This window comes from Chelon labrosus (genome assembly GCF_963514085.1).
Source record: "Chelon labrosus genome assembly, chromosome: 10".
Classification (NCBI taxonomy): Eukaryota; Metazoa; Chordata; class Actinopteri; order Mugiliformes; family Mugilidae; genus Chelon; species Chelon labrosus.
The window spans coordinates 8,364,584-8,480,949 of NC_140360.1; the positions used below are offsets into that span (position 1 = coordinate 8,364,584).

A 116,366-nucleotide genomic window follows, 5' to 3' on the forward strand; every position below is an offset into this window, starting at 1 on the left:
ATCCAAACCTTCATGGCCCTGTGTGAAAAAGTGTTTTCCACGCCTGTGCTCAGTCAAGAAATCACTTAAATAGGATCAAAAGATCCCTTAAAAGCTAAACATCATGCTGAGATCCAAAGAAATTCAGGAACAAATGAGAAAAAAAAGTAACTGAGATCTATCAGTCTGGAAAAGGTTATAAAGCCATTTCTAAAGCTTTGGGATTCAAGAGAACCACAGTGAGAGCCGTTATCCACAAATGGCTGAAACATGGAACAGTGGTGAACCTTCCCAGGAGTGGCCAGCTCACCAAAATTACCCCAAGAGCGCACCGGCGACTCATCCAAGAGGTCACAAAAGACCCCACAACAACATCCAAAGAACGGCCACAGTTGCCTCAGTTAAGGTCAGTGTTCATGACTCCATCATAAAGAGACTCCGCAAAAATGGCCTGCATGGCAGAGTTCCAAGACGAAAACCATTGCTGAGCAAAAAGAACATAAAGGCTCGTCTCAGTTTTTCCAGAAAACATCTGGATGATCCCCAAGACTTTTGGGAAAATACTCTGTGGACTGGCAAGACAAAAGTTGAACTTTTTGGAAGGTGTGTGTCCCATTACATCTGGCGTAAAAGTAACACCGCATTTTGGAAAAAGATCATCAAACCAACAGTAAAATATGGTGTGATGGAGGTGTTCTGTTGCTTCAGGACCTGGAAAACTTGCTGTGATAAATGGAACCATGAATTCTGCTGCCTACCAAAAAAATCCTGAAGGAGATTGTCCGGATTGTCTGTTTGTGACCTCAAGCTGAAGCGAATTATTTATTATATATATAACAAGATGCTTGTTGCAGATGCAGATGTACTTTCAGCAACAATTCCAGCCTTGAGTCTGTATGGGTAGCTTAGTATCAGCTTTTAACTCATTTTAATTTTGGGGCAACATGCAGCCCAATTTGATCCCAAGCAGGGCTGGACCAGTAACAGAACAGGATGATAATCTTTAAATAACGGCAACTCCAGACTTTTTCTATTTGTTTTAGGGTTAGGGTCAATGTTTGCATTTAGTAAACTATCCTTTAAATGAAATGAAATTTCTTAGGAAGAATAAGTGTAATTTGGGCACGTTGCTGTCTGCTGTTTGGTTATAGGTCTCAGTGTTGTGTTCTGTCCTCTTCTCTTTCTAAAACAGTGGACAAATTAGCAATAGCAGTTAAATTTCATTGAAAAACTGCAGTCTTCTATGTAAATTTTTGCACTTTGCAAAATTCATGCTGTGGGCCAGATTACACCCTCTGGCGGGCCGCATGTTTGACACCTGTGCTATTCTGTTTCAGTGAATTTTTCTTTGCATAAAGTTCTTGTGGGCTGCACGGTGATCATGAGTAGACATCTTATTTTCCAGTCCTAGACCTACATTCTCAGATCTGGTTTTGTCTTTATACGTGGACCAGTTTACTTACTGGAAAACATCTAATCCAGGTGGCATTTTTTTTCCCCCTGCGGAATATTTGGCTGTGCTCTTTTAGCCTCCACCCTCTCAATCTTTCCAGGGTCTACCGTAGAGAGTCTCCATGGTGCAACAAACTGTAGGTGGTAGGTCTACGTCGGTATGACCTGAAAGCTTCAGAGAAGGGATCTTTCTCATAGGTAGTGGAAAGGCTAACACTTTCCCAAGTTACCAAGTTTGTCGCTGTCCAACAAAACCAAAATGTACTGCAGCTGTGGTGACATAGTTTCAGCATTATCTAGTTCATACAGGCTTTCAGCTGTTTGAGTATCAGGCTCCTTTGTCGTGGCATTCGTTGAATTCTCAATCTATGAAATTGTGAAACAACAGTTTTCCTAAGAGGTGCAATGCTTGAATTAATTCTAATCTGCACTCAAAAGCGATAGCTTTCAGGGTCAGGTCTAACTCCTCAGCTTCAGTTCAACCTTTCTATTGTTGCTTCATTGAATGTGGTTTACTTTAAGGTACTTTAGGGTACTGACATGTCTTCACAAAATCTTCATCATGACGAATATAAATGGGGAGTACAAATTTAGGAGTTGTGCACAAGGATCAAATACAAGTGTGACAACTTGACAATCAAAACAATAGGAAGATTATTTATTTGAAATGTTGTTCAGCTGCAACTGGAGTATTATGTTTAGCTTCTACCACAAGGTTCTGTTTCATTGTTGGTGACTGTGAAGCTGTTTAGATCTCTTGGTGGCCACAACAGGTGCTTCTATAACATTTGACATAGCTGGACGGGGTGTTTTCCATTGTTTGAGACTCAAGGAAAACGCCCGATTTGTCTCAGCTCACACCACGCTGCGGCAAAAGTCACTGCTCCCCCCTCCGTCCCACTCTTAATTCCCATCGAGTGTCGGTACATTTTCAGACAAAGGCTCCCTGTTATCCGGCCTGCACAGATGGGTTGCAGACGCCGAATTTGCTTGGAAAAAGACAAAAGAGGACTCTAACCGTAAGAGCAGAACCTAGAAGAGCCGATACCCCCCTTCGCACACAACACGCACACACACACACCACCATCATCATCATCATCATCACCACCACCACCACCATCATCATCATCATCCCTCGATCCCAGCGGGACGGTGAGGGGCGCGTGCAGCAAGTGTGCCTCTCAATTTCAGCGCAGCGCTTGGCTTTGTTGAAGTACCACGGTAGCATGTTTGCATGATGCTGACCTGAGCTTTTGTGTATTTATTTCAAGTTGTAGACAGAGACATGCCACTCCGAAACTCGTCCCTAATTCCGTATTGGCACATTACAGTACATGTTAATAAAAATGGAGTTAATCTAACTGCATGAGTGGTGCAAGGTGGAAAATGTAACTTAACTTTAACTTAGCCCTAATCCTTTGACTAAAAGAGTGAGGAAAAAAACATCTGACTGCACAATTGTGTTACTAGTCTACTATTGTAGAGCTTCTCCCGTTTTGTGAAACCTATATAGATGGGTTATGCTCACGGATTGTGTCTGCGTAATGCTCCATCCAAAATAACCTTGTCGACAGAAGCATGCAATATGCTCTCCCAGACAAACATATTTCATCCTCAACAACAGATTGAGCTTTAAGTTTCGTCTTCGTCATCTACCTTTGATAAACAAGCATTTCACGAAAGCTTGGACGCTGAAATATCCAAGAGTCAAGCTAAAGGAGAGACAACTGCAGCACGGGGGGAAAGGGGGTGTGAGGGGGTGGGTGGCTGGAAGAATGGTTTGTTTTCTGTTGGACACTAACAGCATGGACCAATAACAAGCATCCAGATGGGATACCCACGCCAAAACTGCGTGGAGATCATGTGTCGTGCGTAAAGTTTATAGTAATGCACGAGTATATTTGTGTGCGTGCGTGCGCGCGCATGGATGAGAGATGGATAGATCCACTGTGGGACAGGGAGACTAAAGATGCTGGTGCAGGGCAGTGTGGGGGTGGGGTCATTAGTGGAGGTTGGGATGGGTGGGGTGTGGAGCTCTGTAACAGACAGCCATCTGGTCCCCGTGGCGCGTGCTGCGCGCGTGGTTCCCCCGAGTGCAGTGGCATTTGATGGGCTGTCATGTCTCTCCAGTTTTTATTTAAAATCTGGAAATATTTGAAGTTTCGTTCCAAGTCCGCTTGACATCTGACAGGATATCGAGCTTGGTGATCAAATGCATTCATTGCAGGGGATCGGTCTGTATATTTAAAAAGTAAAATAACCTTAAACGCAGGGTCATTTTATATTCTGTTGATGCTATTGTGATTGAAGGAAAAAAAAAACAAAAAAAAAAACATGCACGCTCTCGACCCACCCCGTTTTCAGCCCCCCCACCTCCCTGCATGAGGCGTTAGCAGCAGCAGTGGGATACACCCTCCAGGTAGAGACTCCTCCGGGCAGCAACTGCATAAAACGTCATATGCAAAACTATTGTTGTCAAAATCTAAGAGCAGATGTTATTTGAAAGTAGCGTGGCTTGGGTATGTGATTGGGGAATCTGCTTCGGTGTGGACACTCCATACATGCAAGCCTGACCCCTGCCAGCGATGCATGTATTGCACACTGCTGTTGTGGACGTGTATGCCAATGTTTATGGAAAATGCAGTGGGTGGTATATATATCATAGGAATATACAAATAAGACTGGGGGGATTACACACAATCTTTTAGAAAACGGTCAGAGTGGAACACGATTTTCAGCAGTTAAAATAAAAAGGCAAAAGGACAAACTGAGAATTAACATTGAGAATTAATATTGCGGAGAGATACTATGTTATCAATGCAATGAGCTATTTCACAATTAAATAAATAAATCAAGGCTATACAGCACACATTTTGCTGACATTCACATCTGAGCTGTGCGTAATTACGCACAAGTCTAAACACCACTTCAACCGATTCAGTCAAAAGTATATATATATATAAAAAGAAAGTTCAGTCGTGCTTTATAGTATTTTATGTAAATTAGAGCGTTTCGAGGATTGAGATTAGGCGTATGAGGACTGGCTGCATTCAAACTTTAAGCGTCTTTACGCACACATTTCTTCGGCTTTTTGAGGCAGATCTTGTTTAATTTGGTCCCTGGATCATAACTCAGACAAGCACCGCAGATGCGCTTGGGTTTACGAACCAGACAGATGGTTATCATACTAAATGTGATGCTTTTGTGTTGTTTTTCATCGAATACCGGGCCACTCCAAATCGTTTTGTTTCGCTTGGGGGCGTGCCCGTGACGCACGGAAACCGACGCCACGGACCTGGATATATACCGCAGCTCTCGGCCGTTAGAGCCACATCTTCGCCAGTACCATTTCTGATCGCTTCTGTGGCAGAAAGACGACGCTGAAAATGTCTCCTAACATGAACTGTGAAGCCCTCCAGTCCTTTTCTCCACGGCTAACTGTTGCCAAAAGAAAAGAAGCTCTTGAGCTCAGAAAGGTAAGTGAAGTGACTGAATTTTGCTACATTTCTTTCAACATTTTCACTTGTATGTTACACACAATGCAATGTATAGATACTAAATGCCATGTGTCTTTTCCAGACTATGAAACCGCTGATGGAAAAAAGAAGGCGCGCACGTATCAACGACAGCCTGAATCATTTGAAAAGCCTCATTCTTCCCCTCACGGGCAAAGATGTAAGTTATTTCAATATAGATTTTCACTATGTGAATTTTGCACATGTAGTAATGTTAAGACGGTGTTTGGGGCTATCTGACTAACATTTTCTTTTTGTTTGTCTTCTCCAGAATAATCGCTATTCAAAGCTTGAGAAAGCTGACATCCTGGAAATGACCGTGAGGTTCCTCAGTGACATCCCCCCCATTAACACAAAAAGTGAGTCATGGTTTTCTCTCTTTCGTTTTTCCTTTTAAATGTTCGAACAATAGACTCCTGTAGCTTTGGACAACAAGTCTAATATTTCTTTGCCTTTTTTCAGACTCCGCAGACAATTACAGAGAAGGCTACAAAGCCTGCCTCCAGCGGGTCTCCGCTCTGCTTCCCAAAACGAGCCTGGATCAAGACGCGTGCCAGCGGGTCAACGCTTACGTTCAGCAGTCCATGTCCTCCACCGTCTCTCCAACCTGCCTGAACTGCTGCGCACAGAGCTCCAGAGCGTTTCCTCAGATCCAGCAAAGACTTCAGAGCCTCAAATCCAGCTTCGGCTCCAGAATGGAGAGCCAGTCCCGCAGCTGCAGCGCAGTGGCTCCCAGCCGAGCTCAGTCAGGGCCTCAGCCTGCCAGCGCTGCAATGTGGAGACCTTGGTAGATTTCTTTCATGTTAAAGTGACGGATGTCACAAAAACTATGAAAAGACTGTAATGTTTGATATTGAAACCACGTTGAGACAGCGTCGCTTGTAAATATGCACAGTGATTCACCGCGATTCACCGCTTCGTTTCCGCTGCTGAGAAGCCAGTTTCCATCGATAAATCGTATAAGTTGAGTATTATATACTTCGGTTTTGCGCACGAGTCTTTTGTCCCGTATAAGTTGGCAAATTTAGACGGTCGTATTTTCTTTAAATCTGCATGTATGTATACGTTAAATATTTAGTCCTCTTTGTGGACTAAGTGATTAAGGGCTATTGAAACAGCCCTGTAAGACCCAAGGGGTCATTGTATGTATGAATTTGCACTTCTAGTCTGTGCAGATGAACTTTGTAGACATCATATGTCTCAGGAAGTATCTCTGTTGGGATGTGTTGTATGTTTGCTATTTTCAGCAAATCTTGTATATATATATATATGTTGAACACAAATAAAGCTACGATGTCGTGGTTAGATCTTGTTTTGTCCATTTGTTCAGACTAAAAATAATCATGTTTTTAACTCACTCATTTACACCCATAAAAGTTAACTGTCAGAAAAGAAAACATAATATATATCCTATACTTTAAGGCAGCAGAAACGAAAATGGTTTGAAGATGCCTTCTTCCACACTGGATATATATATATACATAAAAAAGTCAGACTTAGAAATGAGAGATGGTGCAGCAAATATAAAGAAGCACATGCTGTTTAACGAACAAAGGCTTGTGTGATACATCTGTCAGGCTTTTCCGAACAAGATAAAAACCGTTAGACAGACTCTGGGATGAATGTTACGGTCAAACGCGCCCGCAGCAGGCGTCATGAGGTACTGGTCCTGAGGTCTGTGAGTACACGCGGTCTCTGCTGCCCTCCACTGGCTGTTGTAGGTAAAGACGCTCTGTTCACGCATGCTTGTATGAATCAGTGACCACATATTCACACTCCATACAGTTTGTGTTGTTGTTATAACAACATCTGCTGCATGCTAAATCATATCCTAAAGAATTAGAATATTTCTGCATGCATGCATAAAGCTTTATAATTTGTTTTCTATTAGGCCCAGCTTCCAGACAGACTATCCAAAAAAACAAACAAACACAGCTAATACGCAGTGCATTTTCTCAAGAAACTATGAACCATAGAGACCTTGACTGGTCTGGCTTCCATGAGACCATGAAGTTGTGGAAAGCAAAAGTTAGCTTCAATCTGTGTGGTCACAAAAGAAATAGGATTCAACTCCTCGGCAGGCTGGCCGTGTAAAACCGCTAACAGAAGCAGAGACATACTGCTCTGTCACACTTGATATGCGTCATTTTCAAGGTTCTTTGATGAGCAAAACACATAAAGCTCCATTACCCGTTCCTCTGCCAGATGCCACTCAAAACATCACAGCTCTCCTCTTCTCATATCAAGCCAGGTATTGCATGTTTTCCATGGCAGGTACTAGGTGGTGCTACTGGGGCATCTTCCCCGTCAGTGCTGCTCTAGTGCAAGGAATTGTTGGATTCTGTCATAGCTGAAGTACCGGCTGCATGGTCACTGTCTTTAGCACTGAAGGAAAACCGAGAGCGTAGTTTGTTTCTGCTCTGACATGGTGGGCTGACTTTACATTGGATGCAATGGACCTTGTGGACCCCTCTAAACTTGCATTTTGAGATTTTCTGTGGGTCCAGTCTGCCTGTTAGGAGGTCCATGAGTTTCATGCACTGATTTAGGTGACCAAAAGATGAATGGGCGAGTCATAACCATTTGTTCTTTTCATACAAGTACCATTTCTACGTCTGTGGAGGTTCTCAGTCACCCAGGTAATGGTACATCCACGAAAATAAAGCTGAAACAAGGGTAAATGGACTTGTTTGACATAGATTGCTTCATTTCAAATTGGAAAACCCCTCTCTGAACAGGGGAGGTGAATTGAGATATAATCCTACAGTTTTAACATCTGTCCCCATAATGTTCCACCCTATTCACACTTTGAGACTTTTGTGTTTGATAATGGGTCGTTAGAGTACCATTCATTGAGGGAAGAAACCAGGTTACAAGTATCTGGTCATTACAGACCCCAGTCATGTGAATTTGAGGTGGGCACCACCCGTAGATGTTCCAAATAAAACCCCAACACTCCACTAGAACCATTTAGAACCGAAGAAGCTACATGGATTAAATGTCTTCAAGAAACCCTAGAAGTCCAGTTGCTCTTGTTTCAGTTTGTTTTTTGGAGGCTTCAGCTTTAGCTCACTCAGACACAGTCTCACAGAAACGTTTTCAGGAAACGTTGTATTTCTGGTGTGACTTCACCTGCTACTAAGGTGCATAGAGGAGGAAAAGAAACTGTAGGGAGTTTTTCCATGGGCATACACTATTTTTTAATAATTAGTTTACACTTCCCACTGTGGTGAACAGCTTAACGCGACGTGTGTGCAAAAAGGCTATTGACAGTTGATTTGAACATGCTCTGTAAGGTTGTTTGCTGTCCGTGGCATCTCCTCTCACTGTGTGCGTCGTGCCTTTTATGAATGCCGGGCTTACCAGGTAATGCAAGACTGTGTGGTTTAAACAGAGCAGAGAACACTGCAGATGACACAAAATCCCCACGACACCAGACAGTGCTTTGCTGGGTTCTCACCATCGCTGCTCACAAAATGAAACCAAGATATGATTTTCTGAAGCTAATTCAGCGTTCTCTTCACTATTCTTCTTGGACCAGGTAAAAAGAAAAGCCTTTGTTTTAGCAGGAAGAGAGATTTTATTGTGGTTAGTTGTTAGTTACATTGTAAAGGTATAACTGGCCATATGGCACTGATATAATATAATTTCTAATCAGAATTAATGTTAAACAGATAAAAAATAAGTGAGGTCTAGTGTGTGGGTTGACAACTTTGTTCTAAAATTGCACACTGTGGTCTTTATATAAAATCCTGTGCATTCTAGATGTGTTATAATAATGTATGTGGAGATATTTTCTAGGTCTTTCTCACTGACTCTCACCAATCTGTGACTGGAACTACACACACAAGTTCCTGTCCTGGTGCTGCTAGAGGCTTACGTACATAAAAGACACAGACTTTCACTTTTAACTCAGTTCTGGAAATGCTACTGCTTTCATTTCCTGTCTTTGACAGTATTGTCCCTGGCTTTGTGTGTCCGTGGAACTATTTCTTTTTATAAAAGAAGTAGCTGAATCAGAGAAAATGTATATACTACAGATACACTGTTCAGCCACGACATTAAAACCACTGACAGGAGAAGTAAATAACATTGACCATCTTGTGATTATTCAATGTTCTGCTGAGAAACTTTTGGATCTGACATTCGTGTGGATGTTACTTAGACATGTAGCACCCACCTAGACCAGACCGGGCACCCCAACAGCCCCCTCCACACCTCATTTATTCACAAATCATAGCACCATCTAGAATCGGCTTAAGCTAATGTCTCTTTCTCTTCGTAACTCACTAAAAGCTTCTCACAGCAGCTATGTAAACAGGGAGAACCTTCCTTCGGTACACCATTAGGTGTGAGTGTTTGATGAATGCCTACCTTACCTGGTAATGTAAGATTTCACTGCAGTTGTATTTACATGGTGGAACAGGCTCCAGCTCCCTCGTGACTTTCCAGAGGATAAACGGTTACAGAAAATGAATGAATGAATTTACACAGTGACAAATTGTGTTAAATATTAACCCCAAAAACCTTGCTATAGGCCTTTGGGTCCTATGGGTTGAGGGGAGGGGCCTCTGTGGATCATCCCACAGAGACTTGATCAGTTTGGGATCTAGTGAATTTGGAGGCCGGGTCAACATCTTGTGCTGTTCTTCACGTTTTTTTAAATTTGTTCCTAAACAGTTTTTGTGTGTATGCCTGTGTCAGGCTGCATGGGGGAAATTAAGAAAATTACCAAACTTAACTAGGTATCCCTTCTTTACAATCACTTGCAAGGGAAAAGAACAAACTACACAGAGTCAATGAGCAGAAGTGTGAGATGTTGTAAGAGAAAGAGGAAGGCTACTTTTTTGTCATAACATTATGTTTGTCATGCCTCAGCATGTTTTTCCTGCCTCAGTTGGTCAACACTGGCTGCTCAGGTCTTCACTTTCACGGTTTGGTAGTGTTATTTTTATAGTAGGGTGCCAGGAACTCTTACAACATGAGGCAATAATCCAAGAATCTAGCAACACGTGCCATGAGCCTGCTGTCAGATCCATAGTTAACACACTCTCTCTTAGCCACAGGATCCTGAGGCCAGAAGACAGCAATGCTTCGGACACCGTCCACGGCGGCGTCGTCCTCAAGATGCTCGAGGAGGCTGGGCGCATCGTCAGCATGCGGCACTGCAACTCACGAAACGGGGTAACGAACAACCACCACATTCTCTGTAAACTAGGTTATTGTACTGTTGGTGAAAGAAAGCACCACAAGTCCTCTCCACAGGTCATGATTATGTACATTTATACAAACAACACAAAATAGATCAACATATCAACTTAGTGGATTAAGAGGGTAACCAAATGTATGACTTAAAAAGTCAGCCAGATGTTTTTCATTATGGTCTTGTGTTTGATGCTTATTCTTCCATGTTCTGATTCTTTGCTAAGGTTTCAGGTCTGCCGTTTTTCCTCCATAGGACAGCTGTTTTGCAGCTCTGGGTCGGATAGAGCAGGCACACTTCCTGTCCCCAATGTTCGCCGGTGAGCTCGCCCATACCACCGCTGAGATCACTTACACCTCCAAGCACTCACTGGAGGTTCAGGCCCAAGTCGTGGCTGAGAATCCCATCACAGGTGACTCATTCTGCAGTTTACTCATAGATCACACATGCAGTATAGCAGAGCTGAGGCCGTCCTTGCACTGTTGGATGAAAGGAATATGATATTTAAGATATATAACTTTAAATTGGACATATTGACATATTCAGTTTCTCCACTCTAGTCTCTCTGTCCATTTGTTTTGATGACTATTTTTAACGTGACAAAAGTGCAAAGATGTAATCAGTGCAGGGATGAGATGCTGCAAAACGTTAAAACCTAACTCAGCTTTAAACCTGTGTTATGAAGAGCATAAGTCACATGATCTCCTAAACTCCACTGCGGTGTCTACTGTAAATTTCTGCCGTGTTTTTAGCCTAAATCCCACTCACACGTCTTGTAGAAATCAGAATAATGGCACTAGGAGTACACAGTCAGCTTCTGAAATCCCCTTACCACATTTATTTGTAAACTCCCTTTAGCAGATCATCTCTTAATACCACCGTTCCTGGATCAAAATCAAATCTCCACCAAATTTCACACCCTGCTGCACTAAGCATCATTTTCTCTTTATTCATGCCAGTCTTTGTCTAAAAACATTTGTGCAGAGTCAGCTGATCATGCAGACGCCTGCATGCATTTGGGATTTATTGCACTTTATTACTTTTCTCCTATTTGAAAGTTGTTTATTCAACTGGTGGGGAGTTTAGGAACAGCTGTGAACTCACATGACTGGGTTCTCGTCACCTGAGTGAAGGATTTTAAGATAAATCCTTATATTGTTTTTGATTAGAATTTGGCTCTGGACTTTCATATGAATTACGTGTACGCCTACTCTCGTGCTGTCATTCATTTGCGTTTATTTTTGTGTTTTAGAAAGTACCATTTCATGTAAATAAGTTTTGGAAATGAGCTCACCGTGTTATTCTCCTGTTTGATCAGCAGAGGGCAGCGCACACCAAGTGACGGCGCTTTAAGCGGCTCATAAAATCAAATCGCTTCTATGAGGCGCTGCGTAATTGATAAAGATATTGTTGGTCTGTAATTGTCGTCTATCATCAGGATTACTGCATATTTAATGTGTGCTATGCTATGCTATGTCTGCACACATTAAAACTGTGCACACACATATCTGCGTGCAGCCTCACACACAGAAACACGCACACAGAGTCCCTCGAGTAAAGATGCAGGGAAGACCACACTGGACTGACCTAGCATTATCTCTGGACCTTTAAATGCCAAATGGCCAGTGATGCACAGACTGTAAGGAACAAATGTCATGTGCTGACTCTACTCTGAGTTAATTCATTTGAAAGTGGGAAATCTAATGTATTTCTTTGACCTGTGGGTTATGAATGTGTCCTTAAGAACACAGGTGGAGATTTTTGACATCAAAACTCAAATCACAAATTACTGATTGTTGCTGGAAGTGAGGCATTAAAGCAACCTGTCCATCTTCCACTGACAAGAACAAGAAACAGAGAGCGAGAGAGAGAGATAGAGAGAGTCAGAAATGGGAGTGAGACAGGTTCGAGGCGTGTAGCAGACAGACATGTCAATGGGTGAAAAGATAGCAAAGGGAATGAAAGAGAGTTGGGAAGAGACAGAAAGAAGGATGAGGGAAAGGAGGTGTGAGAAACAAAAGAAGTATCCCCTAGACAGCCGTTGCCCTAGCAACAGGCTTGTACTGGTTGGTTGGCTGGTTGCTGGGCTGGAAGCAGGTTGATGGAGGCGGAGGCAGAGATATGAGGTGACAGGTGGAGAGCAGCATATATATACATGCAGGCATCAGCACGGACAGCCCGCTACTGTACATGACCTGTGAGGAAGGACCCCTGAAAGGAAGAGATCAGGAAGAGAGATTATGGGCTGAACACACTCAGGGCCGTGTTTGACTTTATGCACTTCACGGAGTTTAGTTATAGAGTTTATTATCCAGTGCAAATTGTAATTTCTGATCACCTTTAAGAACCACTAATTAGGATTATCTGCAGCATTTTTACATTTAAGTAAATAGTTTTGAAGTGTAGGTTTAGCGTCAGGTCAATGCGGGTGCAGAACAGATTAGCGTAACTCAAGGTGGTGGCGAGTTCCTCTGGGACACCAAACTTTTTCTGCAACATCTGTAAAGTTTCTGTCATTTGACCACATTAACTTTAATGCATTAACACTGGTAAGGCAGGAGGAAAAAAGTATGACACATAAACCAGTTTAAACCGAAACTGAAAGGGAATAGCTGCACGTACATAGAGAATCTGAAACACATCTGAAATCCATCAGCCTTGAAAACAAACGGAGAGCCAGAGGAGGAGCTGCAGCAAAGCTTTGGATGAGGTCATATCTATAGGAAGTGGGGCATATGTAAAAGTACCACTGTATTTATATATATATATATGCATGCGTACATGTTTCTTCGTCAGTGCACCTTGACACCGCTCTTATCCATCTATCGCATCTGATAGAGATGAAGTCAGATGTGTGGGTTTCCGTTGTTTGCCGTGCACTTGGATCCATAGCTGTGCCAACGCGTGTTTGCATGGTGCATGTACACTCGGTGGATGCATGTGTGCTTTCATGAGCGTTTGGCCCTTTAAAAGGTTCCTGCGGGGCCGAGGGGGAGGAGAAGATAACGGGAGCAGACATTATTTGCTTCTGTCATGTCGGCTTAGCATCAGGCCTCACACACTGTGGCCCAGTCAGCCACGGACGCCGAGTGGATGTACCTGCACACGTGCTCCGACACGACGCATGCACGTACTCGACGCACTGACGCACACACACACACACACACACACACACACATATGGGATCGGTGTGCATTCAGAGCCTCCTATGCTGACATATTCAGCACAGAAAAAGTCGCACACCCTACCTGTTCTCACACCCACGCAGATGCACACCGACGGCACGCGCTCTGCTTTTGCCAGGACTGGCACGGTTTACATATTACTGACCAGAAGATCTTTTCCAGAACAAAAACCTGCATAGTTTAGGTGTAGACTTAAACATTGTATGTTTTATATACATGATTTTGCACGTCTGATGGTGTGCGTTTGTGTAGCCATGCGTGTTTTAGTTGCTCTGTGCATATTGTAAGCACGCTCCTTGTATATTACGTTCTTTGCGCATGCACCCATTTATGTTTATTCACGTGTTTGTGTGTGCTGGGGGAGGAGGGCGAGCACCCAGGTTCCACAGTCAGTCAGGCAGCATCTCGTCAGGCAGGCAGGCCTCACTCACAGACCCCCAGGGTACGGCTGCCTACTGTGGGCACGAGCCGTGATGATTGTCCCCGCTGGGGCGACTGCACATGCGTACTATCGTGCACATGCGCGCTGACTCTAAAACCTACACACACACCACAGCGCACACAGATGTATATATACCCACATAACGCGCACACATGCAGTACATAAAACAGCACACCGCCATGCTCGCACTCACACACAGACACAAAGATCTGCTCAGCGCAAACACACAAATGTAAAAATAAAAACGTTCGTTCTTGCTCACGTACACAACATTCCCACAAAAGTAATAAGGCTTGTGTTGCATGCACGCTCAGGCACACATTTGCATAAACACAGCATGCACTGAGTGTACCCCCAACAACACACGGACATGCATATGCAGAGCTGAGAGCAATGCATTGTGGGTTGAGGCTTAAAATACTGTAAGCGTGACAGTTCCTGTCATGATCATGGTAGGTCACATAGATACACACACAGAAATGATGCTGCTTCCACATACGCACACACATTTAAACTGTCTTGTTTTAGTCTCATTTAGTCTGGTTTTTAATTGTCACACACAGAAAGAGGAATGACATGTGTGATTTTTTTATGTGTTTATGTAATTAAACCAAGATTAATCAGGGAATAATAAATGTGAGACGCAAATAATAAACTCAGACCTTTAACAACAATGTACAAGGGAGTATATGAGGTTTGTAACCGGACACCAATACAGAATAAAGGTTAGCTGAGTGAAACAGAGAATTGTTTATGTAAAACTACCCTGGAGTCTGTCAGCTGCGGAGCAAGCTTTTTGTCTCACAGCTGGACCTCTTGGATCAGAATTTTGCTTGAGTTCAAAAACATTATTCACTTAAAATACGCAGCAATGTTTAAACGGGTGATGGGTATTTGCTTTCCTCTCAGAAAACTGTCTAAAAAACTCTATTTTTGAGGTGATTTCATCTATTCCTATCAGGGTGCAACATCCCACAGAGGAACTATAGTTAAGAGTAATGGAGCCTTGGCTCAACACAATGGAAAATCTGTGGTTTTGATCATGGGGCTCGAGTGCCACGAAGGGTCCTCTCTGCACTGTGTCGGAGCCTGGAACATGCTGTTCAGGAAGGAGGAAAGAAAACAAGATTTTTATTTTTCCACTCTGAGGAAGAATTAAGGGGTAGTGAGTAAGAGACAAAGGGGAGAGCATAGGGGTGAGTGAGTCAAAGACAGTGATAAATCAAGTGAAACTGCCAGAGGTGAAAGAAATGGATGTGGGGGAAAGTGGTTGGGGCAAAAGGTAGAAGATGAGAACTCACAGATCTTAGTTCAGACTGGGATCTGACACTCTTTAAAGTCACTGGGAACAGAAAATGTGCATTCGGGAAATGAAGTCATGATTGATCCCTTAAACTTAGATTAAAGGGGATTAGATGATGCATAAATCGCGCTGGAGGGACCGTTCCCCGCACTTAAGCGCCCATGTGAACACTCAAATCAGTACTCAAAAAACATGCTCTAATTTGTAATTAAATATGACAGAGCAAAGTGTTTGGGAGTTTCTGCTGCTTATAATGTAGTTAAAATAAGCACAGCCTGCCCGTGTGCATAAGCCTGCTCAACAACATGACTTGTTTTGTAGTTAATACCTGATTTGCTGGATTCATGTTCGGTAATCAGCTCATGTTTAAAGGTTTTGGGGGAGACATATCAGCTTACGTTAGTTGTCTGTCATTATGTTTGCTGTGAAGTCAGCCACGCGGCGGCGGCGGCGACGGCGGTAGTTGGGCTTGTTTGATTTGTAATAACCTCCCTGTCACGTAGCTACTGCCGTCCTCTTGCACATGGATGCACCCACTGCACCTTTGCATTTTCATCACACACCTGTCTTCTGCTCCACCGCTGCACTATTAATTAAAAAAAAAAAACTGCCAGGTGAGGTTTGCCTCAGCTGTCACGGTGCCCTTTTACATACATGGAGCTCCTGGTATAAAGCTACCTGTTAAGAGTGTGGACGTCTGAGTGAGCTGATTAGAGGAACCTGTGTTCATGATGGATGTAGCCAGTACTATTCAGTAATCTTAATTAAGTAAGCCAGCTGTTCCTCCTGCTAGAGCCAGGCATGCAAACTGGTCAGGGGTCAAAAAGGTGAGAAGAGTGTGAAGAGGGAAATGGCCACGAACACCCCCCCCCCCCCCCCCCCCCCCCCCTTGGTAAACAGAGATTTACAAAGACAACAGACTACAAATTCACTAATTTTTACCAAAAAAAAAACTTTTGAAACTGTTTTTCCTCGGGCCTGAAGGGCATATTTCACTGCCGGGCCTTTATTTTACTCAAGCACATCGCGGTCCAGGCCTTTATTGGAAGGAGGCCAGAATTAGAGGCAGGCCTTAATTTCTATTTGAGCAAAACGAACTACGAGTAGAATGAATAAAAACAAGATTTTGTGTCTATTTGAACCTATAAAATACTAGGTTCATTTATTGAAAACGTACCGTTACCATAACATGGTATGCATACAGAATATTAACAACAAATGAGCGGCGCGACGCGGTCGGAGCGCACTGAGGACAGTGAGTCCGCTGCCGGTCGGCAGTCGCGCCGGGAGCGAGTGGGACCCGTCCCTCCCCGCACGGAGAGAGGGCGCAGTGAGCACTGATTCCACGACCCCAGGGACCCCAAGTGAGATGCGGGGGGTCGCTGTAAAGCTCGCGGCCGGAGCCGACGAGCCACCTTCGCCCCGAGCACTTCCAGGTCGACCCAGAGCCGGTCGCGGCGCACCGCCACGGAGGAAATGCGCCCGGCGGGGGCCGGCCGACGCCGGGGAGAGGTCCCGCTGAGGGGATCCTCCCACACCGTGCCGCCGAAACCCTGACCCGCCGAGATGACCGGCCTTTATTTACCTCCGCTGACAGCGAGACCGGCAAATGTTGGAGACCCGGCCGCTAATGGAATACAGGCCAATATTAGAGGATTTACGGTATATAGAACATTATATTATTATATTATTAAAATATATTAAAATAAAAGTCAACGAGTAGGCTACCCCCCCCCCCCCCCCCAAATATTTTCTCCTCGGATTTGCACGAATCACATAAGTCACCCAATTTGGATTGAAAACGGCGAATTTCGCCGAAAGGTGAGGAGTTTGCATGCCTGTAGAGCTATTTATTTATCAGTTCTCTGTAACATGTCATACAGAAACCTACACAGGTACTAAGCCCAGGCACTATTTTCCAGGCATTTTACAAAGCTAACAACGTGAATTATAGATGGTAAATATTGGACATGTTGCACACTCTAGGCTGGGCTGATACTGCCAGTAAGATAAGGAGTAACATATGCTGTTTTACTGGATATACTGTGAAGCATGCAGGAAGCAGTTCAAACACTGGCATTGTCTTAATTTGACACAGAGGGATTTCCAATTCAAAGCCAGCTCTCTGGTTGTGTTCCGGTCAAATAGGTCATCAGTCGACCTGGGAACGGTTCTCAGGCGGCCGGTTCAGTCCAGCGCTTCACCCTTTTCTCTGTCTTTTACTCCTCTTCTCCCTCCCTCCCTCTGCCCTAAACACAGTTCACTTAAAAAGGTCCAGTAGGAGCTAATAATAGACTGGAGTCGCTCTGTCTTGGGTGGAATCAAGGATATGTAAATATGCTTCCCCTTTTTCCTGTGGGCAACTTCCTGGTTGCTGGCAAGGGCGGCAGCCAATGAGAGCAGGAGGAGGAGGAGGAGGAGGAGGGGTGAAGCCTGGTCGGCATGGCAACGAGGCCTAGCTGTCTGGACAGTTTTAACTCTGGTGTAAAATGCAAATGTTATTTCCCAGGAGTGGCCTGCCTTAAGCTGCTGCTCCCACTCTCTTCTTTTAACTTCACATGCCCTCGTGGAAAGTCTCCGGCAAATTTTTTGTCATTTCTTTTTTTTTTTTTTTTTAATTAAAGCCAGATTTATTCATAAGACAACCTATTTTTAGATCAGTATTGATGCTATTTCGATCAACTTGACACCAGCGAGTATTAAAAGAACTTTGACTCTTAAAATACCAAATGAGTCCGTGAGATGTTGCAGCCTTTTACAGTTCAAGATCGTGATTTCATTCCTGCCTCCTGGCCCTGTGCTGTCTTTAATCTGTGCCTCCTTTGTGTGCCGTAACAGCACCACCTCAAAATAGCCCCTCTTTCTCTGTTAGCGAATTAAGCGGGAAAAAAAAAAAGTGTGGGCAGAATGCAGCAGATATCACTATGACAACCTCTCCGCCCGAGATGCTATGAGATGTCATTTCCACGAGTTTTGTCTCCTGATCTTGGGCTGCTTAACCTCCTGTAGGAAGGCAGAGCTGATGGAATACGCAACATAAATATTTGTGAGAGAGAGTTTAATAAGTGTGTTGCCATGGTGTTTAATCCATTTTATAATCGCAACATAAAAAAATGCAGAAAGTTCAGGATTTGGGGATTATGCTAAACCTTGGTGAGTTTAGTGAACGTGAGCTCGTGTGTTCCCGAATAGACGAACGATCGTCTTTTGAACAAAGTCCTCGTTTGTTTTCTGCGTCTTTTGTTTGCATAAGAAAGACTAATCTCGAGGCAGCGCCAATGGATTCGTTAAAAACCGAACTGGCTTTTATTGGGGGGTGTTAATAAAAGCGTCTGTTTTGACAGCAGCTCTTTTCAGAATCGTTCGCTCGATTGTTGTTTTATTTGAAAGCCGTGTCAAAACTTCTTGCCTATTGGTTTACAGTCACACTGTAAAATTCATCACTGACACTCTCATTCAGCCTTTTTCCTCTGTGACTGCAGGTTCCAAAAGGCTGGCCAACAAGGCGTCGCTGTGGTACGTCCCCTGTTCTCTACAGGATTTGGACAAGGTCATGGAGGTGTCGCCCATCGAGGTACATCGAGGCGTTTAATTATGTCTCCGCTTCTTTCTGTTTCAGTGACTCTCTCCTGGCTCATGTATTATATCAAAAATGACCGAAAGCAAAGGTGAGGGCATCCACAAGAGAGGTCATCTGGTCAAGATACAAAAACACTGACATTTAATAAAGTGAAAAGTCAATTTCACTCATCTTTGATTGAATGTCAGTGTCTTTCAAGTCACTAGTTTTGCTTATACTGCCTGTCTGTGAAGGTTCTCGGTCATCCAGGTCATGGTATATCCAAAAATTTTGAGTAGCTTTTTCAGTTCTAAGGGACTGGTGGGAAGTTGAGGTTTAAATAGGAACATCTGTGGGTATAGCCCATCAGAAACTTGCTTGACTTGTTTCTGTTAACGACCAGAAACCAGAAACTAGTGTCCATTAACGCTTTTTGGATACTTACACTGCCTGCACTCCTGCTCAGACTGGTGTTGGAGAGGATGCATGTGTGCACCTGTGTGTATGCTCATTCTGTATATATTCTGTCTGTAGTATGCCGCAGAGCAAGAGGCGGTGGGCAGGAGGCGCTACGAAGCTCAGAAGGTTGCGAGACTGGAGGCCAAAGCAAGGGCTGAAGAGATGGTGCCACCTCCACTCAATCCAGGTAACGCTTATCACCAAAGTCCCGATCCGAGTAAAAACAGAATTAAAAATCTGAGATGTTCTCTAAAAATATATATTTTGGGAAGCCCACAAGACCAACATCTGACCTACATCTTTCTTTTTGCATTTCTTTTATTGAGTGTTTGCTTTCGTGTGTGTGTTTGCACTGCAGAACCCCACACGGTTGGCTTTAGCCAGACCAGTGTGATCCAGTATCTGTGCTATCCAGACTACATGCTGCATGATTACATTGATGGAGGTGAGTCTGACTCTTTTTTTTCCCCGTCATATGTTTTTGAGCACTTAGGAGTAAGTAGTCTTTTTTTTTTTTTTAATACTGAAATGCGAGTGGAAACCAACTGAGAATACACACCAAACTCTTGAGAGTTTAGATTTTTATCCTAAATTGTGTCTGGATTCAGGAATAATTTGTTTTCACACCAATCGCCGCTTGATTGGGTCTCATATCCCCTCATAAAACAAGTTCGGACAAGTGAGTAAAGCTCAATCACCTCACTGCTGAAGACCAACATATTTTTGTCTTGTGTATTTTGTCTGTGGGAAAAAACAAATCATAGCTCAGGGATCTGTGAATTATAATAAATTTGTTTGAGGTTTTTCTCTCCTGGTGATTCAAAAAGAACAGCAGCAGTGTGTAGGAAGGGATCTATTTGCAGAAAAGAAATGCCAAATTCATAATTATGTTTTAATTAGCGCATATTAGTCATTTTTAACTATGAACAATGGTTTTGTTAGCTTAGAATATACTGTATATACAGGCAGCTGGCCCCCTTCCACAGAGCATGCTATTTAATGCCGCCGTGTTTCACTACTAGTCCAAAATGGACAACCCAGTGACTGGATCTAGCACAATACATTCACCTTTTATTCTGAAAAGCAAATCTCTGGTAGATGTCATGGAAATCCTGCACCCTGACCCTCTAATTAAATTTTTAGAGGTGGCCTAAATATTCAGAATCCATCTGCAACTTATTTATATACTGTACATAAAATATTCTCTGCAGTTCAGAAAGGGGTGCATAGAAGTTTGATAACACATGCAGCCCCTCAATCAGTTCCACTACTGTGACACGTGAACATGGTGTGAATTTTATGCATTACATTCTACAGTTCTAACTTTATTTGAGGGGTTCTTAGTGAGCTGTTGTGCCCCCGTGAGAAACTTCTACATTTCTGCATAAAAAGTGACTCACGGCATCTGCAGATTTTCACATAAGTTGTGTAAGTAGACAAAGAGAGCCCAATTAAACTATTGAAATATTTCACTTGTGCATTCATTTATTCAAGAAGATGAATCATGTGTGCATATCTGCGAGTTGCAAAAGTAAGTGAACCCTCGCTTCCTGTATCTGGTGTGACTGCCCTGTGCAGCAATAACAGCAACTGAACATCTCCGTTAACTTCTGATCAGTCGTGTACAGCGGCTGAGAAGGATTTTAGCCCATTCCTCAGTACAGAACCATTTCACTTCTGAGATGTTGGTGGGTTTCCTCACATGAACTGCTTGCGTCAGGTCCTTCCACAACATTTCTATTGAATTAATGTCCAGACTTTAATTTTTAACATTCATTTTGCTCTTCTTTAAACATTATTTTGTAGAATGAATTGCGTACTAGGGCTCTTGTCTTGCTACGTGATCCAGCATCACAAAAGATTCGGTCCTGACTTTTTCTTTTAGAATTTGCTGGTATAATTCAGAATTCATTGGTCCATCAGTGATGACAAGCCGTCTTGGCTCAGATGCTGCAAAACAGGCCCAAACAAGGACATTATCGTCCTCATGTTTCATGGACGGTATTAAGTTCTGATGCTGGAATGCAGCGTTGCTTCGTCCTCAAACATGAGCCTTTCATTTAAACCAAATAATTCCACTTTGGTTTGATCTGTCAACAAAACATTTTTTCCAGCAGCCTTCTGGCGTGCCCACAGGATGTTTAGAAAAGTACAGTTGGGCAGAAATGTTATTCTCTCGGAGAGCACTGTCTTTGTCCTTGCCACTCTGCCATGTACACCATGGTTGGTTAGTGTTCTCCTCACGGTGGACGCATGAACATTAATATTAGCCTTATATTATGAGAGAGGCCTTTACTTGCTTAAAAGTTACCCTCTCAGACTATTACGCGTCTTGTTTCTAGAGTGATCCTTGTTGGTCGACCACTTCTGTGAAGGGGATCTTAAATCTCCTCCATTTGTTCACAATCTGTCTGACCGTGGATTTGTGGAATCCAAACTCTTTAGAGTTAGTTTTGTAACCTTTTACAACTTGATGAGCTACAGTAACTCTTTTTCTGAGTTCCTCAGAAAGCCCCGCAGTCCGTGCCACAAACATGTGTTGCGAAGATCAGACTGTGACGAATTGCAGACTTTAAATAAAATAAATAAATAAAACTCTTAGTACATTAACTGGAAACACTTCTTAACAGATGGACTCTAATTTAGCTTTGAAAATAACTCGCAACCCGAGAGGTGCGCTAACTTTTGCACCTCACAGATATGCAAAATACCAAAGCGCCATAATGTTTCTGTTTCATTTGTTTGATTGGGTTCTCTTCGTCGACTTTCAGGACTTGTAGGGAAATCTGCAGGAATGAGGGGTTCAAATACTTTTAAGCAGCTCTGTACGTGTTCCAAAAAAATAATAATAATAATAATAATTACCTGCACTGACCTCTCTACAGCCCTGAGCAGTGTGCCCATTCTGCTAAAAAAACAACAACAACATTTTATAATGCTTTGACTTTCATTCAGAGTTTAAATCACACGATGGGACTGAGCCAGCGCTAGCAGCTGCTGACAAAGTATTTCTGAGCCCAGTGTTCCCAAGATACTGTCCGTCACTGGTTTTCAGTATCTTTCATATTTCTTTGTCATATTCTAACAAAGAGCTTATGTGCACCATAGGGCTGTTTAGTATTCAAGTCAAAAGGGACAGGGCCAGACCATCCTTGACCCTGGTACGGTATAGAAATCCTGCAGGGAAGAGGATGAAACAGAGCCGCCTACGGTGGAGAACATAGAGAAAACCACAGCGTGTGTAATGTACTTACAGTATATACACTGTATGTGTGTGCCATTTTAGGTATAGAGATTAACTGTATGTTTAAAGTAGTATTTGTACAGAAGAAGTAATACCAATCCAAAGCCCTTCAATAATAATTTTATAGCTTTATGTATGTTCTCTCAGGTGAATAGATGAGAGATATACTGGTTTTTACAACCTGGACCTTATTTCTGGCATAAAATACGATAGTTTACTCACCCATATAAATTTTGTGTCGTTTGGAAGATATTTAGATCCAGCAGAGCGTCGCGTATATCCATATAGTGGGAGTGACTGGGGCACCGAAACGCAGCCTCTAAATAATGCATTATCTGCCGAGAAACTCGTTCATTTCACCAATATTTTGTTATGATACACTAGTGCTATTCCCCGTTGAGTCCGGAGTTACCTGTTATCATCATCCGGGGTCTGTAGATTGACCTAATGCGTTATTTAGAGGCTGCGTTTCGGTGCCCCAGTCAGTCCCACTATATGGATATACGTGGCTGAGTAAACGATCGTAGTTTATGCCAGAAATAAGGTCCAGGTTGTAAAAAACAGTAAGTCCCTCTTAATGTCGTAATGGGTGACGATTGTTCTATATTTAGAGTATGTGTGCACTGTTGCGTGGCTTAGACTGCTTGTTGTTCTGTGTAACCTGCACAATGGCGAAGAACAGAATGACAAGAATGACGTTTCCAATTCTGTGCTTCAAGCCAGTTCAATGAGAGTTTCACCCTACTTTTAGCACGTTAAAACATCTTACTTGACCAATTTAACCGTCCATAAGTAGAGAACTTAGTTTTACTTGGATGCTAATTTAAAAAAAACAACAAGCTCTTGATCTGAAGCAGATATTTTCATGTTTTACAACCAATTAGCTTCCAGTTGTTCTTTTGCTGTTCCCCTATGCTGCATTGGTTTCTTAAAAAAACATTCAATGTATTGTAGAGAGAAAAAAAAATAAAGAGCAAAGCCAACCAAAATTAAAGGCAAATTAATAAAAGGAGTGTGTTTCCAGACTTGAATGTTTAGCCACCCCTTATCAAAAATCTGTTCTCCCGATACCGTTCGGGGCGCTTTGTAACAAATCCAACATTTTTTTTTTTTATCAGCGCAGACCAGATGCTTTTTATCAGTGGAGGTATATTGTTTCTGGCTCACACTGCCATGTCTATTGAGGTCAGCCGTGTAAGGAGGCCATCAAAGAGACACCGGCATGGTGAAAACAGAAGAGAGATGTTGACTGAGAAAGAAAAGGGAATGAAAAGGAGACAGGGCAGGATGGCGGGATGGGAACAGGAGCCAGCAAGGTGGCACAGATAAGTGCTGCGCGTGTCACGGTTGCCTCTGTAATTTGTGAGGTTTGCTGAGAAATCTGTCCGGTGCAAATGTGGAACAAGCGCACACTCGCTCTGCCGACTCTTTCTGTACATGCCATTGCTCATTAGGCAATGTTCTCTGTTGTTCACTGCTGCTGCTGCTGCTGCTGCTGCTGCTTTCACTAGACTTATTTTATTTACGTAACAAAGTCGGGTCAGGCAGCCCGAGCGCTTGGGTCTCTTTCTCTCAGTAAACTTCCACGTGGAAACGACTACTAGTCGATTCACTTACTGTATTTTCTACCCAAAGAGACTCAAAGCTCAAACACACAAACTCATAAGAACAGGCACGTTCAAAATCCAGTCTCTTTAGGCTTTATTCAAAATTCCACTGACGAGTCCTGACTGACTGACTGACTGACTGACTGACAAACGGTAAGCAGACACAAAATGTGACAACACACCCATCTCGGCTGAGACTTGACAATTATGTCACTGACACTAATGTAGGATAATACAGTCGTGTCATTTTAATCCCTTCTGTTTGACAGTTATGTGGGATCCCATTCTGGGTTGTGTGGGCACGAAACTCCTCATTCAGGAAGTCATTATTTCATTATTTGGCCTCAAAATTCAGATATATTCTTTATTTATTTTTGCTTTTTACAATGCAAAAATAAATAAATGTCCCAGTAAGGGTTGTGACGGTTCAGACTATTAACTGAGCATCTTTGGAATTAAGGCTTCAGCAGCACAGCTGGTTCCTATCGTGCCTGCAGGAGTTTCGGGGACTGATGTCAAAAACTGTTCCCAAATATCACCCAGATTAAGAAGCAGCAGTTTGAGACTTTTGGGGAATGGATCCCATGTGCAGTCGGCGCGGTCGATGGAACATGTACCGCTGTTTGACAGTGGGAGCGGAAAATAGCGTGCGTGTTGTGTTGAAAGCATTCCTGGTAAATTTGCAAAGTGTTTGCAGCGCCAGATGTTGGGAGGTCGAGGCCCGTGCGGTCGCCCCTCAAATGGTAGACACCTGGGCACGTGGTGGAAATCTCTAGCAGAACAAAAGGACATTTTCTAAATCCTGGGAAAGATCAGAGGATCAGAAACCTTAGCCCGAGTGCACCACAATGCCCTTTAACTCAGCAATCTTCCTTTTACGTCTGCTTTTTACTTTTCTTTCCTTTGTTGCTTATTCTTTGCCATATGTTCACCTCTCCTCGTTATCTCATGCTCTCTCTTTCCCTCTCTCTGCGCCCTCTTCATATTCTAAGGAAGTGTACCACTTGTTTCCAGGGAAACAGCAGCTGATCACTACAGGTGGACATCACTGCGGACAGAATAAAACTACTGGAGCAAAAAAAAACAAAAAACAGAGAGATTTAAATATACACTGATATTTGTTGTAACGTGTTTTGCAAGGTTAGTCCACAAGGAGATGTGTGCAGATAATGTTTGCTTTCTGTGCACGCGTTAATGCCTGTGTATGCACTGTGGAAAGGAGAGGAAATGAAAAGGTGCGCCTGTAAAATAGTTGCTGCTGCACAGATTTAATACAGGATGTGAACTTGCGCATGAGACATGCCAGGGAAAGACGGAGCGTAGAACATCTATCGCGGAGGCTTTATATTGTCTGTCCTCTGCTCTGATCTCTGCTCAGTGAGTATATAAACATGTCAGCGGCTGAGACAGAGGAATTCAGGGAGACAGGGATATGTCCGCTGGAGCTTGTGTGATCGACCTTTGTGTGTGTCTGTGGATTGCTCCTTCTGTCTTGGCGGCCTTCTGTCCTTCAAAACAAACATTGATTGAGATATAAAATACTGGATAAGGTATACGTGGGGGGAGGACTTTCCTAGACTCTTGGGATGAGTATTTAAAGATTGTGATAAAGAGTTGGAAACCACACTTACAATAGACTTGCTGCGTTCACAAAGACACTGATATATCTCTAATAATCATAATAACAGCCCGATCAGAAGAAAAATGACACCTGGACAGGAACTGACTTGGCCAGATCGATGGGACTGAGAGGGGTGGTGCAAACCTTTGATAACATCTTCAATAGCAAAACATCAGTGCCAAACAATCACGTAAATGCTTGGTCCGACTGTTTATCTCTCGTTGGAATAAATCAATTCTTTCTGTCATCTATTGGGCGAGTTTACAGGAAGGACAGAAACATAGAAGGTAGCAAAACAACGAGTTGTTCAGATTTGACACTCCACTGTGAGCACAAATACTTTCCGCACTTTAACCCTTTATAGGGCACTCAATTAAATACTTGGAAATTCAAAATGTCAACCCTATTGTGTTATTGTTAATCATCATTTTCATGTAGAAAATCAAGGTGAATGAAGTTACCATTTATGGTTCCTTGCCCTTAAGTGGTAAACAAATGTAAACATGTATTTAGACCATTAGAACATAAGTGCTGTGCATTAGCATTAGCAGCCACTTGTCAACATACACATTATCACATTAGAAAACGTTAGGCCTCTTCTTTGTGGTACCTAATGAAGCAGTTACACTCAGCGTTCATGCAGAGGTGGACCTTGCAGACCACATTGGACCCTGATTTGACCTGAGAAGGTTGCCTTGATCTTTACTGATACAATTTAAAATGTGTGCAGAAGTTACCAAACATGGTTCCTTGCCCTGTAAAGGGTTAATAAACTTTAACAAAACAGTCATATATTGAATCTCTACTATATTCAAGAAATACTGTCCATGATGAGGAAACCCGTTAAGTTAAAACAGTGGCTTCGCAAACTGGCCTTTGTGATTTACTGTAGGTCCAAGCTCCACGATGCTAGGAGTGTTGCAATTATTTGCAAGTGAAGTTAGCGAGGAAGCCCAAATAGGGTTGTTTGTGGTATATGTGCAGGCAACCCTAAGCTGTCAGGTAAGACTGAGCCAAGGGTGCTTTAATGAATTGAACCAAAAACACAGCACAGCAGCTTCGCCATGTTCAAACCAGCCATTAATTGAAGGGAGAGCTTGTTTGCTTACTACACTGACATAGAATCAATACGAGAGAGAAAAGGCACCAGCTTTAACTAACTGCATCGAATTGATTCAACACATCAGCAGCCCAAAGATCGGGATGGTAAGGCCTTGTTGGACATTTTATGAGTCTGTGTGCATATCTAACCCATGTGGACACACATGTTGGGCAATTTTCTCAACCTGTCACTTGTCTTTCAGTTTTCAGAGAATGTTGTTGCACATGCAATAGTTTAGGTTTATGTTTATTGTGTAGGTTTGTTGGCAAAATGTGTGTCCTGGTTATGACACAGGGGTTCAGCAGATGTTTCCTATTCTTGACACTAATAGGCGGTTTCTGCGTCAATTTGACGTCATAGCTACGGTGACAGCCCAGACCCTACGCAGACCGTAACACCGTAGCTTGACGTGAACCTCCCCAGAAATGTAACTACATGTCATGGCAACGCAGACCGGGAAAGAGCTGTGATTGGTCCGCTTAGTTATTTCTAGCTGCTTCTCCATCTCCACAATTTTCGGATTGATTGTTTTGGATCAATAAAGATGGAACACATCCAGGAAAGGTTAACTGATGAGGTTCGGAGGTACAAACATTTGTACGACTCGTCTTCGGCGAAATTTCGGCAAAGGTTTCAGTCGCCATCGTCAAAAGTGAAGCAGGAAGTGGAAACAAAAATGAACCCGGCTGGCAAAAAAGACAGAGCACCAACTAGTGTCTAGGTGGTGTTTTTACAGAGTGAGCCAGACTGACAGGCTACGTACGCAGGTTACAGAGTCTAGTCCCGCAGTACTCTAAATGAGCCTTAAGACGTGTGTTCTTCTGTTGTCATAGTGTATAAGTACAACAGCAGCAAAACTCTTTGCTCTGCACTCCATCAACATACATTATATCATATAGTAATTTAAGAAAATATGGTAGATAATGTTGTATTTGCATCTTCAAACTAACGCCTTGCTTTACTGCTTTAACTTTTCTCTCGTGGTTAATTGTAGTTGAATATTAAGTGTAAATGCTGTGTGAGTGTAAGATGCTAACACACAGCATGTACATAGAATGCTATAACAAAGTCTCTGGCATAGTGTCTGTGCCGAGTATGGGCTGAAAAGCTGAGGTCAAAGTGGGAAACACCTCAGAGAGAATGATGGTGCTATTATCCTGTGGGACTTCGAGATACAGCATGACAAACTGGCTAACCAGTCAGACAAGAGAGCCGTAGTGATAGATGTAGAAATCCCAAGCGATAGCAACATCAGCAAGAAGTAACATGAGAAGTGTGAGAAATACTGAGGGCTGAAAGAAGAGCTTAAATAAATGTGGAAGGTGAAGGCAGCAGTGGTTCCTGTGGTGATCACAGCACTTGGGGTATTGACCTCCGTAATGGGAGACTGGCTCCATGCAGATACCAGGAACAACATCTGAGATCTCTGTCCAGAACAGTGTAGTACGAGGAACAGCTGTGGTGCTTCACAGGACCCTCAAGCTCCCATCCCTATGGCAGAGGACCCAAGCTTAATGGAAAACATACACAGCAGAAAGTAATTTATTTCTGACCTGAATAGGGCAAATACATGTATATTATGTTATGTAGCTAACAAGCTTCGCCTAACACTAATTGGAGATGTTTCACTGGAGCAAGGAACATTACCCGGTTCAAAACAGGGCATAAATTTCTGTTACGAAGCCAAGCTGTACATTTGGAAAAGTAATGTGCAAGAGCAGATGACCTTTACCATCACAGCTGGAGGAACATTTTATCTGAAAGGTCTCTATCTGACAGAATTTCCATTACAGGAATTGCATCTCAGTGATTTTCCCAGGCCTGTGGTGTGTATCGAGCAGCTCACTGCTATACGGTAACCATGGCACCGCTTGCGATTTACAGAAACTTAAAGCTACACACAAACGTGTTAAGGAACCGCTTGACGCTGAGCAAAGCTCACCTGGAATGGTAAAATTTAGAGAAAAGATGTGGCTTATAGGACTTCCTGAGATGATGTGGGTGGGTTGCTGTATGGCAGTAATGTTAACAGGAGCTGTTTCTATAGTAACAGCTCATTAGGAGGCAGTTGGAGCCATTTGATACTGTCCATGATTAAAGCAGTTGTTGGGGAGGGGATTAGAGGGACAGAGATAGTGAGCTGTCAATAGTAGATTAGAGTAGGCAGAGGAAAAGAACTGGGGAACAAAAACAGAAGAAATTAAGATACAAATGTGGAACGAGTAAGTTCAGGAAGTGATGGGAGAATGTGTAGTTAGCTTTGCCGCTGGCATCCCTCTGTGTCACACCCTCACTTCCTCTCATCAGTGGCTGATTTCTGTAGCGTATGCACTGGTTCTAGTTAAAAGGCCCCGAAGTTAGTTTTCAGAGTTGATCGGTGGCAAAATCTGCATGGAAGATTCCCTTCATTGTTCTCATGCCAGTTGCCGATGGACAGCATTGTGCGCAAAGATTTGGGGAAATCGTCGCAAGGAATCTAATCACAGAGGTATTCTGCCCCATGGCAAACTGGGCTGCACTGGGGACTTGGTTGCTAATTGCCCTTTTTTCCCCATTTGGAGTGAGCTGTCTTTCCTCTTCACACACCACTCCTCCCCTCCCCCTCTCCCTTTTGTGTTCCAGCCCTATGGCAAAGGGAGAGTCATAGTGTGCCATGTCATCCTGTGAATGTGTAACGCCAGGCCCAGGGCTCTCTTGGCCTCGCTTGTCCTCGTTTGCAGTCTCACATTGAGCCTCACTTCAACCTTTTACATTGACTGTACAAGGAGATTAGGGGTGTGCATCTCTCCACTATAAGACGATTCGATACGTATCTAGATACATGGGGTACGAAACGATTCAGGAAGGATACATTTTAAAAACAACCGATTCGATTCGGTTCGGTAGGATTTGATCCGATCCGATCCGATTCGGTAGGATTTGATCCGATCCGATCCGATTCGATCCGATTCGGTACGATTCAGTGCAATATGATGTAATCCGATGAGTCTGTGCAAATTCTCATTTGTCCAGGTCAAAGGCATCTCTAGGCAATTGAATCAGGTCAACTGGACTTGGTTTTTGTCTGTGAAGACGTTTCGCTCCTTATCCAAGTGGCTTCATCAGTTCGAGAGACTAGCAGCAAGTCTGACTAGCCCGCAGACACAGACAAAAACCAAGTCCAGTTGACCTGATTCAATTGCCTAGAGAGTAATCCGATATAGTTCCTTGTTTAAAGTAGACATTTTACATTATGAATGATCCAAAATCAATCCTAAAAATGTGATATTGTTTACCTTCATAGTGATAAGTTTAAAAGAGTCTCGCGAGATTTTTGCGGGAAAGACAGAGAGAAAGAGAATAAGCAAGCGGGGCTTCCAGCTGTATTGCTGATATACCGTAAATTCCGGACTATAAGCCGCTACTTTTGTCACTTGCTTTGGACCCTGCGGTTTATACAACGAATTATGGATTTTTACAGCTAACGGTCACCAGGGGCGCACTATCATGGAAGCGCAGGAGCGAGACAGACAGCTCGCGACAGGTAAACGAGAGCAAAACAAACCAAGCAGTACGAGAGCTGCTTTTAAGTTAAAGGCGATCGATCTGGCTGACTTTTCTGGTACAGCAGGCTGGTTATTTTGATACAGTAAACGGCCGTGTTACTGCACCTTTACTGCGGTGTTGGCTGTTTTCGAAAAAGATGCTGGTTATTTTGTTGAGCAGCCGGGTTACTGCACTTTTGCTGCGGTGTTACAGGCAAGCACTATTACAAACAAATTAAATTTAGCCATTCAACGTTATTGCCTCGTCAAGCGTTGTAAGCTTTGTTTTTTCTTATACTGCACTACGCTAGGAGCGCACCGTTGTATTATTTGTGCACTGCACGAATGCTGTTTGTAAGATGATCGATCGATTGATTGAAAGATTTATTGTGTTTCTCAAATGTAAATAAATGGGACGCTTTGCGTTTCCAAACAGTCATTTCTGTCCCGACAATCCTCTCCGTGGTAGAAGAAACCCTTACGGTAATTAAACATTAAAACACCAGCGGTTTATATATATATGGAACAATCTGTAGTTTCCCCAAAATTTAGCTGGTGCGGCTTATATTCAGGTGCGCTTTATAGTCTGGAAATTACGGTAATAACCCCATTCATAACTTTGTAATCGGGCCATCGACCGGTTCGTGGTACATTTGGATCGGTCCAGGGGCTTGTGTATCGATGCACTCACATCTTTTAAATCAAAACCGATTTCCGATTCGTATCGGTAATTTGTTACATCCCTAAAGGAGATACTTTTTTTTTTTTTTGCAAGAGTTGCATTAACTATTCCACTGATGGTAGTTATTAATAAAGACAAGCATCTTTGGTCCTCAAGGACAGTGTAGTACTTCACTTGATTTTTTTCTTCACTGGGTTTTTAGTGCAACTGGATAAGCACAATCTCACTATGTTTCTAAAACAAATATGAACCTTTCTACTTCATTTAGGTGGAGATCAATGCTATGTGTCAGCTACATGCAACGTGCATGTGTTATATAAAATGTAAAGCAATGTCCAATAACATAGCAGACTGTGAACCAGTCCTACTAACAGTATACTCTTTTAAACCATTGCTGCTGAAACATATCTGACGTTATAAGCGAGTCTCGTCACGTTTAATTTTACTAACATGGTGCAAAAGATATCAAGCATAAACTGTATAAAGATGGGCAGTGGAACAGCTCCTCAAAAGTGAAGCCAAACCAAGTAGAGCTCCCCCTGGTGGCTGGCTGCAGTATAGGTCATAAGCTCCACCTCCTCCATGTTAATGGATGTGACTTGGGCTGAACTAAAACACTAAAATACACATCAAATAATTTTTTTTCAAGGATGGTTTCTGTCATTTTAAGTAATTAATATAATGTTGATGCATGTTCAAGTGTCAATTTTTTGAGTGAGTTACATTTCAGTTAGTCATTTGACTAAGAGTTGTATAAAAAAAAAGTACAGTGTATAATCCAACATTTGCAGAAGTGTGGTCGGGTCATCGACGTCGCGGCGTGGCAGTGTGGCTCCACTCTCGGACCGTACTGCACAGACTCTGGATCAAAACTCGCAAGATGGCGCCGCCCATATCCGCTGGAAAATAGCGTCAGTTTGGTCAATGCAAGGGAGTGGCGACACGTCCATACAGTCTATGATATTAAGGGAATGTTCTTCTGATTATGCCATGATCTCTAAAAACAGCTTTATGCTGTAACTCTGGCAATTTCTGTCATGGGTGTTAAGCAGCTATCCACTCACTTGCCAAGACATTAGAGAAAGTCTGTGCATTTTATTACAACAGCACTGCAATAAATCTTAGCTTCTTGACAGTTCTAATGCTCAGTTTATGTTGAAACAGCTTCAGAAAGGTGGTAATTCAAACTTGACTGAATTAAACACTAAAGCGTTTCTCTTACTTAGACAACTCCACCGACTTAAATCTGATTGTCAAAATAATAGGAGCATGTGTTGCTACAACACAATACAATCAAAACCACTACAAACCACTGCCTCCACAATGAAAGCACAAAGTAATCTCCAGGAAGATGAGATTTATGACAGTGTTACATTGGAAGATTGTACCAGTGTTTTCCCACAATCCAAAAACAATCAACGTATAAAGACTTTAAATCACTGTGCCCCTGAACTCCAGCCAGACAACTGTATTTTCAGACACCCAAGTTTTAACTACTCAAGCTACTGCAAGTCTCTTGGGTATTGCGGTAAAGTAAAGAACGAGAGCAAACTGGAGCCTGACTGTTCCACTTCAGCTATTTAGCTTCATACTGCAGCATAATGAGCGGGCCTTTCTCATATCCCTTATGGCTCCTTTATTACCCTGCTTGACCTCTAAAAAAAATTATTCCATTCGGATAGGAGCCCTCCTGCCATTACAGAGTAACAGAGTAAAAACATAATCTAATTCTTGCCAGTTAATATCTGCAAATGGAAGATCAGAAATGCAAAAATGCTCATTCACTTCCTTTCAGTGATTAGAGTTTTTCAGCTGATGCATCACTTTGAGACCAAAAGGACTGATATGTCTGTAGAAAATGCAGCTGCAATATCTGGTTCAGTTAAATTGTTGTATTGGATTCTACTTCCAGAGTTCACTTACAATTGTAAGTAATATATTCCTTTATAGCAAATAAGACCAGTCTGGACCTACAGTGGTATAAACAGTGAAAAAAAAAAAAAGAAGACTTTCAAGATACACATTCATTTATTTTCTGTAACCACTTGTCCTCTGGAGGGCCGTGGGGTGTTGGAGTCTATCCTAGCTGTCAAAAGTTTGGACCCACCTTACACCTTAATTTTTCATCATTTTTATCTTATCAGGAAAGGGCCCGGGTGCAGGACTCGGGTGTACAGGCACAAAGACAGGAGTTTGATGAACAAAGTTAACAAAAGCTCGAGCTGAGGTCCAAAAAAGAAACAAAGGATTCTACAGGAGCTGGCTGGTGAATACTGGAGCGTGGGCTGTACCTGTAGCAGAAAGGAGAAGGCAGGCACGTTAGGAAAAGTACTCCAAAAATTAACAAAGCGTCGATGGCTTGTTCGCAGATAACTACCTGGAGGTAAACTAAAGAACTGGCGATGAGAGGGAGAGCAGAAAGTCCTTAAGTAGTGTTCGGCTTGATATGAAACCAGAATATGTTTTATATGTTAGATTCAGGGTGGCACGGTGGTGTGGCGGTTAGCACTGATGCCTTACTAAGTTCGAATCCCCCCAACTGGGGCCTTCCTGTGGGGCGTTTGCATGTTCTCCCTGTGTCTGCGTGGGTTCTCTCCGGGTACTCCAGCTTCCTCCCACCGTCCAAAGACATGCTCGTTAGGTTCATTGGTGATTTTAAAGTGGTGTTAGCCCTACAATAGACTGGCGACCTGTACACCTGTGTGTACCCCACCTCTCGCCCATTGATAGCTGGGATAGGCTCCAACGTCCCCGCAATCTTCCAGAGGACAAACGGTTATAGCAAATGCATGAACATTAGATTCATCAGAGTAACCACCCTTTTGATTTGACGACAGCTTTGCACACTCTTGGTGTTCTCTCAGCTTCATGAGGTAGTCACTCGGAAGGGTTTGAATCAGTTCCCAGAGGTGTTGAACGCTTATTGGCTTGTTTACCTTTACTCTGTGGTCCAGTTCATCCCAAACATCTCAGTTGTGTTCAGACCGGGTGATTGCAGAGGCCAGGTCGTCTGACGCAGTACTCTATCACTCCTCTCCTTCTTGGTCAAATAGCCCTTACATAGCCTGGAGGTGTGTTTGGAGTCATTCTCCTGTCGAAAAGCAAATGATGGTCCCAGAAGTGTAAAAGATAGATAGGATGGCATGTTGCTGCAGAATGCTGCGGTAGCCATGCTGGTAAGTGTGCCTTGAATTGTGAATAAATCACCAACAGCGACATCAAAGCACTCCCAAACCTGTGTCCAAACCTTTGACTCCCATTCCAGGTTTTATAAGGTAACCTCAGGTTACTGTTTTTAAAAGTCATAGATGAATTTTATGTTCCAAACAGCAGCCGAACGCCGTGAGGAAACGCCGGCCGACATTTTCAACACTCTAATACAATGCAGCGTTTGCATTCAATTTCATCATCCGGTTCGGGTCATGATCCATCTCCGTGACGTGTTACAAGCTCTGACATGACCACTCCAGGCTTTGAATAGCAGCAGCCTGCTGAGCCTGGCACCCAGGGGAAACTTTCAATCTTAGGTGAGATACCATCAATTTTCACAACATAGCGCGGCGATGGGGGGAGAAAAAGAGGATGGGAAAATGTCTCGCAACAGGCTTAAGCGAAGAAGTGATATATTTCCCTGCCCACACATACTTTAAGCCTGCAATGCTGTTGTTTTTGTCACCCTTGTGAACTGTGGCCACATAAATCAGAGAGCATTGTGGACAAATGTATAGCTCACCAATTACCTTGCCCTTAAGGACATAATCATATACCACAATCAAGCCATCTTATATTTTGGAATATCCTGTCTTAGAAGTATGTAGATTGCTTGCATCCTTATGGATACACATTAGGTTTCACTTGGATAGAATGCACTTGAACGTGTTGATAGTGTCGGCAAATTAAAATGACAGTTTGGCCTAAGAGGATGTCAAAGAAATAGCATGTTTAATTCTTAATCAACTCAGTGTGCCCACTTTCACAGTGAATGCTGCATTTGGGAGCGAGCAGCACTCTCTGTTTGTACTCCCACACATTTGGCTGTCACAAATAGAGCCACACAGTGCCGATGGTAGGAGCCTTTGGGAGCCAAATCAGCCATCAGCGAGCACACGTATTGATTTTCGGTAACACGAGAGATTTAAAAAAGCAGCTCAGAGGGAACGACTGGAGCAGCTGGAGTATCTAGCGGAGGGTGTGAAAGTCTTCAAATGAGCATACTTTCACAAACACAGACGGGAGCACGTGCTCACAGGCTTTCTCCGTGATGAGAAGCAGCTGCCATCCTCTTCCTTGTTTCTCTTGTCTCCGAACCACCCTCTCCACACGAGACGTCCTACTTTCTGTGATTAATCGACAAACAACGGTTTTCTTTTACAAGTCACAAAAGCTGCCAAGGCCGTGTGTGTGGCACAGGTGTAGATGCAGGTGCAGACCTGTGAACTCCTCTGTGTCCACTTTGTGAGCTCTGCTGCATTATGGAAATAATGGATTTCAAGCTTTACTGTGATCTGTAAACTTTGATTTGCTGCTCAAAGTGTTTTCCTGCACTTCAGATAAGTTGCAAGGTTTTGATATGAGAGGGAGCTCTGTTTGATGATCAAACGCAATACTTCACGTAAAATCTGTCTTTTTGTTATCAAACGCTCACCCCCTGCAGGCTTGAAATGTGGCTGTTAAACATTTTTTTGTTTAATCTCTTACAGAGAACGTAATTCATTGGATTCATTTGATTCTGATAAGATTTTGTAGCAGCAGCAGCCTCCGTGACATTGCAGCCATTCATAATAATCATGCATCAACTGTTCAACCAACACTAGGTTGTTCCTGTTAAGGCCATGATGTGATCATCCTTCTTGAGCAGAGTTTATACCTCTGCGGGACATAGATGCCGTAACCTACGTCAGTCTGGCTCGCTCTGTAAAAACGCCACCCAAACGCTAATCGGCGCTGTGTCCCTTTCGCCATTCGGTTCATTTTTGTTTCCTCTCCCTGCATCCCTTTCAACGATGGCCGAAGACGAGTCGTACAAATGTTTCCATCTCTGAACCTCCTCAGTTAACCTTTCCTTGATGGGTTCCATCTTTGTTGATCGAAAATAATCTATTCAAAAATTGTGGAGATGGAGAAGCAGCCAGAAATACTAAAGCGGAAACACGCTACTACCAAGCGGACCAATCACAGCTCTAGCTCCCTGTGTCGCCGCAGCGCGTAGTTACATTTCTGGGGAGGTGCACGTCAGGCTACGGCACTAGGGTCTGCATAGGGTTCTAACCTCTGCGTCAACTTAATGCACACCTATTAGACCTTCCCTGTGGAGAAAAAAAAACAGTTGTGTGTTTCCACCTATAGTATTGAGTATACTGCATATCAAATACTTAACAAGCATAGTGTTTTTGTCAAGATTACACAAAATTTATTGGTCATCTCTGTATGCCTTCACTGTGTTTCAACTGATGATTAATTCATCAGTGTTCTCTCTGTTGTTCCAAAAACACCTTACAGTGTATGAGGGTTATATTATTTGCTACGCGTGGTTAAGAAGGGACGTACGTATATTTTGGTTTCCAGCTAACTGGTAGATAAGAAGATTGATACCTGATGTCGGTAGGTATGAAGCTGCTTAGGTTAGCACAGCTTAGGATAACATGCCCTTACAGACTATAAACAGTGACTAAAATCCGATGGATTTGAACCCGGAACCCACCACACCATGCCGCCCCCTGATAGTGCCCCAGGTTGAAGTGCCAAATTCCACAAGTTGTTGTTTGAAGTCTTGATTGTACAGCTGCGCAAAACCGACCTCACAGATTGAGTTAGCATAGTTTTTTAAAGGACCAGCAAACGCTGAAAGTTAGACCGTTCAATAATAATTAGATTACTTATGGATGGCATAATTGTGTCGTACAGATAAGAGGAGAGTGCCTTAAAGGACATTCAAACTGTTTCTCTGGTTGAATAAGCAGTGTCATGCTCTGTGGGATAGCTATTTTTGCAGTCATTAGAGAAACACATTACAACTACTGGGTATTGTAAAATAACCTACATAAAAAAGACTGCAGTAAATGACATATCTATCCATCTCCCTACTTGCCTGTAGTGTGTTTATTAATAAAGTTTGTTCTGTTTCTGACTCAGGTTTGATCATGAGGATAATGGACGAGACCGCTGGCATCGTGTCAAGTCAGCACTACAACAAAAAGTGCAATCCTGTCACTGCCTCTCTGCATAACTTCAACTTCCAACAGAAGATCAAGAAGGGTGAGGATGACACAGAGAATACACTCAGAGCTGTCAGTCGCGGATATATACGAATATACACGCATCTAAAGTGTTGATAGTAGGTTTTATGAAGGCGGAGTGTCTGCGGAAGTCGCTTTTCCTTTGACTCTTTCCCATCAGTAACTCACCCTCTGCAGAAACCCAACTCTGCGATTGTGTGGAAAAGCTCTGCAGTCGTTAAATTTGGTTTCAGATAATGGTCTTTGGCAAAACGCAGATGTAAGTGGTAAAATTAATTCTGTTCCCGTTCCATTTTGTGTGCCTCAACCATTCTAGTGGGTCAGTAGCAATATGCTGCCTTCAGTTGTCCACTCAAAAGTCCGACTGAAAGCCTCCTTCTGGTAGATCTCAACCTCGTAAGTGAAAATTTGTGAAAAGGGCCACATTTACAAGTTGAGTACACAACTTCTCATGTCTCATGTAACCACAAGTCTACACACGTTCCATTGGAAGGCAGCAATAATACCAAGGGCCTGTCTCACCTGAATGGAACAGGGCCATAATTTGTGTTGTCCGTGCGTTGACACGTCATAATGGCTGCTGTGAAAATTATCTAGGGTCTCCACTGCATTTGAAAAATGTATCGGCAATAATTCACGTGATTTAAATCCTCTGCCCTATTTTCCCATCTTTTAAATGATTAAAAGGCACAAAAATGTCTGGAGTTGGTCCAATATTAAGTGAGAACAGTATAATTGGCAGGAATGAAAAGGCTATAATGTAAATCAAAAGGTCCACTGTCTACTAAAAGTACTTTTTCTTTGCACCAGGCTCAGATTCTTGAGTGTCTTATAACACTATGGAGATGGTTTATGGATGTCAGCAGCTGAAAATGGATCTTTATAATTATTTTTTTACAATCATCATTTCTCCCCGGTTCTTTTTCCATACATATTGAGCGACTGATTTTGCTGTTATCCTGCTGTGTTTGCATCTATATTGGTGTCAGATGAGCAAAATAATTTTAGGTTATAACTTTACTTCTGCTCTGTCTGCAGAGGTTATCTCTGCTCCCAAGGAAACATCATTTTGCTGTGGTGTAGGATTTCCTACACCATCAATTGACCTCTAATTTTGCTGGCTTTGGTCACTGCAAACGCAGTGGTCTGCAAGGTGCAGTGTATGGACAGGAGTGCTGTCAACCAACTGCTAGCACAACTAGCCACAAGTTCAGCGTGTCCCTGTCCCCCATGGGCAGTCATTGAAAGCGTGGAGAATGTACGTGAGGGACTATGTTAGCAATCTGAACCTGTCACTGGCTAAGACGGACCCTCCACTTGATTACATAGCAGCTGTTTTGCAGTTGACATGTTTAGTATACTCAATAGGTGACCTATTCCTCATTATACATGGCCACTTTTTAAAAATACCAGAATTATGCTCTAACCATATTCCTGTCCCAGTCTTTGTCTATTCATCCGGGACACATTTGAAGCGTCTTATGTTCTATTCAAGAATTCTGACAAACACCATTATCCACTTAGTGTCTGAAATCTTGCTGGGAAAAAGTGTCCAGTTACTATGGTGATTGTATTTTTTTCCTGCTTTTTTTGATTGCAAAAGTTGAACCTGTGGCTAAAGGTTTTATTGCCGGCACTGTTTGAACATCTAAGCTGATCCAAAGTGCTTTAGAGACTGTAGAGAAAAATTGAGGGGACACAAACACACTCCCCTATGCACACACAGAGACACAAACAATCCTAGCAGATGTCACACTGTAGGTAATGCAGTTGGCTCCTTGTATGTCAAACATTTTCAATTTACAGATAGCTAATGAGTATGGGTTCAACGTGCAGATTCTCAACTTTAAATTTTGGGATATCCAAATTTTGGGATAGCTGGATAATTCACACAGTTCACGAGCGTTTTTCCAAGGAGCTCCAGTGGCAGGATGTGAGAAGTTTCACAAATAATAAAAAGAAAAAAGAAAAAAAAGCAACCAATACAAACTGCTCCTATTTGCTCCAGGTGCTAACTCCGTCTGTCCTCAGAGTTTATGTTGTGTTGACATGATTTCCCCTGGCTTAGACAGTCACTTAGGTGTTATGTCACCAGTAGATTTCTCATTTTTTGGGGGGGTCAGTCAAAAAACAATAAAAATGTAAGAAGTGAGTTTGGGGGCTAAGAAATGTGATTGAAAACATACAGCCTCTGGCTTGTGGACTGTATCTTTGGGTTTATTTTTGGTACTGTTTCTCTAGCAACTAAAAATAGACAATATTGCACAAATTGAAAAAACAAACGTGTTTAAAAACTGGGCACATCCGAAATTCTGTGGTAATTTCTTCTGCAAGTGAGGACTTCTGCATTATGTCATCGCTGAGCTCACTGAGTTAGCTAAGTGGTTTGGTGCAAGCAGATATTTGAGGTACTGCAGATACAAGCAATATATTTTCATTATAAGCCGTTTGGTGCTTTGTATACAAGTAGTAAAAGTTTTGATTTTACCCTTTAACACAGTGGAAGCCAAACTGGAAGCCAGTAGGTGTTACTGCCAAGTAAGTGTTAGCCATGGCTATGTTTACCTGGATATTGACTGAAATCATTCTGATTAGAGGTTTCCACTTAACTGTTTTTATGCACACAAAGTACAATGGTCAGATAACATATGTGTTTGCTTGCCCCAAAAATTTAGAATTGAAATGAAAAAACACAACGCAAGCCTCCCACAGTTTAACTAACTAAGGCCCAGTATACTAAACAGAAAATGATGAGCAAGACGGACCAAGATGGACGCATGTTTTGAACAGTGTTGCCCCTTTTGAATCTAACTTTCTCTGGATTTATGTGTGCTCTGAGTGGCCTATTACTCTGTTTATTCCCGGAATACTAGCGTCCGTGTAAACACAGAGCTTCGGATCTCTCCGACGGGACTGATGACACCTGACAGTGGAAAAATATCAAAGGTGGAATTTTCCTTTAAAGGGTCCATTTATACTTTCCTGTAAACTGTGAAGAGTACAACAGTGTTTACCTAATGCATAATGACCTTTCAATCGCGGGAAAAGACAAATAGGCAGAATAAACATTAAATTCACAGACAAGACTCGGAACATTAAACAGACTGAGGTGTGTTTACACGCGGCTTTTGGAGGTCCTGCCTTGTCTAGCCTGAACAGTCCACTGTCCCCGGGGCACAGATTGTCAGTCTCCTTTTGGCTCTGCAGCGCAAACAGATTTAGAGCAGGGCAGGTTTACAGTGCAAACATATCACCAGAGAGGAATGAAAAAACAACACAGAAGAGTAAAACTAGAGAAAAATAAAGTTTTATGGTCTATGCAGCGTGACGACGGCACAGACGACTCCTTCTCCGTTGATTCATTTATCAATCACAGAGTCTCATTTCAGCGGCACAGATAAGAAGCAGTACTGAGAGTTATAGAAGGGGTTAACACTGAAACATTAAAAACTATTTAGGAACTAATTTCGGCCGGCGTTAAATCAAGCAGTCATGAAGACCTTATTTTACCTTTTATTTTCCTAATGTGACTTGCTGTATTCCATCCCACACCTCATTTGCCACCTAATTTACTGTTTATTTGTTGTAACTTGAAGTTCTCAAGAGACCTATTAAAACTTCAAGAGGTCTCATTTTGATTAAAAACATGCATTGCCACATTAATAATTGGCTGAGGTCCAATATTGCAGAAATCTAATAGCAATTTTTATGGTTGAGACAACATATTCTAAAATACTTATCTCGTATTTTTGATAAATTATGTAATATTTATTGGGATTATACTAAACTATACATAGCCTAAAGATCCCAGCTGTATGCCAGCTACAGTAAACCACCAACGTCCTGTGTTCGTCCTAAGCACAGGTACAGAAAATTAAAATAACAATATTCCACTGAACAATAATGTGTATTATTTGAGAATATAAACGAGATGCTGTCCGTTGAAGTATCAAAGGAAAGTTCTGTCAGAACTCTTCTCATTACAGCCAAACAGCCAGAGGTACGAATAATGAGGAAAAAAAGGCCTAAAATTTCAAAAGCTTTACGCTGGATGAAAGAACATTTCAGGAAGAGAGAGATGGGAGCGCTGAAGGTGGGCGTGAAAGTGTGAAAGAAAGAACGCTGGTTTCATTCTAATTGATCGAGCACAATTTATACAATCCTGAACGATTTCTATGTCGTCTGGCGTAGTCATACTCTAGTAACATTAGTCTGGTAACCCTCCATTTGGATTTCGTTATGGGAAAATGACGTGTATGACCACGTCGCTGTTAATCTTCTCTCCATCACCACATAAAGCCCACCCAAATGACTTCACTGATCTGGCAGATCTTTGCTGGAGCATAATCAGCTCCCAACAGAGCGACTCCAGACCAACTTTCAATTGCAAAATTTTTGTCCTAGATCAGACTGGCTACCAGGCTAATTTCTATGTACTGTTAGCTCGAAAAACTCAGAAGATGATGCATGATTGATGGTTTTGTCTGAACCATAGACTGTACATAAATATGGACAACGTGTCGCCACTTCCTTGCGTTGGCCAAACTGACGCTATTTTCCCGGGGATACGGGCAGCGCAATCATTGGAGCCAGAATCTGCGTAGTACGGTCCGAGAGTGGAGGCACACGGAGCCGCGATATCGATGACCCGTCTACACTTCCACCAGACTCACTCGTATTTTCATTTAATTAATACTACACTCTGCTCTGCCTCCACCAGTAACGAGGAAATGTTGGATTATATACTGTACTTGTTTTTAAATCCTTTTTACAACTCTCACGATCCCATGGCACCACTTTACGGAGTGGTTAGCATGGCAACTGGTAGTCGCCATTATGTCACATCCTGTTCCTATATGTCAAATAACCAACTAAAATGAAACTTATCCATAAAATTGACACTTGAACATGCATCAACATTATATTAACTACCTAAAATGACAGAAACCATCATTAAAAAAGAAATATTTGATGTGTATTTTAGTGTTTTAGTTTGGCCCAAGTCCCATCCACTAACATGGAGGAGGTGGAGCTTGTGACCTATACTGCAGCCAGCCACCAGGGGGAGCTCTACTTGCTTTGGCTTCACTTTAGAGCAGCAGTTTCGCCGTCCATCTTTATACTGTCTATGGTCTTACGCTGAAACCTGGTGTTTCGATGGAAACTGGAGTTTTGATCAAATTAAATGCACAAGAGAAAGTAATAACACTGTTAGTTAGTCAGTAGACAGAGTACTAAAATCTCCCAAATAAAATAGCAGTTGTGGTCTGTGCTGTTACAGCCCCAGCTTAGTGCATACGACATGAAGCCTGGGAAAGGACTGGACACCATCACTCAGACAGTGTACTATATATCAAACAACTCTTCAGAAATGATAGTGCCAATTTTTCATGTTGGCTGACCTTCAGCGCTGCACAGATCTACTTGCTGCATAAATCAATTATTAATCATGGAGGTCTTTGAAAACCACCCGTCATTGAGGCTTATTTTCGAGCACACTTCAGCGGGCCTAACACATCTGTTCCATGGATAGTTTATCTGAGTGAGACTGGACTCGCTCCTGGCAGTGACATGTAAAAACACTCAGAGAGCCAGACAACACAAAAGAACAGACTTGGTTTCAGCGCATGGGCTTGGCTCGGCGAGCTGCAGCGGACGTGGATGGGCTCTTCCATTGTCATAAATCATCCTCTTATCAAGTCATTTACAGTTGTTCAGTCAGATTTTCATTATCACCTAGAAGCCATTTCTCAAATCTCTAAGCATGTAGGATCACAGATGATGATCATGTAATCTCACAACACCTTTCTGATAGAGGGGTGGGACTATGATTAACGATCAGTTTCTCTTATCACATCTAAAGGTCTATCACATCTCTCTGCAAGAGAGCTGCATTATGATCCAACATTAACATTTTGTTTTCAATTTAATTTGCTTGTATTGGAACCGTTTTCATCCAACTCATTCACCCTTCTGCTTTTACATTTTCCCGTTTAATGTGTATCTTTACCGAACCAGTGTCCAGTTCTAAATTTCTTAGCCTTAACCATTTCTCAGCAGCGTTTAATGAGCTTTACTGTCTTCTAAACTGCTGGCTTGAGGTTCATTTTCTAGCATGACTCTAAAACATTATTTCTGAAAAGAAAGGCTTCAGTCCAAATGAGAAAGTCAACGTTAAAGAAGATTTATGCTCACGGTTCAGGCTAACCATCAAGGAGAATGGAACCAAACCATGTTCACTCTCTTCTTTCCATGCGCAGCCATTTATTCCATCACCCTCTATTGTGGTGGCGAGTTTGCTTATGCTTTGCGCAGACATTTATTTTGCATAACAACAAACTCAGCTAGCTTGTCTTCCAAGCCTTTCGGGCACAAACAGCTCCATCACCAAGCGACAATAAAGTATGACTCTCGTGGAAAGTGTTCTTATAATGTCAGAGTGTTTTGCAGCATATACACAGATAAAAGCCTTTTTTTTTTTTTCTCCCTCTCCTGTGCACGTCTTCTATTATTTAGGACTTTGACTGTTTTAGAAGATCTCACTCACATACTCGTGATCAGTCTCAGGCTGCAGGGATAACACCTTCTCTCCTCGTCTCTATGGCAACAGCAGTAATAATACAGTACTGGCACATCAAAGTGAATAAAGAAACACATCCATGATGCCCGGTATTATTAGGTGACTGTTTTTTTCCCCCACCTCTCTCTCTCTCTCTCTGCAGTGACAAAGGGAGAAGAGCACTAATTTGTGATGAGTCAAAGGCGTGAGATGGAATAGATGTCGTGTTTCTAGTTGAAGTGGTTGTGGAAATGTGTCTAACTATGTTGTAACAAAACACACGCAACCCCGTTTTTACTTCTGCTTTGCCTTAGTACAAAAAGCAAACATTATTTTTAAACATCCTACTTGCTTGTGCTTTTATTTTACCCAGAGAAACTCCAAGAAGCCAGTGGCGCAACAGTGTGTTAAGCTCACGTTCATTGTTTCTGTAGTTGCTCAGTTGAATTATCAGCGCACATTGCTGGAAGTGCTGGTGTTCGCTCGGAAGTTCATTTATATGATTTAAAGCGTCAAACATTTTGCCGTGGGATAGCTGCAGTGCAGTTGTTCTATTTTTGGAAAACCTGATAAACCTCTTGCAACTTCCTTTAAAAACAAATCTGTGTAAAACTTGAAAGTCATGACAAAATACATTACCTATGGTTGGCTCACAGACCAAGTATAGCTTAATCAAACATTTCAGCATTTTGAAAGAATGTGTTGCTCTTGTTGAAATCTTATCAAATCAAGATGAATAATACATTTAGTTTCTTGCTTAATTGAAAATGTCCTATCCTCTTCTCTTCAGGCTCCGTCTTGACTGTGACGGGGCGGGTTACGTTTGTCAGCGCCAAGTCCATGGAGGTCGAAGTGATTGCAGATTCTTGCGCAGTGTTAGAGGGAGATAAAACAAGATATCGCACCGCCTCAGCTTTCTTCAACTACATCATATGGGACAATGGGCCCCTTCCTCTCCCTCCTCTGAAGGTTGGTACCAGCCAGTCTCTTTCTAAAGTCCGTCCCTTTAATAAAAAAGTGATTTTTGGGAATATGATCCACTGCAGCAACACCAGTGTGAAGCGGTTTCTTGATTTGGTAATGATACTAACAGCTTTGCTTGTTAGTTAACACTTGTGTTGTTTTTGTGCACCTTTTGTCCTCCTGGGTCAATTTGACCTGGTCTGTTTTAACTGCTTATAAAGCATGATGTATGCAATTATTTTATTTTTATTTTTTTTGTTTCACCTTCTTAGTAAACTTCAATACAGAACTGTGTATAGAGAATTTTACATTCACATCTCTAAATATTGTCTACATACATTTACACAGGTCTTATGCTGATTAATGTGTTGTTACTACTTTGGCATAAAAGTTTATCATGAAAGAAATAAGGCCATGGACTGAAAATAAAAACGCAGTTCCACAAATGGCCACTTGAGGTTGACTGAAAAAGTGAGTTAACCCTTGTGGACATTTGCGGGTAACCTCACAGATTGCTAGTGGTTTAACTGCTTCCACTTCACCACTTTGCCCATTACTCAATGAGCCGGGAGTTGCGCTGACTGACGACCAGAGCCACCCACACTGACCTTCACCACCACTCTTCAGAAGCTCTACTTGTCTGGGCTTCTGCCCTCCATCTTTATTTATGGGGAAAAGACAGTATTACTTTTTTTTTTCAACAAATATTAAAGTATTCTGGAAGCAGTTAATACTTTATATACAGGACGTGTATAATAATATTAAGATATATTAATCATGACAACACAATGCTTGTTGTTCAGTTAAATGAAATGTTGCCCTTCAAGGTCAGTAACACCTGCTCTAATGTCTCTTTTCATCTCATTCAGGTGACATTTCTTCTTCTGTTTCTTTGCTTTTCATCCTTATAGTACGACAGCATCCTTTATTTGGGAGTTTTGCGTGTCGGCTGCTTTTCAGTGCAGTAAATTCCTTGCTGTGCCAAGGTATTATCCTCAAGCGCGCTGAGGGCTGAATCCTAATATCCCCACAACATCCCCAGACGGCGGTGTCTGTCTGACTCAGCACTTATTGTCACGATGTAAAGTGTGTATGTTTACCTGCAGACAGGGGAGGGAAGGCGCCCGCTGTTTGTTCTGTCTCCGAAGCACATGGTGATCCAAACCCTGTTTATATGCAAACACTGTGTGCAGGCCATCTGTTTAACTCAGCACATTTAAATTATCTCCTGGCGCCGTTCCCTTATTGTCTCCGTGATGATCCGCTTAAAACTCGTCCAACTCTTCTGCGAGATGAGAAGTTATCTTGTCAGTGAGCGGGATTTACATGAGAGAGGAGATAATTTTATTTTTTGTTCATTTTTGGGAATATGATCCACTGCAGCAACACCAGTGTGAAGCGGTTTCTTGATTTGGTAATGATACTAACAGCTTTGCTTGTTAGTTAACACTTGTGTTGTTTTTGTGCACCTTTTGTCCTCCTGGGTCAATTTGACCTGGTCTGTTTTAACTGCTTATAAAGCATGATGTATGCAATTATTTTATTTTTATTTTTTTTGTTTCACCTTCTTAGTAAACTTGTTTCCAACACATTAACATAAATTTTACATTTATGTTTTTAATTTATGGTATGATACACCTAATTAACAAAAAAGTACAAATCGTTTTTGAGTTAAAAAAAAAAAAAAAGACGAAATTCTGAATAATTTTCACTATGGTTATGATCAGAGCATATGTGTTGATCCATTATCACGGGCTGGTATATGTCAATGTTCAGTCAAGATATTGTTTTGAAACCTTTTTAATTTTTTTAATGGCACCAAATAGTCACACCTGTTGTCCTCCCGGGTCAATTTGACCTGGTCTGTTTTAACTGGTTATAAAGAATAATGTGCAAAATGATCACACCAATCTGTGTTACATATTTTTAGCCAACTTCATTACTTGTATTAATGTTATTTGGGATAACTACTGATTGGTATATATCAAGCATTAGCCAGCATGCCCCCAGGTCAAAATAGACTGATACAATTGTCTTCATAAATAAGAAAGCAAACTAACATACTTTGCAAAGTGCAGCATTTATTTTAAAAACTCTTTCTCGTTCTCTCTTCCTGTGTTTATTATTCCTTATGGAAGAACTGTGCAAGCATGTGTGGCCCCTGGCAAGGAGCTGTAATCCGTTTACAGTTGTATACACTGGTGACCTGCAACAAAAGTAAACGTAAAAACAACAAATCATTAAAAAAAAAAAAAAAAAAAAAATATATATCTTATTTCACACAATAATGCAACATATTGACCTGAATGAATATCGATAAATATTACATAAAAAAAGTGCAGTACCTTGTCGAGGCTGTTGACTCCCCCTAGTTCTTGTTATAATCAAGGATGATCTTTTTGTCCTCCATGGCGCTACTAAAAGCAGTGTCCCAGTGCTCATCATAAGAAGCAATTTTTTTCTCTCTCTCTTTGGGCCAGTAGGAGACAAGAGAATGTGTCGTCTTCATTCTGCTGTCTGAGAATGAAACGGGAAAGTCCCAGAGGATGCTGTATTTATAATATCAGTTTTTTGTTTGTAGTTATCTTGTCCTGAATTGGGGAAAGGCACATGTTTACAAATGTTTAGCTTTGACATTTTTGTTGGAAGTTGCTCTGACGCGTGTGTGTATGGGTGTGTGTGCATGTGTGTCTGTGTGTGTGTGTGTGTGTGTATGTGTGTGTCTGTGTGTGTGTGTGTTCATTGTACCCATTGCACCACTAAATATAACTGGATCAGACTGACCCGGGAAGACGACAGGTGCTATAAATCTTGATAAAACACACATAATTTCACAAATATAGTCCTAATTAATTTATTTGACTTGTAAAGAGCATAGTAGGGGACCGTCCATGTAAGTTTCAGGCAATTATATGGAAGAAAACCAAATTTGAGTCAGTTTACATTTTGAAATTGGGTCAAATTGACCCAAAGACAGCAGGAGGGTTGTAAAGTCCATAACAATGGCAAAATTTGCCAGACCAACAGCAGGTCATTATTCTCTCAAGTGCACCCTCGTACAAATTTACAGAGTTTGCTCTTGGGCTAATCATTAAACTTTAAGTATGTGCAGAGTACGGAATAAGCCGATGAAATGCATTTAGAGTGAAGCCCAAGTGAGAGGACTGCTAACAATTGTTTTCTGGTTTAGCTTCCATCCTCTTGATTTAAACAAACTAAAAAATATAGTGGTAAAAAGACAGTATGCATTCAGCAAAATGGGGTGAACAACATCATCTTCTGCTGTGCTTCAAATGACTCGAGCATGTAATAAGAAATTTGCAGGAAGAAAGCCCAGCTCGGCAGCGTGGATGACAGTGAAGTTATAGGTGTGCTGCTGTCACGCCACCGGCGGCTGCAGCGGCTCCTTTGACCCGAAAACACCCAGACACGCTTGAAGGTCCAGCGTTTGCCTCAAAACGCCGCGACAAATGTATCTGAGAACAGACTTTCTCACAAACAGAAATATGCATCAAACGCATGTCTCCTCTGGTTTGCCTTTTCAAAAGCGGCCGTCGCTCCCCCACCGCCACCATTTCCATTTCACAAACCCCCCGTTTGGTTTCCTCATTGTCTGCCTCTCCCTCTGTGCATTCATTACCTGGTTTTCCATTTCACATGAGCTGCTTATTCCCTTTGTTTTAACGGCGGGGAACTGCACGGTGATCACTGTCATTGTAATTCCTCTGTTCACCTCAGTTTTATGAAAAGATAAAGGAAAAAAAAAAATCTCTTGCTGATTTTAATAATTCATCCTCAACGCTATAAATGGAAATCTAAATGGAGCCCAAGCTGCCACGGCTCTGATGTAGCTTGTCAGATAAACAAGGGCAGGAATAGAGTAAACGTGTGTGTGTTTGTGTGTGTGTGTGTGCATGTGTAATGAAGGAAATGCTGGATAGAGTTACAGTTTGGACAGACTTTATGTTTGTGTGCCCTGCATGTGTAGCTCTGTCTGCGTGTGAGAGTGGGCTTTGCGTGTGAATGTGCACGTGCTTGAACATTGAGCGCCAACGTGGTTATTTGTGAGCGAGAGAAGGAGGTCGAGGCTCAATCGTCTATTTCTGGTTTTATTGCTATATAAAGTAACGGGCTTCAACGTGGGATGAGATGGACTCAAAATGAAGGGAATGCCCAGTAAACCTATTCATTGGTGTTAAAAAGAGACTGGTCTGATGTGGGTTAAAAGGTTCAACACGTGAATCCAATCAACACCCAAATTGTCCTTGGCAGCGTAGACGGAACTGCGAGGAATGGAAATGCAATAATGACATTAATTAACCTCATAAGCCAGATGATAACGACCAGAACAAAGCCCGACAAACATTTGGCCTCCCTGTCCTTTCATTTAAGTTTTACCTTGGGCCACTACCACCGTCTAACAGTCTTTGTAGTGTTGCTTAATGAAATGTAGTTCTGACTCTTGTAATAAAACTTTTGGGATTAAAAAAAACATGAAAAAGTCATTAGCGGTGATTAAAGAATGCAAATGTTTTCCAATGTGCAAAGCGTCTGCATTTGAATGAAACAATAAAAGGACCATTAGTGCAACTAACTGTAGGATGACTTATGCCCTTCACTGTTTCTGTGACAGCAAAAAAATTATCTCTAAAAGAGAAAAAAATAAAAATGACACACCAAACTGATGGACGATCCATCCATCGCCCAGTGCAGATATTTTAACAGTGGCGAGATCATCTGGAATGAAAAACATGTAGGCAAACTGACCGGCAATGATTCAAGACATGGTTTTAGTTCTTCCTTATGGTTTTCCTTTTAAAATGATGAACACAGGCTACTGCCACCTACTGGTTTGGAGAGTTACTTCCTCTTACGCCGCTGCAGAAAGCACTAGTGTGTTCAGGTGCAACATTAGAGTCTAGACTCTGCTTCACAGTCTTCCTCTGTCGCCGCATGGTAGTTCGGCGTGGGCCAGGTCGTTAGCGAAGCCCATATGGTTGGTTATGCAAACTGTTTCTCACATCAGTCAGGCAGCTGGTTAGCTTCGCACAAAGACTGGGGACACGGCTGGCTCTGTGTAAACATCCCTCTACCACCTCTCAGCAGGGTTACGACAAGTTGAGGTTGTATGCAGGATTATGTACTGAATTATATTAAGAAGACAGCATCCAAAAGGTTACTGCTCCTAGTCAAGAAATACTCCAGCGCATGGCCACAACTTGACATTTTACCCTTGGGTTTTTGTGTAGATTAAACACCTGATATGACATTTTAATTAGTGACCTTTTGGAGGTGGGGTCATTTTCTTACCTTGATAAAGAACATGGCAGCTGTTACCTGAAAGCTATCTTTATATAGTCATTTTTAAGTATATCTTCCCCAAATTAGGTCTTGAAAAGCACTGACCTACAAGTCTGTTCTTGGCACGCAAGTAGATCGGAAGCCTTCGTTTATACAATTATTATTACCTGCAGTCTTATGAAAGGACCAAATAATGTGTTGTGAACTCTCTCTGACTGTATGTTTTCCATATTTTGCATTTGGATTAACAATGTTTCACACACAAGACAAGTAATTCCACTTTAAGACATACTGTGGATCCTGTTGTCAATGCATTGATTTGCCTCCCAACTCCTCTTTGTTACTTAGATCATCATTTAAAATCCTATCGCTAAATCCTTTTTAATTTGAACCTAAGCTAAAAACAAACGTTAAACCCTTGCTAATTAAGTTTCCCTGACACTGTGGCCGACCTTGCTCCAGTTGTGTTCTATAAATAACCCGATCGAAAGGGCTGCTTCTGCTATTTTTAACTGCAGGTGCTTCACCCCCATTTTCTCATCCTCGATTTCTCTCGAATGAGCTCCCCGCATTTGCTATTTTTAGCTTTTCCCGTTTTAGCTCAGCTGGGGGTTAGGGAGTAGGGAGTGTGTGCATGCAGGGGGGAGCCGTAGATGGGCTGTCACTAATGTAAGCATACTGTGGGTAGTGCTGAAGTGGGACATGGAGACAGAGCGAGCAGGGGGAGTATTGGGAAATGCCTTGCTCTCTGCAGCAGTACCCTTGAAAATAACGGAAATGATGTATGTGCACGCCGGGCGAGAATAGAAATAACTGAAAATGCCTGCGAGCACCTTTGACCAGTGTATGTCTGTGTTTCTCGTGATTTTAATGGGGCAGCGGTTTTCGAGCTCAAGGTTAGAAAAAAAAAAGGGCTGGATCTCAGCTGGTGGCAAAAGGCAGGGTATGAATGAAAAAGAGTGTGTCCACTCAGTCAGTCCCTGCAGCGGCAGAAAGGTCAGAATACACGCGTTGTTAAGTGCATTCATTCCTTGTGAACATATAGTATGTTTGATAATTTTTACATCCTGCCATCAGGTCATTGCTTCATCCTATCCCTCCTTCCTGCTTTCTTCTATTCCATCTGTCCCTTCATCTTCCACTCCTTCTGCCTCTCTTCACACTCCCCGGCTGCCCCCACCCTCTCTATTCCGCCCTTCCGTCCCCCCTTTACCCTCTTTTTCGCCGTCTCTCCTCGTTCCTTCTCCTCCATCTCCCTCCTTTCCTCCTCCTCCTCCTCCTCCTCTGTCGTTGGCAGAGACTCAGCTGGCCTCCCCTGACACGAAAACAAGCCCGGTTGTCATGGCAACCTCCTGTAGTCCACATGAAGAGAGATGCACATCTATTTTTAGATGCCTCCCATTCAAGACATCAGAAACTGGTTAACGGGTACACTCGTGCCAGAGCTGCGAATATTTCTGACTGGGTGGTAATCCGGAGCACGACACGAAGACCGTCCCGACATTTGGTCTCATCGCACCTCAGTCCACGACTCTGTAGGCGACGTTAAATAATGGATATCAGTATAACTTATTCATGAACCTGCCGAGAAACCAATAAATGTATACCACAGCCGAGGCTTCATTATATCCAGTTCTGGCATGCACATCCAAACTACACACACTTTATGTTTTATTCTTAGTATATATAGTATATAGTGTATTAATAAATCACTTTTTTGGTTCAGTTTTCATTCTCATCTCTTTTTTGAGCCTTTTTTCTCCCCCATAATGACCTTCAGCAGCACCAGAGAAGAAGCAGCAAAGCGTTCATTGTAGTTAAAGCTGGGCCGACAGTCAGAGCTCGCTTGTAATGATGTAAAGTTTAATAAAAGTGAATTTCTTCAGTTTCATTTGCAATTTTAAGATCTCTGGAAAGAAAACTTCTCTATATCCTTTAATATCCCATCCCATCTTATGTCCTTTAAAAGTTGCGCCTTAGTTTAGCAAATCTTTCCAACTTGAAAGTGGCAATCTCAGATATTTCCTCTAACTGCACACCTCTAACTGCTCAGCAAGGTACAGAACTCTTTTCATGCTGTGTGCAGCAATCAGATCACAGCAGAATGACAGAATGGTGCAAAAAAAAAAAGGCAGGTTATATCCTGTCTAAACTGCATTTGGTGGTGTTATCACCAGTGATCTCAGGTGTGACCAAATCCATTCATCCTTTCATCTCTGAAAATCACACATGTCAAACTTTCCTGATCATTTTCTGATATTGGTGCCATTAATTTACCGTTTTGCTACTTGTTGCGTCTTATCCAGTGCTGCTGCTGAAACTGTGATGAAGCCCAGATTATTTGAAATCTGAGAAGTCTGGCTTACAATATGAACACGAAAAGAAGTGACAGCGTAAAATATTAATCATGACTGAAGAGATGGATCCATGGACAGAGGTCCTTTCACCATTCAAAGCCAGAGTATTTGAAAGGACTCGTTTTATGTCTACAAATGAAACACCTTTCAGCATTGTTCAAAATGTCATCCTTTGTCTCTCTCCCCCTCTCTCTCTCTCTCTCCCTCTCTCTGTGTCTCACACACACACACACACACACACAGGTTAGCATCCAGACTCATGCCAGTCCAGATGGCTTTCATTTGTCTTGAGCCGGTTGCTTACAGCTTGGTTCCACTTTTGGGACGGTGACATTTGGCAGTGCCACCGATGCCCCGTGCCCACTCTAATAACAGCTCATGCCAACACAAAGGAACCCCTTTGGCATTTTGCTGGCATTGTCTGAGCACGTCCCTTTTACAAGCTTTGTCCCTGTTCCACATTTACACCAGTTGGTTTGTCCAATTCCATTCAGTCGTCCTGCTAATGGACCAACAGCACGCCAGGTGAAACAGCAGTTTTTTATTGGCCGTGTGATTGAGTGATCCAAGGCTCTGAGGTTTGTCTTTGTCTTGGTTCCCAGTGGAAGAAATTTAGATTGATATTTTAGTGATATCTATGTCCTATTATGTCAGTCAATCAGGTCATTTCACAATTTTGCTCCAAACTAAAATAGGTCAATAACTATTTAACAGATTTCTATAAAATTTTGCTAAGGCAACTATGGGGCCCCGAGAGCGAATCTTATTGAATTAATTGAGTCCCTGACCGTTCACCCATCACCAACATGAGATTGATGTTCATAGCACTATAACAAGACTGTGCTATTGCATTTTTTTTTTTTCTAATTTCTGTACTTTACTTTTTATCTCTGTTGTGCTGGTCTGCCGTCTTTAAAGGGGAATTGCTGTTTTTTACAACCTGAATCTTATTTCTGGCATAAAATACGATCATTTACTGACCCATATAACTTTGGTGTCATTTGGAGTCGTTCAGACAATATTTAGATCCGTGTATATCCATATAGTGGGAGTGACTGGGGCACCTAAACGCTATAAATAACGCATTATCTGCCGCGACACTCATTTCACCAATATTTTGTTATGATACGCTAGTGCTATTGCTCGTTGAGTCTGGAGTTACCTGTTATCATCATCCAGGGTCTGTAGATTGAGTATACAGATGAGGAGCTTGTTGAAAGGAGGAGGTGGAGGCAGAGAGAGGAACAGCTGGCCAAAGAACAACAAACCGCTGCACGTCCGTGAATAGATAACAGGTAAATCTGGACTCAACAGGGAATAACTCTAGCGTATCATAACAAGCGTATCATAGCGTATCATTATAAATATTGGTGAAATGAATGAGTTTCGCGGCAGATAATGCGTTATTTAGAGGCTGCGTTTCGGTGCCCCAGTCACTTCCACTATATGGATATACACGGATCTAAATATTGTCCAAATGACTCCAAATGACACCAAAGTTATATGGGTGAGTAAATGATCGTATTTTATGCCAGAAATAAGGTCCAGGTTGTAAAAAATAGTAGTTCCCCTTTAAACTGACTGCTGCTGCAGAGCTGCTGATTTCTCCACTGTGGAATAAATAAAGCGTTATTTCATCATATCTTTGTAGTTTTTAGTGAAATTCCATTAAATATTCCATTTGTAACACATATTATTCTTCTGCACAAGATATATTGTAATCACTTTGGTGAACAAATAACTTTTCGTCCACGTCCATCATGAAGTCCAAATGCTAATTTGTTCAGAGCTTATTTTATGGACAGAAAACTTCCTTATAGCCTCTGTGGTACATTTCACCATGCTAACATGCCAAGCAAACCATGGTAAACACTACAGCATCTAATAGAACATTTGACCATCACTGTTATTGTGAGCATATGACCATGAACATTTTAGCAGTTAGTTCAAAGCAGTTTCACAAAGCTGCTAGCGTGACTGTGGCCTTGGTCAAACCATTGTGTTTTATGTGGTATTCTTGATCTAATTGTCTAAATTTTTAATTAGAAATAGCACTACGCTGACTGGGTTTATGAGTGAAACAGACCTGGTCATGACGCGACACTATGTCAGAGACATGATTTCTGAACTATAACATCGTAATGTTTTTTTTTTTATTATTATTATTTTGTCTGAAATGGAGTGGAGATATTCAAGACACAATTTAACAAGCGTGAGCGCTTTCTGCAGTGTTGATGGGTTCTGCATCAGACAGTCACCAGTTGATGATTCTCTATAATCATAGTTATTAGACTGTAGCTTCTGTGGGAATACCAATTACATGGGGACACCAAAGGAACATTTTGAGCCTATGTTAAATTATCTCATTGAGTTATGCAAATGCAATCAGCATTAGCATTAGCACATGCGTGCACACATGCAGCCTAGAAGTAATGCACACACAAAGCATTGAGTCATATAATGATTCGGGATTTCTGCAAAATAAATAGTTTGCATGCCGTTTGGAACTGGCAGCTATCACGGCCCGAAACATTTACCAGAGAGGACTTGATGTTGTCCAAAGCAAGGCAAGAAGTACTGCATGCTACTGAACACACACTCCTACGCAGAGCTGTGGCCTGTACGTCACAGGCTGTGAAACAGCTCTTACCCAAGAGCACTATAATTGTACCATATCTGCCACCAAATTAGTTTGAAACAGAATGTGGCTGTATCTCAGAACTACACAGCATCATACACTTATCATCACATACAACCAAATCTAAAGCTTGTCCGAATGCTTAAGGGCTATGCAGTGAGACAAACAGATCTTTAGTGCATCGGGAAGTCATATCATTTATTCATTGTTTCTATGGACACAGTGGAAAAACAAAGCTGCAGAGATGCTTTGAAAATTCTATTATTTAACTTTTTCAACTCTTATTTGTTTCTTATTCCCAACGGAGAGTGAAACATGGGGGGAACATTAACTTAATGCTATTCATTGAACGTGTTTAGGGGAAAATAATAACCCCGCTCCTCTGTGCTTTAGTTACATGGCCGCAGCTCCCATGAACTACACAGCATTTGGACTTGTAATGAAATCTTGTAAACCAATCCGTGGGAAATGATGGATGTCTTTGATATATGCATTAGCTGGGCTGAGGCAGCATGATTTATAAACTTGTGTTTTGTATTAGGAGTCTGAATCACCTTGTCAGGGCTTACAGTATATTAATAATACTGTAATGGCCAGCTCCCTGCACATTTTCTTCCTGCAGTTCATTTGGCAGTCTTAACAAGCTAAATTTTCTTATTACTCCACTCCATTAACGAATAGAGATTGTAGATTATCCACTGACAACAGCAATATAACAATAAAAAAAAATGACAGAGGCGATTTTAGTGACTTACTGTGATTAGTTTCAGAGAGCTATCACTTAAGGGACAATGTGGAACTTTTACCTTCCCCTTACGGCAGTGACAATAATCACACGAACACTGGTGAGGTGTGCATAGGTCTACAGTCTACAGTCTGTCAGTCCCTTCTATCCTTTCAACCCTCTATAGGTAATGCGGATCTATCCTCATTGTCGTTCGCTTTTCTTTTTTCAGACTGTAATCTTTCCTCTGAATAGAAAGTTTCTTTTATATCTGAAGCATTCAAACCTTTTAATTTTAGACGTTTCTTTCTTCGTGGCGCTACGTTTGGATTTGTGGTTCTTAGGTGCTAGCCAAAAATTCAGAGACACACTGGGTTGCGTGGTTGTACAGCTCTGATCTTGTCATACATAAATGAAAGACGTGCACATGATCTAAGTGTTACTGCTGAGTTTAGAGCATAGACTGTAAAAAAAAGTGGACTCCATGACAGCTCCTCAAAAGTGAAGCCAAAATATGTGGAGCTCCCCCTGGTGGCCGGCTGCAGTATAGGTCACATCTAGAAACTAAAACACTAGAGTACGAAGTTTTGGTAGTTAATATAATGCTAAGGTATGTTCAAGTTTCCATTTTTCTGAGAAATTTGGCTATAAAAACAGGATGTGACATCATGATGATTGACAGTTACTGCTGACAGCTGCTCTGTGAAGAGATCTCATACGCCTGTGAGAGCAGAAAAAACACAAGTGCAATGTATAATCCAACATTTCTTTGTAAACGGTAGAGGTAGAGCAGAGCGCAGTATTAATCAAACATGACTGCGTCTAGCGGACGTGTGGGCAGGTCGTTGATAACGCGGCTGCACTCTCGGGCAGTACTGCACGGACTCTGGCTCCAAACTCGCAGTTTCGACCAATGGGAGGAAGTCGAGCACGTGTCGTCCTTTAATTTCAACAATCTGTGGTCGAGAGGCATTTGAGATGACATGGTCTCACTTGTATCTAAGCAACGCGGTTTGCCTTAAAGGCACATGTCACAGTTGCAACTATTGCACTGGCCACCAGAGAACCCAAGTTCCATTCACCAAACTCCTTAGCTGCTCTCACTCACTCCGGTCGCTCCCCTCTCTCACAATTACTCGGCTGCTAAATTGCTTAATCAACATTGTGTGGACGGGCTTTAAGGGCTTCAATGTAGCAGACGTTCATGTATAGGAATATGTTCTTCCCTCATTTAAATGCACTGTATTTCCAGTATTGTTTTAAATGTAAACCTGCAGTCCTATAGATATTTGACTTCATAATCAGAAACTTGCAATTTTATGCACCAGAACAAGATTTCTAGTGACGTATTTGATTTGGTCAGCAACAAGTAAATGAATTTTCTGACAAACATATTTTCAGCTCAGTATTTCTGTTTATGTACGTTTTTTAATGGCTGCACTGTGTTGGAACTTGGTCTTTCTCTCTCTCTCTCTCTCTCTCTCTCTCTCTCTCCCTCTCCCTTTTTTTTTGAAACTCATTGAACTGGAACTATGCATTACTTTCAGTTGAACGGCAAAAGCAAAACTGACTGAGCAGTATGCTGACTGTTATATAACCATCAAACAAACACACCAATACTACAGCTGTACGCTCTCAGACCTGCGCCATAAATAAGACATTCCCACTGGTGTTATTTTTAATATCATCATCACATTTGAGTCGTATGACCCCCACTGGGCTTGTCCCTGGCAGGATGTTTTGTCATATTTGTTACCACCCTGCTCTCTCCATAAACTTGAGGTGCCATCTGTCAGCTTTGCACCCTGTTCCTCTGAGTGGCAGGTGCTCTTGAATCTGCCAACCACCTGGTGTGCCCACCGCGAAGAGCCTCCGTCTGAACGTTTCATTAATGCTCGCATTCACTTGTACATGTTACATAGAGAAAAAAAAAAAAAAACACGTTACATGCTCGCACATCCAGCCGTGTGCAGTGCAGATGAGAGGGTGGGAAAGCGGGAAGCGCAGTAAAAGTGAGTGTTGACACCGTCACTGGTGGCGGCATTGTTGTTCAAGTCATGAGGTTTCCAGGCAGTCTAATTAAACTGTACAAAGTGTTTCCGCCCACGAACTCCGTGTGAGCGAAGGCAGAGAAGAAAAAAAGAAAAGAGTTGTTCTTCACAGGAATGAAAGTGCTGCACAGAATTAAAAAAAAAAGTGAAAAGTGATTCTTGGCAGCTGTAAATCCAGGGGGGGCTTTCCAGAATTCCTGTAATGTTGCTCTTGACATCAAAAATACTGCATGAAGCGGTCCTATGCCCTGATTAAGGTTGGTCAAGGGAGGGTTTGACATTTCCTGCAGTGTTCCTGTTCCTTTACTCGTTGCTCACATGTTGAACAGCCAGGTGGGGACATGTCTTTTAGTGTTGCAGTCAAAATATATTCCCTAACGTGTTACTGAAATGCCTTTAAAAGCATGCAGACTCAAACCAGCTTCAAATGTGTTGCCGCGCCGCAAAATGCCTCGCTTCTTTATCATCTTCCTGCATACATTATGCAGTAATGACGCAGGGCCTCTCCAAGTTTCGCCAAGAAGATGAACGGCGTCTACAGTGGCGCGGTCTGGTGAATTAGATCAGAGCTTCGCCCACAGTTAATACAATAAGGAGAAGGGAAACATCCCGGTGCACGATATGCGTGGATGATAAATTTATGCCTGAAAACGAATCTTTTGTGTTTTTGCTGTTTAGATTAAAGGGGAGGACGAGCAGAGGCGTTTCGAGGAGGGCAAAGCGCGCTACCTCCAGCAGAAAGAAAAGAGGCTCGCAGAAAAGGAGCGCCACTGAGGGCCATTGACCCCACCAGACATCAGAAACCCTCTCTTCTGTTTGTGTCCACTAATAGCTGTTTATCTATGTAAGAGTATAATTTATTTTGGGGGTGCCTCTATTTATGTATGAAATCTATCACTGAACACTGACACAATGCGAACGGATAGTCTGACTGTGTGTAGAAGGATTATTTTGTTTGCAGGAGATCTTCAAGCGTGAGGAGCTAATGATGGTGTCAGTGCAAAGTGATAGTCCAAGCACCGGCACCGTGATGAATAACTGAGTGAATAATAATGAATAAAAGGCCCAAGCGCGAGTCCGGGCTCTCGTCTCGTGTCCTTGCTAGTTTGACAGCGGTGATGTCATTGTCTTGGGCATGCCTTGGCAGCGAGGGCACACGCTAGCCATCTTTTCAGCACTGTGTCTTTCACAGAGGAATCAGGGGAGCTCGGGGGGGTTTTGACTCAACTTGCATCTCTCCCACGTCCCTACCCCCTCCTTCCTCCCTGCTCTCCTTCTCTGCCTGTCGACTCCAGTGTTCACTCTGCTTTATCGTGCTCTCCGTCCCCTGCTTACCAGCATCTCCTCATCCGTCTCCGTTGTCTTGCAATTCACGCTGTTTGTCCTTCTCTTTCCTCCTCTGTTCTGTGTCCTAACAGTCTTGCACGGATTTCTCAGCCTTATAAACTAGAAGGGGAAAAAATATGATTCTCTTTGCATGTGTCCCGGTTTTGTGATGAGATCAGAAATGGGCATCTGGCCAATGAGAAATCAATGTCCCCACTCAAGCCTCTGATTATTAACCTGCCATAAAAAGAAAACTGTTCAAATATTTGTTTTTTTATTCTGTTTGAGACTGTTTGTCTCAGAATAGAATCTGATTCGTCAGGGGAAGCAGGCAGGCTTCAGTCTGTGCAACAGATGGCTGAGACTAATTTGAGATCAAAACCCAAGTGGAAAAAAAAAAAAAAGATAAAAGCCGAGGGATCTCAGTGTTGAACAGAAAGCAAACGCAGGTCTAATCCTCAGTAAAATGCCTTTGTGTTTGGACCTCTCTTCCTCCTCGTACTATTTTTCTTACACGGAAAGAAGCTGATTTGTCATTGGAACTTGAAGGTTATTGTTTTTCCCTCCGACCCTGCAGCCAGAACAGTTTGTGTGCTTTTCATTTCCTTCATGAAAACAAAGTTAGGCCCAAGCTGCACCGGGGGGATGTATCTATTTTTAACCCCAGTGAAGCAGAGGCATCTTGTGGGAGAAGGAGAACACAGGGAGAGAGAACGCAGCACAGGGGGACAGGATGCATCTCCGATGGCAAGAAAACACTACTAGGGAAATATGACCTGAGTGAAAAGCATCCGCCTCGTGTACGACATTAGCACGAGCACGTCTGACGGTCTCCTCTCTGAAAACACATCATCTCTCGTCATTCACAACAATGTTCATTACTGTCTTCAGCCATTTCAGCTGGTAGCAGCTGGCTTTTACACACAGAGACACAATATGGTAACCATGGTTACTTATCTGGAAGAACAGACTTAAAATGGAAGAGGTGACATTATCAGAAATAGATGTTTCTCTTTCAGTGCCGTCAGAAATGTTTGAGGTCTTGCAAACCCCATGTGGAAAAATCGTCTTCTGCCTGAACTGGTGTACTTACTTAATGCATGCAAGACGCTGACACCGGAGGAGGCTTCATGTCAAACAGTTCCCCCCCCCAGGGAATAAGAATAATGGAATGAAGACAAAAAAAAGCTGATCCCGTATTTCCACTCATGTCTTTGCATCTAAATTAGGGGATATGAGCTCTGCTGTAACCCAGTGCAAAGACACTGACAGGGCTACTTAGATGAATGATCCTCTGGTGCTGCAGAAAAACCCTTAAGGACTTTGAGGGAAGGATAAATGATAAAGCGAGGTGCTGCTCAGAAAACTCTCGGCTTTCATTACCGAGTGACCTCCTTTGCATTTTCTCCGAGCTCCGTGCTCGCAGCTCCAGGACGTGTCGTCAGTCATTTTCTGGCAGTGGGGGCTTTTGCTTCCACACATGAGACAAAACACAGCAACCTGAGCCGTGCGCGCACATTATACTTCAAGGTCACTTGTGCAAAATAAGTCTGTCAATATTTCCGCGAGGCCTCCGTTAAGTTGGTTGGCGGATGCCGCGGATGCTTAAAGACGAAAGCATCACACAGAAAAGTCAATGATACCCTTGATTTCTTTTTGAAAAGTAGTTGTTTTTTCCTGGAACACCTTCACAGAGGCAGAGATACGAGCCCTACATTCAGACACCCTGTGTTTTCTGGGCTTGGAGCCAGCAGGGCTTTCCTTGCAGAGGAGTAGGTGATGGGCTGCACGTTGTCTGGCCTGGAACCTCCCTCCTTTTCAGTCACAGCGGACCTCACTGGGAGTACTACTAAATTTGGCTACCCCTGACTGTAAGGTACACAAACTCCTCCGCACAGGGGAGTGTCAGTCCTGAGAGGATGTGGAAAAATAGACTGTAAGAGAGCAAATCACATCGACAGGATATTCAAAACAGTTTTAAGTATTAAAGAGCCACCCATTCTATTCTTGTGTGTGTGATGTGAGATCGTGGAGCTGATGGTGAGCGCGGGGGCAGCCCGATGCCAGTGGAGCCAGTGGGCGGGAATGCCTTCTGTTGCTTTTTACTTCCAGGTCACCGAGCATTACACAAACTCCAGCTCTCTTGCCTTGTCTGCTTCTAATGATTGATTGATTTAAGTTTAAAATGCAACAATAAAGCATCTGTACTAGCAAGCTGCCCCCGCTCACGCCGTCATACCCGACAACAAATTACACAAGCCCTATCAGGGATACGTTTGATTTGTTTTCCGCGAGCCAGGAGGCCAGACTTAATTTATGCCTATTATAATTCTGTAAATGGATTGCTAATTCATGCAGCCTCCGATCTGCTGAAGCAGTCCTTTTACCCTGACATCTCACTAATGAACGTATTAATTAAAGACTCTCTGAGATGAAGATAGAATAAGGACGGATTCTGCGGAGTCATGCTGTTCAAAAGTAACCGACGCTTGAGACCCGTCTCCGAATCAAATTGCACAATTCGCTTTAAGGTTGCCAGAAAATGTGCATGTGCCGTCACAGACAGAGACGAGTTTTGTTCATCCTCACTGACAGCTGTCCTCTTGCGTTCTTTCTCTCTCACTCTCAGCTTCTGCTTTTTCATCTGGTTTCCATCGTCTCAGATTGTGTTTCCTCAAGAGGAGTCTTTTCTTCAGCTGCCGTTGTTTGGCAGTTTAAGAGACCCTATATATTTTTTAAAAACGAGCATGCTCTTCAGGTATGGACCTGAAAATGTGGCCATTTACCTGCACGGAGGTAACAGAGGTAAAACTCTGTTGAAGCACAACCCGAGACTCCACGTAGCTCTGATGTGCACCACGTACCACCGTGACATGATCGGTGGGGTGTAAGGGTTGCTATTTTCTATTTGGAACCTGCTGTTAAATGAAAAAAAAACAGTCTTTTTATAACATGGGTTGTTCTTAAATGACCTCTATTTCCAATTTTGCTGCTGAGGTCACGGGATACAGTGACATCTTTAGAAACGGTTGGTGGAATCCAACAGGGAGAGCAGCAAGAGACTTTAAATAAATCTCCAGTTTACGCCGGTTATTTAAGCCGCTCCTATGTTAGAATTAAGATTAAACATGGGTTTGTGATGATCTCCCAAACGTGGTTTAAAACAGGACTAAATCCTCGAGTGAAAAATAGTGTTTGTACTGCTCTAATACTGTAGCTAGCCATGGAAAAAAAGCATGCAGTGGCTGCCTTGCTGGTCATTCTGCTCTCGGGAAGATTCAGCCAGCCAAGAGACAGACCACAAATCTAACAGGTCTGGCTTTCTCTGCAATGCACCTCTCTCCGCTGTGGCCAAACAGGATACATTTACACGCGGTAGTTGACGGGATAATTCAGTTTCACTCCCTTATGATTGAATAATTAGAATGAAATGATTGAGACTCTAGTGCAGATTTAGATACTGCAGGCATTGACAGGATCAGCTGCAAAACAGAGGGAAATTTCTAATCCTGCCTCAGTATCTGAGAACCTTTTTGATTTGGTGCTGCACGGCCAGCTCTCAGGTGTGTTTGTGTGTATCCTTTTTTAATGAATGGGAAGCAGGGAGCCTGCGCGCTGCTGCTGCTGCTGCTGCTGCTGCTGCTGCTCATCAGACCATCCTCCAAATAAACCAAAATGGAAATAAAACATTATTACAGTGCAAAAACCAAGGCGCCGTGGACCTCTCTGTGCCTCTCCTCTCATGTAGGGCCTATTAGATTTCTCACTGGGTACAATCTAAGCCCTGCGGGATGAAAGCCGCTCTTACAGAATCATCCAGGGAAGGAGTCTTATATAACAAGTCGTATAATGTCAATGAAAAGACCCATGTAAAGGAGCATGAATAACACCAGGAAATAGGGAGTATCAATGATTGGTTCTTACAGCAGATTCAATTCACTGGTTATAAAAACTAATAATAATAATAAAAAAGTTTTGAGGATAATTAAGATTAAATTATAACTAACTGCAAAAAGCTAACATCCTGGTTTCCTTCTGTGTCCAAGTACACGAAGTGTGTTTAAGATCAACTTATTCAAATTAGACCTTTAACAAAAAAAATATGTTCATTCATAATTGGTTCTGGGACATTTTTATTTATTTATTTTTCATTTATTCAAATGAAACATGCAACACGCAAGAGCAGCCCCTTGCTTTGTCAAAACGCCGACCTCTTTTCCATGAATTATTTCTTATTGCGGTTCACTCCCACGGCCACGGAGCGTCTGACTCGCGGACGAGCCCGAGCAGCCGGGAGCGCGCAGCAGTCATGCCTCATCCGTCGCTCGCCTCGCCAGCGCCGGAGAACGGAGGAAGAAATTCGTGCTTTGCCTAAAATCACCAGCTCTCTCTCTCTCTTTCTTTCTCTCTCTCTCTGCTTCTTTGCGCTCTTGCTGCCGTGCGAGCCGCCGCTTCGTTGGGGGGGAACAAACTGACATTTATCACCAAAACCGCTCGATAATTTGCCATTTATCCCCCCCCCCCCCCACACACACACATCCTCGCCGCCAATGAGACAAAAGGGGGCAACAAGATACGAGAGAGGAGTACAGCTGTGTGCGGTGTAGTTGTGTTTCTCCCTTCATTTCGCAGGTCGTCGCTTTAACTTGGCGCCGGTCGGTTTGGACATGGACATGCCGGGGAGACACTTGGACGCGGCTGGACTGGTGTGACTGTGTTGGTCATTCCGCGGAACAATGCGCCCGAGCGTCTTGTGAAAGGTAAGGATCACACTCGCACAGCTGATCGGGATGATGCCACGCTCCCTGGCGATCAACTCATTCATAGTGGGATGTTAAAAAAAAAAACAATGAGCAGCCGTCACCCAAACAGGTGGTGCCCTGCAGCACCAGCAGGTGATGTGCAAAAAAAATATGCTTTAAATATACTTAATAAAATTCATTTTAATGCAGTGCAGATCTGACCTATATTGAGGATGACATTATTCTCAAATGGTATGCAAGATGAACCGAGAGTGGCCTGACTGAAAGGTTGAGAGACTGTAAGCCACGTTATAAGTTAACTGAGTGAGGAGCGTTGTTTAAATGATAGGCCTGAGTGCTGTAAAACAGGGACAAATAACCTACAGAGTGTGCTGTAATCACACATCATCACTCGTACACGTTCAAACTTATGCAGGCAAGTCCTGCAAATGTGGTACACCTCCTCTTTCGGTTTGATCCGTGCCACTTTGTGCCTTCCTGTCTCGTGTTGTTATATGTACATGTCAAGATATAGGAGTCCTACTTGTTTATTCCAACTCCAAAAATGTGCCATTTACTAATTTCAATACAAGACTGAGGCATAAAAATGAATACCGGTGAGGTTCTCGACTGTATTCAAGTCACAAGTTTGGTTTATATGTTACTGTGGACGTGTAGTAATGCATGGTGGCATAATTAGACACAAATAATACTGATTAGACATTTAACTCTGTGATATTTTGCACTGTTTTGTGCACAGTTTTCATAATGAGCAGTTGATCTACACTTTTGAGTGCCATTTTTTTTGTTTAACACGGTTCCCGTCAGTGAAGAAACAGAGGAGGGAAAGGATTTCACGTAGTCACAAGTGCGAAAGTGGCCATGCAAGCCGGCGATCACTTTCACCGCTCGGACAAACTGCTGGAAGTCTCAGCGTGACAGTTGTTGCTACACCACAAAGCCTCACAACAGATCTCAGTGTTTTGCAGGGCATGTGTGACATTTTGTTTGTCACACGTTTGCCTCTGTCATTTTGTGACCGCGTTAGCCTGCGTTCACACTGTTGTTGTTGTTGTTTTTTTTTTTTTTTCACCCACGTCACAATGACCGTCTTCCTTTGGACGGCATGTGTTGGTGATGACAATGAGAGGATTTACGTTCCTCTCCGGATGCCTCCTGCTAGTTGTGATCTACTGTATGGCGCTGATCTATGACCTGAGTCACTTAAACTGCAAGCCTGTTTACAAGACAAACCCTTCTGCCATATGGTTTCCAGTTATCCGGGCCGCACAGTCGTAGCTGGAGGTAGCTTAACATAAACAGGGAGAAAAGGAGGAAAGGCTCAAGGGTTGGGTTTGTGATGGAAAATTCAGCCGCTTAGTCTGTTACAAGCCGGACACTCGGCTAGGACGAGCACTCACAAGCTCTCCAGGAAGCTCCAACAGCATGCTGGAGTCTGGCTTGTAATCTCTCGTACCTTTGACCTGATTATTAAATTCGTGTTTAGCCCTCCTCTTGAGGCTGATTGCACCATCATGACTGGTAATGTTAGGTATTTATTGCTGCTTTGTGTTGCTGGAAAATCAAGTGCAGAGAGGGGACTTTTTGGAAGTCACGGTGGATGACACATTAGTGCTGGAAGCTTGCATTTTTTTCTGTTCCCTGAGCACAGTATTTAATATTAAATAGTAGTTTGTTAATGCATTTTCATGAAAGCAACAAACTGAGAAGTAGTCTGAACTTGCTTGGCTCTTTAACAGATTATCTATCTGTTTGGGAGTTTCTCTGATCAGTTGCAATGTATGTTTTAGATTTTAACTGTGGAAGAAAATACACTTAAGCTTGTCTTGTTAGGCAGAGAAGAACCCAACACACTCAGTTTAGCAGCACTGCAAAAGCCAGTTCTATTTATGGTTATGGCTGCTACCTTGTTGTTACACTATCTTGGATATTGACGGGAAATGTGGAAACGAGGCTAATGACGTGCAGCAAAGGTGCAGCCAAATGGGTTATTGTTTTTTCATGTAATGTCGGAATAATTGAATAAATTAGTTCCTGGATGGGAAAACACGTAAAGTTGGCAATAGTTTTGGTACAGGACTTGCCGAGTTGTTGACGTCCTACGTGCGGAAAAATGGCGGACGTAGTGTCCCAGACCCAAACTGGGTAAATGTTCCAGTTTAGTTTTGTCACTTGAGAAGCTGCATATGGATGCATCTCTTGCTTTAGAGCATACAGGCAATTTATGATCGTCATGAAAATGTTTGGAATTAATCGTGGCTCCGTCGGTTTGTTTCCTTCCCTCTCCGTTGTCACACAAACACTGGAAACAGATACCACGATGTTGTTTAAACGCTCAGAGCGAGACACATACCAGACATCTTGTTTGTAGAGTCCATGTTGTTTCCACATTCTGATGTAAAACCACAAGGGTACGAATTTGATTTAAGTAGGAAATGAGGCCATATGAGGAACATGTGAATGGACCAGACTGTTGACTTTGTATTATTTGAGTATCTCGATATTTTACGGCAGTTCTGAAACTTTGACGTTATCTTCTAATCACACCTCGTCCATGTACTCAATTCGGTATTCATATAGCGGCACATTGACCAGGGAGGTTGCTTAGGATTCATCCTGATTTGATGCAGAGACTACAGCAGGAAGGTATTGATTCTATGGAGAAATTGTCTAAGCTTACCTCTCTTGAAGGGAAGCTCAAAGGTCGAGGTCACGCAGCACCCCTAGGGCTTTCATTTTTCTGATGACTGGCGCTGGCAGACTTTCCCTGGCTATTTAGAGTAACACAAGACCAAAGTTTAGTGTGCATTAGCCGTTATGTTGTTCAAGTGTGAATGAGCATTCTTCTAAGGAGCGCGGTGCTCTTTATTTATGCGAGGTGACAAGATTTCATATACTGTAAGATGATCTTTCAATAGAGCAACTATCCGGGCGCGCTTCATCGTAGAGTGCCCACTCGCAGCCGATGACAAAAGACAAATATGAAAGTGCACGTACTCGAGGACTGAAACAACAACAATAACATGTTGTGAGTGCAAGCCCTTTCCATTTAATCACAGCGTTTCACTAATGCTCAGCAGGGTGGCAGGAGGAGTTGGCAGCCCCCGTTCTCTAACCACACTCAAGCCCCGGCTCCGCTGAAGTCTCTAAACCAAGGCTGAAGGTATAAAGGATTCCAGTAGCTTTAATCCCCTACTCTGGTGTTTTTAACCAATTCACCAAGGTTTGAAAGTTTGAAAGACTAGACACAGGCAATTTACAGGCCATTTACTTAAAAATGTTTACACAAGCGAGCAAAATGATCAATTTATTCTGGAACGCAAATGACGTTGACCCAACCAGCTTCACAAACTGCATCAAATATTAATTTAAATTGATTGCGTTCCGCTTAATTGCTTCCTTGTCCATTTATCTTGGAGAAATTTATGCCGGGACTGTCCCAGGATACAAAGTGCTGCACTCGATATGCAGCACTTGTCAGCAAAGACCTTACATGATGATGATTCATAGAGTACTGGAGTATTATTTAGGGAATTGTGATTGTGAGTCAGGGAGTTATTACAAGCTAATGATGGTCTCACAAATGTAAACCAACTGACTGTGGAAAATTCCAGTAAATGCAGAGAAATTCTGCGTGCCATTGACCGGTTTGCCCCAATTGGGGATTGATTATTCTCTGGGAAAGATCTGCTGGGCCGATTCAACGATTTGGGCGAGCTAACAGCGATGTAGTCGTACACGTCACCTGAGCTCCATGGAGTTGAAATAGTTTACAATAAAATGGCTCTGATTGGTTGTAGTACTGTCCAACTGTGTATGGAGTTATTTATAACACGGCACATAATGAAATTCCAATGGAGTGTTACCATTCATGTAAAGTTGAACATTTTAACATCAGCCTCAAGTGGATATTTGAGGAACTGCAGTTTGTGCCTCTTGCGCTTTGGCTTCCTTTTCAGCCCTAGAGTTTAAAAATGTGTGTAATACTGCAATGAAGGTGTGTTACTAGAGCAATAACATTTTTAAAAATACATAGATAAGGGAATCATGCAGTTTCTGTGATCCTGAGTTTTTTTTTTTTTCCTGCTGAATGTTTCCTGCAAGACTGATGCAGTTGCTATGCAACGTACACAATAAGAGATTCAGTCCGGTTACAGTGCAGTGAAGCAGAGTGCCTAATGTTATAGCAGTTTACCAATAGCTTATCCCATATAGCGATGATAAGGGCGTGACACACAAAGCTCTCTGGATGTCATGTAAATGAAAGCAACCGGGAGTGTTGGTCTAGAAGTGAGAGGACGTGTGCTTGTTTGAAAGTTTCTAACTTTCCTTCCTCCTTTGAGTTTATAGCCCAGTGTGAACACACAGAGAGAGGATAGAGAGAGGGCATGAGCAAGGAATTTTGAATGGAGCCACATACCATACAATAAAATAAGAAGTAATGAGGTCATACAGTAGATACCATAGGGGCTTCTGGTATTAACTCACAGCCGGTCAGGACTGGGAAGGACGAACTGCCATAGGGATGAAAGACAATATTTTTTGCTTTATTCATTTTTAATTTTAATTTTTTCTCCTTCCTTTGACTTTATTCACTGTGCAGAGAGCAGCAGGAAGCCGGACCGCATAAAAAGACGTCTTAAAAATGTAAACCAATATGTCCCGAGAGATTACAAACATTGCCTCCTACAGAGGTCGATCACCTGTATGGAAGTATCTTATGCGGGACAGTGGGTTTAAGTCGGTCCTGCTGATGATTTGTCATCTCTCCAGGACTCGCACTGATAACTAGATAATGAGCCCTCAGTGGAGATTAGTAAGATTGATAATGTACCGGACTCGGAGAGCCAGCCTAATCTTTCATGGAGTAAAGGAGAACTCTTCACCTGCAGTGTGTGGGTGATGGCATGCAACATGTAAACTGCAGGAGACTGTGCAAAAACATAATATTTTCATGAGTGGAACCCATTTGCAGATGAGAAAAAAAAGTCAACACCAAAAAAAAAAGGTCACATACTCTAATATTTCATTGGACCGCCTTTAGCTTTCATTGCAGCATACACTCACTGTGGCATTGTTCCGATAAGCTTCTGCAATGTCACCAGATTTATTTCCATCCAGTGTTGCATTAATTTTCCACCAAGATCTTGTTTTGATGATGGGAGAGTCTGACCACTGAACAAAGCCTTCTCCAGCACATCCCAAAGATTCTCAATGGGGTTAAGGTCTGGACTCTGTGGTGGCCAATCCATGTGTGAAAATGATGTCTCATGCTCCCTGAACCACTCTTTCACAATTTGAGCCCCATGAATCCTGGCATTGTCATCTTGGAATATGCCCGTGAACATCAGGGAAGAAAAAATCCATTGATGGAATAACCTGGTCATTCAGTATATTCAGGTAGTCAGCTGACCTCATTCTTTGGACACATAATGTTGCTGAACCTAGACCTGAGCAACTGCAGCAACCCCAGATCATAGCACTGCCCTCACAGGCTTGTACAGTAGACACCAGGCATGATGGGTGCATCACTTCATCTGCCTCTCTTCTTACCCTGATGCCCCCATCACTCTGGAACAGGGTAAATCTGGACTCATCAGACCACATGACCTTCTTCCACTGAGTCCAATCTTAGCCTCACTGATTAGTGGTTTTCTTAAGGCTGCACAGCTGTTCAGTCCAAATCCCTTGAGTTCCCTTGCCTTGTATGTTTGGAAATGCTCTTACTTTCACTATTAAACATAGCCCTGAGTTCTACTGTTGTTTTTCTTCGATTTGTTAAATACCTTGTTGCCAGCTGAAAGATAATCGCCCAAAAGGAGGCTCATACCTGTTTGCTTAGTTAAATCCAGGTGGCGACTTTGTTTTGGACAGGCAGTGTATTTTACCCCCTCCCACCCGTATTGCGTTGATGTCAGTGGCATCAACGCAATATAACTCACATTTCACTGATACATTCAACCCTGTGAACCATCTTCCACCTGACTTCTCCAATTCAGTTGGACTTCCCATCAACCTTGTTGCTTCTTATAAACAGCCCACTGCGTGTGCATTCCTCTGAGCCCTGACGACCACCTTCAAGTCCCTTCTTGGCACGAAGGTCTGGCTCTGAAAATGGGAAAACATCAGAGTTAGCGTTGTTGTTAGCAACAGTTTTGTGATCCATGTTTCAATATTGTCAGGAAGGGTATGTCAGTTAGGTGGACTGTTAGAAATCACTTCATGCCTCTGTAGTCCATCGACACTGGCAAAGTAAGCAGTCGGTGTCTTTTTATCACGTAGCCTTTCGTTGGCGTGTGCACATTCCCGGATCTTTTCATTCTTTTGTTTTTTTCTGGCTTTTTTTAAATGAACTTTCGAGTGACCTACCTGGGACGTCTCCAACCAAGAACCACTGGAGGACATTAATACAGTTGTAGGGTATTCAGTGTCTGTTATGTAGGCTCTCAGTCATGCAGGTCTCAGTATTTCCAAAACAAATCCCAAACAAAGAAAACTGTCTTGCTTTGTTTTAGCTTTGTATTACATGTAGTCATAGTTTTCACTTTCCTCCTCCTCAATAACTCATGTGTGGTTGCTGCGCTGTATTAGGGATCACTGTCACATTGGAAACTCTCTGTAATGACAAACTTCCTGAGACCGGGATCCTGGCTCGGTTATGCAAACTTGCAATTATAGTGCATCCATTCCCCTACACGTCTTTCACTCATGCCGCCCCCATCTCGGCGCTCCCACCTTCATGTTTCTCCCGTTGGTGCCGTCACTGTGGTAGTCCTGGCCACGTCCACACGCTAGACTCCATTGAATTCCTGTTCTTTGGCAAATTAAAATTAGTCGTGTTGTGATCACTGGTTTTCTTCTCGGACATCCTCCGTAGTCACTGGCCTCACGCAGCGTCCTTCACGCTGTCTGAGCCATCAATGACACAACAGTTTCCACAGATAATCCTTGTGCCAAGTCAGAAGAGCTTGCCATCTGTTTTTCAGTTGTAGGCTATTTAAATAGTGTGCACCTTGTGTTTTTGGTAGTATGGTTCTTCCTTTATCTCTTAGCTGCTGTTGTAGATCTTTGGTGGATGCCTGCTGGTACCTTTGTGATCTCTCCCATCTTATGATACTTCACAGTCAGGTCTTACTTGTTCAGGCTGTTTCTTGTCATGTGAATCCATGTTGTATGCAACACAACCCAGACCAAAACCGAGAAAGTTGTGGCGTCTCCAGATCATCTGCTCTCTCAGCAGGAGTCTGATCCTCATGTATTAACGGCTCCATCAAAACCAGGAAGAACTTCTGGTAAATAATTTTTCCTGGATTGATGTTGCAAATACAAGACTCTGGATTATTCTAACTCAAATTGAATATGTTAATTCCATGTCGGGGTGATCTTGGATCGGAAAATGGGAAACACCACAGTGGCAAGTTTCAGAGGTTCGGCTGCTTGGGCAGTTTAAAGTTTCCACGTCATGCTAAGTTGTGAGGGTGGGAGTTGAGAATTGGTTCTTGTCTGATCTTTCTCAATTCACTCTGTCATTGCTGGCATGTTTCATTGGCAGTTTTGTATTCCAAGGCAATCACAGCAAACTCGCAATTGTACATAGTCCAAAGTTTGGCCTCATTTCACCCATAAATACAGCAGTACTAGCTGTGATGTTTGTACAATGAGAATTCCGAGTAAGGTTGGAAACGCTGGCAATATGCACGGAAACACTGTTTTTTTTTTTTTTGTTTTTTTTGACACTGAAAAGCTGCACAAGCCAACCTTCTTTCCACACACACATCAGAAAGCAGTAAGGGAAAATGATTAAGGATGGGATCGTTAAGCAGAATCCATAACAGCATTTGTTTCAATATATTTTCATCAATTCCCATCCCAATAAAATTACTTATCTGAAATCAAATTCTGCTGTAACGTTGTTCTGAACAGTAAAGGTCAAACCTCCAAGTGAAAAAAAAAAAGCAGTTCAGTAGAAATACACAGATAAGCCACAACATTAAAACCACTGGCAGGAGAAGTAAATAACATTGACCATCGTGTGACAATACAATGTTCTGGTGGAAAACTTTTGGACGTGGATGTTACTTAGACATGTAGCACCCATCTAGACCAGACCAGGCACCCCCACCCCATAGCAATGACACTCCCCTCAACCCATGGCACCCAGACACCACAGGACACCCTCAGAAGGCCCATGTCCATTCTCTGATGAGTCACAACTGTTTAGGAGGCACAAGGGAGACCTACACAATACTAGGAAGGTGGTCATAATGTTATGTCTGATCGGTGTATACATGAGGCTACAGCTGGTCATGATGGGCATCCATGAGGATCACACAATGAACATTTTGACATGAGATGAGAGTGACACAGATATGATCTAACCACGGACAAAACATTGCCTGTTATAATCCATGGCTCAGGTTTTATTCATTTATATTGTATTAGGTTCCCTTTTAGCGGCAGAGCACAAATGTCCAGGATTAGGAACATGAACACTAATATGAAAGATCGGTCAACATAACTAAATAAGGGGAACTGACCCCAGCCAGAGAGAAATAACAGGATGTTTACAGACAAGAGATATGATTTAAATAACTATAAATCAGACAGCAGCGCAGTGAGCTTAGATGTTTTTTTTGCTTTTAAGTGGGGTGGAGAATTGTATGTCTGGCCCTGACATTCTCTCTACAAGAGCTGTAGAGTACTGCACCGAGAGCGCTTGTAACTGTAAAGCTAAAGCAGGGTGCTGCAAATAAAAGCATACCTGCTGAATTTGAAAACTAATGCATGTGTCATGTGTGAGCATCAGAGATGTAGTGTTAAATACGGAGCCTGTGCCCTGGGGACGGCACCACTACTACCTCCCACGGCCAAGCATTTTCCTCCCCGACTGCTCCAGGGATGAAGTGGCTGGTCGGGCATAAAACCCCATGCATCACACCTGTCAGCAGGGAGCTCATAAAAGCGGTCCACTCTGTGTTTTACTCCAGTGCCTGCCGACGCGTGGCTTAGAGATGTGTGTCAGTGCTGCGCTCTGCACCCAGCACACTGACCAACATTGTGCTGACGTACGCGGTTGGAAAGAGCCTCGGAAATCATCATTTTCCTTGACGCGGGTTTCTACGTAGCTACTGCTCTGATCTCATTCAGGCTCGCTGTCGTCCATTTTGGCCTTTGTTTTAACACAGAAATCCAGCTTTACCCTTTATGCCAAAATGTGTCCGGGCACACTTGTCTCTTCTTCTGTGTCTCGTCCGATAATAGTTGGAGATGAAGGAGGAAATTGTGTTTTGTCTCTTTCTTCGATAAAAAAAAAAAAAAAAAAAAGACTAATGTGCAAAGTGATAAGTCAGTCATCCAGGAGAAGCACGATTTCGCTACACAGCACAGTTCCCTACGCAGCAGTTTTCACAAGGCCTCCTCAACGCTGCTGATGTTCCTGTAAGTGTTTTCCGTCTGTCTTTATGTTGCGTTGACAGATACATTGCGGCTTTTAATGACTTTTGTCGTGCTGAGAAAGAAAAAATCTTTGTAGCTTTGTAGTCTGCACTGCAAACACACATCATGAACAATAGGGTAGAAAGCACCATTTAGCTACATGCAAACTTAAAAAGCCAGTTTGTTGCTCTCTAATATTTTATTAAAAGCTTAATGAAGATATAAATTTGATGAAGTCTTGTACTTGTTGCTGATATTTCTAAGATAACCACAACCCTATAAACCATTATTCTTTCAAACAGGTTTGTTTATTTAACTTTTTATTACCAGACCTATTTCATCAGAAGTTTATTGGACAAGTTTGTTTCATTATAATGCAAATTAAAACATCATTGGTGCACAATATCAGAAAGGAGGGAGTAGTTTCCTTTGTCGCATATTTGCCGAATTAGAATAGACGCTAAGTTGATTAAGTTGATAATGGTCGTGTGGTTAAGTCAATAATTGTGGTGTGGTTATTTGGGACAAAGTGTTTATCTCTGTGTGGTGTGCAGTTTAATCACCGTAAGTGAAGAAACGGTCGTTGTGTGATGGCAATTTTCATCAGCTCAAAATTTCAATAATTCACCTGTTGCGCACTTGTGAAGTGGTCCTTAATGTTTGCCACAGTTCATGTTGGCAAAGTGTGAAATGAGTTATTATTAAAATGCGTGACATATTTCTGTCGTCTTATCTTCCTCGTATCAGTGCCACAGTGAATCTGTGCCACTCATTTAACATGCAGTATCTTGATGTCAGAGAGAGCAAGGCTCTCTGTGTGTGTGTGTGTGTGTGTTTCTGCGTGTGTATGTGTGTGTGTAATTGTCAGTGTTGATTTCCCCTGTGTAGAGGACAGATTTGGCTCGGAGGCCCAGGGGATTGTGGGTGATCGAGCTGTTAGCTCCACTGTGGTTAGGAAGCCCGTCAGTCAAGTGTTTAAATAAAACCAGTGCTACAACTACTACCCCTGCTATTCCTGTTATACCACTAATAATCCAACGACAACCTCTAAACCTCTACTTCTCCTAGTACTACTTTAACTACTATTATAGCAAATATTACTTCTTCAAAGCAACTAATTTCTAGCATCATGTATAGTTTTCTGTTTGTAGTGTTCCAAAAATACATAGGAGGTTGGTTAACCCGATTTCCACCCAGACTTTGCATTTTACATGTATCCACATTTAAAAACAAGAAATGATTAAACAACAGAGCACATGTGCATATTCTTCCCAGGGCTAGTAATGAATTGCAGAGTTGCTGCTGAGTGTTCGCTTAATAAACCTGCTTAACCAGGGTGGGAGAAACTAAAATAAGATAGAAGTACACAGCATGTAATTGTCAAAGATATTGGGTCGCCAAGTTCAAGAGAATTATCACCCACTTTCTCTGTCACTTCTCATATAGTACTTCTGACCACTTTTTTGTGCAAAAAAAATAAAAATTGGCACTGTTAAGCAGAAGATAAAAATCCTTAGTGTATGTCCACCAAAAAGAGTAGTTGTTGCTAATAGTACCAGCTAATAGATGGATGGATGCGTGGATAGATACTCTATTTATATCTTTGGAAATTCAGAGGATTTACAATCAGAGATATGAAAGACGGATAAAGATAAATCAGAATTACATGGTCTGGAAACCAGCCTAAATGTTCCGCTCGTACAAAATATTTGTGACGTGGAACATTGGACTGGAGTCGCTCCGTCGCTCGATCATGCCCTGGCAAAGATCTGCTGGGCCACTCTTATGAGAACTGAGTCTGGCAACACCAGTCTAGGAGTCTAGGTGCCATTCTGCACCATTCTGCAGTTTATAATGTCCAATGTCAGTTTTTCAATGCTGATACTGGAATAAGGTGATACTGGAATAAGTAAGTATTCATTTAGCAGGATAGCGGATTCATGAGCAGCCTGCAGCCTGCACGCAATCAGGGAACATTGGTGAACATTTAAAATGTGGAATTAATGCCATAAAATTCAGTTTTCTGGAGTGTATTGGAGTTTTGATTGTGTGTTAATTTCCTCATCTTTGAGTATGCACAGTGAAAATTATTTTGAAGGTAGTAGAGCATGAACACAATGGTTAGTTGCCTTTTAATTGATTTGCCGTCCTTTTTTGACCTTGTTGTGTGCTTTTGGCAAGACCATCTATAATTGTTTTTTAGAAAATAAAGAACTGGTAAGGAAGTAGAGACTGTAACTCATCCTCATGCTCTTCATCAATGTTGGCATTATTGAAATCTTTCACCACATATACCTAACAGACCTTTACTGCCAGTGTGTAACCTGGCAGTAAAGGTTAATTTGCTCAATGCTGCACAAATGCTAAATGGATGAAAATGAGAAAAATGCACATGCAAATGCAACCTTGTGTTACATCGTCACAGTATCTTCAGCTGTTCCCAAAGGTTAGAAAGCTACACTTGCTGATAAACATCCCGGAATAACCCTGTTAGACTTTACCACAATTTCTTGCATTTAATTGAAAGCTGCCGTTGTCTCTCTTGAGCCTCGTGAGTCACCCGAGCAGAAGAGCTTGGAGTTCATTTTCTGCTGCCCTCTTCCTACACTGGTTAATTACAAGCGCAGCTGGATAGAAAGAAAAAGGAATTGTTTTGGAATATTGGTACCTACGTTGTAACACAATCTTCATTATGGAGCGCATTGTTAGTTGACTAGTCATCGTCTTCATTTCTCAGGGGCCGCAGTCTCCCGGAATACCAGGTGTTTCATTTTTCTGTTCGTGGTGACTCAAACACGCGGGAAGAAAGTGTCTACAAAAGACAGAAAGCAAATGTTTGCGTTAAACTGTAGAACATTTAGGATCTGAGGAAGCAGGGCATTCAGTTTGTACTTCACAGATGTGTCCAAAACTGTTAGAACCAAATGAATTAAACAGAACAGAAAGGATGTATCTCATTGCTTAAATTTATCTTGGTGCATAGTTCCTAGTTCCTGTCATTAATCATCTCCAGTCAAAGAAGCTGAGGGATGCAGATGACTTAAAGAGCTGGGATGGGATGCATGCTTATCGAGCAGATATTCCTGCAGCTTCCAAATAAATGATTCATTAACCACGTCCACTAGAGATACGAGATTTCTTTTCAGCTAAATAACTGCCCCCCAGTTTCATTTATATACAACTTAACTGCTGGCTGGAGTAGTTCTTATTCCACTTGGTGCCCGTCCATCCGTGGAAAGAAACTCCCTTCTCTAAATGAATGAGACAATCTGCAACTCACAAGTCAGATCTGTTCAAATCTGCTTAAAGATTTTGGTGATTTTTGCCCTAAAATATGGTCTTCTTGCAGACATGGGCGAGATTTGATGGAACTTCATTCGGTGCTCACAGCCAGAACCGGCGACATGCTAATTCACGTCATGGATAGGGTGAACCGAGAATAATTATTATGTTTTGTTGCCCCTTATGATTCTACTAAAACTGAACTCTGACTGACTTTTGCGCCGACTTTGACCTTTTCATGTCATTAATAGCATCATCTCTAAGTGTACCAAGTATCTCAGTGAGTGAGCATGCACGGTGGCAGATTCCTGGAGTTTCCTGGAGAGCTGACACACACACATTTAAAGGGACGGGTCAAGGCGACACAATGTCTACGAGGAAGATCTAGAGGAAGTTTAAGTGAATCAATAGGGAAAAGTCAGTTGCTGCAATAGCGGAGGTAGCCACCATGAGGGATTTAGAGATTTAGAGATGCAGTATGTTTTATCAAATCATACCACAGGCTGTGAGGGAGGCTGTGATTTACTCCCAAAAAACGGAACTACTGAAACAAACTGAAATACTTTAGGGCTGCAAAAGAGTTTGCTAGTTGAGTTCTCACTGCCTTCAAATGTAAATCTCTCAGTTGTTCTGCTGCGTCATTGGCAGATGGCACAAGCTGACTCGTGTATACTCTTTGTGAGTCTGTTGCCTTTCAGGTATCTGTTGCTTCTAGAAACAAAACTGATTGAGTGTATTTTCCTTGTGGAGTCAGTCGGAAGCCTGCAGTGGATTGTATTTCACTCAGCTGTGGTTTCTGTGGCTCAGTCCACCCCGACCGCGTAGGGATTCCTGGATCAAATGCATCTTTTTATATTCCAACCTGATTTTCTGAGAGTATGAACAGTGTGTTTTCCATGATTGTATCCTGAGTGAAATCTTAGTTAAAGATCTTTTTTTTGGCATTTTAGAGTAATGACGGAAACAAAGTGCACGAACAAAGAGCAAGGGAGCGACATGCAGCAAAGGTGCAGCCGGCCGGCCGGGAGTCAAGCGGCCGAGTCAGCTGGTAAAGGGCATTTTTTAGCCACGTGCTGTGCACTCTAACCACTTGGGCCATCGGGCCATCGCCTGAAATGTTGTTGCGTTATCCTTTTTCCAGTTTTGCTCTGCCAGGATTCACCCTGTGATATTACAACCGAGGCACTTGTAAACAAAAGTCACATGGACACAATGTGTTGCTTGTGTTGTTAGATCGGAGCTATTTTAGGTGGCAGACATAATAACAGTTTGAATGTAACTTGAGATAAATATGATGGATACTCACTGGCTGTTTACCTTCTGTTTTGCCTCGTGCCGTGGTAGTTAGGAGAACGGAGGAATATGCACTAAATAATTGTCAGTACAGATTGTGGTTTGTCCTTGATTCATTTTGTTATTCTTCACTTTCCAACACACTGTTTGAATTGTTTTTAGCGCTAGGTGTGTTGATGTAGTCTCGTACTTTCTGTCATACCACCAGGGTTACATTTGCACTTTAGGTGTTTCCTTATCAGTTAATTGCATTCACGCGATTGCGCTGCTTCTTGATCAGATATTCCTGCAGAATACTTTATGAAACGTCTACAGGACCATCTCCTGTTTCATATGGTAACCCAGGTCCTGAGGTGTGCCTACTGTTAGACACTCCCTTATAATTTCTTGCGTTAGCCGGACCGACGTAGCCGGCTAACAGATTTAGGATGCCGTTGTAGGCGAGAGGGAAAGAGGACGATTAGATCAGTGCAAGAGAGAGAGCCGGGCTGACGATGACGTGGTTCTTGTCATTTCCAGTGTCCCCTCTCAGGGCTCTTGCCTACAGCACATCAGTGTTTGGACAAGCCAAAAGTAACAGGAAATAGATGTGACAACACGCTCCAGCTGTGCCAAGCATTTTTCACTGCACAGTGGGGGAACCGGAGTTATCCTCTCCTGATAATTATCTTGCTGGAGCTCTGTTATGCTGAGAAATGACCCGATTAAAAAAAAAAATAAAAGATAAAAAATAAAATAAATGGATCAAACAGTTTGTTTGTTTGATAGCTGGTTGTGCCGACACTTCGCGAGAGCTGGATCGACACCTCTCTGACAGCATCAACAAAAAAAGATCATTTTAAATAGCATTGTCGTTTGATAACTTGACTAATTGTGAGTATTGTTGAATTAATTGTTGATTATTTTTTTCCTTTCTTGTCTTACTTTTTCTTATAGGAATTAGATTTATATGATTTACTGCTGTCGTATGTGTGCGTGTGGCCATCATGTCTGCATTCAGAGTTTATACCTTCCTGAATAACTGCGACCTTTACACATGCTTGCGTGCTCTTCTGCTGTAGCTTTATGCTATTCTGTGATTTGACCTGCAGCGTTTTTTTTTTTTAAATAATCCCTGCTGACTGAATATTGTTCCCTGCAACGTATGACTTTCAGTATTAACAGTAACAGTTAAGCCGTTATGTAATTAACATAACCCTGTTAATTCCTTGATGAGGGATTAAGTGTGGCGAGGGATTATTTTGAACTGGACTGACTAATATAATTTTCTTTATGTCGTCATCATCTTACCGCTGTGCCTCTTTTCTTTCTCCTCCTCTCCGTCTTCAGGCCTGTAAAGGGAACTGGCCTCGCTGCTGCCGTCCTCCCGCTCTCGCATCCCGCTGTGTTGCATCACATCCATGAGTTCCGATCTCCACTGTGCCCGACCCATGGAGAGTGCACGCCCACCCAGATAGGATGCCTGCCTCGCTTGACGCCCTGCACCCCCTCCTGCCCATCACCACTTCCTCCTTCTCCTCGAGTGTTCCTGCTCTTGCCAACAGTTCCCTGCGGCCCCCCAGGCTCCGTCCTGCCCCACTACAACATGGTGGATGAGGTAACCACCATGAACGATGATGTCATCAACGCCAACACGCTGGCTTGGCTGGTCTGCTCGGGCGTGTCCATCCTGGCCAACACTTGGAGCATCCTTAGCGTCAGCGCCAAACAGAAAAAGTGGAAGCCGCTGGAGTTCCTCATCTGCACCCTGGCGGGAACGCACATCCTCAACATGGCCATCCCCATCACAATGTACTGTGTCATAACGCTGAGGCGCCAGCACTCCAACTACGAGTGGAATGAGGGTCTCTGCAAGGTGTTTGTCTCCACCTTCTATACTCTCACACTGGTCACCTGCTTCTCTGTCACCTCGCTGTCCTATCACCGCATGTGGATGGTACGCTGGCCTGTAAACTACAGGTAAGACATCTTAGACTTAGTTTGACTTTAATTGTCCACAAGGGAAATTGCTTGGTCACAGTTCCTTAGTTTCACATAAAAAAAACACTCTTGGGAACCACAAGTAAAAATAAAATAAAACTAGATGATCGCAAGTGATCATAAAGGGGTCCATGCCGTGGTGAAGTCGTCCCCGAGTGGGACGCAGAAGCGTAAGTCACCAGTAGCGCCCCCTATAGACCGTTGTAGCGCCCCCTACAACCCGAATGTCACGAAACTTGGCATGATTGTAGGCAAGCATATTATAATGTTGGTTGCTAGGTTTCATAAGGATTGGGTGAATACTTCAAAAGTTATAGGCCTTAAAGTCATATGAAATGTTTCTGTGTCACCTGTAGCGCCCCCTGTAGATGTAACTTGATGGGCGTCTGCACAATATGTTACAGAATGTGTATGCCAAATTTCATGAAGTTAGCTATTGCAGTTTTTAAGATATTGCAATGTTGCCTTTGTAGCGCCCCCTAGAGACCAAGGGTCACAAAAGTAGGGGTGCTTGTACAGAATCATATTACTATCAATGATCTGAAGTTTGATTAAGTTTGGGTATATACTTCACAAAATATTAGCTTTTGAGTTATACTGTTGCACGCCGTAAAAATTAAGTAGCCATTAACTTTGTAATCAATAACCCTGCTAAAGTGCTTTTGAGAACTTTTCATTATCTTTGTCCATAAATGATACATGCCAAGTTTGGTGAGAATTGGATGAACAGGCTAGGAGGAGTTGATTTTGCTTTGAGGTGCAATTTTTTCAAAATGGCGGAAATGGGCATGGCCTAGTCCACTAGAACCAGGGCTATCTAGGGAATCAGAGGGAGAAAGAATTTTGTTTCTAGGGCACACGGTTCTCGAGATATGAGGCAAAACGTACATTGGCTTATTATAGCGCCACCTAGCTGCAGGCATGTGTATTGACACCTTGGCAAAGTGACATGCAAGGACTTCTACCAAGTTACCAGGTTTGATGCCTTTCGGCCTTGCAGTTTGTCCTGGGCAGACGCTTTAGCTACGCAGAGGCAGAAAAAGAGAAATCATTATTATAATAATAAGAAGAAGAATAAAAATCGCAAGAAAATCAATAGGGATCCTGCAACTTCGTTTGCATGGACCCCTAATGAATAACATGGAGTTATCTGTTGCAGAAAGGTGAGTTGTTGGATGTTGATGGATCTGAAGTTGTGGTCAAGGCTCCTAATTTAGGTATTTCCGCTTTCAAAGGAGATCATTTCATCCTAATTACAAACGTAGAGTGAAATGTCTTTCAGGTTTGTCACGTTTTAGATAACGTAACCTCTAGTTCCAGTGGCTCTCACTCGTCTGCTTCTAGATTTCTGCTTTCATCCCACAACAACGGGATTTTGTTTGTGGTGCTCAGACCGTTACTGTTGGAAGTACTTTCTACCGAAGAAGTGGTTGCCATGATAACAGCAGTGTGTCCTGTGGACTGTAATTAACACCGACCAACCAGTTTTTCCTAGAAATATAGACTCTCGCTGCTTTTCTGAGCAGATTCTTCTTATAGGACGAGGACATGTTCAGATTTGTGTCACCTGTCAGCCTGTTTACCTCGGTTTCTGAGTGGGATGCTCCCTCTCTCTCTCTCTGCTGCCAACACATCTGCTGGTTGCAGCTATTTGGGGTAACACTATGTTGAAACCGTCTAGTCTGAGCATCTGCCCGCTCCAGCCTCTTCCCTCATTTGGTTCCTCTTAACATGGACTGTAATATTGTAAGTAACACTGAATAATAAAGATAAAGTTCACCTCACATTAACTGCACTAACACCATTTTGGTCTTGTTAGACTCTCAAGGCATCTGCTGTTCACACGTAATCAGATGTTCTGAGCAACATTGTCACTTCCTGCTATATCTGTAAACGCCACTGCTGCTTCAATGTGACACGTGCAGATGATTATTAAGAAGCAGCTATTGTTTTGTTGTTTCAAAAAGTAATGATAATTGCACAGCGGAGCGTATTGATGACATCTAATGAGTAACGTGAAGGTTTGTCATTTGTGCATCTCACACTGACACCACCTCTTGGCTTTTGGTGGAAGTCTGCTGTTATTCATGGCTATGCAGATCTCTGTTTTCTGGCCATCAGGCACAGAACCATCATTTTCAGCTGAATGCACTTCTGGAGCTAATAACGTGGCAAATACAGCCAGAGTGAAACGCATAAAATCAGCATTCATATCTGCAGAATGCATACAAGCTACTCTGTGGGATGCGGATCTGTTGCAGAGATCGGAGTCGTGGCTCATGTGGCGAAGATCAGTATTCTGTTGCTTGGCTCTTCTTCCCCTGCTGAAAAACAAATTGTGATTGTGCTTCCTGTGGCATGGGGTCTGCAGATGCACAGCGTACAGTCAACGCGGGCCAATTTAGCAGATAAGCACACTTTCAAATATATATTAATATCTCTATTGGCTGATGCCCGCGAAACGATAACAGGCTTTACGCGCATGCTTTTATCTTGTGAGCTCGTGCGTCCCCTCATCCAGCTGACATTCTGCTCTCTCAAAATCCTGTCTGGAAACATTCAGTTCCTCCTCGGCAGCTCGCCTTCTTGTTTTCAGGTCATTTTAAACAATGATATGGTGGAGTGATGTCGCGCGTAATTGCTGTTCATCTTTCATTTAAATCGCTCCACGTTTGCCCTGCTGAGCTAGCATGGCTGCCTCCTCGCCTTTGACATTAACATGCACTGAAGGCCTGAATTATGAATTCCAGCCTTGTACTTCGGCAGCTGTTCTCATCATCCTGTGCTCACTATCTCTTAGGAGGGTTTTTTCCCTCTCAATGCTCCAACTCTGGTAATAGATTCATGCAGCTTGGTGACGTAACCTCCCCACGTACCTCAGGCACATTCAGGAAAGGCTAGCGTTATTACTCACTGTGACAACAAGACTTACTTGTCTGTGCACAAAGGCATAGTGCAAAGACAGAGGCTACTGCTCCCCCTTCTGTAACGTTCTGACTGTGTCAGTGCATTGCAGCTAATGCTTTACTAGTTACAAACAAATTTAATTAAATTTTTAACAAATTTTGTATGTGAAGGCATAAACTCTGTGTAGCCTGTGCTCCTTGCATATATTGTCGTGATAGGAAGAGGAAGACAGGCGACACGCGCTCCAGTTCTTTTGGGGTGGGAGGTGGATTGGGTTTCCAGCTAAAGCTGCTTTAGGACAGCTGACACTTTACAGTGAATTAGCAGTAGAAGCAGTAGAAGTGTATTAATTTCAACCTATGATTGCCTTGTTGTAATTAAAACGTGTACAGAAGTAATTTAGAGATGCTGGACTGAAGAAACCATAAAACATGTTCTAGAAGTTAAAAAAACAAATTGCTCTTTATTTATAATCCGTCACTGACGCAACCATTTCTCATTCAAATCTCATGTTAGGTTTGCGGAATGAGAACGTTAGTCGCCGCTCTGTATTTTTAGACGTACAAGAGTTGTCGCTGCAAACCTTAAAAAGGCGCCACACCGCCGAGGTTGAGGACGCGAAAGGAAAATTGCTCGACTGTAACAATTACACGGAGGTGAGAGGAAATAGAAATACCTTCGCACTGAAATGGACCTAGATGACAAATAGACCGAGTGACGTGAAAAGCAATCTCTTGCCATCAGCAAAAAATCTATTTCCCTCCACATTCATCTCCAGTTCGTCTAAGTGATGGCTCTGTGGGATAGGGGCTTTTTTTGTGACCCAGGTTCAGATCTTCCACTTTGTAGTGTTGTTTAGATATTGTACTATTGTAGTTGTAGGATATTGCTGTCACGTTTCCTCACTATCAGTCTCATAAAATAAATCCACTCAGTCAGGCCTTCTTATTTATGCTGCATTTCATCTTCTCCTAACTCTGGAGAAGTTTATCTTGGTTGAGAGAGTCAGTTCTCAAGTTCTAGCAGACATGGTATTGTGATTTTGCAGATAAAAGAAGTCATGGTCCATGAGTTTCGGATTCTACAGAACCCACAGCTCGGCAGAACATACATTTCGCTCAATGGCCTGACAGCAACTCAACTGACTTCATGCTAAAATCTGATTCCAGGTTGAGTAACACCAAGAAGCAGGCGGTGCACACGGTGATGGGCATCTGGATGGTCTCCTTCATCCTGTCCACACTCCCAGCGGTGGGCTGGCACGACACCAACGACCGCTTCTACACCTCCGACTGCCGGTTCATTGTGACGGAGATCGGCCTGGGCTTCGGCGTGTGCTTTCTGCTGCTGATCGGCGGCAGCGTGGCCATGGGGGTCATCTGCATCGGCATCGCCCTCTTCCAGACCTTCTCGATTCAGGCGGGCCACAACGCCAACAAGAACAAGTTCAACGTCCCCACCATCGTGGTGGAAGACGCTCAGGGGAAGCGCCGGTCGTCCATCGACGGATCAGAGCCTCTCAAGACGTCGCTGCAGATCACCTACCTGATCAGTGGTATTGTCTTCATCTACGACTTCTTGACTGGCTTCCCCATACTGGTGAGTCCACTGCTTAAACCTGAGTGTAGATACTGATGAGCCAGGTCTAAAAACCAAGGTCCTGACTTATAAGTAAGAAAAAATAAAATGTCCAGAAGAGGACATGAGAGCTCAGGCATATTAACAAGTCACAGTTTAGTGGGTTAGTTGTGCCTGAGAGTGTTGGGTTTCAGCCATGTTTTGTAAAATCTGAGCCTCTCATGTCTTACGTGACTTCACAGAGCTAAACATCTAAAAGATTAATGCTTAGTGAGGTTTCAAAAACCCAGTAGACTTAACAACACACTGCAAGTTTAGACTCTTATGCTAATTTGAGCAACAAAAACAGTTCCACAGTTGACAAGTAAATGTGATAGCTGCCAGCAATGCATCTTATTACTTGCCCTGTAAGATGCAATAAATAATAAAGAACTATATCGCTGTCATTACTTATACATTGTTATTATAAATTCAAATGGGAAAAAGTATTGCTGCAAGGAAAATATACTTAACAATAAATCATTCTGTTCTGTTGATGCACTGACAAAATAATTATGGCCTCACCTAACCCTTTGGTGTGCGGGTTTGATCCCTAAGCCGCCAAATAAATGCAAATTGTGAATTAAGGTTTGCACACATGTACAGTACGCGTAAATATTATAAGAACAAGGAAGTTCCGGCCTGTGTCTATTCCCCTCGCTGTCTATTTGCTGTATTTAGTGTGTCACAAATCTTTACACAGCCACACACACTAACACACACAGTGAAGTCAGGCCGATGACAACCATTTTGTGACTTCTTTGAAGATGAGCAAGGTCGGTTATGTCACTGGCCCGTGCAGAAATGTAAAATTCCAACGAACAGACTGGTATGGGGGTGGATTTTATCGTCTGCAGCTCCTGCGACCGTAGCATGGTGTTTTATTATTTACATGAACTTAAAAGTTTCTTGCATCTGCTCATCTGTGGCTGCAAGTAGGTCAGGTTAAATGTGGATGGGTTAAGTGTGTCTCGTGCACGCACACGGTCATTTATACTTTGCATCATTGTTCGAGGGGTCGAGTGCTGATTGGATTCTGGTTAAAAGGAAGGAATTATATCGGTAGCAATGATCATAATAAAAAAGAAGGATGTGTCGTCCAATCTGCTAAATGTAAAACATTGTAAATCGTCTTTCATCTGATGTCTTTTGGGGAAGTCTAGACTTTCAAAGCAGAGTGTAACTTCCTTGTACCACCTTTGGGGAAACTGATCCTTCAGGCGCTTTATCAGTGAGCGAAGGAGTGAGCTCTGTTTCACTGTGTTGCCATTTGGTTTGCAAATTCCACCCTCAGGTTCTCATTTATTTTTTAACACGTTAATTCACTGCTGTTCTGTGCACACTTGAAAGCCTGCAGAAAGCTCCAGGATTTTTGTTTATGAGGCAGCCGAAGCTGCCAGCCGCTTTTTCCATTGGGTAAATGTGTTTGGACAGTTAGTCCAAAGGACCCTGTGCTGGTGTTGGGGCCAGCTGATTACAATGGAGCTGGATGTTTTGTTAAATGAGGTTTGTTTTGTGTATGGTGTCACGCTCTTACTCTTAAGTGGAAGAACATTATTTTAATCGAAGTGTCTCACTGTTTGAATTTAATGCATCGCTGCAGTTAAGTTATTATTTGCGCAAGCCATCTGCTGGAATTTTTACATTAAACAAACCTTTTTAATTAAGTATTGTACACCGGAGGCAAACCCAAGGAAAAAACGTCTGCACAAAGCAGCGCTATCTGCACAAGCCTTTAATGATGAATCCAAATCACAGAGCAAGAAAACATATTTTTTTTAGTGTGTAACCACTGGAGAAATATGCTTTATTATTATTAGTTTACTGATTTTTGGAAGATTTGTGACTCGTGAGGATGAAATTAGCAGTATGTGATATTTTAAGTGGTTTCTGCTCCCGGAGGCGAGCCATGCATTTTCCACCTAGGCCTTCAGTGCACTTCAACCTTATTCAAAACATCTCTTAATACGATACGGCTGTTGTGACGCCACTGCTATGGAAACCATCAACAACATAGGATACGCAGTAAAACAGGATGTTGCATTGTACCTCATATAGCAAGATTATTATTTATATGTGATTACTAAAGCAAGAAACTCACTTAAAACAATTCAAAAAGCCTCCTATCACTCCCTGCAGCCATGCACCAGCGCCACCTTAGTCAAATCCAGCAGTAACATCAAAGTCGACCCAATAAAATGGCAAAAATATGTAAATATAATTAATTTTATTCATCAGAACTTAAGAAACAATTTAGAGTTCTCCTCGGAGCCTGTCAACCATGGGTAGCGCTTATTGTCGCTGCCCTGAAAGTTTTCCCGGCTAGGTCTGGCTAGCTAGCTCCAGGGTTGGATGGCCTTTCCTCACAATATCCCACTTTTCCTTCAAACTCTGCCGTGAAAACAACTTTCTAAGAAGATCTGCAACCAAATCGATAGCCTCTCCTCCTTCCGCCATCGTGTGTTCAAAATAGCTCAAAAACGTTAACGGGAGCTGCTCGCAAGAGATGAACGTGAACCGCTAGCTTAAACAGAGCAACGCACTGACCCTCCAATCAGAGGACGCGAAAACACCGATGCTACCGTAGGCCATACAAACTTGAAATGTGATTGATTAAAGGAACATTACAATGTATATCAAGCTTCAGCCGGCAGATTTCTTTGACTCCGGCAACACATGAGAGACAGACATAAAATGTTTTAAAGTGTTCTTATATTAGCTTATATAAGTCATGCAGCTGGCTACAAGGCTGTACGTAACGTTTCCAGCCTCTGCCCACCATGAGCTGAACAATAACAAACTGTCTCTGTCTCACTCAAAGAGTTTCTCATTTAACAAGCTGATGATTTAACTTCTTTTGGATGCTTTTGTGTCTTCCTTCGTCTGCTCTGCTTTAAAAATTATCATGTCATGTTATATGGAATGCCGTTTGCTCACATAACAACTTGGATATTTAGTGTTTGGATGATATTAACACACATTTTGACCGGTAAAGTTTAGACAGGCGCAATGTTTGCGCAGGTTTACACCACAAACGTCCATGTGCTAAAGTGCTTTTTCTAGCTGTTGCCAAAGAGGGACCATTATTCAAGGCACTTAACACTTGTGAGGAGCGTTGCATGAGTGATGTGGAAAAACTGTGTAAGGCAGCACGTGCATAAATTGCTGTTGACTATGTATACACACTCATCATATGAAAGTATGACATGTATGGAAGTAAGTCAAGGGACAGTAAAATATTTAAGAAGCTGAAGAAAGCAAGTTTGGTCATTTAGGGATTGTTTGAGTCCAGCGTCGCTCTACAAAACAAAACATTAGTTATTGAGCTGAGAGTACTTCAGAAAAAAAATCCTGCCTGTCGTAATTTACTTAATCAATGACATTTTTATGAGTCCACCAAATAAGGGATGGTAGAAACCATGAAGAAAAATCCAAAATTATTTTCCTCTGGAGAAATGTTTTAGCCTACTGCTAAGTAGACATCACATCGTCATCAGTTTGAAGTAGAGTTCCCTGTTGGGGATCAGGCATCAGTGACTACTGATACTTTTATCATCCATTCATTCATTATCTATTACTGTTTATCCTCTTGAGGGCCCGCAGGGGGCTGGAGCCTATCCCAGCTGTCATTGGGCCAAAGGCGGGGTACATCCTGTGCAGGTCGCCAGTCTATCACGGGGCAGGGCTGACACAGAGAGACTCTTCACACTTTCATCCACACCTACGGCCAATTTAGAATCACCAATTAACCTGAATGTCTTTGGATTATGGGAGGAAGCGGGGGCACCTGGAGAAACCCTACACAGGCACAGGGAGAACTCCAAACTCCACTACACTACCCGCAGCCTCTGCTTATCCTTGCTGGTCACTTATTTCTATTCACTGATGGGACAAACATGCAAATGTGCGTAGTGACACCTAGCAGTAGGACTGGTTACAAGCAGACACACATTTGCAAATGATTAATGTTGACATCGAGGTTGTTGATGGTACATAAATTGGGATAATTGTGATTGCTGGCATAAAGGTGAGCCACAGCTCAGCCTAATATTTCAGGTGGTGAGGAACCACAAGAGGCAACAATCTCAGACCCTATTAGTCAGGATTACACCAACCCATTATGTCAAAGTGTTACCTCTTAAAGGTGAACTGTTTTTTACAACCTGGCATAAAATATGTTTGTTTACTCACCCATATAACTTTTGTGTAATTTGTAGTCGTTCGGGAGATATTTAGATCTGCATATATCCATATAGTGGGAGTGACTGGGGCACCGAAACGCAGCCTCTAAATAACGCACCCTGTAGGTCAATTTACAGACCCCGGATGATGATAACAGGTAACTCCGGACTCAACAGGGAATAGCACTAGCTTCCCATAACAAAATATTGGTGAAATGAATGAGTTTCGCGGCAGATAATGCGTTATTTAGACGATGCGTTTCGGTGCCCCAGTCACTTCCACTATATGGATATACGCGGATCTAAATATCTCCCAAACTACTACAAATTACACAAAAGTTATATGGGTGAGTAAACAACCAGAAATAAGGTCCAGGTTGTAAAAAACAGTAATTCCCCTTTAAGGTGTACAAAATCTGCCACAGCTGTTTATTTGTGCCAGTGGCGTTGCATTGCATGTCAAACCCCCTGTTTCCTGTCTGCGTCTTCTCTCTCAACTGTCCATTAAATGCAAAATATCCCAAAACAAATGTTTTAAATTAAAGCTACGTGACAGAATACTGTCCTCCCTACATCAACAAACATGTAAGGTCAGTGTTGAGACGATGGGATGTTGTTAGCATATTACAGTTTGTGCCAAAAGTGAATCTGAATAAAACTGTGGAGACTTAATGAACTCCATTATTAAAACTCCTCGCTGGACAGAGAAATTACTCACCGCTGATGAGCTCACGAGTCTTCAGGCACAAACACCTGCTGTTTGTCGTTCAGAAAGGTCATTGGCAAATTCTATTTTATGAATGAGTCAATTTCAGAATAAGGTGAAATATGAATCCGAATAGCCACTGCTTCTTCATAAAGCTTCTGACGCGTTTGATGGTCGTCAACAAGGTGTAAGTTGTTGAAAGACTTTTACACTGTTTCTTTGTGTTCAGAACAGAGAGGGTAGTTTAATTCTGTTGAAAGATATGTTCTGACAGAAAGGTCTGCTAGCCGTTTTATGGCCTAATGTAATGAGCTATTTAAATGCATGGAATGCTGGAACACATACAAATGAACTTGATGTTTATATGTTTGTTTTGAGAACTGCATGGCGTTGCATGTAGTATCACCAACATTACACACACTGCCGCTTAAAAAAAAGGTTTCTGCACCCTTTAGAATATTTAAAGTATTTCTGTTTCGTTTGTTTGACTGGGTTCTCTTTGTCTGCTGTCAGGAAAATCTGATGATGTTTGAATTATGTTCACACAGAAATGTTGAAAATTCGAAAGGGCACAAAAACCTTTGTGTAGCAGTGTATGGTTAAAAAAAGAACATGATTAAATTAACCCAAATACTGTATACTAGATATAAATAATCGACCTTTGATAATTCCTTAATCATTACCCTGTCAAATAGACCGTAAAGTTTGAAACATCTCCATCAGGGCTTAGAAAAATAAAATAAAAATTAGCATTGTAGTGTTTTTTTTTTTTTTTTCCGGAAACGTGTTTTGTAATACGATGAAAAGTGATTTTTTATTTTTTTTTTTATTTCTATGCAGGGCCTGCACTCAGATAAGTTTGCTCTCTGGTGGGTGGTTGAAAGTGAGCTACAATCATCAGGTCTCCGCTGTCTTCGGGTCTCCAGCCATGCAGCTTAGATTTGGTCGACTTAGCGGGCAAACCATGTCAATACCAGATTGAGACTTAGCAACCTCATCAAGGCTCATTGTAACGCTGACATAAGATAGGGGTAATGAGTCTGAGTTCATCAATGTGATTGGTGTCTGGGCCCGGAACGTTAGAGATGAGGATGAGAGCTGTCTTTGAATGGCGGCACAAGTGAGGGCTGAAATAACCACAATTAGTCCCTTAAATGATATAATTCATATTCATACAAAAATGCAGTTTGCTGCTTGTCTTTGTTTAATGTCGGTATAAATATATTACTTCGTGATACTTTTTAATTTACTTTAATACTTTGACTACATGCCAAATTACAAAAGTAAAAGCCTGCGCCGGTGCGAGCCATTTATACTGGTGAGTTCGTCAGTCTGGCTCGCTCTGTAACAACGCCACCCAAACACTAGTCGGCGCTGTGTCTTTTGACGCAGATGGACGCAGAAGTCTAAACCACCTGTGAGAGCGATGACGGTGACGAATCATTAATGCTGTATTTGTCCTGGCTCTACTGGCTGCTTGTAAAGGTGGCTAATACCAGAGCTCCTGCTGGTACGCAGCAGCACATTTGCTAATATCCAGGTCTGGATTTGAGGGATAATGCTCGGCAGGCACTCTACTAACTTGTGTGAGTGTCTGCTGAGAGCACTTAAGCTTGAATATCATAAATAGATTTTCTCACCTGAAATAAATTTTTGGCTCCTGCTCACGTGTCTGTGGAAGAGTTTAATTGTTTTGGTCCCCGTTTTAAATTCTTGTGACTTAAATGAGTAATTTTAATAGCCTAAAATCGAATCGAATCAGCATTATTTGCCGTGTGCACCGATCAGACATAACATTATGACCACCTTCCTAATATTGTGTAGGTCTCCCTTGTGCCTCCAAAACAGTTGTGACTCATCAGAGAATGGACATGGGCCTTCTGCTTCTGAGGGTGTGGTGTCTGGCAACAGAATGTTGTTAGTGGGGGGTCTTTGGGTCCTATGGGTTAAGGGGAGGGGCCTCTGTGGTTCATCCCACAGATACTTGATCAGTTTGAGATGTAGTGAATTTAGAGGCCAGGTCAACACCTTGTGCTGCACTTCATGTTTTTTCAGTTGTTCCTAAATGGTTTGTGTGTGTGTGTGTGTGTGTGTGTGTGTGTGTGTGTGTGTGTGTGTGTGTGTGTGTGTGTGTGTGTGTGTGTGTGTGTGTGTCTGTGTGTCTGTGTGTCTGTGTCAAGCTGCATCCTGCTGGGGATGGCTGCTGCCATCAAGGAGTGTCATTGCTGTGGGGTGGGGGTGTCTGGTCTAGGTGGGTGGTACATGTCTAAGTAACATCCACACGAATGAATGCCAGGTCCAAAAGTTTCACAATTGTCACAAGATGGTCAATGTTGTTTACTTCTCCTGTCAGTGGTCATAATGTTATGCCTGATCGGTGTATATATGTCCACACATATGAGGATTTTCTTCATCCAAGTGAGCACACTTGGATGTTGGTTAAATGCAATTTGATACCATAAATACAGTATCAGGAGTAGCAGTTCCACCAAGTTTAGGTCTTATCATTGTGGTAAATTTACTTGTTAATGTTGAGCCCAGGAACATGTGATACCCGTCTAATGACCTAAGTGCTGTATCTGCTCTCACTCACTTTGCTTACTTAACCCAGTAAATAGTACTATCTGGTGAGCTTATAAAAGAAGCCTAATGTCATCTCTGGCTTGTTGACAAGGCAACTTTCAAAGAAAATAATCTGCATGGCAATGCTGCTATAAACATGTGCGTCCCGTCTCAGAGCATATTTCATTGTAATCATTCTTATTGTGCTTCCTAACCCTCTCCTCGCTGCGCAGGTGGTGAGCTTTGCCAGTCTAAAGTTCGACCGCTCCTACAACTGGATGGTGTTATGTGTGCTGTGGTGCTCCATCGCCCAGTCCATCCTGTTACCCATGTTCCTCTGGGCCTGCGACCGCTATCGGGCCGACATCCGCATGGTGTGGGAGAAGTGCGTCGCCATCATGTCCAATGACGACGTGGATGAGGGTAAGCTACTGTCGGGCGTCTCCCTCCCGTCCTGCCTCCTCTTTCCCTCCTCTTCACCCGATGATGTGTGAATATGGATGTTGATTCCTATTTCCTAAGACAGCTCTGAGTGCATTAGTAAGGGAAGAGGTCGAGGGCTCTGTGAGGACATGCCAAAACTCAACAGGTCAAGATGGTTGCAAAAATTATTTAGAATTTGGATTTATCCAAAAAAACAAAAAACAAAGCTGAAACAAAAGCAACTGGAATTGTTTGGTTTCTTGGCGACAGTGGTGTAAACTAATTTTATTTTGCGGGCCACGCAAAGCCCAATTTGATCTCAAGCGGGCCGGACCACTAACATAATAGCATAATAACCTAAAATAACAACAACTTACTTTTATTTTAGTGCAAAGAATATGCTAGCATTTAATGAACTGTCCTTTTACAAAACTTTTTATCAACAATTTCTTAAGAAAAAAAGGTGCAATTGTGGCGCATTGCTGCCATCTGCTGTTTAGTTCTGGATCTTGTGGCGTCGTGTTATTCCACAACTTAAACAGTGCGGCCCCTGGTGGACAAATAAGGAATAGCAGTTACGTTTTTTTTGAAAAATTGCAGTTAATATCTTCTGGGCCAGACTGGACCCTCTGGTGGGCCAGTTTTGGCCCACAGGCCTTATGTTTGACACCCCTGGTCTACAGCAACCGCAGCAAGTCCAGTTGCCCTCGTTTCAGCTCTATTCTTTGGATGTAGCCTGCCTTGACCTGGATGACTGAGAACCCTCACAGATGTCGATGCCTGATAATTAGTTTACGAAGTCCCTTGTGACAATTAAAGATTTTGGAATCATTTCTGTCTTTGGTCATAGGAACCGCGGTAACAGATGTGATTTATCATCCCGGAGAATTTTATCTTTTAGACGAGGGAATAGCTGTACTGGTGAAATAGAGCGAAGCAGTTCTGCAGGAAGGGAACCGAGGTCAGTGTCAAACAAACAGTGCCTCTATTTTATGGCCTAATGGTTGAGTTACAGTATGTCTGTCCACCACTGGTCCTTGAGGTACAGGACAGCCAGATCTCTGCAATTTGTCAGGACTGAATTTATTTGTATTCGTGGATTAGTAGCTGAGGCACATTGTAGTTTATCATAATTTTAGGATTACATTAGAATATATTTTCCAGCGTTTGTGATACAACAATGAAAAAAATAACTTCATACAATCATAAAAAAATACTATTTAATAATAATGAGTAATAATCAGAAAATATTACGATTTGAATATAATAAATAAAAAAAGACTGCTTCTTGTGAGTGGACATTATTGCGGTATTCTGTTGCAGCTGGAGGTCTGAAGTCAGTGGTCAAATGTTATCATGTGACCTATCATGTGACCTTTGTTGTCAGGAGAAACTGAAGGGACAAGTGTCTGTGTAACTTTATCTTCCTATACTAAAATAGATCTTCTGTGTTTCTATACAGGCTGTGTACTCTATCAAATGCTTTGCTTTACCATGCTATGAGACTGATGCCATAAAAGAAACGTTGCTGGACAAAGGACACATTTCCCTTGCAGCACTTTTGTCTTTTTTTTCACTCTAATGCATTTAAACTGGGCAATCTTCGTCTAGAATGCTCTGGCATGGAGAGGACGATAAAATAAATGGTTCCCCGTTTATCTGGTACAAACCAGAACTGGAACAGTTGCCTTAGAGCTGGAAAGCACTTTCTATGTCGCGATGATGGTCATATTTCCTTCAGGTCACAAAAGGATACACAAAAGCGTATGTTTTTTTTAAAACAAAATAAATGCAAAATGAATGCTTTTTCTGTATTAATTTTGTTTGTTTTAGTTTATTCTTATTTGTGTTACATCAACTCCCACCTACTGCTCAGATTGTAGTGGCTAAAAGGCTTCCCTGAGCAGCGCTTGTCTGACTGATAGATAAAAGAGAAGGGAAGACTTCTAGGTGCATTTTAAAGGGGGGGCTGAAAGAAAGGGAAACGTTGCACTAAGGAAATCACAGACACAAAATCTGGTCCCAAAATTAGGTCACATGATAATCACAGATAGGCTCGTGGAGTGGGTCCCTGATCTCTACGGTTACTGCAAACTGTTGACAGCGTGAACTATCTGTCTTTCCTACTATTGGCACTGTTTAAACTCAACCCGATCTGAACCCCTTCTCTCCTGTTTCTAACCCTCCACACCTTTTGATCCTCTCCCCCCTTTTACCTGATAACTGCTCGTGGTCCAGCAGGAGACCACAAGACGCCACAAGGCAGTCTCCATTCTGTGTGATAATTAACACTGCCAGTTCTCTGCTTTTTTTTTTTCTCCAGAGGGCTTGCCATGTATAACCCATCTCAGTTGTATGTATAAGGATTGTTTCCTGTGTTTTTTATTTATTTTTTTCCCCCCGAAGCTACTGACTTGCATGCCAGGCTGCCTGTGCAACTAGCCACTTTCATCTTTCATCCTTTTGGCCAACATTTTCCTCAAGCATTTTACACCCATCTCCAATTGATCTGTAATGAACATAAATGCAGTAATTGGGGAAATATACTTGGTAGATGGGTATTTGTACACATTTTTTTGTGTATGAGATTGTTGTGCAGAATGTAAGCCCTGTATATTCCTAATTCCAATCTGGCTTTTTTTGGTAAATCCCTTTGCTAATTTATTAGTAATGCATTTAAATCAGTTACATTTTTGTAGCATTTATATATATATATATATTTTTTTAATCTGAACCTCATATTCCTGAGCAGACCCGTAGGAAAAGTAAACAAACCAGAGAACAATTGAACTTGTCTCTCTTATCTATTCGTCTGTCTGTCTGTCTGTCTTGTGTAATGAGTCCGTTGCTCTCTAATCCTGACGCCCGTGCTTTTCTGCGCTTTGCAGAAAACAGCCAAGATGGAGGAATTCGTGCCGACTTAATATATGACAGACCATATGACTATAGCTCGGCGCCTGAAATCGTGACGATAGACCGTAATGCCAAGTATGAGTTCTCAACCTTAGAAAGGGGGGTTCTGCAAGGGTATCCATTGAGGGAACAACAGGAAGATAAAATGCAGTATTTGCAGGTATATGTTTATTGATTTTCCTTCATTTCTTTTACCTGATCAGTTGAACTATTTTTACTTTATTGCTAATGTGCATGGTGAAATGCCTCACGGGGCCTATACAAGATCTTGCTTGAATTTTCTGGAATCATTGGATATTTTGTGATTTTTACTAATTTTTTTTTGACTAATGTTTGGTAAATATGACCATCAGCAGTCCCATCGACACAGCAGATGTGTTTTTAATCATCAATTAGTGTGTCCTAGCCATGGACCGAGAAACATTTGACTACATTTTATTTTTAAAGAGGGTAAGAGAGTTAGTAACTGACTTACCTTCTACATTTCAGGAATCCCTCAAGGCTTCAGGAAAGCACTATAAACATCTACTCACGTTCTACCCAAAAGCATTGTGTCCATTGGATCCAGCATCCATCCCAGTCAAATGCAGTACAGTGAAATGCTCATTTTCAGCCCGCATTAACAACAAAGCTTCTAACATGCAGCCTTCCTGGGCAACTCACTAAAACATCATGTTCCTGTTTTGATTCAAACACTAACTTAACCCCAAATTCTGCCCCGGTGTGAGATACTGGGTCAATACTGCTAAACATGATTGATTGAAGTATTCAAGAATTACTGGACTTGGCCTGGAAGACTGTGGTGAGGCTACGTAGCAGTAGAATCAGCCGATGCAATCCACACAGTATTAACTCTTGACGTAGCATCTTAACACTGTGTCATCTTTGTATTGAACAATTCGACGGGGGCTTCGGGTTTCTCAGAAGAGCCTGTCACATTTACCTTTTTACCGAAACAAAAATCATCTTAAATTGGCACAGTGGCCCAGACAGATGTCCGGCATCTTAACGGACATTTCTCTATTCGGTTTGGCTTCTTAAGAACTCCCGAAACAGAGATGTATACAGTAGCTGTCACTTCATGACCACTAATCATTACTCCATCCATCGTTCTTCTGTGTTAGATCCTCCTTCACATTAGCTTCATTTTAGTGTTAGTTGAGCTCTAGATGTGTTACCTCTTGCTTTACATGTGTGACTGTGAAAAGAAACTAGTTTAATTCAGCTGCAAGATGACTGATACAATCACGTTATTTAACTCTTAAAGGGTCAAACCCCAAAATAGAACAACAAAACCCTTGTATCACATCCATTTGAGAACTGCTGCGGCACCTCTCAACTGGTCTGATTGCAGAATAAAGCCTCTTTGGGCTTTATTGGCCTGCGTGCTTTGTCCTCTCTGTTCGTCCTGCAAAGTCTGTCCCCCCCCTCCTCGCATCTGAAGCCATTCTAACGCTTGTGCTGCCCCCTGCTGCTCAGCTCTCCCCACCTAACCTCGACATCCAGTGCTACTGTATCGTCTGCTGTTTTAATTTCTCTGCATTTACTAAAAGCCACCACAGGGCGGCAGGCTGGTATCAGTCTTGAAGCTCTTGACGCCACCTTGACAAACCCTCTCTCTCTTGCATAGTTGTCAGAACAGAATGGAATGTGAGTATAACACGTAGAGAATATCAACCTTTGCAGTTTCCATCTCTAGATAACGGAGGTGAATGGAGTTGTGTTGTATGTTAAAATCCCCTGAGGGACTTAATGCAAACACTTCCACTTAAACATCTTGGACAAACAGTTCATGTGTGCTACATGTAGGATTTTACACAAAATAGTTATGAATTAATTCCTTTTATTGTCTTTTTCTGCTGCAAGTCATTCTTCCAAAACTGTTGCAGTGGCACGGACAGCCACATAACAATATTATCCTACATGTACTACTTTATAGTTCATTTAGGTGAATGAAAACCTGTAATGTTAAACAGCATGTAACTTTTTTTAGTGTGCAGTGCCTCAGTGCTTAATGATTCTGTGTTGCTCTTTAATTCTTAATGACGTCATGTCAGAGCTGCAACCTAAAGGCTTTGCTCTGTGTCTTCCGTCCAGGTGCCCCCTACAAGAAGATACTCCCACGACGAAACAGACATGTGGACCAGCGACCGGATCCCCTCCTACCTGCAGCGATGGGGCTCCACAGAGGACATGATAGTGAGTGCCCACTACAGCTCCACCTTGCCGCGCCACGAGAGGCGCAGGAGCAGCCTGGTCTCCTACCACGAGGAGAGCCACCATCACCACCATCCTCACCGCAAGCGGCGACGCTCTGAGGACAGCATGCACTCCCTCAAGCACCTGCCGCGCGTGGTTTGCGGCGGGGAGCGCTACGAGGACGAGCTGCGGTGTTTCAGCCGGGACGAAGTGATCAACTTCATAGACGAGACGCCCCTGCCGAGCCCCAGGAAGAGCCCTCGGCGCACATCCACCATCTCACTTATCCCCAATGTGTATGAACAGCACACAGTCATCCTTCCTCACTTCCCCCTCACAGACTTTGAGCGTGAGCCTCAGGCACTCAGGCGGCTCTCAGAACACAAAAGGAGCAGTAGTAGGGGTAACTCACCTGAGGGCTCCCCCAAACCAGACAGACCTGCCGGAAAGAAGAGCCCCGGAGCTTGCGGCTCCGGTAAAGGCTGCCGAGAGCGTCCTCGGGATGAGAAGCGGCAGGGTGACGTGGGCTCACCTGGACGCAGCCAGCAGACTCACAGGCACTCCGGCTATAGGCATATGACAGGCGGTGCTGCCGGAGGTGGTGCTGGAGCCGACTGGGGACACCAGAAGCACCTGAGCAAGGCTGAGAGCAAAGGAAGCACAAACAGTTTTGTAAGCACACCTTCAGCATCCTCCTCGGGATACATCACCTTTCACTCTGATTCTGTCGGCTCCACCACCTAAAGTCGTTAATATTAACATTATTCCTGAAGATATTATCATAATGGAAAAACCACAGTGGTTTCAGAGAAGCGACATGCTGGAATATATCAGCCTTTTTACTTGTGCCACCCCTCGGTTTTACTCTGCACCACCAACACGCTTCTGTTTTACTAAATGGCCTTAGGAGTTTTGGGATGAGCATTCGTGAACGGGCCTACTTCTGATTTAGTACATGGGCTGGTGAAAAGGTTGAGTGGTCCTGTCGTTCAGCTTTCACATCACAAACTATCCTCCGAGGACATTTCTTTTCTTTTTTTTTTCCCAGCACTGACGCAAAGAAACTTTTTAAATAGCGTGCACATTCCTAAACCTTGTTTCTGTTGTTTGATATTGTTTCTTATTTGAGGCTCAAAGATTTAGAGCAAGCAGTTACTTTTTTTATTTCCTTTTCTTTTCACTTAAAAACTTGAATTGTGTTTTATTTGGCCTGTAATGACTGTGTTTTCTGTTTTGTTTTTTTTGTTGTATGGACACAAACTTTCCTTGTATGTACCTTGAGCTTGACTTTGACACAGTTTTCATATTTAGTTTGTTTTGATCATGATGTACAACTTTTCTATTATTATCGTTCACAACACAAGAAAAGCTTTTTTTTTTAATCATTATTTTTTTAAGCACCCTCTGTTGGAGTAATTTGAGAGTGGTAATCCCAAACTTTGAAATAGTTTTACAGCTACTATGTGAGATATCGATCTATAACGTGAAGACCCTTAAATCCTTAATGAAAATGTGAAGTCATTTAAAAAAAGAAAAGAAATAAAAAAAGAAGAAATCAACATGTCATGTATATATGAAGGATATAGGATTTATGGTTTTGGTGTTTTCTGTTTAATGAGACATTTGCTTATAGAATATTTTCCTCCCAATTCTTCTTATTCACTTGGTTTTTTTTTTTTTTTACTTTTGGAGACTGTTGAACACAACAGTGTGTCGCATACACACACACATCATCATCAGACCAAATGGTGCTTTATCCTCGTTACCTGAGCACGTCCGCTTGACCTCTCCACTTATTTGTTTCCTGTTGGAAAGCATCGACAGCGATGCATTTAAGGTAGCCATCTAAGAGGGAACCCCTAACATAAGCCACGTGGTCTGGAGGTTTAATCGCAGCCTTCAGGATGTGATCTATATGTAGCATAACTTACAGGCTTGTGTTCTGTCTTAAATCCACAACTACACAAATTAGGAACATTATACTACTAGTACTACTACTATTACTACAGATCTGCTTCAGAAATACAACTATTTCATATGTTATATCTTATAATATGCACAATATGGACCTAATCTCTGAGTATTTGTTTTTCATTGTTTTTCAAATTAAACGTGAACATTCCCAAAACTTCACCAAAGGTTTACGTTTATTTATTTTGTTTGTATCCACTTCTTAAACCAGTAAGTGATCATTTTGAGACATTCTCACTTTGTCCTCTCACTCAGAACAGAGTGATCTTCAGAGTGCAGCTGACTACATACGAAGCCCGCAGTTAAATTACTAGAGAACATCTTTTTTTTTTTTTTTTTATCAGCAGACTAAAAACTCTTCAACTGACAGATAAGTAGCAAGCAAGCATGGACGGTAACTTCTAACGTGAATGTATTTGCATTAATTCATTTCAGAGACATAAGAGGACGATATGAGATCTTATCCCCTTTTGACAAACTTATTAGTTGTGAAGCTACTATTTTACTATTACCATACCAAGTAATACATTTGCACGTGTTTGACTCATTTAAATGTTCTTGTGTACTAATCACTCATTGCAGCCTATTCAGTTGGACAAGGTAGCTACCGTGTGTCTGTTTGGAAGCCCATATCACATCCCCCCCCTGTCTAACTTTGCTATGTCATAGATTTTTTTTGTTTTGTTTTTTTGGCATTCAGTTGTGTTGACAATATCTAATTTTGTAACATATTCAAAGATTTATGAGTCAAATATGAATGATGTTAAATGTTTTGATTTTCTTGTTCCGTTGATGACTTTGTTAAAACGATTTGACCGATTAAATTCACAAGATGACGCTTCAGAGTGTGTGTGTTTTAGAGTTTTGCAGCGGACGCACTTTGTTAAATTTGTTCTATATATGTTGTGGTGCTGTGTGTGTGTGTGTGTCTATTACTTCTTTCAGTGTGAAATAATGGACATAAGGCGGAAACGTCCTTAACATTTTCCATCCTTCCTTAATTTGTCACCAAGGCTACATAAGTCTGAAGTCCAACAGATGTCCAGATGAAGACTAAGATGGTGTGACTGATCAAGTCTGCATCTTGTTCTTCTTTGAGCAAAATATGAATATAATATAAATTGACTGGAACTATTTAACAGAGCCTTTAAAGCTGTGTTTGCTTTAAAACGTGCAGATTAGATAAGTATGGTGAGTCAAGTGAGTCAACTTAAAAGTGCAGTTTGCACTTTACAAACTCCCATTCACTTTCTGCAGATTGTTTTCAGAATAAGGGGTTCCTCTGGTTTTAAAAGCTACAGAGAAAGACCGTCAAAGCGCTCACACTGTCCATTTATTCTCATTGCAATGCCAAGTTCAAACATTTGGTTGACACTGAGTGGGTTAATTTAAACTAAAGGAAGTGTTGTCTTTTGACAGAGATGTCTCCAATCAGCTGGTTGCACACTGCAGACCTTGGCTAACACTCCTTGGAGAGGCCAGCGCTACAATGACCATGGACACGGCTCTGTGCTAGCCAAAAGGTAATTCCACGGTGTGCCGTAGGTCCAACTGGAAAACAGCCTGGAACCAAAGGCCATCCCCATTGTGCATGGTTCCGACTTAATTATGCGTCTTTTGGTGAGTCACGTGGTCCACTGTATGTTTTAATTGCACCAAGTGATGAGGCTGTGTGACTGGTTGAATTTGGCCGGGCAAGGACATGTTGACCAGCGAAATGAGCAGGGACCAGATTAGTCTGCAGCGCACTTCAACCACGTCTGCTCTGTTAAGAGCGCATGACTGAGCCCAGTCTAATGCTAATGTAGCTGCCTCTCATTGTCAGTTTAGTTTTAGTTCGTTGCCATATTATTTAGCCTGTTTAGTCTACCTGTGAGGGGGAGGTGGAACTAATTGCCCGCATTGCGTTCCGTACGGAATGATTTAATTGACGTACCTTGCAGAAAGTTTGAATCTTGGCGTGGCGTAAGACGAGGTCCTGCCTTGATACGTTTTGATTTTGAGAATATTTAAATGTGGTAAAGATATAAAAAAGGAGACAACACCTGTACATAAGCAAGATTCAACCCTTCCTTGGGTTAAGGGGCTCAGCCTGCGAGGTATGTTTTTGGTTTTGAGCTAATATTTTACATGAAGAAGTGTAATTAGTGCAATGTTGTGTTTTGATACTGTCCAAGTGGGTAATTTATATGTGCAGTTTGTTTTATTTTATTTCTTTGTCTTTCCACTTCTTTTAACCAGTTTTAATGGGTTGGCGTGGCATCAAAAATAAACCCCGTTTGTTTTTTTTGTTTTTTTTTAAACTAACATCTAGCCTCGTGTCTGTTCTTGGAGGGTAACAATAAAGTATGCTATCCTTCCCTTCTGCGCTCTAACTCTATTCTAGTGAAGTAAACTTGGTCACGGAAACAATGTTCAGAAATGTTCATAGAAATTCTTAGAAGTTGAAGTGCATTCACTGCAGAGGTCACGTGTTTTTTCTTGTATTAAACAAGCTTTTCTCGTGCCTCTGTTGACGTCGACTATGTGTGAAAGGGAGTTTAAACATTTACATGCAGGGTTTAAGAGAAACTAGAAGTTGGAATAAAAGACACACTCCGTAGTATTTGGGGTTAGTCCTTTCTTCTAAAACAACTTGAACCAAGCTGCATTTTTTTTTTTTTGGGTCCGTGTTGTACAGGATCAGCAGTGTCTTTTCAAAAAGTATAGCCCACCATCTGAAAGAGCTGTGGGCGTTTCTGCGATTCTCCTCGCTGCAAGGTGCCATCCTTTCCAGCGCTGCTCCTTATGAATGGAGAGACACTTTATGACATCCCTGCCCAAAGCAGCGGAAGAAAACTATAGGGCACTTTAAAAGAGCTGGCTGATGGACAGATTTGCTGTCTTGAGCAGCAGGTCTACAGAAGCGCGATCAGTGTGGTGCAACAAGTTGACGTTTAAATTTTTTACTAATATACGAAGGACTTTAGACTCATAGTCTACATCTGTTGTTTCTATTGTACTAAAAAAACATAAAAGATGTGGTTTAGCCAATAAAACTTGTACTGCTCTTTCAAATTTGTCATTTAAATTTCTATTGGTTCAAACGAAATTGAGCTTTTTTTGTGCGTCTTAATTAGGAAAAATACTTGACATTAAACGTGCTCATGAGGAGGTGAGATTGTATTTATTCTATTCATTTAGATAAGATTAATTGGGATTTTTGGTAAACTTCATAGAGTCAGGTGATGGCCTGGTGGTGAGCTGTGGGCCTAAATGCTTGTAGCCAAATTGTAAACTGCGTCAATTCGTAGTTTTTCTTTATTCAACCCGTCGTCTATAAGTCCAGGGGACATCGACGAGAGAACATGGTGTGTAATTAGTTGCCAGTAGCAGAAAATCGCTCGTCTGTCGGACAAGCGTCTGATTTTCCCCGCCACTGTTTCGGTACTTACGCGTGAAACCAGAGAAGAATGGAAAAAGGGGCTCTCCTGGAACAGCTTTTCTCCCCCCCCCCCCCCCCTCAAAATGCCAGCTCCAATATATTCATTCTTAATTGTGCACAAACGAATGAAATGTTTAAGATAATTGAAAATATAATTCTTAGTGGTTTGAAGCACTTAGGCCATTTGAGTTTTTTTTTTTTTTTTTTTTTTTATTAAGAATGACTGATTGTTAAACAATCATGTTTTCACTGCCTCTCCCTTTCTTTATCAAATGTATTGTCGTAAAGTTAACCTTGGACTGATTTGAACTTCTAAAACCGTACATTTAATCGAAGGGGAAGGTTCAGATCTCGTCAAGACGACACACATCTTTTTCTAAGTCACTTTTATTAAGAAAATAATACATTTACAGTATAAGAAATAGCATTTTGTGGTCACTATAGTACAATTATAAACATTCAGGTGAACAATTATATTTACATCAGCATTACATTTTCATCAGCTCTACCAAGGCCGCCAGACACTGTGATCTGTGTTTGCAGCTTCAATCCTGTGGCTGACCGAGTGGACCTTGTTGGGACTGGAACATGTTTCTTTAGTGTTCCGTGAGGGCAAAGCAAGAAGAACGGCCTGCTTGCTTTCGGATGACTGGCGAGCGTCTTCGCTGTGCAGACAAGGTGCCACGCTTGCGCTGTGGTGGCCGTGAGGTTTAAATTTGGCAGCCTTTTCCTCCTCAGGTGCAGCAGGCGATGGGGGAAGTTTCCGCGCCTCATCCTGCGTCTCGGCTTGGTCCCGGTTGCTGTCCGTGGTGCTGGAGACGTCTCCTCTTCTTCGAGAGCGACAGAGTTTGTTGGAGAGCTGCGACAGCGTCCAGCGGTCGCTGCCGCTCGAGTGGTCTGCCATGAGCAGGTATTGGTTGACGTTTGCCAGGCAACTGCGGAAGCCAGATTGGTAATCTGAGAACTCGGATGCAGCGGCAGTGCCTGAAAGCGACGAGAAGACATTTCAAGGTGAGAAACACGGAGGAGCGTGTGCGTAAAACTGCGTTAGAATAATCGACCACAACCATTTGAAAATGTAGGTTATAACTCACAGCTCTGGATCTTTTGGAGGTTCCTCAGATGTTTCACAGTAAGCTCTAGGATGTCGGCCTTTTCCAGTTTTCGCTTTCGAATCTGTGTAAAGAAATGGCATTTTTTTAGACATTTTCCCGGAGTAGTCTTCATGATTACTCGTCTCAGAGTTGTGGTCTAAAAGTTGCAGTCTGAATACTTACACTGCTGCTGTAGTAGCTCTCCAGAAGAGACTTTAACTGATCCAAACACTGGTTTATCCGAGCTCTTCGTTTCTTTTCCATGAGTGGTTTGGATACCTGTAAAAAGCGCGTTTGATTAATATGTTTAAAACACACACACACATCAGCATTTTTGTTGTGGTGCTCATCGCATTTCTACACACCTTGTTTCCAGCAATAGGTTTGGATTTCTCTACGCAGTCTGTCGTCGCCACCATTCTCTTAGTCCTTTCTCTTTTTTTGTTTCCTTTTAGTTAATCGCTTTCTCCCTCTGGCCCACGAATGCAGAAGTTGATCCTGAGTGGGTTTATATAGAGACACCCACTTAACATCTCAATGCGAACAGTCCCGCCTGTCTCTTGCGCTCAAATGAGCAGCACTCGAGTCACTTGGCAGATTTAGAAACCAAACAAGGGCATATGTTTATCACAATAATAATAAAAAAAAGAAGTATGTTTTAGATGTCCACATTGTTTGTGTTTCATATTCACATCACCCGAACTACACTGCTGTATATTTTAATACTGTGCTAAGCCAATGCAACGGAATTTCGTTCTGTGTGCATTTGTTATATCTCTGAATGCGATAAAGTCTGTCTGTTTATGAAATTAATGTTACAGACTGCAGAGGAATAGACTAAGGTTTCACATGGAGCCAGAAGAAATGGATCGTAAAGGCGTTTGGCCTCAATGCAGCACCTTCTGCAGGTGCCGAACATAAACACATGCACATACCACACATTGAGATTCAGTATACAGTCACTGGATACGCTGAGTGCAAATGGCCAAGAATGGCAACGTGTGGGGCAAAAACTAAAATGAAGCGTAAAAAAATAATAAATATTATCATAATGGTTGCGCTTGGTGTGCAGCATGGCCACCATTGACTCCTGTATTCACTCTTTTATATGCGAGTTTCACGCCACCAGGTCGAAGGCAGCACCGTGGTAATTCCCTCCGTGTCCCCACAACATTTTGATTTTCTGGTCGTCACAGATAGTAAAACTTTTTCCACACCTGCAACATTTACATTAGCCAAATTATTTGTATTAAGACAAAGCGTGCAACAATATATATATATATATATATATTTTTTTTTACATACACCACACACAATTTGGTAAGAAATATTAACGTATGCTGAATAGCTTTAGGACACTTTTACACATTTGGGATTTTTCTTGACTATTGTGCGTCTCCAGTTTTTGTCTTCATACCAGGCTCAGTGAGGCACCGAGGAGAATCGTGGGCCGCCCCTTGTCCCTGGTCCCTCGCCTCCCGATTTTCCACACTGCTCCCTGAAAGGGGCTAAGGCTTGGGAAAGTCATACCAGCTGAAACAATGTGTTGACTAAAGGCTCACTGCAGCCCACTGCGCATCTTGCGCCCACACAGATAATCTAAAAATACTATAAACAGACGAGAAAAAAATCCTTAAATCCGTCTCCTTGAGGAATACTAGCCTTTAGTGCTGTTATTCTAAGGTAAAGGTGTATCCAATTAACTCTATGGATAGGTTTTAGGGATGCTCGAGCATTGCAAGTGATAAAGAAAGTTGATTTTGTTTTCAAAGACACGCGACATTACCGAGAAACCCTTTCTCACATTGTCCATGACTTCTTGCCTCATTCTGTACACAATACGTGTTTTAAAACGACCGAAGGCCCGGGTAAAGGAGGGGGATATTTGTATTCAGTCTGAGGAGTGCGCGCATAAAAAGAGGCCAATTTATTGTAGCGTGCCACTGATCCTTTCTTTTCGCCTGCTTTGTGTCCACAGTTGGTTCACTTCTAAAGGAAACCCCGCTCTTCTCTTCATTCTCTTTTGACAAGATGGAATAGACTTCCTGTACGATCTGTCGTTTAATGTGAACTTTATTGAATAGCTTAAAATGTGCATTATTAAAAGTAAATTGCCACCTGCAGGCCAGTCTGTTTAGTTTTGTTTTTCCAACGTGGTCAAACACAATTGGCAAGATATTTCAGATCATTAAATAGCGCAGGCAATATCTGAAATAGATGTATTTTCTATTGTTGGGACTAAATTGATTGGCCTCGCAGAACTAAATCAGACATGATACATCGAATAGGCTTCATTTGAGGTCGTTGTCAGGCTTGTCAGGAGACACTAATTGCGTAAAAACCGAAAAATTGCGCGCTGTGGTGAAACCCCGAAGCATTTAATCGCTATGAAATTTGGCCGAGATGCTCTGGTGTAAGCGGGCTTTCTGGCGCCCTTTGTCCCATCTGCGCGCCGCATTATCTACGTTTTTTCACGCTTGGTTTTAACACAGGACCGTGGAGGGTTGATTTCAGCGTGGAGCCGTGGCATCACAACGGTCGCCTGTCTTGTTATTCTGCGCCACACAGGAGAGATTTCACCGCTGATTACTCGGTATAATTCCAATTAGTGTTCGCTCTGCTCTCGGGGATCAAAAGAATCAAAATGAATTTGCAAAATGAAAGGACGCGTTAGTGGTCCTATTAACATACTGCTCTGCAGTGAAGGAATGCAGCCGGGCTTTAAAACCGTTTCCCTCCAGCACCACATCACCTCACTCATACCCGTCGTTATGCCATCATCTATCCATTAGAATAGCGCAGCGAGAAACTTGTGTCCCGAACGGGAATAATAATGCAAGTGCCATTAAATGACAAGTTAAGTGTATGTTTATAAAAGGGACCAGGGCCATTGCTTCACTTTCACTTTTCAGCCCCGGGTCATTCATTAACCCTCTCGGACCTTTGTCATGGATTCCTGCCGGAGGGGACCCGACAATGCTGCTGTAATAATTGGACTATTGGGGAACTTGTTAACAACAATTAGTGAAGCAATTATGCAATTACTGCAATAAACTATTTTCTTCCTCGAGAGAAAGTGAGGCATTTGCAATCCAATGGTTGGGCTTATGCCAAAAAGTATAATAAAGGCACAAATGCAGAGGTTGTCTTCCATGTAGGAGACTTCAGAGGGAAACATTTTGTTTGTGAATAAAGAATAATATGTTTTAGCTATGCACGCAGTCTTACAGCTTTTGATATAAAACATCAACTTTATGCATTCTGAACGCATCTGAGTCTTTATCGGGCCTAATTAAAATTTTAAGCTGCAGTTTTTTGTGCTTTGCAAAAACGTAATTACAAATATATATATATATATATATATATATATATATTCTGCTGTTGTAAGGAATCCGACTTCTTTCCTATCTCAGAAATGGCCTGGTTAGCTTTGCTGCGTCTGAGTGCCACTGCAGAGCGCTGTTAAAATATGCAAACACTGGCCCATAATTTAGCTCACCGTGAGCGGAGCAAATCGATGTACCGCCTTCCATTCACACGGACCCGAGGCAGCACTGGTGTGACCAAAACGGTCATTGTGAGCAACAAGGCCGCAGTAAAAAAAGAGGCAGGTACACGAACAGGTGCACTGGGGAAAAAATAAATATTAGAAATATCTGCAGGATTTTCTGAAAAGACACGCGACGGACCTGTTGGCGAAGCTCTGATCAAACATCAAATAGAAACGGCATCATGAATTTCTATAGACTGGTCATCGGGTTATTTAAAGACTTCTTACTTTGGTTTGGGAGCACAATGGCCGCTGTTCGCCTGTGTGTGCCGGGGTTACCGCATGAAAGGACCAGAGGTGCACATTAACATCGCTTAAGGTTTTCTCAAGGACCGAAATGAACTGACTGGAAAGTAACTTTATAACTCGCTGGAGGATGAAGCCTTTGTGGAGCTCTGAACTGAAAGACACAAGTGCCTAACAAAAGGCGAGCGCCTTTGTTAAACACTAAAGCGCATGGGTATTGATGCGCCTTGAATTGCAAAACATCTGCCATTTACTCTGAGCGACTAGAGCGAGATTTGAATGAGAATAAGTGCGCAGTATTTAGCGCAGTGCTTTTTTTTTTTTTTTTTTTTTTTAGTCGTGCGTAAAACAACAGTCATATGAGCAACGTGGAAATTTAGTGTTTGAGATGAAAAACATATTAGATAGGCCTACAAACCAAAGAGGAAACTCATCCGTGCTTTCTCTGTTTGATAATCCTACCACAGTCCTAATGAATCGACTCTGCTGTCTTCCTAAAATACTTGTTTATTTTATTTTATTTTTTTATTTAATGCCCAAGTTATCTTTTCCACCTCATGGCGTCTTAGTTGGCTTGACGGTTTTATGACTATCAGACCTACTTGTCAGATCCTACAGTTCATTTCTAACAAGAGAGCATCGACTAAAAATTAACTGCAACCATCTCATTGCTGAAAGAGGCCCTGTTATATTGACAGAGGAGATGTAAGGCTATTCAAGTCCTCTCAACACTTCATTTAGTCATTAACTTTAGGTTTGTTGTTACTCAGGTTATCAAAGACACTGGGCCAACTATATATGTTTCGGCTGTTTAAAATGAATTGCCCCTCACATAAGCACAATATGAAATGCTATAATGCGTAAAGTTAGTTGTAAGTTGAGGGGAGACACGAGCATCCTGACCGGCGAGGGATACCCTCTATTCATTCGAAGGGAGATCATTTTAAGGCAAACCCCATATGGCCACAAACGCAAATGGCCTCCGTTTGAAAGTTGGTTTTGTTTTTGCTTTGGGCCGCAGAAGGATGGATCAGTTGCTGGCCAAGTTTTTCCCAGGGTTTTCCCTTTATCTGACCACAAGTGGAAAATTGGAAGGTACAAGTGAAAAGCCATGGGGCGTTCCTCCGATTTTCCTCGCTCCATATTTTGTTTAACAGAAATATGTGTCGACCTCGACAGAACAGACTTAAACAAAATAACTTTTCTTCTTGGAAAATACAGCTAAACAAAATGTTGACTATTAGAGCACTGAGAATGATTGATTTCATGTGGAATCAAAAATCTATTTAGACTTGCACACGACTTCTCACCTTGTAACTTTAAAACTTATTTTAATCAACCCGTCGATTTAAATCTTATTTTAATCGACAAGTCGATTTAAATCTTATTTTATTAGACCCGTCGATTTAAGTCTTATTTTAATCGATCCGTTCTGATATTATATCAGAGTGGTGACAGAGTTCACTTAAAGTCTCACTGACGTCGTGTGTGGCGAATGTAACTCCGAAATTGGTATGAAATTGTCAATTTGTTGGTGTCAGCGTTCAGCTCTCCAACGCGCCATATGCCATGCTAAGTGGCACTATTTACCAATTCGTTCCTAGTTTCACGGTCCGTCCTCCTCTTTTCCCTGCCAGGAAACTCAATGGCCACAACAAAATGGCAATTTACCCTCTGGAATTGGCGCATACCCCCTGCGGCAGGGGTCTTTCCGTTTCACTTGGCGGGGCACCCCCAGTCCCACTGAGCGTCACTGCGTGAAACTTTGACTTTCAAATGGAGAAAGAAGAGATCGAGCGCAAGCTCTGTCTCAAGTCAGCTGTTTTTATGTCTGTCAGGGCAACGTAAACCTGTCATCCGAGGGAACGTGGTGCCGTCAAGGGGCATGGTTGCATTATTGTAGCGTATCACAATAAACAGCTAACTAAATGATTGAATTTGAGGCAATTACTTGATTACTTGATCATATGATCTATGATCAAGTAATCAACTGATCAGAGCAAGGCATCTGCATGGGAAGTAGCAGTAAGGTCACCCATATGCACACAAACTAACTGCTCTGCCATTGTACTGCCTTTAAATGAAATGTAGTGCAACAGAGATGTAGATAAGTGCAACTGAACAGCAAGACTGTGTTTCTGTTGGGCAATGAGAAAGGAAATCTGTAACTTCAGGGGACTAGTATGGTCAGTGGTTTGAATCCCTGGATGAACAGAAATGAAACTTCCTTGCAAGTGGACATAGTGTCCATAACTGACAAAAGCAATAATATGAATTAATGAACATGATGGTCCATCTGCATGCACTCACCACCTGTTCTTCAATCTCAATAGAATACTTCTCAAAATATTATTCATAGGCTGTATATAGTACATAATCCAGTTTCTACTTGTTTTTTATAATGGGTATTGCCTCCATTCAGAAGATGCTTTAATCCTGGTAGTGCAAGAATAAAAAAATTAAACAATGTATGTTGCAAAGCGCTGGTTTGAGAAAGACATTAGAGGAATCAAAGTTCCTGTAAATGGTGGGACCATGTCTGGCTTGTTGATAGCATCACTGTGAAATGGTGCCACCATGTGGTGAGATTACAGAACGGCAACATCACAAATGTTGAACAGACATTGTTTAATATGCTTTATTGAATCATTTCTTCTATATATGCAAGAAAATATCACAAATGGTACAGAATGATTATGAGATGTCTCTAGGTCATTAAATAACATGTAACTTCGATAAAGATCTAAATAATTCTCCAGCAACCACATGCACAGTGATAATTCAATGATAAAGCAATGCTATCAAATGTATGATAATGTCACCTGTATGGCACTGTCGCTACAAGCAAAACCAAAAATAAGAACGTCATTCAATTTCTGTAACCGCTTGTCTTCTGGAGGGTCGCTGGAGCCTATCCCGGCTGTCACTGGCCAAGATGCGGGGTACACCCTGGACAGGTCACCAGTCTATCGCAGGGCTAACACGCACATGCACATGCATTTTCTGGCAGAGACATAAAACTAGCATCATATTCAGTCAGTTTGCAAGAATAAACAGAATAAGGAGCTGGATGCAAGATGTTACACTCACTTTACATCCACTCTAAAATAAGATTTGCACAACTGAGCTACACCAACAACCCAAACTTATCCGGTACTCGTTTGTACTATGAAAGGCAAACCTTCTGCAAAGCTGGCTGCAAAAAAATGTGCAAAGAATATCCAGGAAAAGGCTTCTCCTAAGAATCATGTTGCATTGAACAATCTCTGATATACAGAATTCAGCATGCAGCATGGATTAATAATCCAAAGTGATTTGTCTTTTCAAAGAACTCATGTCAGTTTTTCTAAGACATGTTATAAGTGGAGGCAGCTACTGGCTAATAGTTTTGGTATAATTCTGAATGAGTCCTTGGAAGTACTGCTGTGTGTTTTTGTGGGGTTGAAAAATAATTAAATAGCACTTTGGGAGAAAGTACCAAAACAGAAAGGAGTAGAGACTGGAGAGTACTGCCAGAGCGCTAAGAACCTGGATGTACTTTCCACGGTAAAGTGTGCACTCGGTGGCAAAGAAAATCCAGGTGAGGATCAGTAGGAGGAGGCAGAAGGTGATTGTTTTGGCCTCATTGTAATTTTTTGGAAGGTCTTTTCCCATGTAGGAGAAAACGAAGCAAAGGCTGCACAAAAACGCGAGTAAGAGTATAGAAAACGAGGCTGTTTTGAGATTGATGTCACAGCAAAGAATGGTTCTATCATGGTACCACGTCGTTTCGTTGTAAGGTTTAGGAGGTGTGTGGCAGTAGCTAACCAGCAGGATGAGTGCCTGAGTGGCAAATGCTGCAGAGATGATCAGCCATTGTCCGTGATATTTCTTCCACCAAGTCTGGAGCTTGGGGATCTTAGCAGCTATCTTGAAGATGCAAACAATTTGAAAGGAGCGCACGACAAAACACGCTAGACAAACGGTGTAGAACAAAAGAAATGGCAAGTACCTTAAGACACAAACAGAAGTGGTTGGTTTACCAAAATGAAAGAACACACTGATGCCAGAAAGGTTGAGGCAGCCTAAAATCAGGAAGCACATTGGTCCCCCAGCAGATCTGACAACAGGTGTGTTGTAGTTGACGGCAAAGAGAAGAGACATGGCTACTGTGATGCCCACCAAGGCCCAGGCCCCCACCATGAGCACTATAGCATTAGCGTCCGTGTATGGTATGTAATCCAGCACCCGTAGATTGCATGACGTACTGCCAACTTCAGACCATTCTGTCTCCTTGCAGCTGATGCATGTGTAGGGATCCGCTGTTTTGCACAAGAGACACATTATCAGTTTCTAAAATACCACTTGACTTGTCACAGTAGGGAAAGCACAAGCGTAATAATGATGGCACATTTCCATGAGGTTAACCAGACTGCCCAAAAGAAACAAACATATTGGCACATTGTCTTCAGTGGTGTACCTAGCTGCGTCTAATGGGTAAGAATAGGCTGTTAAACTTTCTCAGCCTTGAAAAAAACCATAGTCTCAAATTAACTGCCATTAAGGAAAGGATAGCAGAACTGTTTTTTTTTGTTGTTGTTGTTGTTGCTGTTGTTGTTTTTTATCCCATTCTCCATTCTTTTAAATGGAAATAATGATTTACCTGTGCTGTTGACATAAGTTCCGTTTGGACAGATTTCACATTTGAAGCAGCATTTGTGAATCCCGTTTTGCTTCTTTGCATATCCCACAGCACATTCTTGGGAGCACAGTGAAGTTGGCACCTGTAAAAGACAGTTATTCAGCCACAAATCAAATAAGTTAAGCAAAAACAACATTGGTGTGACGTCTAAGTGCCAGTAATAGGGTTTAAAGTGTATGGTATTGAAATGCTGACATCTCAAAAGACAGATATTTTAATCTGACATTCATGCAAAATACCGTGACCAACCACAATTAGTTGATGTTCCTGATCTAGTTTTTTGACCGTATTACTGGTATCAACTGATAAACAGATGTATGTCTTAGTGCCAAAATGTACCATGAAATATACTGTAAAATAATAAAACAACAACATACTGTACAAAATAACGACTTACTTCTCCGTTTGTGAACCACCGAATTTTGCTGCTGTTGATGAAGAAATGGAACGATGGGTAGAACCAATTCAAGCCGATCTCCTGTGCATCGCCACTCTCGTTCCAGAAAACTATCGAGTAGAATCCGAACTTGGGGTCACCGTTCTCGTTAAACTGGATAGTCTTGTTTAAAAGTGTGAAGTTTGACTTCTTCAGCTCTGCTAGAACCTGTGAATACGCAAAATGTACGCATTACTTGAAAATCGTATGCTGAAGATGCAGATGTGTGTTAGAAGACTTCAGACTTCAGACACACCGATCAGCCACAATATTATGACGGGAGAAGTGAACAACTTTGACCATCTTGTGACAATTCAATGCTCTGCTGGGTAACTAGCGGACCTGGCATTTGTGTGGATGTTACTTAGACATGTACCACCCACCTAGACCAGACCAGGCAGCCCCACCCCATAGCAAATGACACTCCTTGATGGCAGCTGCCATTCCCAGCAGGATACAGCCTGACACAGACACAACTCAAAACATGAAGAACAGCACAAGGTGTTGACCTGGCCTCCAACTTCACTAGATCCCAAACTGATCAAGTATCTGTGGGATGCACTTGAACAAGCCTGATCCACAGAGGCCCCTCCCCTCAACCCATAGGACCCAAAGGCCCCCACTAACAGCATCCTGTTGTCAGACACCACAGGACACCCTCAGAAGGCACATGTCCATTCTCTGATGAGTCACAACTGTTTTGGAGGCACAAGGGAGACCTACACAATATTAGGAAGGTTGTCATAATGTTATGTCTGATCGGTGTATGACTCAGATAGCATCTTGATCTTAATAAGTCCTGACAAATATATCTGAGTGACATGTTGAAACTGTTAAATGCATGTTATCCCATCCAAATGTCCAAAGAACATCAATGATGAGATAAAAAGACCAGTATATCATTTTCAAATTACAGACAAATCAAAGGTGTCAGAAACAAAATGAAGTAAAAGGTGAATCGAATAAAAAAAAAAAATAGCTGTTAGTGCACTTACCATGTATGGGTACACCGTGATATTGTTATCACATCCACTAGCTCCACATTTTAAAGTCTTGTGTAAGGCATGAGCGATGGCATATACAGCGGTATAAACGGGGAAAGAGAAAGATGGGTCCGTAGCAATGATCTGCTCAGCTCTCAGGCTGCTGCAGTTGCAGTCCTGATTACAAAACACACCTTGTTCTGTACTTTCACAAAGAGGCTGGATTTTGGTCGAATAGATAAAATCATTGAAGCCAGGTATTGTATCCACTGGCTGAGACACCCCAAGTACAGTTCCAATATTTTTGATTCCCCTCATCTTGGGGAGCTTTTTGTTTAAGGACCAAGTGTCCCCTGCTATCCACACTTTGTTGGTGACATTAAGTTGTATCGCTGACTCAATGAGACCCTCGGCAATCACTTTTGGAGCAAAAACAATAATGACATTTATCCTCTGTGTCTCTATCTGTTTGAACATTAGGGAGTAATGTGTGTTGTTATCGAGGCTTTCAGTGTATGCCAGGCAGATGTCTGTATCCTTAATCCTGTTCATGAACAACTCCAGGCCATCAATGCCATAATCACTGTCACTGTAAAGGAAAGCAACCCAGCGCCAGTTGAAGTGCAGTATGATCTTGACAATCACATCTATGGTGTCTGTGTTGGGATGCACCGTACGTAGAAAAGAGGGAAACTTTGCTGTTTGGGAAAAAACAGAACTGGAGGAACCGTAATTGACCTGTTAGAAGAGCAACAGAGAAATTCATCATTTTCAGTGAGGATTTACAAAAAAAAGCTGCCACAAATAAAATAATTAACAAAAACATATATTGTACTCCGTTGATTTTTATCATGCGATCTGTTAAAAGGTTACCATAGGAATGAGATCCACCATGAAGAAGGGGGCTACAGTCAGGGTATGAGTGCTTGTAATAGGACCGGCCACTGCAATTACTTTGGACAGATTCTTGTGTGGTCCATCCCAAGGTTGAATTATGTTGTTGACAGAGATTAATTTAAACATGCTCGGGAAATTTTCTGCATCTGAGCAGTGGTCAAATATTTTATACCCGAGAGACACGTTTGGCAGCAGGTCGGTAGAGTTGTTTATTTGCTCTACAGTGAATCTCATCAACTGAAATTTCCGGTAATCTGTAAGACTGAAGGATTGACTGAGGGCAAGAAGACAAGAGAGCAGGGTTAACGCGAGAGTTTAAAAAGTTGCTTGATAATGTCTTATTTGCAGTATTTGTAAAGGCTATAAGCACACTGTAAATATGGATTGACTAAGGACTGAAGTCAGACTGAATGACATCTAGAAACTTTCATCATGTAGCAATAAACTACACTGTTTTTTGCAAACTCTAAAAATATGTTTGTGCTTTTAGCTAGTTTCATCTTGAGAAAGATTTATTTGTTTAATCAAACTTACCTCCGGCAGTCCATAGCTTCTGGCCTTTTATGATAAACGGGGCCACTGACGTGATGTATTTCAAAAAGTCCACCTATTAGATAATCTCCTTCCAGGTGAAACTCTGAGGCTGGGATGGTGCATTGAGTAATGGCCAGTAGGAAAGTCCTCAGCAAACACAGAACATTAAGAAAATATTTCATTGTTGTAGCTCACGTTTCACCAGTCTAATTCTAATGTGAACTCTAATGGGATTTGTCATTGCTTTTGATATATTACACCACACCGCCACACCGGTGATGGTTCAGCCTCATCATTTCCATGCATGTGGGACTGCATTACGTGTGATTAAAAAAAATGGTTTTTCACAAATCAGTATGCAAAAGCATCGATACTGGCGCTGCAGGTTTAATGTCTGTATCAGGAAACATTCAGGTACTTATGTTACATAATATTCCTTGTTCACTTGATATGATGAAAATACTTAGTTTTTAAGTCATTTTGTGTGACAAATGTGTGACAAAAAACGACGAATAAAGCAAGAAAAAGTGTTTAAATCTAGGAAATGACTCCTTTTTTTTTTTTACAGTCCTTTTTATTTTATCTAGGATTTATTTGCAATAACTGCTCATTGACTCCTAGCGCGTAAACCAAATTAGGCTCCATCTAATTTAAAATCTTGGCACCAGGAACAACATTTTGAATTTTGAAATTTTGGTCGGAAGTACAGTCAATGTCACTGGCCCTTTAATCAGCTTTTTTAAATACTGTCTGGTTCTTTCTCCCTCAGTCTGTGGCTCTTGGGCTGTAATTCCTAACAGTTGTCTTATTTCTATATGTCATGGTATGGTCTTTTGAGTATTTTGTGTGACCTTTGGTCTCGCCTTGGTTTTGGTCCTCATCTGTTTTTGTAGTTGTTTTTTGGATACCCTGCCTTTCTTGCGGCATCCTTTGTTCCCTGGAATTTTGAGTTTTCACTAAAGTCATTTTGGCTTCCTACTCTTGCTCCCTCCCTCGCTATTAATAATGACAGATAGGAAGTGAAATTTAAATCCAACAAGAACAAAACATTACAAAATAAAAACAAGTTCAAAGGCAATACTGAAAAGATCTTATAGGCTTGGATATTGTGGCCTTTTTCTGACAAAGACAAGCAAACGTTAAAAAGGTGCCTACAGACAAAGATGATGAACATCAACACAGCCTCCTGATGTGATAGAGTCAGAGTAAAATTCGCATTTGAATTTTGGAATATCAAATGCAGTGTCTTCATTTTAG

At 42.2% G+C, this 116,366-nt stretch overlaps 6 protein-coding genes across 6 annotated transcripts; 4 read left to right on the forward strand and 2 right to left on the reverse strand.

The window, feature by feature from the left end:
• Positions 1-4,779: 4,779 nt before the first annotated feature.
• On the forward strand, positions 4,780-5,953 carry LOC311493936 (transcription factor HES-2-like). Its single transcript, XM_084552758.1, has 4 exons — positions 4,780-4,907; positions 5,011-5,106; positions 5,218-5,305; positions 5,409-5,953. Exons 1-4 carry the CDS (start codon positions 4,818-4,820, stop codon positions 5,735-5,737), a joined length of 603 nt encoding a protein of 200 aa, XP_084408884.1. The 5' UTR covers positions 4,780-4,817; the 3' UTR covers positions 5,738-5,953.
• A 648-nt stretch (positions 5,954-6,601) lies between these two features.
• LOC311493780 (cytosolic acyl coenzyme A thioester hydrolase-like) lies at positions 6,602-19,101 on the forward strand (the record flags this gene model as incomplete). Its single annotated transcript, XM_084552564.1, has 4 exons — positions 6,602-6,606; positions 10,013-10,130; positions 10,405-10,639; positions 18,562-19,101. 4 exons carry the CDS (start codon positions 6,602-6,604, stop codon positions 18,669-18,671), a joined length of 468 nt encoding a protein of 155 aa, XP_084408690.1. The 3' UTR covers positions 18,672-19,101.
• Positions 18,732-58,713, forward strand: LOC311493781 (cytosolic acyl coenzyme A thioester hydrolase-like; the record flags this gene model as incomplete). Its single annotated transcript, XM_084552565.1, has 6 exons — positions 18,732-18,776; positions 19,173-19,284; positions 19,456-19,542; positions 37,010-37,132; positions 44,463-44,641; positions 58,385-58,713. 6 exons carry the CDS (start codon positions 18,732-18,734, stop codon positions 58,478-58,480), a joined length of 642 nt encoding a protein of 213 aa, XP_084408691.1. The 3' UTR covers positions 58,481-58,713.
• Positions 58,714-63,629: 4,916 nt separating this feature from the next.
• On the forward strand, positions 63,630-100,182 carry gpr153 (G protein-coupled receptor 153). Its single transcript, XM_084553248.1, has 6 exons — positions 63,630-63,792; positions 79,135-79,764; positions 83,862-84,291; positions 91,992-92,181; positions 95,070-95,254; positions 97,192-100,182. The coding sequence occupies exons 2-6, from the start codon at positions 79,391-79,393 to the stop codon at positions 98,035-98,037; spliced, it is 2,025 nt and encodes a 674-aa protein (XP_084409374.1). The 5' UTR covers positions 63,630-63,792; positions 79,135-79,390; the 3' UTR covers positions 98,038-100,182.
• A 2,960-nt stretch (positions 100,183-103,142) lies between these two features.
• her3 (hairy-related 3) lies at positions 103,143-104,061 on the reverse strand. The gene is made up of 3 exons (XM_084552743.1): positions 103,966-104,061; positions 103,783-103,864; positions 103,143-103,672 (listed from the first exon to the last, which is right to left on the reverse strand). The coding sequence occupies exons 1-3, from the start codon at positions 104,044-104,046 to the stop codon at positions 103,194-103,196; spliced, it is 642 nt and encodes a 213-aa protein (XP_084408869.1). The 5' UTR covers positions 104,047-104,061; the 3' UTR covers positions 103,143-103,193.
• A 6,612-nt stretch (positions 104,062-110,673) lies between these two features.
• On the reverse strand, positions 110,674-114,881 carry LOC311493782 (taste receptor type 1 member 1-like; the record flags this gene model as incomplete). Its single annotated transcript, XM_084552566.1, has 5 exons — positions 110,674-111,879; positions 112,221-112,341; positions 112,657-112,863; positions 113,691-114,416; positions 114,552-114,881. Coding segments are annotated over 5 exons (2,313 nt in total), but the record flags the coding sequence as incomplete, so codon positions are not given.
• Between the last annotated feature and the right edge of the window lie 1,485 nt (positions 114,882-116,366).

Bases quoted from the DNA above. Each gene is read 5' to 3' on its own strand.
- gpr153 (XM_084553248.1), top strand. From the start codon at position 79,391: ATGGTGGATGAGGTAACCACCATGAACGATGATGTCATCAACGCCAAC. The intron at 79,765-83,861 runs GTAAGACATCTT...ATCTGATTCCAG, and splicing joins CGCTGGCCTGTAAACTACAG to GTTGAGTAACACCAAGAAGC. The intron at 95,255-97,191 runs GTATATGTTTAT...TCTTCCGTCCAG, and splicing joins ATAAAATGCAGTATTTGCAG to GTGCCCCCTACAAGAAGATA.
- LOC311493936 (XM_084552758.1), top strand. From the start codon at position 4,818: ATGTCTCCTAACATGAACTGTGAAGCCCTCCAGTCCTTTTCTCCACGG. The intron at 4,908-5,010 runs GTAAGTGAAGTG...TGTCTTTTCCAG, and splicing joins AAGCTCTTGAGCTCAGAAAG to ACTATGAAACCGCTGATGGA. The intron at 5,107-5,217 runs GTAAGTTATTTC...TGTCTTCTCCAG, and splicing joins TTCCCCTCACGGGCAAAGAT to AATAATCGCTATTCAAAGCT.
- her3 (XM_084552743.1), bottom strand. From the start codon at position 104,046: ATGGAAAAGAAACGAAGAGCTCGGATAAACCAGTGTTTGGATCAGTTA. The intron at 103,865-103,965 runs GTAAGTATTCAG...TTCTTTACACAG, and splicing joins AGAGCTACTACAGCAGCAGT to ATTCGAAAGCGAAAACTGGA. The intron at 103,673-103,782 runs GTGAGTTATAAC...CGTCGCTTTCAG, and splicing joins CCTCCAAAAGATCCAGAGCT to GCACTGCCGCTGCATCCGAG.